Source organism: Vitis riparia, chromosome 11 (assembly GCF_004353265.1).
Source record: "Vitis riparia cultivar Riparia Gloire de Montpellier isolate 1030 chromosome 11, EGFV_Vit.rip_1.0, whole genome shotgun sequence".
Classification (NCBI taxonomy): Eukaryota; Viridiplantae; Streptophyta; class Magnoliopsida; order Vitales; family Vitaceae; genus Vitis; species Vitis riparia.
The window spans coordinates 3261629-3405807 of NC_048441.1; the positions used below are offsets into that span (position 1 = coordinate 3261629).

At 31.4% G+C, this 144179-nt stretch overlaps 7 protein-coding genes and 1 non-coding gene across 26 annotated transcripts; 4 read left to right on the top strand and 4 right to left on the bottom strand.

Annotated features, from left to right (window-relative positions):
- Positions 1 to 1740: 1740 nt before the first annotated feature.
- Positions 1741 to 14187, bottom strand: LOC117925583 (pentatricopeptide repeat-containing protein At3g02330, mitochondrial-like). 9 transcript variants are annotated; one of them, XM_034844638.1, is made up of 6 exons: positions 14014 to 14187; positions 13641 to 13842; positions 6870 to 8650; positions 5445 to 5691; positions 4725 to 5315; positions 1741 to 2354 (listed from the first exon to the last, which is right to left on the bottom strand). In XM_034844638.1, exons 3-4 carry the CDS (start codon positions 8608 to 8610, stop codon positions 5660 to 5662), a joined length of 1773 nt encoding a protein of 590 aa, XP_034700529.1. In that variant the 5' UTR covers positions 8611 to 8650; positions 13641 to 13842; positions 14014 to 14187; the 3' UTR covers positions 1741 to 2354; positions 4725 to 5315; positions 5445 to 5659. The 9 variants fall into 9 exon arrangements, with proteins under 9 accessions (XP_034700529.1, XP_034700527.1, XP_034700535.1 ...); XM_034844636.1 differs by having other exon boundaries at positions 2964 to 5315; XM_034844644.1 differs by adding an exon at positions 6555 to 6645 and having other exon boundaries at positions 1741 to 5315.
- A 28237-nt stretch (positions 14188 to 42424) lies between these two features.
- Positions 42425 to 53281, top strand: LOC117925010 (subtilisin-like protease SBT2.5). Of its 7 annotated transcripts, XM_034843793.1 has the most exons (12): positions 42425 to 42551; positions 42705 to 42769; positions 43632 to 43852; positions 44668 to 44812; positions 44960 to 45354; positions 45851 to 45946; positions 46039 to 46111; positions 47418 to 47703; positions 50444 to 50769; positions 51306 to 51573; positions 51967 to 52248; positions 52513 to 53281. In XM_034843793.1, the coding sequence occupies exons 2-12, from the start codon at positions 42743 to 42745 to the stop codon at positions 52917 to 52919; spliced, it is 2526 nt and encodes an 841-aa protein (XP_034699684.1). In that variant the 5' UTR covers positions 42425 to 42551; positions 42705 to 42742; the 3' UTR covers positions 52920 to 53281. The 7 variants fall into 7 exon arrangements, with proteins under 7 accessions (XP_034699684.1, XP_034699690.1, XP_034699688.1 ...); XM_034843799.1 differs by lacking the exon at positions 42705 to 42769 and having other exon boundaries at positions 42425 to 42560; XM_034843797.1 differs by lacking the exon at positions 42705 to 42769.
- A 1685-nt stretch (positions 53282 to 54966) lies between these two features.
- LOC117924682 lies at positions 54967 to 60238 on the top strand. Of its 2 annotated transcripts, none has more exons than XM_034843383.1 (7): positions 54967 to 55070; positions 57494 to 57589; positions 58259 to 58378; positions 58471 to 58549; positions 58904 to 58990; positions 59251 to 59313; positions 59979 to 60238. In XM_034843383.1, exons 2-7 carry the CDS (start codon positions 57534 to 57536, stop codon positions 60039 to 60041), a joined length of 468 nt encoding a protein of 155 aa, XP_034699274.1. In that variant the 5' UTR covers positions 54967 to 55070; positions 57494 to 57533; the 3' UTR covers positions 60042 to 60238. The 2 variants fall into 2 exon arrangements, with proteins under 2 accessions (XP_034699274.1, XP_034699275.1); XM_034843384.1 differs by having other exon boundaries at positions 54975 to 55070; positions 57525 to 57589.
- Positions 60239 to 66365: 6127 nt separating this feature from the next.
- Positions 66366 to 77458, top strand: LOC117925151 (oxysterol-binding protein-related protein 4B). Of its 2 annotated transcripts, none has more exons than XM_034844046.1 (7): positions 66366 to 66502; positions 72341 to 72484; positions 73247 to 73492; positions 73816 to 73912; positions 76096 to 76387; positions 76668 to 76770; positions 77114 to 77458. In XM_034844046.1, exons 1-7 carry the CDS (start codon positions 66464 to 66466, stop codon positions 77366 to 77368), a joined length of 1176 nt encoding a protein of 391 aa, XP_034699937.1. In that variant the 5' UTR covers positions 66366 to 66463; the 3' UTR covers positions 77369 to 77458. The 2 variants fall into 2 exon arrangements, with proteins under 2 accessions (XP_034699937.1, XP_034699938.1); XM_034844047.1 differs by lacking the exon at positions 66366 to 66502 and adding an exon at positions 71529 to 71639.
- A 291-nt stretch (positions 77459 to 77749) lies between these two features.
- Positions 77750 to 78322, bottom strand: LOC117925368. The gene has a single exon (XM_034844368.1). It carries the CDS (start codon positions 78320 to 78322, stop codon positions 77750 to 77752), a length of 573 nt encoding a protein of 190 aa, XP_034700259.1.
- A 33645-nt stretch (positions 78323 to 111967) lies between these two features.
- LOC117925369 (aspartic proteinase CDR1-like) lies at positions 111968 to 113290 on the bottom strand. The gene has a single exon (XM_034844369.1). It carries the CDS (start codon positions 113288 to 113290, stop codon positions 111968 to 111970), a length of 1323 nt encoding a protein of 440 aa, XP_034700260.1.
- Positions 113291 to 115217: 1927 nt separating this feature from the next.
- Positions 115218 to 115335, top strand: LOC117925769. The gene has a single exon (XR_004653035.1). It is a non-coding gene; the product is annotated as a small nucleolar RNA Z247 (small nucleolar RNA).
- A 14560-nt stretch (positions 115336 to 129895) lies between these two features.
- LOC117925346 (glycosyltransferase BC10-like) lies at positions 129896 to 138975 on the bottom strand. Of its 3 annotated transcripts, none has more exons than XM_034844342.1 (11): positions 138781 to 138975; positions 137176 to 137693; positions 134741 to 134839; positions 133110 to 133210; positions 132937 to 133008; positions 132653 to 132743; positions 132084 to 132164; positions 131012 to 131071; positions 130793 to 130915; positions 130453 to 130491; positions 129896 to 130360 (listed from the first exon to the last, which is right to left on the bottom strand). In XM_034844342.1, the coding sequence occupies exons 2-11, from the start codon at positions 137527 to 137529 to the stop codon at positions 130232 to 130234; spliced, it is 1149 nt and encodes a 382-aa protein (XP_034700233.1). In that variant the 5' UTR covers positions 137530 to 137693; positions 138781 to 138975; the 3' UTR covers positions 129896 to 130231. The 3 variants fall into 3 exon arrangements, with proteins under 3 accessions (XP_034700233.1, XP_034700236.1, XP_034700234.1); XM_034844345.1 differs by lacking the exon at positions 138781 to 138975 and adding an exon at positions 138007 to 138231; XM_034844343.1 differs by lacking the exon at positions 138781 to 138975 and adding an exon at positions 137769 to 137978.
- Between the last annotated feature and the right edge of the window lie 5204 nt (positions 138976 to 144179).

Genomic DNA, 144179 nt, shown 5'->3' on the forward strand with positions numbered 1-144179 from the left:
AGACTTTTGTTCTATAAAATATTATAGAACAATTTTCAAAAACTGTTTTTCAGAATTGTTTTCGAAAATAATTACCAAACAAGGCCTTAGTCTTTCCATTAAAGACTGCATAAGAGTTGTACTTATTATTTATAACCATTATATACAAATTAAATTTCATAATGATAGAGTTATAAAAGTTGTAACACCATATTCATATAAATGTAATTTTTTAAATCCCTATTTATAATTTTAATCTTCTATACATAAGACTTTTGAATGCTCAATTAATTAATTCACCTAGCTATCAATTGATACTCTTAAATAATATTTATATAAAAATAATTATATATGGCAACACAGGAGAAAAGCTAAAAGGTTCCTAAAATATTATTTTTGGGATATGGTTGGTGCATGCATATCCAATAGCCTCCATTTGACTAGGATTTGGGTAGAATAAATGTTGTACACGGTATAAATTATATTGTTCTAAATAATTTCATATAATATGCTCTTATTTAATTATAACTTGATGTCTTGATGAGCATCACCATCATTTTTTATATTATTAGAAAGCATTGTTTTTGCATTTTTTTTTCCAATAATGCCATGGGCTTCCAAGAAAAAAAAAAGCAGCAAACAAACAAAAAAGAAAAGTAAGCCTATTTGGTAACTTTGTTAAAAACAATAATAATAATAATAATAATAATAATAATAATAACTTTCTATTCTCCATAACAAAAAAATGTTAAATAATCAGAAAACAAAAAAACAATTTTTTATTTTTAAAATCAAAAACAATTTTTTGAGCATATCTTTGGTTGTTTTCAATTATTTTTGCTTGTTTTTAGGATTTTTTTTTTTTAAAACAACTTTCAAAAAGCATGAAAAAATAACTAAAATAATATTGTCTAAAAACACCTTATTTTCTATTTTTAATAATAGAAAATAGAAAATAATTTTTTAATTATCAAATATTTTTTTATATTTTTTTGAAAAAAAAACTATTTTGAAAAACAGTTGTGAAACGATGCCTAAGTTTTTATTATTTTCTTGAAATTATTTAATCAGCAGTGAATTCATATAATTTCTTTCATAAAGTCAAGAGTATTGTTCTACAAAGAAGTTATACACATAAATTTCAATTATTTTAATGGATTGTGTTTAATAGTGAGAAAGTAAACTCCAAGGTAAAGTAAATGATGTCTTTAAGTTATTTTTAATTTTCTTAAACCTTTTGTAATTAATATCGAAAATTATATCTTGAGTTTGGCTTGTCTTTATTTTATTGAATTTTAAATGTCCCATCTTTGTAATTTGTAAGATCTTTTAACTAAAACTATCATTTTTAAATTCACAAAAAAAAAAAAAAAAAAAAAAAAAAACCAATCAAACAAACATGATATTCACGTGGACCAAAAAGGTCATTTTAGCTCAAAATTCAAAATAAAAAGTTTATTGGACAATGAAGATTACAATCCTTAATAAGTAGATCAAATGGCCTGTCCATGGGCTAAATTTGGCTCACACATTTGTTAATTGGGCCAGGCTGTATAAGTGGGCCTGATTGAAGGCCCAATCATAGTAGCAACCACATAAGATCAATCTGAAAAATTTTAAACAGTACTGAAAGAGGAGAGTGTGTTTAATAAATCAACTTAATAATTTCATGTGACTTAACGACTTCTTAATGACTTACCAACTTAATTTATATTCATCTCAAATCTTTTTTGTAAACATAGTTGTAAATTTAAGTAAACATAAGTCAATTGAAGTCATGCATCTTAAAAGTCAACCAACGTACATTTCTATACCATAGAAGAACAAAAAATTATGATTTCACAACCAAAAATACACCCTCACCTTTAACTTCCAAGCTTCAAGAACACAGCCCTGGCTTGGAAAGCCAGCTAAAATCTATGAAAATGAACAACTCATGCAATCCATATAGTGCAAAATAGTAGAAGACTTCGATTCATCACAAAGAGCAAAAGCAGCAGAAAGGGAGGTTGCACTGGCTCATGTTAACAAAGTAGGAAGCTCTATCAATCTTGTCAACTGCATCTTGTTGAATTCCTTCACCAGACACGTTCAAACACCGAGATAGTAATCCTGGCCATAGTTGAATTTAACAAACAAGATTGACCGAAAAGCAAAACCAACAGCCAAAAAATCTCTGCTCTCAGTAAATGGAGGCTCAAGGGAACTACTGCTTCATCCCCATATATACTTGCCTTTGGTTTCAGCTTTAGTAAAAGGAATCCTTTGCCCACTGCTCTGCAAGTTCCATCACCATCTGCTTCATATCATAGTATAAAGAACCGACATGGTGTTCCCTTGTGCAGCTTTGTAGGTGGCCCCTTCATTGAAACATGCTACATGGCAAAAAAGTAGTTGATAGATGAGATAGTGATATAGCATCTAAATTATAAGAATGGAAGTATGCAGATGGACTTGCCACCAGGAAATCATATCAACACCCTCTAGTCAAGGGCTGGGTGCTTAAACCACATACATAAAGCCCCTACTCTCTAGAAGAGTGAAGGCTCAATCCTCCCAACTTATAAGTGTCATTATCCAAGTTCTCAACTCCATCCCGTAGAATATAGATGGAGAGCAGAGGAGCACATAGTATAGACATTTGCAAAGCCTAAAAGCCAATAGTTGAGCCAGTTCTTGATGTGCATCCTACGGTAAACACTTTGAAGGGGAGTTTGTCTGTCGAGTAAATCTTCAACTAACCAAAAGACTATATAAAAGAATCCAATGAGAATTGAAATGCTTCTCTGTATAACAAATGAAGGCACATTGCATGAAAAATGCTATTCCATGGAAGTTTGCATTCTAGGGGATGAAAATTTTGGCCTAAGGATGCAAACATTAAAAAGAAACTTTAGTACACTAATTATCTTTACTGTCTAATTGTTGGATCACTACATATTCCAGGAGGGAACAGAGAACCATAGAATTTAATAGGATCTCACCAATATTTAAGTAGATTAATTGCTCATCTTGTAGCAACTAAGTTTAGCAATTCCACAAAAAGTTCATACTCTTGTTTCTCAGCCACAGCTGAGGGAGAAGAATCCTTGCAAATATGCAAACGCTGAGGTATTAAAGCAACGTTCAGCCCACTTTGTGAAAAACATAATTAGCGTATGGAAGCTTAAGCATGGCCCCTTTTTTACAGGAAAAAATAGAAAAGATACTAGAAAACACCTAAAGCAGGAGGACATCATCCTAATAATACACAGAAGTTTACTAGCAGTACACAAAAGAGGCAGAAAAAGAAAGAAGCAATACAAAGGGCCAATACCAAGGGCCTTAGGCCTCCCCTTCTCTACAGATTCCCTCCAGCAAACAAACATATACTCAAGAAAGATACTTTTCAGTTTCAACTCCAATAGTTCCATGCCTCAAAACCAACTAAAATAAGCTCAAAGGGACAGTTCTTCACACTTTCCTGCTTTTTGTTATGGAACAGTCGGCCAGCTAACTCTATTCTTTACTGAGTAAGGGTGGACCATGCAAACCCAAAAGATGGAAAACAAAGGGCCATAAGGTATGAGAAACTGAGCAATGGGTAAGAAGGTGGTAAATCATCCCCTCACTTTGCTTAAACATGCTGCACCATTTGAAGAAGATACTTTCCCCCTCTCATCAGCCAGTGGATAAATAGGGATTCTCACCCATACTGCTGCTGAAACAACAACAATAAAAACACCCTTAAAAGGAGCACCAGAAGTTAATACCACCAATATGAGGAAAGAGATGTGCCCTGTAGAATGAGCCTTGCAATAACATTTAACACAGAACCAACCCCTCTTAAATAGTTGTCTTACCAACTTATCCTCCCTTTCACCTCCATTGCAAAATGCTTTCCAAGAAGAACTTCATCATTTGTAACTGCAATCTCCCAAGCCACTAGTCTAACTTGTTAAAAGTAGTAAGACTTCTAATCCCAACACCACCCTCATCCTTCAAAGAGCAAATGACCACCAATTAACCAAAAGGGATTTAAATTTGTTCCTTCCCAACCCAACCCCAAAAAGTCTCTCTAGAGCTTACCAAGCCTGTTCTGAATTGCCCTTGGCATTACAAAGGTGGGCATCAAGTAGATGAATAAGTTCAATATGCTGCATCCTTAATTAACTTTTAATTAAGTAGCCCTACTGGATGTACATACTATGTGTAAATTAACTTTTAATTCAAGACAACTCCAAAGAACCAAAGGACACAACTAAGAAACAAAAATTGTTCTTTGTCCACCTTGCAGTTTGTGTAACAGCTGCAAACATCAAGTGCTGAAGGGAAAGGTGACATTCATAGCCATACCCAAGGTGAGAAACTCAACAACACTCCAGTGAAGTCCTTATCTTAGGAGATTCTGGAACAAACCAATTGGTGTGTCATTAACCAAAATAGAGAATCAAACAAGAGACATATCCAACTAATCCATTTATTTTTTACCAAAACCAGTCATTTCACACCCTTTTCAATTAATGCATTTCTGCCCAAAACCCATCATTTCACGTAGCAAAACCAAATAGTCCCAATTAACATTACCACTGATTTTCTTGGTATCTTATTCTCATCTCTCATTAGCTATCAACACAATGTACCTTTCCAATTACCATCTCGTTAGCTAGCAACACAATGTCCAGTATTTGTCTACCCTTGAGCAAACCTTCCTAGGAAGAGGAAATGATCTCATGAAGCACTTCTTGACTGCACAAGGACAGTACCTTAACAATGAACTTACAAAAGACTAATAACCATGCTTGTGAGCTTGAACTTCTTCACTCCATCAATAGTGGCTTTCTTAAGAACAAGGACAATGAAAGTTGTATCAGTGCTTGTTGATGAACCCACTGCCATAGCATCGACCAAGTATTTTCATTAAGATCTTCTCTCTGTCTTAGGCAATATCTGTCAAATGCTAGACAAAAACCATTAAGACTGGGATGTCCCCCACTCATCTGGAGGAGCAGCCTCCCAAATTTCCTCAGAAGAAGAAGGTGCGCCCTAACCACATAGACCTCTGAAGAGGAGATCACTCTAAACCCTCAATCCAACAGCTCTCTCCCTTCCTGCTGTTGTAGTGACAGCTGAAGAAACCTAAAATCTTCTAAGAATATTTTCCTGGTCAACAAACCAGATACATCTGTGGCTTGAATGGATTTAATAAACTTCCTCCTTCAACCATTAGCCAACCTCTGGAAAAGTTTGTAAACTACATTCCCCTTGGTCAATTTCACGATGGATATTTGTCTCCAACACACCTCTCCTCTTGACAAGATCTCTTTAAATTCTGCTTTCCCAGAAACCTTAAGGGCCTTAAAGAAGGGGACCAAAAAAAAAAAAAAAAAGGAAAGAAAGAAACACCCATTAGGTTTCTGAATAGAGGACACATTTTTCCAGGGATTGGAATTAAATATTTATCAGAACAAAAAACAAACACTTACGCTTTGCATACCCAGCAAGTAAGCGTTGCAATGCTTCCAGGCCATTCTCTGCAATGCATATATTTGCCAAATAAAATTGCCATCCGACTCATTGAATAGTGAATACACCTTTTATGAGTGGATTTCTAAGTTTCTGTCACAGATTGAAAATGGAAGTCTAAGAAATCACTCAAAAGAAAATGCAGGCCCATGGCAGGAGATCAGACAGCAATTAATCACAGCCTCTTGGTAAGCCAAAAGTTGGATCCTGCCAAAAGAATAAAAGTTCCTGTCAAATTTTTGCATCTGAGTTATGCTTTTGTTAAGCAATAACGGATCAAATAAAATACAAATTTGGTCATTGAAGCAAGTTTTATGTAGTTATTTATTTATTTATTGGTGTTAGGAGCAAATATTTCACTACATAAGCAGGTCTTTTCACATCAACAACCTAAAAATAGAATAAATGTATGGCCCATCAATGTCAGACAACAGAAGCAAAAATATATTACTTCATCTCACATCCACAGTTAACATTTTCTCCCAATTAATTAAGGAGATATTTGGCATCCATGGAGCCACAAATCATTCCATTTAATTTTTTAAAGATTTCAAACCAAAATTCCATCCTCCATAATGGACTCATCATAAAAATGAAAACACAAAAACTATGATAGTGATGAATTGAAACAAATTCTTTATCCCCTGATATTTGAACCTATGCATAAAATGAAATACACTCATTTCAAAAGCAATGAAAAGACAGAGAGAAGTCATCTAAAATGGTACATCAATGGAAATATTTCATTCAGATGAAGCAAACACACTCTAAGCAGATGAGTTTGAAGCCTACAGATGTAGGATTCTTATCCAGATCGATCATTAACATGTCGGATAACTAATGCTACAAAACATGTAAAGACATGTTGACACTAGTTATAACAAATATGATTGCTGGTTATTTACTTCAAATAATGTGCAAAGTGTCCTGTTTTTTGCCCTTTTTGTTATGTGGCCTATAATATCCAGCCTGTCAGATTTCTGATAGATTGATGCTCAAGGCCACAAGTTGTCTGGTTTTTGTTTGAAGACAACTTTGAATTCATAAGCATTTACCAATAGAGTTATGACCTTGTATCAATATTTCAGAGACTCTTCCTTTCTTCACACCACCTGTCCACATCAAAGTGTGAACTCTGTGTCTCAGCAGTTGATCATAGAACTGGACATTTGAAAGAATGGAAAGCATTACTTTATAACTGGACTAGGAAAGAAACAAAATAAACCAACACATGCAGGAAATTAACATCCTTCGTGTATCAAATTCTTGATAAAATTGTATGTTATGACTTATCATGTTGCCATGATGTGTTTTAGATGCCAGTAAACGAAATTAAAATATAACACACCTTTTTCTGAAAGATTAATTGTATAAAGTAACTTCACCTACTGCCCAGCTCAAAGTTTTGAGTATGCCCTTTATCTCTTTAATCCTCAAGTGAGTAAAATCCCCTATTGTAAACTTTTCTACACTTCCATTCACTTCAATCAGACTATGGCCAGGCTCCTTCTTCAAACCACTACCCTTCAACCTCTTCCTTGCCTCTGCAACACTGTCCCACATCCCATCTGAAGCATACAAGTTTGATAATAATACATAAGGAGAAGTAGTCACAGGTTGAAGTTTTAGAAGCCATTTAGCCAAACGCTCCCCGATTACAACATCTCCATGCAGACGGCTAGCAGAAAGCAAGCTCACTAGAACAACTGGATCATTCCAGAAAGGGAATTTCCTCATGTACTCTTCTGCCTCATTTAATCTCCCAGCCCGTCCCAGCATATCAATAAGACAAGAGAAATGTTCTATGTCAGGGGAAATTCCGTAAGTTTCTTCCATAGAATTGAAGTATAATTGCCCCTTATCTACTAGCCCTGCATGATTGCAAGCTGTTAGAAGTCCAATAAATGTAACTGAATCTGGCCTTATCCCAATTGCATTCATCTGCTCAAAAAGTTCTACAGCTCTCTCCCCAAGCCCATGATTTCCAAATCCAGCAATTATGGTGTTCCATGAGACAAGATTGTGATGGACCATTTTGCTGAATATATCATATGCATAGCCAATACAACCACATTTAGCATACATGTTCACAAGTGCGTTGTCAACTCCCAGATCCTGATACAGCCTCGTTCTCATTAGATGAGCATGTATCTGCTTACCATGGCTCATTGAAGCAAGCCCTGCACATGCAGCAAGGGCACTGGTAAAAGTGAAGTCATCAGGCCTTACATTAGTTTCTTCTGTCATGTGCTTGAAAATTCTCAAGCCCTTTGCATGATCATCACAATGAGAACAAGCAGCAATAAGGGTGTTCCATGAAATCACATCTTTCTCTTCAATCAATCTAAAGGCCTTCTCTGCTTCTTGTATTAGTTTTAACTCTGAATACATTGTTATTATCACATTGCCAATAAAAGGGGTGGAGTCAAGATTAAGTTTGACTGTCTGGCAATGCAATTCTGTTCCTCTCTTCAAATTCTCTGTAGTGGTGCAAATCCCCAAGACTCCCATAAAAGCAAAACGGTCTGGAACGAGACCTTGTTGGCGCATAAGTTTGAAAAATTCAAACCCTCTTTCCAGTTGCTGGTTTTCCACAAATCCAGTAATTAGTGCATTGTAGGAGACACAATTTGGTTCAGGAGTATTAGTGAAGACTGATAAGGCATCACTACATTGATTACATTTCATATACATAGAGATAAGCGAGTTGGAAACAAAAGAGATGGATTCATAGCCAAACTTCAATGATCGAGAATGAATCTTTTGCCCTTGAGTCAGAGCTGAGAGGCTGGCACAGGCACTAATAACACTTGCAAAGACATATTCATTTGGAACAAGGAACATTTGGGAATACAGGTCAATTGCCATCTGAGGCTCCCCAGCCTGGTCATAGCCAGAGATCATAGCTGACCAAGAGACAAGGTTTTTTTCAAACATTTCATCAAACACTTGACGAGCAAAGGTAGTGTGTCCACACTTGGCATACATGTTGAGAACATGGTTGGACATAAAAACATCTGATTGTGTGCCTGTCTTCAAAACAGCAGCATGAAGGGAAAGACCACAACGAAGTGCCTTGGTTTTGGAGCAGTGATGCAAAAGTGAACTGAGAGTTTCCGTAATCATTAAAGAGCAAATTATCTACCAGATTTTGAAACCATTAACCCTACATCAATAGCATAGAAGTTAAGAGACAAATATTTCAACTCATTAACAAGGGAAGAGCAAGAAGATAACAGAATTATATAGAATTTGAATCTGTAACATGATTAAAGGATTATCTCGAAAAAATGAGTAAAACTAAAACAATTGGAAATGACAATCCACAATCGGATAGTATATGCAATTGCATGTAAATTGAATATTCAATTCATTAATGTTACAAGAATTAAGAATAGCAAAAATGTAAGCATATTCCTACACTATCCCTCAGCCACCAATAAATCTATCTCACTAGTCGTTCAAATTAATACAAGACAATAAGCTGAGAATACCAAACAGACTAGAGACAGGCTGTGTCATTAAAAACACCATAATACTTTAAACATTGCAGTAAAGACATTTGGAACTGAATGATGTATAAAATTACGTTGACAATGTTACATCCATAGCATAAAATTTTCTTTTAAGGTTTTCCAGATCCTGCAGTAGCTTTCTGCCATGTTTTAAACACAAACAGGATGACTGAGTAAACTTGGATAAAAGTTAGGTGTTTGTTGAATGTTTTTAAGTTATAACACACACAATCTACCCATATACATGTAGCTAAATCTTATATGTTGTTAATAAAGTATCAAGCATGCCAACTTTTTTATCTTTGCCAAAATCAAATTATAACTAAGCTAAGTGTCACACCTTGCACAAATGACACCCCACATGTATTTAGAGAAGGCCAAAATGTTTTAGAGATAATAAGAAGCTGCTAAGGGAAGTAAAAGCAAGACTACATAGAACCCTTTTTGGAGCTTGATAAAGAGGTTGACATATCTAGAAGCTTCCAGAAGAGTGATGAGTCCACAGGTCTATGAATTTATCCTGAGTTGGGTGAAAATCTCTTGAACATGGCTGAATTTTCTAGGATAGTGTGGGAACCATGATTATCCAGAGTCCTCCAGGATTGTGGATTTATCCAGAGAACATTGTAGAACAATTTGAAATAGTATGGGAACTATCTAGAATACTTCAGAATACTTCAAATATTGTAGATATTGTGCATATTATTTTTTTTTAATCAAAAACAAAAGATATATTGATTATGATAAAAAGTACAAGAGAAGGATGAGAGGTCTTCCCCTCAAAATATAAAACTTGATCAATGTAAGACTAGACACCTCCCCTATACAAGGAGAACTATACACATAGACAAACACCTCTCAACATTATCCATATCCTTTGAATTACAAACCAAAAGCCAACTAAGTTTGTTTTTGATAGGCAAAAGAGAAATATAGATTAAAGAGCCAAAAAAAGGGTACATCCAATACACCTAAGGTATACATGTGCACTCCAAAGAAAAAACAAGAAATCCCTCCCCTTAAAGGCAACCTAACCAATCAATAAAATCAATCATAGAGAAGGACTCTTACCCTAGGCCCCCTTCGGACCAATCTAAAAAGTTACACAAAAAAAAAAAAAAGAACTTTAGCTCTCCATCTAAAAGCTCAACATTTTCAAAAGCCCCTCTCTTGCTCTCTTCCCAAATAATCCAAAACAAAGAAAAAGGAGCAACATTCCATGCTTTCTTTCTTCTCTTTCCAACAGAGTGGTTGTGCCAACTAAGAATTGTTGCTTGGACCAAGGATTAAAATTTTGGATTTTTTCGGCAAAATGTCGCCGATATATCGTATATCGGTGGTGTCCGACATGATATTGGGCACCAATTATCGATCGGTGGAAATTTCAGCAAAATATCGGTAATATCGGTGAAATATTGGCGATATATCGGTTTGGGGCAAAAAATCGACGAAAAAATCAAGCGTGGAACAACGCGCAAAACAATGGAGGAAGTCTATCAAAATATCGAAGATATATTGCCGATATATCAAGAAAATATTGGAGATTTTTTTGAAAGCTTTTTTTTTTTAAATATTTATCCTTCTTTTTATTTTTTAGTTTAAATCTATATTATCATTTTTATATTATCATTTTATTTTTAACTACTTTTTATATTTATCTCATTAATGCTATTTTAAAAAATTACTATCACTTCATTCTTTTTTCTTTATCCGTTTAATTTTATTTAATTTTAAATGTTTTTATTTTAAAATATTTAAAATATATTTTACTCAAAAATTGCTACAAGATAAAAATAAAAATTAATGAAGTCCTAATATTCTATAAATTAAAATTAATTTGATAAGATAAATCATTAATAATTTTAATTATTTAAATAAATTAATGTTAATAGAAAAATTGTCACTTGTAATAAATTTTTAGAAATCAAATCTCAAATAAAAATATTTTATATAAATCAATTTAATTTTTTATTTAAAATGTAATAAAATATGTTTTAATAAAAGTATTTTAATTTTTAAAATAAATGAATATAAATATATTAAAGGAATTTATGCTAATTTTTTTATAAAAAAAATTATAAATATTATCTTTAATCGTACTTATATCAATTACACTTACAAAATAACTTTAATATATATATATTCTTACTCATTTTATCATTTTTTTATTTAGCTTTTTCAAACATTCTTGTGAATTTTGAATAATTTTCACCTCATCGATATTTTTGTCAAAATATCCACCGATATTTCTCTAATATTTTCAATATATCTGTAAAATCCAAGTACCGATATATCTGTATTTACCGATATTTTAAACCTTGGCTTGGACTAAGGTATGCAACACCCAAACCACACCAAACAAGGAGAAGACCAACTGCCATAACAAACTTGCCTTAGAACAATGAAGAAGGATGTGATCGCAAGATTCCTCTTCACCTTTGCATAGAAAACATTTGTTCACCGGTGTCCACCTCTCCTCTTCAAGATGTTTACAATTAGAATCTCTTTCCATGTTGCTTCTCAAACAAAAAAAACTCACCTTTGTTGGAGCCCAAGAATTCCAATTACACATTGTCGTGAAAGATTTTGAACCCCTCTTAACCATCCCATCATAGAATGATTTAACTGAAATTTTGTCACCCTTCGTGGCCATCCACATTGCCTTGTCATCTATGATCTACCTTCCTATTCACTAAATCACCTTGCAAACACAACTCAACTCCTAGTCTTGGAATTCCTTATGAAATGAGGGTTCCAAACCCACCTGATGAGGTAGGTGTGAAGATAAAAGAAGTGCTTTAAGATTTTCTTCACTTTGCTCCAATTTTGATGAGGTGCAGGCATGCAGCTACAAAGGAGATTCTCTACCTCTACCAAATGGGGTACTCTCTATTCTGGTGTGGGATTGGGAATTTGAAGATAAAAGGGGTAAATATATTATTTTATGGGGTAAATTATTGATTACTTCAAATGTTAATGTGTATTATAAATGGGAATTTGAAAATTATTATTTTATATGCTAAGCTATGATATGAATTGCTTCAATTTGGTTAATGAATTATTTTTAATGGTAATCATATCATAATATAGTGTATTAGTTTATATGCTAATTTATTCTTAATAATATATTAAAACCATTACATTTATTATTATATTAATATGTTTTAAAGTTTATTAGTTTCTAAAGCTCTTTTAATTATATTTAATTTTAAATAATTTTCATAATATTTTTATAATTCTTTTCACTTCTTAATCTATCTTATTTGCATACGGTCTAAAACCAAGCCAAGACACCGAGACTGATGTGCCTCGGAACCCTCCAAGTCAATGACTGATATCGCAATTTTGAACCATGTCTAAAAGAGATGGTATAAGAGGCCCACAAGGAGGAAAACAAGTGAATTATGATATTGTGCACATTGTAGATAGTGTAGAGGGTTCTGAACTCCAGAAACCCTTTCATTCTAAAAGATATTTTGGGTGCCCATAAGGGAGACTTTGGCCAAAGCACTAAGATTTATGAGTAATGAGTCTTTCAAATCAAAGACTTTCAAGGATTCTCTCTTTCACACTCTAGTGTTTAACTTCCTTGTTGCCTAATTGCACATATGCGTTGATGAAAACTGACTTGGCAACATCAAACAAGTCTAAGCTACATCAAGCAATCCTATATCAAGCAAGTCAAAGTTATGCCCACTATGTGCCTGTACAGGAACCATTCAAAATGCATAGATCAATGAGATCAACTCAATCCACCAAGGATGGTCACTTCTTCATGCATTGTACCACCTATCGTGATTAGACCTTAGTTGGTGCCTCTTCTAGCAATTTTTAAAGGAGGAGAAGGTGAAAATCCTTATACACACCTTAAGGAAGTTGAGGAGATCTGTTTTCCTGGAGGATATCTGCGCTAAATTTCAGGATGCCAATGTTCACATCAGCTTAATGCAGATGAAACTATTTCCATTAACATTTAAAGATTGAGCAAAGACCTGGTTCAACACCTAAACCAAGAAGTATCATGTAGGACAGGCATACAAGCACCATTCCTTCATAAATTCTTCATTGCTCATAGAACTAGTACTCTCTTTTGAGAGATCCCAAATTTTGGAAAAAGAGAGGGAAATTTTAAGTTTCGATTAATGGAGCTTTAAGATTTGAGGGACATATTCAACCAAATACAAAAACTATATTTTGCAAACCAAGTCCCGTACTAGTTAAGAAGTATTTCTTTCTGTTAAATATGCTACACCTACCATCAGGTGAGTAACATCTTGGAATGATTCTATATATATCTTATTAGTGGTCAGTGATCAATGGTCAAGATGTTATTGTCAAGTTAACCTCTTGAAGATTCTAGCTACTAAGAAACCTATCTAATTAGTTGGTGGAAGGTAATAGCAACAACATTTTTCCAGTGGATTAAAGAAAAAGCATGGATATGATAGAGTTACTCAATTTGTATTCTAAGGCAGATTCCCGACGCACATTCCCAGACGACTAAAGACCGCAATTTTTGTGTGGAGCTGTTGAAAACCACCTAGCACTTCTTTGTTTATCAAATTATTCGTGTCACTTTATGATTCAAAATTCTACAAGGAATGAAAGAAGAATAGTTATTGTGGAAATGCAAGAACTTACCTTTGAGAGTTTGCTGTCAAATTCAGTCCTTCATGAATAAATACTCTCAGTCACAGCTCAAGGCCATTCTCAAAATATAAGGAAATTCAGCATCATCCAAATTTACCATCTTCCTCAAACACCACATTTTCCAACTCTTCTTTTCCTGTTCCTCACATCCATTGTATAATACCCTCATAGCTCCCATACACCAAGTTAGCATCTGAATGCCACATAATTAAATAAAGAAGAAACGCTTAGAATTCTTTCAATATACAGCAAATTCTGTTATTTTCTGCAATTTTCTCGGATACAATTCATGATTCAGAGTTAGTGAACTGAGTTGATTGAAATCATAATTTTGAGTTATTTCTTCACGAATTGAAATGCATACCTTAGAAAGTCTGAAAACAACTACAGAAATCGACAGAGGATCTTCATGTCATTACAATTACCAAATTATTGCAATTGTCATTAGAAAAAAATAAATAAAAATTAAATGTGTGATAGCAGAGACAGAGAGGAGTCTCTGAAGCGATGAGATTAACACAAGAAGTTTCTCATCTCACACAGAGCGCAGCGAAAACCCTAAGACAGGGACCGCTAAACCCTAGCCCGGCCCATTTCCAATTCAGCATCGCCCACCCGCCCGGTTCAACTTCTTGGGTGGTGTTAATTAATTATTAAATTATGGCTTATATTGTTTATTTATTTTTATATTTAATATGATATTTTTAAGCAACCTTTTAATTTTGTTAGTAGAATGATGGCGCATAACTTCAACATTTTTTGAGAAAAACTATGTTGTGGATAAAAAATGAAAAATAGAAACATATTAGTTTTGTTTGAAAATAGTTTTCGAAAACAATTCTAAAAAACAGTTTTTTAGAACTGTTCTCTAATTTTTGTAACACAAAAATCAATTTGAAAGCCTAAAACGTTTTTAACATGTTTTTAATATTTTTAAATATGTTTTAAAAATAATTTTTATTTTTAATCATTTTACACATTTGTATAATTATTTTTTAAAACAATTCTTAAAAAACAGTGCAAACAACATAAAACAATTAAAAAATATATTTTTTAAAAATATCCTATTTTTAACAACATAAAATAAAAAACAGTTTTGAGTTATCAAACGTTTTTTGTATTTTTTTTGTTTTAAATAACAGAAAATTGTTTTAAAAAACAATTTTCAAACAGCCCCTTATTTATTTAAAATTAAAACCATCTTCATGTACTAAAATTTAAGTTGTTATTGGCTAATAGAATTGTAAATGGCAAAAAAATTTATGATTTTTAAATTTTTTTAAAAAAAAAAACTGAATGAAATTTTGGTAAATCCTTGATTAAAAAATTTGTCAAAGTGTCATAACCTATTGGCAATGTTTTCAAAACTGAATGATTGTGGAACCAAATATATAATGGTTCAACCATCATTGGACCATTGGACCATGATGCTAGCATGAAATTATAAATATATAATTTATATATTATTAAATTTTAAAATATTATAAAAGTTAAATTTAATATATAAAGTGATAAATTTTATTGAGATTTTAACTATATTTCCTTTATTTATTTATAGGTAGGAATGGCAATGAGTTTTTTCAAGCCCTGATGGGACGGATTTGAGATAAAGACAAATGTGTTTGGAAAGTTTTAAAAAGTCTGCGACATGTTTGAGGTGGGTTCAAGTATGACTTTATCTTAACTTCCTCCGATATATATAATTTTAAATAAAAAATTATTTTAGTTAATTTTAAAAAAAAATCAACTTTTTAAATATAAATAAAATATTACTTTTCATAAAAATAAATTATAAATATTTATAATATATTTTTAAATGTAAATTATATTTATTTTTAATAAAATAAAAAAATTAACAAATGTTGAAAAAATTAAAACAGGATGGGATGGGTATGGAAATTTCCTACACTCATCCAACCCTTCCTAGCCCCACCTCATTTAAAATTTTTTGGCAGGAATGAAAATAGTTATAAATAAACGGGATGGTATTGGGATAAGGTGATCCATCCCAAACCCAACCTGTTACCATCCCTATCTATACAATATATAATGTCTTGTACTCACTTATTAAAATCAACAACATAATATTCTTCATAATTTTAATGTATGTATGTCATTCATAAATGAAATAAGTAATAAGTAATAATAATAAAATTTTTAAGTAGTTTTATTATGATGGCTTCCTTTGTAAATCTCAACTCAACATTTGAGAGGATACAGATCCTTCACAACCTGACAAAAATATGGGAATCTTCTTTGAAAGCTTTGGAACAAGAAGGCAAATTCCTCATATCTATATTATGTATTAAGAACCCCCTCCCCTTATTACTTGTACAGTACCATCGTTATCATGATGGCTTCCTTTCCTTCCTATTCACCACCATGGTTATTATATGGAGATCAAGAAGTTTTTTTCAAACTCCTTAATCTCTAAAAACCATGTATGGAGCCATTATCGATCAAGTGTATTTTCCGAGTAAAGTAGGAATGTCAAAGGGATAACTCAATTAAGAGGTTAAAGACAACTCTATAATCTAACCAAAAGACCTTATTTAAAAACTACAAAACCTATTTAGGCAAGGTATTTATAGGATACAAATAACTAGTGGACTTAAATTAGGATTTTCAATATAAATCTAATTAAAATTGTAAAATAAATCCAATTATAATCGTAAAATTAATCTAATTATGCAAAATTGAAATTGTCACAACTAGCTTGAGTGCCCTTAAAAGTTCTTTTTAGAAAAAATATTTTAAAAGTATTTTTGCTTAATTTAAAAAACCTTCTACTAAAGGCCTTATATAAATTTTATTAACCTATCTCAAACTTTCCCATAATTTCTTATGTCATTCTGGTTAATCAAGCAACAACCTTGGATCTTTAATGAAGAGTAAGACAAATAATCTAGAAAAGTTCTATGTCAAAATGAATGGAACAAAATTATCAACTTAAATTACATAACCTAATGACCATTCTTCTCTGTTGTCTAAAATACTGAGCCTTTTTACATAGCAACTCTGGTCAAGAAAAACTACAGAAAGAGTCACTACGACTTTTGTAGTACTCCGGGTATCATCCTCAGGTATTGGCTTATGGAAATTGTCAATACTATAATAAATAAATTGTTTTTGTTTGAATCCTAAAGTGAAAAACAATATGGAAATTATCTTTTATGAAATGAGACTAAGTAGATGAAGCTAAATTAATAACAAAATGAATATTGATTTTTAATTCAATCAATTCAAGTTTGGGACTTTCCACAAACTAACTTTAGGTATGAAAATTAAGAAAACAAGGATTTCTTAAGTAAAGTGATCTTAGGGTTTTAGGGTCTTTGGCCGTTTGCAATCAACTTGAGTTTTATAACTCAAAACTACATCCAAAACCTAATTTTTCCATTTTAAAGTAGATTCTTAAAACCATCAAATGAATGAGATTGATTTATGATTTAAGATTTGGCTTCTTAACCCTTTTTACTCCTTGTAACTTTGTTTTGGGGTAAATAACCATAAAGAAAACCAAGATAATTAATGATCAAGAGTTACCAAGAATGACTAGTATCAGGTAATTATCTACTGTATCATTCCCTAAACTAACTCACAAGGATAGGATAAAAATTGATAAATTGTCACCCAACCAATAATTAATCTCATTGTTATAATAATTTACCCATTGTTTCCCTTTAGATCTAACCCTAGGTTTTCATACTTCAAGCTCCAAATTGGATTTTTAGCCTTTCATGGAGGTGATGTCACATTCACAATCCATAATAGGGTAAAAATCGATAACTTAAATTAAAAGAAACTAAAGACAATCTATTCAATAAAGAAGAAAAGAAAACAAACCAAGGTTCTCGTCTTCTTCCTCACAAAGTGTCAAACTTCCGAAAAAAGATTCAAGATCCATATTCTTCTCCCCCTAAAATCTAAAACTAAGAGAGTTTATATAGAATCATCAATGACCTACATGTGGCATCCTCTCATTGCCCACTTATTACAAGGAAAAGTCATAAACAACCTAAAAGAGTTTAAAAAATTATGAGTTCTAATTGAATACAAAGTGTTTTGAATTGGATGGAGGCCTTTAGAACTCATTTCGAGCGTCTTAGGGCTCAAACTCGATTACTAGTGGTTGAGTTCGAAATTTAGGTTAGTTCAAAATCAATTTCAAACTCATAAGTGAAAGGGAAAAGCTCTGTTTAAAAATTAGCATAATGAGTTTGAAATTCATAGGGAATTTCAAACTCACCCACTGTCCATGCAAAAAGTCCATGTTTTTAGGTTCAAAATGTATGCCTCTTTCTTGAAACATGTAGTAGGATTCAAACTTAGCCTTTGCCAAAAGTTTCCTTGCATTCCTTTGGGTTTTAAATGGCCAAAAACCATTTCAAACTCAAGTTGTCAGTTTCGAACTCAACTTTCTTCTCTGACTAGTTTTCTTCAAACACACATAACTTCCTTGTTTCAACTCTGATTTGCACACCGTTTAAAGCATTGGGTTCCTGACTTCTAGAGTTTCAAAATGATATATAAATTGCCCAAAATGGACTTCGATAATTACTCAAAATATTTCCTTAAATTTAGAGTGCATGTTGCCACTAGATTTTGAGTTCCAAATTTTCATGCAAACTTGATTAATCTTGCTTCATGTTTCATTGTCCATGAGTCTTAACTCACTCAATTTCTCATTTAATCTGTTGATCTTTCAAAATATAAGCATGGTTTCAACTTGTGCCATTTTCTTCCCTTAAACCAAAGATATATCTTCAAAATAAAAGTTAAACCCGTGGTTAGGGCCTTAACATCGATTTGGGTCAATTCGGATGATTTGATTGTCTTATAGTGTATAAATCACATCGAATATGTGCCGTTAGAACACATATTTTGGCTCTAATCACCTAATGCACCAATAATCCCCCTCTTTGGCAATTTTGTGACAAAATAAATAAACCTCTAAAACTCTCAAATGGGATTTATAACTCAATACCACTCGTCTAAACCAAATCATTGTAAATCATGCAAGCACTGACCATGGCACATCCAAGAATGATCAACTTGAACATACCTATGATCTACACACACCAACCAACTAAATACCCAGGTAAAATAGCGTGCCAGAAATAAATATAACTCATAAATTCTATTCAATCATGTTAAAGTGAAATGGATGTGAGTAATGCATGAAATGGATATCCACAAAATCAATGAACCATCTACGTCTTTTGTCCTAAAAATAACAAAGATGAATAAAATAAAATAGTAAAAAAAAAGGTAAAAAGAAGAGAATGAGGCAAAAAGATACCAAATGCTTGAGCGCTTGATACTCCAGATCAAGTGATAAGAACAATTTTAACGCTCCTTTAAGCATCTGAAATGTTTGGAAAAATATTAGAGGCCGACAATGACAACCTAAGGTTTGAAAAAAAACCTAGAAACTTGAGATTTTAGTAAGAACAAAAATAAATCAAGTATGGAGTCATACAATTAACTTCTAGAAATGCAAGAATGAATCAACCTTATCTAGAGAAAATCGTTAATGACTAAATCGGCCTAAAAAATATTTCAATAATGAACCTAGTATTGTAGGATTAAAATAAACTCAAAGCATTAATTATCAAGAGTATCAACTTACTATCTAATTTTCATATTTCAATTTTGATTTTTGGAAGATCATTAAACTATAACAAACTCTAATTTATTTAACATTAAGTCAATTTGAACATAGCACATTAGACTTTTGTTTAACATGACAAGTGTTGATTTACATATAACATAACTTTTTTCTCTCCCTCAATTAATATCATTTTGTTATTTTTATTTATTTTATTTTATTTTATTTTATTTTATTTTATTTTGAAAAGTAGAGGCATTGTATACTATATAGGGAAATATACATTCGCTCATGGTTGCCTTATTCCATGTTAGACAATTTGCAAGTGATCACATTAGTTTATTAGAAAGGATATTAAATTTATTTTAGTAACCAAATATAAGAGTGTAGACCTTTGTTATGGTGAAGGCCCAGGGGGAGTTGCCATTTCTTATTTTTATTCATTTTCATTATATCTTTTAAAGTGTGGGGGACCCTTTTCGGTAGGAAACTAGCCGCGTGGACACGGCAAGAGGCATGGACGGCCATATTGGTGGTTGAAGGCGCCATGCTTGCTGAGGGGCGAATAGGAGAGTGGGTAGTGGCTTGCTGAGGAAAGAGAAAAAAAGGAAGAAGAAGAGGACGGGGGGGGGGGGGGAGCAAAGATCTGGAGGGGCGGGGAAAAGAAAAAGGAAGAAGAAAAACACGCTGGGAAACACCTTGAAGGAAGGCGATACAGGTATTCTTCCTGCTAGCTGAGGATCTTTTTGTGTTCATCACATTCTATTATGCTTTCTAGCTAGCATGAGATGCTATCTCGGTTTCTGGAGGCGAGCAGCTGAGATGCTATCTCGGTTTCTGGAGGCGAGCAGCTGAGATGCTTACGTTTTTTTTCAGTATTGAAGTTTGCTCACTCATATTCTGCATCTGATCTTCTAACTTATCCTTTAAACTCTGTTCTGCGTTTTTTTTCTTTGTGAGTTGTTGGTCATGCCCATCTAGTTTTCTCTTAGAAACTTGTTTGAAATACATTTTGACACACCTCCTGCATGTGAGCCCATGGATCGTTATATGAAATGATGCGTGTAAAGGGTCATTTTGTGTCTATTATTTGTGCTCTATTTTTGTTGTTTTCCCTTTGTCATTGGTGCTCGGCCGTAGAGTGGATCAGACTTTCCATCTCAGCTTGAAGGAGTAAGAGGCCGCAGGGGATATACTCCCTGTCTGCGAGTACTAGAAAGGTCATGGCTACGCTCCACTCATTTCATCTGTAAAGGAGACATCTAGCTTGTTTTGTACTGGTGATTCAAATCTATCCATAGAGGTGGCATTCTTCCGTCAACTAAACCTGAAACCCTTTTAAGAGAGACAAACCATGTCATTAGCTGTGGGTATGAAGATAAGACTGATTGGGGTAAGGAGATTGGAGGAGTTCATGGTTCTGTGACTGAAGGTATTTTGACCGTGTTCAAGATGCGTGCACGATGTTGGATTTCAATGTATGGATACAATGGGAGGTTCATTACGTCAATGCCATTGCTCATCCCCCTCATACCCATCCCCATGTATACTCATGTCAGCCACTTTCTATACCATCTCACCATAATTTCTCTCACTAAACCATACCTCATACCCATTAAATCTTTCATGCCTATACTCATATTTCCATTATGCCCTTGCCTACCACGTATCCACCATGCACACATCCTCACTCGCTCCTCCCATGCATCCACTCATCTCACCCCAAGTTTCTCCATTCCATTTCCTTTACTACATGCAGCTAGTATCTTGGCCATGCATGACCACATTCATACCCAAAACCACTTATATTCAACACCTTTCAAGCCTTCCATGCATCGGATTCATTATCAAGCCCACCATCCCATTCACTCTATCAAGCAACGCGACGTCCACACCCTCACCAGAAAATTTCCCTCATACCGGCGGCAGGCTGGCACTAGGCCACCACCTCGCTGTTTCATGCGCCTACACCCGAACCTGAGTAGTGCTGCATCGTTTGAGCTCCGGTCATCTGCTTCTTCCTCAGTCCACTTCGCTGGCTGAATTTTCATCGCCTTCGCTTCAATCCTCACCTTAGAATCTCATGTGTTGTCACGTTGAAGTGTTGGATGAATCACAGAAGCCCACACCTCTCCTGTTGATCATCTCTCCATCACCGGGATCTATGCCGACACCGCTGTCTGTAGGTGCAACCCTCCACGACTCCAGCTACAAATTGCCTTTGGGTGGGGGCATGCAGCAGCAACCTATGCATATGCACCCCCAAGTTCAATCCTCCTCAGCAATCCCCTCAGATGCACCCTTCTTAGGCCCGTGCTCGAAGTCAGCAGCAGTCAGCTTTGTAGCCTTTGCCAGGTCAAGCCCAAAACGCCCTCCCTCCACGGTAGCTGATGGTCTATCCTCATCAGCAAGCAAGCCCACCAGCATGCTGCCATACAGCCCATTTCAACAGTCATTGCCTCACTAGGTTGCCCAACAGTCACCATTAGGCATCAGTCAGGATCCATTACCTCAACATGGGCCATGTTGGGCCTCTAAATGCAGTGCTAGTTGCACCCAAGCCCACTAGCGTGATTCTATTTCACGTGGCCTCCTTTCTTGGCCCATCCCCAAGGCCCACAGACTCAAAAAATTGATTTTCGGAAATCTAATTTCCAAATAATCCGACTCTATAATCTATCATCCTTAGAATTTTCAAGTCTTAAATTCCATCTTCCAATAAGTTTTCAAAATTCTATCTTTCATATCTATTTATTTACTCTTTATTATTATTAATTTTGTTATTATTATCATTATTCCATGTTTAGTTATTTATTTCTTTTGAAAATTCCAATCATTGCTTAAAAATTCCGTTGTCCACTTCCAATTCGTGTAAATATCATTTTTATTAATTATTAATGTTATTCCACATTTATTTATTTAGTTCTTTTTTAAAAAAAAGTATCAATTATCAAAGTTTAATTCTTCAAAAATCTGACTTTCAGATTTAGTTTTTCAATATAAAAAATTTCTCTATTCACTTTCATTCGGCTAAACATCATTTTCGTTAATCACTATTATTATTCCATATTTGTTTATTTCTTTTAAAAAAATCTCAATCATTAAATTCAATCTTCAATCTAAAAAAAAAATATTCCACTACTCACTTTCATTCATTTAAATGTCATTTTTGTTGATGATTATTATTATATCACATTTATTTATCTAATTCTTTTAAAAACCACAATCATTAAAGCTCAATTCTTCAAAAATCCGACTTCTAAACTTAACTATCAATCTCAAAAATTCTACTATTCCCCTTCGTTCTTTTAAATATCATTTTCGTTGATTATTAATATTATTCTATATTTATTTATTTATTTCTTTTAAAAAATATCAATCATTAAAGTTCAATTCTTCCGAAATCCAACTTCTAAATTTAATCTCTAATCTCAAAAACTCCATTGTTCGCATTCAGCTGTTAATAATTATTTTCGTTATTAATGTTATCTCATCCATTTATTTATTCACTTATTTATATGTTAAGGATCTCATCTCTAAATGATTTATTAAATTTTCAATCTCTAAGTTTAATCTCCAACCTCTGAAATTCCATCTTTTGCAATTACTTACCTAAACTTTATTATTTCGTCATCATTGTTATGCCATTCATTTACTTAATCACTCATCCACTTATCCACTTATTTAAAATTCCCCCTCTAAATAATTCTTCAAAAATCCTACGTCCAAATTTAATTTTCAATCCTGAATTTTATATTATTCAATTTCACTCGTTTAAATATTATGATTGTTAATTATTATTATTATTTTATATGTATCGATTTATCATCTTTTAAAAATCTCATTCATTAAAGTTTAGTTCTAATTCTTCAAAAGTCCTACGTGCAAATTTAATTTTCAATTTCAAAATTCCACTATTCATCTTTTATTCATTTAAACATTATTTTCGTTAATTAGTATCATTATTCTATATTTATTTATTTATTTCAATCATTGAAATTCAATTCTTCAAAACCGGATTTCCAAATTTAGCCTTTAGACTAAAAAATTCCACCATTCATTTTATTTCATTTAAATATCATTTTTGTTATCACTATTATTATTCCACATTTACTTATTTCTTTCTTCTAAAAGTTTCAATAATTAAAGTTCAATTATTCAAAAATCCGACTTTCAAACTTAATTTTCAAAATCCCACTATTCACTCTATCCGTTCACACATCATTTTTGTCGAAATCCAATTTTCAAAATTAATTTTTAATCTCACTATTCACTTTCATGCATCTAAATATCGTTTTTGATTAATTAGTAACGTTATTCTATATTTATTTATTTGTTTCTTTTAAAAATCTCAATATTTCAAATTTAATTTTTAATCTCACAAATCTCACTATTCACTTTCATCCATTTAAATATTGTTTTTTATTAATTAGTAACATTATTTCATACTTACCTATTTATTTCTCTTAAAAATCTCAATCATTAAAGTTTAATTCTTCAAAATTCTGATTTCTAAATTTAGCTATCTGAAACTCTAATTTTCCTATCTCCGAACTTAATTTTCAGTTCCCAATATTCCAATTATCGTATTTATCAAGTTACTCATTTGTTATTATCATTATTATTGTTACCATTTTATTCATTTATTTCTAAAAAGTCCACCTTCAAATGATTTTCAAGATTTCCAATTTTTATAAATCAACTTTCATAATTTCTACTTCTCAAATAACTTATAATTCTGATTTCTTTCAAAATTTAACTCCCAAAGTCCCAATTTTCGAAACTTGATTTTTCTTAAAAATCCCGAACTTTCAAATAATTCTTCAAAATCCCAATTTTCTTTCAAATTTAATTTCTAAAATTCTCATTCTTACATTTAATTCCTGAGAATCCAATTTTCAAATAATCTCTAGAACTCCAATTTTCAAATAATCTCTAAGACTCCGATTTTCAAATGAATTTCAAAAATCCAGTTTTCCTTTGAACAATTTTAATTTATGTTTGGTGATGCATGTGATATATTTCGTGCTCTATATTGTACACTGACTCTGTTTTTATGATAGCGCATTACTCGTTCGTGGCCCAGGTACGCATCCATTCCTATTCTAGTCATTCTCTATGCATGTTCTGATTCCCACATATACATAATCGACTTGAGTATCCATTGATTTTCCTATTGATTGTCACGTCAGATTTCATTTTATTAGTAGAGACCCGACTATAGGGACTTAAAGGGGTGCTACGGCTCACCACCGTACCTTCCCAATGAGTAACCTGACCCCCGGACTCAGACTCAGTTTTTCACAAACTCGTTTTTTTCTTTAGGAGTCACACTTACAGTTTTTCTTTCTTATTTTGTTTTTCCCTTTAAAAATAAAACGAAAATAAGTGGCGACTCCAAGTCATTTTTCTTAATCAATAAAATCATTTTTCAAATAAAAATCGAGCTTGTCATCGAGTGGAAAACGCATAAGTCGAAATGTGGGGTCCACAAAGAGTACTATGAAAAAAATGAGATTTATTTACATGTAGATTTTAATTGCAATAGTTTCTTTTCTACCATGGATGTGGCAGCTTTAGAGCCATTGCTGAAAAGTAAATGAGAATACCAACTACATGGCTTCAAGTTTGAAAAATATAGGAGAGTGAACCAACTAATTAGAGTCAAGTTCAGGGCATATGGGAGAGTGAGAAGTAAACAATTTTATTTAGAAAAACTTCACAATCATAATTCTTAATTTTTATTTTAAAAAATTTTATTTTAAAAATAAAAATTAAAAAATGATTGTGTAATTAAACCTATCCTAAGTTACTATTTTCTATTTATTTTCAAATCATAGTATCAAAACAAATGTTTCCAAATTTGTTAATTAAATTAATTTAAACTTTTTTTCTATCATTTATTGGGAAAAGTGGGTTTTTGTTCACTAATTTGAAAAATTATAGAGAAAAAAATCCAAATTTTCATAAATCAATTTTATCTTCATCCATTTAAAAATGTTTTAGAAAGCACACACTCTTTCACAAGTCAAATAATTATTTTTTAAAATGATCTTTTACTTGTTAGGTTAATAACACTAATTGATAATTTTTTATTTTTTTATTTTATTTTTTTATGGATGAGAACTGATTTTAGATCAATAAAATAAAAAATTTTAAAATTTTAAAATACAATTAAAACTAAAAAAAAAATTGTAAAGTTAATGATATATAAAAATAAAATATTAACTTTCATTTTGCCAGATCAAACCAATAAAAAATATAAATTCAAGAAAGAGTTGGAAATATAATGGGAATCAATATTTTATTTTATTTTTAATTTTTAATTTTTTGGTCTTAATTGTATTTTTTTTTAATTGAATTTTAAATTTTCTTATTTGATTGCTGATGTCAACTAATAAAATTTTTATTAAAAAGAAAAAAAATGAGAAGATGAGTGGATTTATATAATACATGATATAAAATCATTATTATTTAGGGAATTAAAAATATTTTATTTATCACTTAAGAATGCTAAGAATTATTCCAAAATAAGTTATATGTCATATTATATAATAAAAATTTTATAATATATTTATTTGTGATATTTTTATTAAATTAAAATAATAAATTATTTTTTTAATAATTTTATTTAATATTATCAAGTAAAATGGTATTTTAGGAAATAATTATATGACTTATGAAAAAGTGCATATATTTTAAAATATTTTTAAATGAATAAAGATAAAACTCATTTATAAAAGTTGAGGATCCTTTTTCTATATTTTGTCAAATTAGTGAGTCAAAATTCACTGTCCCGATATGAATTAAGAGTGGGAGTAAGATTGGTTGTTGTTAGAAACTAAAATTTTTATCTTATCAAGCAAGGTGACTTAGTAAATTTAAATGGTACAGACGGTCAAACTCAATTCCAAACCCAACTAATAACCAATTTTAGATTAAAAGTAAGTAAATTAAGGCAATAATTAATAAAATAAAATAAGTGATAAAAAAATTTAAAAAGAAAAAAAAAATGGGTCTACTTAGAAACCATTTAAGTGTTAAAATAAGATACTAGTAAAAATAAAAATTGAAAATCCGACATTAAAAATCTAAAAAAAAAAAGTGCTGGTGTTTTCAAGATATTATAACACATTTGGAGTGTTTGTTATACTTCCATATGGAATAATTTGATGAGGTCAATTTTATCATCCAAATGAATTTTATTCCTTCATTTCTTAGCACACAAGATATCAATTTTACCCAATCAAAAAATCTTGTTTTGATAATACTTTGCTGAGAAAAGGCACTTAAAATAATTGAAATAGGATTTTCAAGCAAATTCCAAGAGAGAGCCACCAATTTTACTTGAAAAACCTTCCAAAGCAAAGAGGAAAAAACCACTGAGGACCATAGTTTGATTTTAACTTCTACTATATCACAATAATCAGTTTTCAAAATTCTCTTTAGAAAAAAATCAGAGGTTCACAATAATATGACCTCATAAAAACACAACACTCTTCATTTTAACAATAGTAATCATCATCTATAACGATATATTTCTCAATAAAGCACTAAATAAAGTTTAGATATAACTATGTGGATATTTTGAAAGAGCCACCTAAATGATCAAATTAAGAATCAAGTGTGATATAAGTCAAAAACATATTACAAGGATTCACCACATAAAAATTGGAGTCAAAATGAACAACATTTGTTTTATGATTTTTTATTTTTTATTTTTTTTGCAAAAGCCTCTCAAAGAACCACCATTTTCATTTTCTCACTTTTTTTTCCTCTTATAATTACTTTTCGAAGAAGTGTGGCTTCTAAAACAAGCAATTTTTTTTTTGGATTAATTGATTGAAAATGATGAAAACATACCAAAATTGTAAAACTAACCTCCACCATTTTTGAACTTGAAGAGTAACCCATTTTTTACTGAAGTACCCTTCAATATTTTCATTATTTACATGTGTTTTAAAAGAAATAGTTACTTTTGCAAGAAAAAAAATGACATTTTTTTGTCAAAAAATGGTAAAGGGTTAGTTTTCCAAAGTAAAGAAGATTTCATCTCTTTTAATCGGTTATCCTTTTTTTTTTTAAAGACATTTAAGATTTAATACTCATTATGTGATCGAAGGCCCATAAATGGGGTAGACCCAACAACTCTCCTCCTTTGCCTCTTCTAGTGGGCTCTACTAAGCCCACCTTCTACCTACAAGTTTAAAGCTTCTCATTAGGCAAAGACTTTCTTGACTTAATCAATTCTAACTAGTATATACTTTCTCTAAGTGTAGTAGCTTTCTTTAAACACATCATAAGCTTAGTGATGTTTAACATTGATATGCTTGGACCTTAAGTGAAGTGTTGAATTTTCTAAGATGTGGATAACGCTTTAATTATCATTGTATATGATATGATTTTATTATAGCAAACTTAATTCTTCTAAAAATTCGTCATCAACAAAATTTCCTTGCAAACTTCAATGATTATAAAGTATTCAACTTTTTTAGTGGATAAAGCAACACATATTTCTAATTTGAACTACTAAGAGATTATTTTCATTGCAAATGAAAGTCATCAAGAACCTTAAAATGGACTTCCTAGAATCAATATCACCTACCATGTTTGCTTTCGTGTACCCATCTAGCATTGGTTCACCACTACTAAAAGCATAAACACACTCTAGAAGAACCTCTAAGGCATCCTAATATTCCTTTTACTATTGTCCAATGTTCTTTTCTAGGATTAAAGAGAAAATGACTAACAACTCTAACTACATGAGCAATATCTACTCTTATACAAGCCATAGCACACATGAAACTACCAATAGTAGATGCATAGAGAACTTCCCTTAGTTCTTTCTTTATCTTTTTATTTGTAGGACGTTGTTTCAAAGTGAGCTTAAAATGACTTACAAGTGGATGATAAACTACTTTAGCTTTACTCATGATGAATCTTTCAATAACTTTTTCATTGTAATTTTCTTAAGATAGCCAAAGTTACACATTCCTCCTATCACAAGATATCTTCATGAAAAGTATTTGTTTTTCTGTTCTTAAATCTTTCATTGCAAAATACTTGCTTAGCTAGCTTATTAATTTACCAATTACTAGCATCATGGCCAATAATCAACATATATATCATCTACATATAAAAAAATGAATAATAAAATCATTACTAAAGTATTTCTTTGTCAACACACAATGATTGGATGAAGTTATATTGTATCCAAGGCTCGTCATGAAATAATCAAAATTCTTGCACACAAGATTCTCCTTTCCCTTGACTTTAAACCCCTCCAACTACTCCATATAAATTTATTCTTCTATGTCACCATGAAGAAATACAGTTTTCACATCAAGTTGTTCTACATCTAAGCTCAAGTGCATTGATAGGCCAAGAACAACTCTAGTGTTGACATTTTCATCACAAGGGAATATACTTCTTCAAAGTCAACATGTTTCTTTTAACCAAACCCTTTCACAACCAACCATGCTTTGAATTTTGATTATAAAATATTGTTTACTATTTTTAATATGTAAAATCATGTGAGAATTTCATCTCTTTCTTGCATGGATTTAAACAACTCTTTCTTTTGTTTTTAGTTTTTTCATAAGAATTTCATTTATTTTATACATTTCTTGCATTCCTTTCTTTCTTTTGTAAGAATTTCATTTCTTTTTACCAAACAGTTTCTTCATAAGTTTTTAGTTTTTCTACATCTTTAAACATCGCATACTCATTAGAATAATATGTTATAGAAGGGTGATGTTCTCTAATAGATTTGTTCAATGGAAGCTTAACTAGGAAAGGTGATGATGCTTGCTCAACTTATGTAGTTGTTTTCACATCATCAACTATATTGGAATCATCATTAATAGTATCACCATCTTCTTTTACATCTCTCTTATGATCATCATGCACTAAAGATGGAGAAATTGGATCCAAACTAATAGGAATTTCAACATAGGAACTAGGCTTTATAGCTTTGTCAGCGTGATTAACAAGTTTGTCATCAAGAAACACAATATCTTTACTTCTAATATTTTTCTTGTTTAATAGATCCCATAACTTGTATCCAAAGTCCAAATGATTATATCCCAAGAAAATGCATTGTTTTGGCTTATTATCAAGCTTGGACCTCTCATCTTTAATAATGTGAAAAAGACTCTACAACTTAAGAGTCTCAAGTAATCATAAAAGCATTTTTTTTTCCTACTTAGACTCTACTAGGCACATTATCATTGAAAGTAGCTACAAGAGAAAGATTTATTAGATCAACTATGGTCCTTATAGCCTCTCTCTAAAAGAATTTATGTGGATTTACATGAGAGAGCATACATCTAATTCTTTCTTTAATTATTCTATTCATTTTTTCTGCCACACTATTATGTTTTGATGTTTTAGTTGTGATTTTCTTTTAATTGATCTCCAAGAAACAAGATATATGAAACCTCCAAAAGGAAGAGTCATGTTTAGTATGAGAGTTTTGATGCTTAAATCAGTTACTCCTCCACTTATTTATAAAAATAAAAACTTAAATAATAACTTTAATAGAATAAGGATTCATAAGAATATACATTTAGATTCAATACTAGATATAGATTTATGTCTTAACTTTTTATTAGATAAAATGGTAGTCCAATATTCTTTTATTTTGTTTATATCCATTAGGGTCATATGTGAGAGATAATGGAAGACTTCTCTTCCAACTATTTCAGGACTTCTATTTCAAATTTCTAGTTTTGATATTATCTAATTATATTTGTTTCTCTTATATTTTAAATTTCTTTGACTTTGTATTTTTTGTGTTATTTCCTATATACAAGAGTTTTTCGATTATTCCTTGTTTATAGAAGTTTGTTTAGGTTTTTTAGTTATCTTCTCAACAATTTGATGTATATTTGTATATGTGTCATTTCAATGAAAAGCAAGCCATAGTTTCCAAAACACCATATCTTGCTATGGTATCAAAATATTATTAGCTTTTGTTTTTCTCCTTCATTCCTCAACATGACTATCAACAACTCTCTATCCCTAATCCCATAACACTACCATCCACAATACGAATGACTCTCACAATACCTTAATTAACATCAATGTTGCAGCCCAAACTCCATTAAAACTCACATTTACCAACTATGTGTCTTGGAAACTACAATTTCAAACTTTATTCGTCGGATATGATTTTTTAGGATATATAAATGAATCAAACCCTTGCCCACATAGATCTTTTACTCAAAATGGAGCCAATATATCAAATTTGACTTATATAATCTAGATTATGAAGGATCAATTGCTTTTGAATACGATCATTGGTTTATTGTATCATAGGATAATTTTGTTCATTGCACAAGCAAGAATTGCATAATAAGCATGGACAATTTTAGCCACTTCATATGTTAGGCCATCCCATAGACAAATCAAGCAGGTTAAAACCCAACTTAAGAATCTTACCAATAGACTTATGGATGTCACTAAATTCTTTTAGACCATCAAAGCTAGAGCTTATGAACTTGAAATTCTTGGTGCACCTTACGACAATAAGGATTTCACAAAAAAATAAAAAAAAAAATAAAAATCTCTAGATGTTCTTAGAGAAGACTACAAAGAGCTAGTTCATACAGTTCAAGCAAAAGACAATCTCATCTCCTTTAAGGAACTACATGAAAAGCTTCTAAACTTTGAAACATTTCTCCAAGGTACCAAAATTGATTCTTCATAGTTCCTTGCTTCTACTAATTTGGCGAGTTGCACCAATAATGGTGGTGTAACTTATCCACCTCTAGTCGTAACTCAGGACACACCAACAATGGTTGGTGTTCATCTTCAACCACTATAGTAACAATATGGGTTAGCGTTCGTCGCCCACATCTAGCATTCGTTTTCTTGCCTCAACAAATGTCAAGCCCAACACATCTCACGCAACCTATAATTTTCCACGATCTTATCTTAGTCATTGTTAAATCTATTGAATTCAAGGATATTTTTCCAAGCATTGTCTTTCATTCCATCTAGTACCAGTTGAGTCTTCTAATACCTCTAATGCACAAATGCCACCATCTTCATGGCAACCACAACCTCATTTCGCTACCAACACCTCCAACTCACTAACATAGCTTTTGGACAATGGTGTTTCTCATCCCATCACCTCCAACCTGTGCAATCCATCACTTCATGTACCATACATAGGCTCTAACAACATTATGGTTGGAGATGGCATGGGTCTTCAAATAACACACATTGGTTCCACATCTCTCAAAACCCCCAATGCTCAATTTAGACTAAATAATATTCATTATGTACCTAGCATAAAAAACAACTTGATTTTAATTTCCAAATTTTGCTTTTCCAATAATATTTCCATTGAATTTTTATTGTATTCTTTTCTTGTGAAGGAACTTTGCACAAGAGCAATGTTTTTTAAGATCCGAACTAAGAATGGTGTATATAAGTAGCCAATATCCACACAACCCTAACCATTATTTACTTTTTCAAGTGTCAAGGCCACTTCATCCGAGTAGCGTTATAGATTGGGACATCTAGCCTTTTCTATTTTAAAGCATATTGTTTCCAATTACAATTTAGACTTATCATCTTCCATGACCTTAGATTTTTCTTGTATTGTGTGTCATTGTAACAAGAGTCACAAACTCTCTTTTTCCACCTCTACTCTCATTTCTAATCGACCACTTCAAATAATTTTCTTTGATGCATGTATCTCACAATTATTTCTCATGATGACCTTACATATTATGATATATTTTTCTATCATTTTATCGGGTATACTTGGTTTTATCCTTTCAAACAAAAATCAAACATAAAAGAAGTCTCCATTAGATTTACAACAATAGCGAAAAAATATTTCATTCAAAATATCAACACATTATATTCAGATAATGGAGGCAAATATGTTGCACTTGCTAATTTTCTTGCTCTTAATGGTATATCTTATCTTACTACTCCACCCCACACACATTCAATGATTTCTCTAAGCGATGCCATCTCCATTGTCAAAACAGGTCTTGCTTTACTCTCTTATGTCTCTATTCCATTAACTTATTGGTTTAATACTTTTGCTATTATAGTGTATTTGATCAACCGTATGTCAACTTTGATATTACAACTTTTTTCTTCTTATGAAAAGATTTTTTGTGTTCCTCCCAATTATTCAAAACTCAAAGTATTTGGTTACCTATGTTATCCTTGGCTTCACTCATACACTTCACACAAACATGACTCATGTTCCAAACTATGCATTTTTCTTGGGTACTCTCTAACTCAAAGTGCCTATTTTTGTTATAATCCATCATCAACAAAAAGCCATCATCATTGAGTCAATTTTTCCTTTTGCAACCTTACTTACTCAAGCTCCACATCCAAAGTCTACCATTGTTTCTACTTGGATTCCACCATAATAAAACTCAATAACTCTCTAACATCTCTCCTGCCACCATCTGAAGTTGGTCCTCCACAACAACTCGAATGTGTAGCTCCAAGACAATCACCTACCTTGACCAACCAAGCAGACAATCCCAACCAATCTACACATGATTCCCAAACACAACTAGTCTCATTGACCTCCACCACAAATCCCTTACCAATCATCACTTAGCCCAACTGAGACACACCAAGACCAACTTATCCCATGCAAACCAGGCCAAAGCTAATATTCATAAACCTATTAAAAAACTAAATACTTATAGCCAACTATCCAATCCTCTAACCTTGAGCCAATAATATTGACCAAGCTCTCAAAGATCCAAAATGACGTCAAGCCATGTCTTAAGAATATAATGCTCTTGTTCGGAACAAGACTTTGGGAGTTAGTACGATCTAATCTTGGTCATAATGTTGTAGGTTATAAGTATGTTTGTCATATTAAGTGTAACTCTTATGGTTCCATTAACAAGTTTAAGGCTCGATTGGTTGTGAAAGGTTTTCATCAACAACCAGGAGTTGATTATCATAACACATTTAGTTTAATAGTTAAACCTACCACCGTTCAACTTGCTCTTAGTCCTGTTATAAGTTGTGTTTGGTCTCTTAGTCAGCTTGATGGCAACAACACCCGTATTTTAAATTTTTTTGACTCTGTATTTTATTTTCTAGCTACTTCTTATGTATAGAAGTCTTCAAGTTATTTCTTATAGGATCTATTGATTATCTTCTCAACAATCTAATGTATATTTACATACGTATCATCTCAATAAAAAGCAAGTGATATTTTCCAAAACATGTTATCCTATTAAGAGATTCGTTCACAAAACATACCCTATAAAATTTCTACTTTGTGTAATATCTATGGCCAACATCACTATTGCTATCATTTGTCATTTGTCAAGATAATGTATAAAGGTTAAACTTATAAACAAACCACTTTCACACTTTAATTTTTTTATTTGTTAAATAATATAATTAAATTCCATATTTAAATTTTTATAGTGTAATAGATAACTTATTTATCTATAAATTCTCAATATTTAATTTTTAATGCTTATTTTCATATAGTAAAAGCCAAATATTTTCTATAAATTGATAAAAAAAAAAAAAATAAATAAAAAATAAAACATGGAAAATTTATGAAATTATAGAGCCTATCTCACTTGGATTCATTTTTCACTTAGGAATTTTTTCAATATTTAATATGTAAAAATTCCAGTTTTTATATATGAAATGATAGTGCCTATTTCACGATGTTTCTTAAAACAATTATCAAAAAATAATTTTTGATTATGATTCTTAAAAATATATTTTAATCATTTTCAAAATTAAAATTTTATTTCAAAATCTAAATATTAATTAAAATTTTCTTCGCTTACTCTTCATAAAATTATTATAACTTTATATATCATATGCAATGAAAAAATTATTAAAGTAATCCCCGTATTTTCAATTGTAACTCAAATTCTACATAAAAAAAAAAATAACTAAAAAAATCATGGTTTAGAACAAAATTTCGAAAAATTATTTTACTTAAAGTTTAAAAAATTATTTTTTGAATTTAAAAATTATTTCCCTTCTTGTGTGTCTCACTAGCTTACATTGTGTCACGAGTATGATGAGATGCCCCCTTAGCTTCATCCAAAACAGGTTCTTCCAAAAAAAATTTGTTCCTTATAATAACAAATAATTTAACTTCAGATGTCATATATGAGCCTAGGCTGTCCAAGTTTTCAACTCAAATATTCCAACCCAAAGACCTAATAAAAAATGTTGATTAATTTGGCAGACCTTTCTATGATTAAAAAGAAAGAAAGACTTTTTTTTCCCCCCGAGCTTTCTAGTAAAATGCTATTCAAGCTATAATGCAAATCAAATCAAGAAAACACTGAGCACAAATCATGGGGCACGCCATTGAATGACCCATAATATAACTCCAATAAATTCAACTACTGAATCATGATTACAATTCATCATATTGGAAAAGAGGATAGATAAAAAATAAAAAAATAAAAAAATAAAAAAAAGAAGAAGATTATTGAGGTTGATTTGGTTTTTATTTAGCACCCAAAAGTCTATAACCTTTATTACATCAACAACAACTTTGTCCCCTTTTAGAACATATTAATGGGTACGAGTCCTTGTCATCTCTCTATCTATACATGAGGGGTGTCCCATTTCACACTTCGTCTCTTACTTTAATATCATAATATTTGTAACTTTTTGGTCATGTTTAATAGTTGAATGCATTGAATTTAAGCTAATCACTCATATGAGCACTTTTATTGAGTCGATAGGACTTTAATGTCGGTCCATTTCGCATACGTCTAAGTCTTTGAAAAAATTAATTACTTAATATGATCTCACAACTTTCATTTTCAAGAATTGCTTAACATATTTCTATATTTCAATTTTTTTTTTCGATCGCTTCAACAGTTAAACATGATGATGATAAAAATGATGATGATGATCGAGTATCGAACAACGAGCTCGGGATTTGCTTGAGGGGGTGTTTGGGAAGTGGCATAGTGATAGAATGTTGGTTTTTCTTTGTATGATTTCTCATGTTTGGAATCTTGTATGACTAGTAAAGACCTTTTGTGGGGGGGCATGGGATGGTCTTACTGAGGTCACATGTGATGTTCGGGCAGGAGGACAAGAGTGGTGGGGGCAACCCTCACATGTGTTGTGAGTGTGACCGTTGGAAAACTCTATTCTCTGATCCAGAAACGAAGTACCAGAATCAAAAAGGAAAAAAGGGGAGATGGGAAAAATACAAGTCAAGTTCATTTCATTGTCAGTAAAAAAAAAATTTATATTAATTTTCTGGGAAAATCAGCAAATGTTGTGGATTTGATTTCCGGAAAGGAACATGACAATGTAATTGAAAATGACACAATAGACTAATGCCCTTTTGGCATTTTTTTCTTGGGTGCCAATCACATGGCCCTAACAACATCTCACTTAAAGGAGCCATGAGCTGCTCTACATGCAACCACATTTTGCTTTTGCCCTCTATATTCTCAACATGGTGTGGCATGTGATGTTCAAACAATTCAGAAGTTTTTTTCTGTTTTTTTTTTTTAATATAATTGTAATTTTTTGTGAAACATTTTTTTTAAAAAATAATTTTAATAATTTTAACAACATCTCACTTAAAATGTTTTTAACCTAATTTTAATAATTTTAAATATATTTTTAAAATAAAATTTATATGTAATGTTTTATTTTTAATTATTCTATATATTTCTATAATTATTTTTTAAAATAATCCTAAAAAATAAGTAAAAATGGAAAATAATTTTTCATCAAATGCCCTTTCCTATTTTTTTGCTCTCGAAAACAATAAACAATTGAAAAATAGACCCTAACTTTGTGTTTCTTAAAATATAAATGTGTGGTTTTTTTTCTCAGGAAATCTATTTTAAAATAGATTATTTTTATTACGAATTTGATGTGTTGTTAGATATTATTTGTAAATATGTTAAAAAATAATTAAAATATGAAGAATATTTTAAAGACTTTTACATCGAATATAAATACACAATACGTTTAAAAACCATAAGAATAAATCAAGACAATTATTTTTTATTTCAAATATAATTCGGGTCTATAACAATATTGTTAAGAAAATTTTTTTTTATAATCATCACTTTTAAAAAACAATATTCTTATTTACCTTAAAGATGTTACAATAAAGTAGATTTTTACAAATTATGTATCATGTTGTATAAATGAATCACAACTTTTTAAAATGTTTTATAAATGATGAGGCATATTGAATTAAGGGACATGCATGGAGGATTCAATTTTACGTAAAAACTAGTGGTAGACATGCACTCAAAATTGGTTGAGACTAGAGAGCATGCACATATGAATTCCTCATCTTTAAATTATTGACTTATTGAAATTAAAAAAGGGGTGGCTTAATTATATAGTTTTACTTTTAACAAATGTTTGGTAGCAAGTCACATATGCATTCATGTTTCTTTAATAATATCAATGAATAATTTCACTCCACTAACTTAAAAAATGAAAAATAAAAACAAAACAAAGAGCCTATTTAATAACTATTTTGGAAAAATGGTTTTTAAAAACGATTCTTATCAATGAATAATTTCACTCCACTAACTCAGCAAAAAATCAAAACAAAACAAAGATCATGTTTAATAACTATTTCTAAAAACAGTTCCCAAGAACCGTTTTTAAAAACTCTTATTTTTAATGTTTTGTAAAATAAAAGTCAATTTAGAAATCTAAAATATTTTTAATCTATTTTTAATATTTTAAATATTATTTTTAGAAAATAAGTGAAAACAATAAAAATATGTTATTTAAAATTATTTTTTTTGTTTTTAAAAGCAAAAATTAGAAAATAGTTTATATGAAATGTTTTCCTATTTTTTTTAAATATAAAATTATTCTTAAAAACAATTATTAAACCGATTTAAAATGATTCTTTTAAAAAATTACATTATTTTTCATTATTTGAAATTAAAAATGTAATAATTATTAGTTTATTTTTATTTTTAATAAAAATGTAACCATTAATATTCAATATTTTAAATTAAAAATTTTCAAAGCCAACTTTGGGAAAAAAAAAGTTTACATCATATTAATATCTTTATCATTGATTAATTTGTAAGACTTTTCTGAATGAAAAAGACATAAAATATAGAAAAATAACCGTCCTTATTAATCCTTATTCAATTTCTAATAAAAAAATTATTTCTTGTTATTCTAATGTTTAATTTTTATTCCTTAATTAATTGAATTATCAATTATAGAAATGATAAATTTTTTATGAAAAAATAAATAAATAACAATTTTTTTTAAAATTAGAAATGTGAAGATAAGAGATCTTCTATGGTGAGAGATATGAAAAAAATATTTTATGATGTATCCATTTGGATATATAACAGTATCTATCAAAATTTTAAAAAATAATAATAAAAAAATACCAAATAATTATAAATAAATAAATAAATCCATGGGTACATAGAAGTTTGCTTTAGTTATACCTTAGCATTTCCCCAATCTGTCAGAGCTTTTAAGACAGTTTACTGCAGAGAGCCCTCTCAACAACTCACCAACCAATAATTTCCAACTACTCTGTTTGTATTTTCATAAATTTCCAAATAATAAATAAATTATTGAAAAAAAAATACAAAAAATCTTACATCACCCACCACTTGGGCATGTCCCATTTATCAATCATCAGTGTACTATAATTTATTTTAATTTATTTTATTATATTATATACTATTATATGATATATCTTTGGGCAGACAATTCAAAAGTCCAAACTATAAAGTGGTACCACCTTTTTTTTCTCTCTTTTTATAGAAATATGTTGATGGGTAATTTTTTTTTTTCTTTTCATCAATGATGAACAAAAAATTGAAAATGGAAGATACATTTGGATTTTAACATTTACTCAATTGGTATGCGAAAAACCTTATCCATTTATAAGTGGCTTGAGCCACCAAGAGGCTCCATGAGGATCTTTTCTAGGAAAATAATTGTTTTTTAAAAATATAAAATAAAATAAAGCATAGGGATAATACTGCTTTTTTGCATTTTCAAAATTATGAAATGGGTGTTTTTACTTTTTAATTTAAAAACACCTTTACTAGTAGCACTTTTACTGAAAATATTTTTATAAAGAAATATATTTACACTACATCTACCATGTTTTTAATAAAAATATTTTTAGTAGAAGTATTTTATCTTAAAGTAGAAGTGTTTTATCTAAAAGTATTTTTATCTATCAAGTATTTTTTTTTAAAACATTATAATTGTTTTTTCAATACTATAAGTCTATAAGTAATTTTTCAAAATTTTAAAAATATTTCCTATGTTTTATCAAACATCTAAAGTTTGTTTGACAACTATTTTCGAAAATAGTTTTTTATTCTTTAAAACAAAAAATAAAAAAAATACATTTGGTAATTAAAAATTGTTTTTTGTTTCTTGTTTTTAAAAATAGAAAATATGGTGTTTTTAGATAATATATTTTCATTATTTTATGTTGTTTTCACTTTTTTTTAAGTATTGTATTAGAAAATAATTATACAAGTATGTAGAATAATTAAAAATAAAGAACTAGATATAAAAATTATTTTTAAAATATATTTAAAAATATTAAAAATACGTTAAAAATATTTTAGTTCCCTAAACAAACTTTTATTCTATAAAACATCAACGAACAGTTTTTAAAAACTAATTTCAAAAACTGTTTTTCAAAACTAAAAACTATTCTCAAAAATTTATTTTTAAAATTGTTTTTTAAAACAATTACCAAATAGAACCCTAATTTTATTTTTTTTCAAAAACATTTTTTGGGCTAAATCCACTTTTTAAAATTACTGTCAAACGATCTAAAAGTGCGTTTAGAAGTGTTATTAGTGAAAGTATTTTATTTGAAAGTAGTTTAAAAAAAAACACTACAAGTAATTTTCCAATATTATAGGTGAGTTTTTTTATATTTTTAAAAGTGTTTTCCAAATTTTATCATATACCTATTTTTTTTCTAAAAACATTTTTTAAATTAAAAATATTTTTTAAAAACATTGCTAAATAGCCTCTTTAAAACAAAATGAGTCTTTAGCCTGCAAAACTTTTATCAATATTTAGAGTGTAAATAAAAAAATGTTTTTTATATTATTATTGATAATATATTACACAAAAAATACTAATATTAATTCAAAAATCACTTCAACTTATACTATAATTTTTAAAAATAAATTTTAAAACTTTTCAATGGCTTGATTTTTTTTTTTTTTTAAATAACTTCCAAGTATTAGGGGATACTTTAAATTAATTTTTTCTTTTCTTCCATTTTTTTCCCCAAAAAATTCTTTCCCTCTCATTTTTCCAAAAAAACCTTTCGGACCAAAAATAGCAAATAATTTTCCAACATGAGGGTCCCTCTGAAGAGTTGCCAAATTTGAAAATGAGTTGGAAACTCGAAGTGGATGTGGAGAGATTTGTAGAGGGGTTGGGGGGGAAGGCAGTGTGTCAGAACTCAGAAGTTTTAGGACATGTGCAGATGGCAGTGGTTTATTGTGCAGATAGGGTGGGTGGGTCGTTTGGTGGGTATTGCAGATTTGCAGTAAATATCATTTAAACTTTATTATTCAAGAAATTAAACACTAATTAGATGTTCTCATCAAATTCAAATCCAAGGTTTGATAGATGAAAATAAGTGAAAATATTCCTAGGAAATGTGGGAATGGGATGAAGTACTTTGATTAGCAAAAGTACTATTATTTAGAAAGATATGTTTTAAATAATTAATTTTTTGATACCTAGGTTAAGAGTTAAATTCAAAGTTGATAAGGAACGGATCTAAGTAATAAATTAGGTCAAACTTTGAAATTATCTCATAATTTCGTTCACCTCTTTTAAAGTTTTGGATAAATATCGCTAATTTTTATAAGTTTGAAATTTCGTTCACCTCTCATCTCACTCAAAATAAGAAAGGTTTTTTATGTTTCAAATTTATGAAAATTAGATATATTTAACAAAAACCTTAGAAGAAGTGAACGTTTAATCTAAAAATTTATAGCCCCACTCAAATATCAACCTAAAAAAAGGCAGTGGGAAAGAGGAACTTTTCAATCTCACAATAGCTTTAGAGTTGGAGACCACCAACAACTAGCTTTGTCGGATTTTGGCTATCGGACTTGAATATGTATGAAAAGACCACCATTGAAGTATTTCTCAATGAAACGGTACAAGTGATTTTTCAAAATTTTAAATTATTTTTCATTTATTAAACGTGTATTTTTCTTTAAAAATACTTTTTAATATTAAAAGTGTTTCATAAAAATACTGTTAAACAAATTTTAAAAGTGTATTTGACTATTTGAAGTACTTTTAATGAAAGTATTTTTTCGTTCAAAGCATTTTCGATAAATTTATCTACCAAGTGCTTTTCTAAAAAGTATTATAAGTAATTTTTTTAATTTTTTTAAAAGATTTCTAAATTTTATCAAATATTATGTTTTTCAAGACCATTTTTTTTATGCTAGAATGATTTATGAAAACACTCTCAAAAAAAAAGAAAGAAAGAAAGAAAGAAAGGTGAGAAGGGTGGTTATAAATTAGGGCCCCACGAATTTATACATAGGGAAACATTGAATAGGACACAAGTAAAATTGGTAAGTAGGAGTAGTAGTTGTATAAGAAACCAAATAGGCAACGAGTAGCGTTACTTAATAGTTGTTGTGTTCAATAAAGTTGGATGATGGGCCACGTTTGTTCTTCTCTAACTTGATTGCCCATTGTCTTTCCTTTTCGCGTTCCTTTCAATTCTATTTTCTTTCCAAGAACAATCTTATTCTCTTCCATGTGACTCTTGGAATAAACTTTTTAACAAGCCCACTTTATAAAATCACCTTTAATTTTCTAAAAGTAATTTAATTATTCTTATCAATTGTTTGTGCTACAAATCATTTAGGGTAAATTGGTGTTTATTTGATAGTAAAATAGTGGCATTTTCTCTCAAGCAATAGTCAGATTGATGATGCTCGTGGTTGGTTCGTCCTATCATCTAAGGTGTTTGAAAATAGTTTTTCAAAATCATTATCATCGTCTTTGATTGTTTTTAGAAATAAAATTATGTTCAGAAACTCAAATATGGAAAAATAGTTTTTTAATTTATTTTTTATGAAGGTAATATATATTTTTATGCATTAGTAAAGTTTTGAAAACATTAGTTTTATGTTCAAAGAAGTAATTAAAAAAAATATCAAATTTATTTCAGGAAGCAAAAACTTGCTTTCATAAAAAATAATATTTTTTTTATCAAAAATGTTTTCTTAGTTAGAAAACTATTTTTGTTTTAAAGAACAAATAAATTTTTTTTTGAAAATAGTTTTCAAATAAGATAAACGAGTTTTAAGTAATATATAAAAATAATTTCTAAACTTTAAATCTATTTTAACCTTTCTATTTTTGTCTTTTTATTTGATGTTTTTCCTCAAATTTGTAAAAAATAATTTTCTAAAAAAACATTTATAAGATGCTAAAAATTACTTCAAGTGAATCCCTATAGTTTTTAAAGTAATTTTAATTTAAAAAATTTATCAAATTATTATTTTTTTTCATAAGGAAACACTTTTAAGAATTTTATAAGTATATTTTAAAAATTATGAGTTAAGACTTTAAAATACGTTTATACAATTAAAAAAAATTTATATTTATATAGAGTTAGAAATTTATATGAAGCAATATTTTCTAAAAAAAATTTTAATGGACAAAAAGATAGATTGCAGACAAAAGCACAAACGGACAGACTGTTGAATCGATAATCACTGAGAAGGTCAAAAGCAATTTAGTAAATGGAAATCACCCACCTCCCTCCCCCACACCAAAAGATCTCATATTTTTCACTTTTTCTCTCCACTCTCTCTCTCTCTCCCTCTCTCTCTCTCCCTCTCTCTCTCCCTCTCTCTCTCTCTCTCTCTCTCTCTGTTGACCTCAAACCTCCCATAAATTACAATACCCCCAAAACCAAAATCAACTCCACAATAAATTAATCACAAAGTTATTACTCAAGCAATTTCCACATGACTAGTCCCATCATCTAAGGCTTCTTGTCTGTCTCCACCTCCTTTGAATAACCAAAAAGTAAAATAAAAAATTCAAAAATTTAAAAAAAGAAAAAACCCTAACCCCCTACTTCACTCCACTCTCTGCAACTCACAACACACACACACTCTCTCTCTCTCTCTCTCTAAAAATCCAACTTAGATCTCTCACTTTCTCTCTCTACAACCCACCATTTGTTTTTTCTTTTGCTTTTCTGTAGATGGCAATTATTTAATCACCTCCATTTTGATGTGCTGTGTTGTCATGTATGTAAAGTAAAATCTTTGATTCCTTTCTTGAGTGTAAAAATCACTCCAATCTTTTGCTTTTCTTTTTTTCTTTTCTTTATTTAATTTAGTTTAATTTATTTGTTTTAACTCGATCATCATTTTTTTCTTCTTTTTCACTGTGGGTGAAAGGTGAAGAAAAAAAGGACAATGTGAGTGAAGATATAGTGATGCCTTTCTTGATTGAGAAGTGGGAGGTGAGTGAGAGTGGTGCTCCTCTGTTTGGTTGGTGAGAAAATGTGAGAAAGTGAAAGAAAGCCTTTTTGTTGGTTGTTGATCTTGTGTAACTGAAAAGTGCAAAATACCCATTCAGCTGAGCCCAGCAAGAAACCCACTTGAGCGAGTTGGTGATTTTTATTTTTAATTTTTTCCTTTTGTTTTATGGTTTTGAGTTTTTGTGGCATTTGATCTCTTTTGATTTGTGGGGATCGTGGGAATGGGAGTTGGGTGATGGTCTGTTTGGCTCAGTCGGGGAAATGTTTCTCAGCATCCAAACTAGGTGTATTGCCAAAAGTTTCTTGAATGATTGGGTGGAATATGATAGATTTGATCTCTTTTTTGGGTGTGGGGATTGGTTTTGTTTTCGTTGCATGTTTTACATATGTTAATGTTATTTGTTTATTTTTTGAATCTTCAGTTACTCCAATGGAAAAGAGTAGGTTGGTTTTTCAAATGCCCTCTGTTTGGTTGCTGAGAAAATTGAGGAAAGGGGTCAACATAAAATTTTGAAATTTCTGTTTTATGTTGTTTTGGTCTCCCAAAAGAAAAAAAAAAGACCAACCTTTGACCAGTTGAAGTAGCTGTCTGGATGAAGGTTTATTAATAGTTACCCTCAAACTTTTTTTTTTTTTTTTTTTGCCTTCTTAGTTAAGACTTGCAATTTTTAATTTCTTTTATTTTCCTGTTTTTACTAAGGACCCAAACACGCCTAATACTGCTCTTCTGCCAACAATGGTGGAAAATAAGCTTTTATTTTTTCCTTTTTTCTGGTTTCTTTTTTATTTTTATTACTGCTATGCTTTCAATTTATACTGACTTTTTGTGGTGCCAATGGAACAGATCTTGTGGGATACTCGTAGAACACTGGGCACTAGATCAGTGAACATGAGGGCCATGGAGCTTGGGTGTGCAGTTGTAGTTTTATTTAGCCTTTTGATTGCTGGAAATGCAGAGATTTACATCGTGACAGTTGTAGGAGAGCCAGTTATAAGTTACAAGGGTGGTGTACCTGGTTTTGAAGCCACTGCTGTGGAATCTGATGAGACAATTGATGTTACTAGGTATCGTCTTGTTTTCACCTTGAATTTTGCTATAGCTTCGGTCTTCAAATCTTGGATGAGACTACTGTCTAGTATCTACCTTGTTGGACTGCTGCAGGAGGTTTAAATAGAAATGCAGAGATTATTTGATTATATAGATTCTTTGGTTGGTTTTGTACTGCCAATTTGGTTTTCAAATCCATGCCTTGGCAAGTGTATGGATATGCAAACTACTTTTTGAGGTTGGATGTGTGTAAACTTTGCTTCAAGGTCGAGAAAATTGACTGTACTTTGAATTAGTAGCAATCCTTTAGTGTTTGGGTGCATCTCTAAGCTCATTTCTCTACCCATTGGTTGCATAGACTCAAATTAATTTTGCTTAATAGTACAAGTTGTTGCTGGTGCTCAATTGATTTTAGTCATTTACGGTTATAGGTTAGACATAATGATTTGCTTCTTGATTTTCATCACTTTATGCTTGACTGTTATGAATGCATTCCAATTTTCACTCCTGTTTCGAACTAATCAGTGAGAGAACTATTCGAATCCGGCTCTGCATTTGCACCACTTAGACAACTGACAGCCAAATCCATTTTTCCCCTATCTAGGCAAAATGTTCCAAATAGGATCCAACTACTCGGTTTTTGGAACTGAGTCCTCATTGTGCCTAATCTAAATTCTTCTCTTAGATAAGATGTAGAAACAAAACCTAGATATTTTACCCCTTCAATCATGCTGATTTTTTCTTCCCTTCTCTATCACTTCATCAGAAAATGGCTTTTAACATATTGGCAATGCCTTTTCTTTTCTCCCTCTTCCTTTGGAAATTCTTCCAGTGAATTGGTTACATCTTACTCTCGTCACCTTGAAATGAAGCACGACATGCTCCTATCTTTGCTGTTTGAGCATGGGACCTACAAGAAGCTCTACAGCTATCGGCATCTTATTAATGGCTTTGCAGTTCATATATCCCCTGAACAGGTGAAACCTTGGGCAATTCTTTTGTTCTTATTCATATATATATATATATATACATACATTTTTTTAATGTTTACAGCAATTTTCTGTATTGATCGACATTACTATCTTTGCATTCTCATTTTCTAATGAATCCCACTATATTAGTAGGCAGAAGTCCTTAGACAGGCCCCTGGTGTGAAATCTGTGGAGAGAGATTGGAAGGTGAGAAGACTTACAACACATACTCCACAGTTTCTGGGGCTTCCAACTGGTGTATGGCCGACAGGAGGTGGCTTTGACAGGGCTGGAGAGGACATTGTGATAGGATTTGTGGACTCAGGTATTTTTCCTCACCATCCGAGCTTTGCCACCCACAACGTTGAACCATACGGGCCCATCCCTAAGTACAGAGGAAAATGTGAAGTTGATCCTGACACTAAAAGGAACTTCTGTAATGGGAAGATTGTTGGAGCCCAACATTTTGCAGAAGCTGCAATAGCAGCTGGTTCATTTAATCCTTCAGTTGATTTTGCTTCTCCTTTGGATGGTGATGGGCATGGAAGGTTAGATCCCATACACTTTTTTGTATCCATTCCATTGGGAAAACAGTGAAAATGGTTTTGTATTTGTTCAGTTATGCATGGACAAATATGAAGTTGGAATTTAATGTCGGAGAACTATATCAGCTAGCTAAGAACAAATGAACTAGGGCACTTGTGATACGGCATATAAAAACATACCTATGTTTCTTTATATAATTGGTTAATTGTTGGAAACAAAGGAAAATATGGACAAGTTAAATTGTTATAAATGATAATATGTATTTACTTTGTGGTTCTGTTTTAGTGGCTGAACACTTGAATGCATATAGATCATATGCCATAACAAAGTTTTGACTTAATACGTTTGGAATGTAGTTGTAACATGGATAGATCTTCTGATTCCATCCAAGGCTCTTCATGATAGTTCGATTTTCTTTTAATATTTTGTTCCCATTTACTCTGTTTTATTTGATTGGGTCTGGTTCATTTGTTGTTTCTTGGGAATACTGGACAACAGTCACACAGCAGCTATTGCAGCTGGAAATAATGGAATTCCAGTGAGAATGCATGGGTATGAATTTGGGAAAGCAAGTGGGATGGCTCCCCGTGCCAGGTGAGGGTTAACAATCTTTGTATCTTATTCAAATTACTCAGTATCATCCTTTCCTCTATTTAAAAACTATCTTCCTGTTTGTATGTATTCAGGGTTGCTGTATACAAGGCACTCTACCGGCTTTTTGGAGGTTTTGTTGCAGATGTGGTAGCTGCAATTGATCAGGTATGCTATTATATAATACCTGCACTATAAATTGGGGAAATTGCTAACAGGCTCCTTCTGTTGTTACTGCTATTATTGTGATTGCCTGGGTTTTTTTTTTCCAGTTTGGTTGGTGGTATGTGTCTCAACCACATTCAGTGCTTGTTTTATACAATCAGCATCCCCAGAATCCTGTTTTTTTTTTTTTTTTTTTTTTTTTCTGTTTTAATACAATCAGCATTCTCAGAAAGTTATTTCTGTTTTATGTTGATGGGCCATGAATTGGAATTTGAACCTCAATATTGGGTAGAGATCTGGAATTATGAAACTGGGTTGCATTTAAAGTTTCCATTTTTCCTTATCGGGGAATGAGTAATCAGTTCCGGGTTATTACCAATTTCGTTGGATTGAGATCTTTTTGTACCTTTTTTACTTTTTTGTTTTGATTTGATTGCTGAAAACTGAGTAGCAGTGGAGGTTGGTTTGTTTTTTCCTTTTCTTTTTTGTTTTTGTTTTTTTTTGGGGATCTGTCTTAGATGTGATATAAGATTTGTATTACATGATAAAGGATCTTTTTTTACATTGTGAATTAAATTTTCTGGAGAAGGAATGTTGATGGTCCTGCTGTTGGCATGTAGTCTACAGGAGCCAAACAATTTTTGTTCAAAAATCAGAATTTGTTTCACATGTTTTCCTTTGTCATGGAACAAGAAGAAAGTTTGACCTGTCTTTTTGGTGTTTGATTACTTTTTGTTGCATCATGAGAATAAGCTTCTCAGACCTAAACCTAACTCAATTCACCTGACTCTTGCAGGAATTTGAAGTATTTTTTGTTTTTCCTCTTAATTGCTCTAACTGGCCTAATTTCACATGGCATATGTATGAAAGCTCCTTGTTTGGCTAGGGAACAGAACTAGGTGTTATAATTCTAGCTCCAATTGAAATGTTTGTTTCAGATTCATCTCAGGGCTTTATCATTTCCCAATTAATTACAATTAATTCCACTACAATTGACAAACTTGTCTCATGTTAGCCAATTGAAATGTTTGTTTCAGATTCATCTCATGGCTTTATCATTACCTGAATTGATTGTGATTAATTCTTCGATAATTTGGCAAACTTGTCTCAAATTAGCCATCTTATGGAAAATTCATAATAGTGAAAAAGATTCCCAGTTTCTTGCTTGAGAAGTACTGCACTTGCTGCAATTGATACAAGATGATAACCTTTTGCCCATGAATTAAGCATCTTTTTAGGTGATATCTGTTGGGGTATTCTTTGTTTTTTGTTTTTTCGTTAATTAATTGAAGACTTCTTCTGTGAACAGGCTGTTCATGATGGTGTGGACATTCTCAATCTCTCTGTGGGGCCAAATAGTCCTCCAGCAACCACCAAGACCACGTTTTTAAACCCTTTTGATGCTGCGCTTCTTTCAGCTGTGAAAGCAGGTGTATTTGTTGCACAGGCGGCTGGAAATGGGGGCCCTTTTCCCAAGTCCTTGTTGTCTTATAGTCCGTGGATTGCATCTGTAGCTGCAGCAATCGATGATCGTAGATACAAAAACCATCTTACTTTGGGAAATGGGAAAATGTTACCTGGACTTGGTTTGTCACGTAAGTTCTATATAACCTGAATTATGTTGGAATTCTACTGTTTAGGTTGGCCTTGGGAAACAACATGACTCAATCTGCTGAATACTGGAGTTCAATCACATGAAATTAAAGTTTTATCTGGGAAACATAGGTGGGATGAGATATAATTCTAAAAGACAAATAAATAATGATATATTGACTAATTTTCAGTTTTTGCTTCAGTGTTCCAACGCTAATTTTAGGTTGTCCTGTAAGTCCCTTCATCTGTTTATTTATTATTCTTGTGATATTTTCTTGATTGTACTTTCAAAATCTTTTGTTGCTCCATTTAGTAGTGATATGACATTTTTGTTTGACAAAGCCAAAGGGCTGTTGCTCTAAAGGTTTACTCAATGTTTTCAGAATCAGACCGATCATTAAATCGGAAAAGTTATTGATTCACGATTCACTGGTCGGACCGGTGGTCGAACCGGTGATTTCATAAATATATAATTTAAATTTCAGTAAAATTAAAAATAATTTTAAGAAATTTATATATGTATATATACATAATATTAAAATTATAGCATTTCATTTCATTTTTGTATTTGATATGTCTATTAAATGATAAACATAAAAATAAATGTATTAATATATCAAATTTTATTAAATTGAATATGTATAATATTGACATATGAGAAGAAAATTATAACATTTAATTATATCTACATATCTATGCATTTTATTATTTTAAAATTTTAAAAATATTATATTAATTAATTTATATTATTTCATATTTATTGTTAGTAATTATTATAAAAATAAATATGAATATAAATATTTATATTTGTTTAAATGTTTTATATTATAAAAATTTGCAAAGATCATTAATATAACATATTGTTACCTATATTTGTGAAAGGAATTGTTCAGCATAATGGTTGGCTCTTTCTTTTCTAAACCTTAGATTTGAGGTTCAAATCCTCACAATGCAACAGAATAGCATTTATTTTTCTTTATAACATCCCACATCGGAAACTCACAAATTTAATGAGTTGAAGGAACAGGTAAGCTGCTCAATGGGCTGCTTGGTGGGTGGGAGAGTGGGAAGATTTTAGGCCCAATGTGGCAAGGCCCAATAGCATTTTGGTCAACCCACATGTTGACTGGTTCACAAAAAACCGAATGGTTCGTCCAGTTCAACGGTTGAACCAAATACAAATCCATAACCAAATCCCACATCCCACATCGGAAACTCACAAATTTAATGAGCTGAAGGAACATGTAAGCTGCTCAATGGGCTGCCTGGTGGGTGGGAGAGTGGGAAGATTTTTCTTTATAACCAAATCCATAACCAAATCCCACATCCCACATCGGAAACTCACAAATTTAATGAGCTGAAGGAATAGGTAAGCTGCTCAATGGGTTGCCTGGTGGGTGGGAGAGTGGGAAGATTTTAGGCCCAATGTGGCAAGGCCCAATAGTGTTTTGGCCAACCCACATGTTCATTGGTTCATAGGAAACCGAATGGTTCGTCCGATTCGACGATTGAATTGGCCGGTCCAGTCCGGTTTTTAAATCATTGGGTTTACTTTGACATGCTGATGACAATGTGCAATGTTGTGTAGTAAGTGGTGCTTTAGTCATTTTAATTGAAATAGTGATTGTGAATGAATTGCTATGTTAACCTTTCCTTTTCCTTGAAGTGACTCAAAGCAGGTCCTGTGAAATGTTGGGGCACTCAGGTGGTGTGCCTGGTGCCTTGTAGTTGGAGTCTCCTAGAGCTAACCTTTTGCTGCCGCCATGTGGAGCTTAAAGTCTTAGCTATTCTTTTTCCTGATCAGTGATTCTCTTTATCTTTAAAATCCTGATTCGAGTCTCTCTCAAAGCATGCTCACCAGTGATTGATGGCAGTCTACATTCTTGCATATCCGTGTACCTTCTTGTGTGAAGGGACATCAAACCTAATGATTTGCTGGTCAACCTGACTGATAGGGGGGGCTGCTTAGAATGTTCAAACAATTGGACTTGGGATTTATCTATTAAATAAATTCCTTGAAGTCAATCTTTGAGCACTAAAAGAGAGTAAGGGCTGAACTTTGTCTGAGTAGTCTATTAGGGATAGTTTGATTTGACTGAGCCAAAAAAGTCATAGTGTGAGGTCATTGGCAAAGACATGGAAGTGATGTCTCCTTAAAGATCAAATACTACTTCAACTTACCTAAACAATCTACAAAATCTTGGTCCCGAACATTGATGATTTTTACTCTAAAGCTTGATACAAATGTGTCACTTGATGATCATAGTACTGTGAAGTTCTAAAAGAGTGTTGAAAAATTAATAAGAAGATCGAAATTTAAATTATATGATCTAAGTAGTAATTGATAATGCCCTCTCTGCACATCCTTCGGATTCACAGCTCACTAGTCCCAAAGTCAAATAATCTAATGTATTGTGTAGATGGTGATGCCTCATGGGTCCTCGAGGAAGCCATATAAGGCTCTTGTGATGTGAGATTAATTCACTTTGCAGTAATTCTGAGGCTATCATGTATATGACTTTTTTACTTCATGACTTTCATGCTCAACCACTGAGCCTTGTTTTTAATAGGCTTACAAAACTCTTAGTTCTTATGGACCTTTTGCTGAGTCTTTTCATGCTCAACCACTGTGCCTTTAGTTCTCATGGACCTTCCAATTAGTTGTCTCATAGAATACCTACTAGTTCTCAAGTGATATGTCTGCCTTCCTGGAGCTGAGGTATCTCTCATGGCTTACTGCAGCTTCTACACATTTCAATCGAACATTCACCCTGGTTGCTGCAAATGATGTGCTGCTGGATTCTTCAGTTGTGAAGTACAGTCCTTCAGACTGCCAAAGACCAGAAGTTCTAAACAAAAACTTGGTTGAAGGGAATATTCTTCTTTGTGGCTATTCCTTCAATTTTGTTGTTGGTACAGCATCAATCAAGAAGGTGTCAGAAACGGCCAAGAGTCTTGGTGCAATTGGGTTTGTTCTTGCTGTGGAAAATGTTTCTCCAGGAACAAAGTTTGATCCTGTTCCTGTCAGTATTCCTGGGATTCTCATCACAGAAGTCAGCAAATCAATGGTAAATATCTTAATTCTTCTTCTTTAATGATAAATATTTCCAGTAGGTAGATAGTGGTCCAGTGTGACTAAGGCACCATCTGGAACATCCCGCTATCAGTTGCTGAATTCTGACCTGGATATCAGTATATGTTGGGACTTTGTTTAAGCTGTTATTTCAGTGGTCTTCACGATATAGTGGACCTGGGGCTGCATATAATTGATCATGACTTGTGTGATGCAGGCCCATGAATTTATTAGGTGTCAAAGTGGATTGGATTGGAACAGGAAATTTAAAAGAAACTGAAAAGTGCATTTATGCTTCCTTGTCTAAAACTCACTTTTGGTATACCTTGGATTTTATAGGGGGATTTACTCTTTAACTACTACCACCCACAAGCATTTTAGGTTGTTGATTAGTTTTGGTACTGGTGTAAGCTGCTTTTTGGTCTCCTCATTGTTATTTTTTTTCCCCTCCCTGCTTATAATTTGTTTTTCTGTATGGTACCTGATTCTATCATCTCTGTTCTGTGTGCTTGGGAATTGCTTTTACTTCAGGATCTTATAGAGTACTATAATACATCCACTTCAAGAGATTGGACTGGACGAGTGAAGAGCTTTAAAGCTACAGGTAGCATTGGGGATGGATTGACGCCTATACTCCACAAATCAGCACCTCAGGTGGCATTATTTTCTGCTCGGGGACCCAATATAAGAGATTTCAACTTCCAAGATGCGGATCTTCTCAAACCAGATATTCTAGCTCCAGGTTCTCTCATTTGGGCTGCTTGGTCTCCAAATGGAACGGATGAGGCCAATTATGTTGGTAAATATCAGTAGTTTCAATTCACCTATTTCTCCCTACTTCTTTAGACGTCTTAGCCAAGGTTTAATCTTTATATGCGCATTAAGTCAGTTAATCCAGAGTGGAATTAATCTTTATGAAAAAAAGTCTGTCAGTTATAGATATTCAGGGGTTTTGAACTACCACTGCATCTTAAACTTTGGAAAGGAGAACTAATGTTATGCAATTTTATGCTCAATTTGATGCTGGGAGAAATGTTGTTAAATACATTTTACACTTTTTTGTCTATCTTCTTAGACACCATAGAGCATTAAGAATTTGAAAACCATCCCAGCAGGATAACATGCTAAAGTTATTGTACTTTTAACATGCTAATGAATGCCTTTTAAGCATCTTTGTTTTTTCTTCGAGCAGGAGAAGGGTTTGCAATGATCTCTGGAACTAGCATGGCTGCACCACATATAGCTGGAATAGCTGCCCTAGTAAAGCAGAAACACCCTCATTGGAGCCCTGCTGCCATCAAATCAGCTTTAATGACGACATCAACAACGCTGGACAGAGCTGAAAACCCTCTTCGAGCACAGCAGTATTCTGGATCAGAAACTGTCACACTTGTCACTGCTACACCTTTTGATTATGGGAGTGGCCATGTTACTCCTAGAGCGGCTCTGGATCCTGGACTTATCTTTGATGCAGGTTTGTCTTATTCCTTCTTATTTTATGGTATTTGTCCTTTCTCTTTCTGTTTTCAAAAGCTAAGACATAGGAAATGAAAACAAGGTAACTGAATTATTGAGGTAACTGAATGAGGAACCAATCTAATCGAGAACATTTTTAGAACAGATATGAAGTGCGGAGAAAATATATTGGAAATATATATTTTAAGACATTTTTGGATTATATTGGAGCATCATTGAGCACAATCTCAAATCATTGACACTCATTCCCTCTTTTTTGCAGCTTATGAGGACTACATAGGGTTCTTGTGCACAACACCAGGAATTGATGCTCATGAGATAAAGAACTACACAAGTTTACCATGCAATTACACCATGGGCCGCCCATCAAATCTCAACACCCCATCAATCACAATCTCCCACCTTGTGGGAACTCAAACTGTCACACGCACAGTCACAAATGTTGCTGGTCTAGAAACCTATGTGATCTCGACCAGAATGGCACCTGCAATTGCCGTTGAAGCCAACCCCCCAGCAATGACTCTGAAACCCGGTGCATCAAGGAAGTTCTCAGTGACACTGACTGCTCGATCAGTGACTGGAACCTACAGTTTTGGAGAAGTTTTGTTGAAAGGAAGCAGAGGACACAAGGTACGAATCCCTGTGGTAGCTATGGCTTATGATCGATAGTTTGGTTTGGTCTAGCCCTTAAAATTAAATGTTATGGTTTTCATATTCTTTGTAATACATGGTAATAAGAGATATGAAGATAGTTATATTTGTCTTGAGCTCTATATAAGTATAATTATATATGGAAGAGGTGTAAAGATAAAGAAGTGATATAAGGGAGAAGTGTTAGTTTCTTCCAGTTGTAAGTTTTCCTGATTTGTTGTATAATTTCAGAGGGAATGCTTCATATTCCTCTTTATTACATTGTATGAAGTAATCTCTGTTACATGGGTTGTAGTTGATGGTGGTGCATGTCATCTGCATCTTGTATACTTTTGACTCTTCTTTTAATAACTAATCAGATTTTTCTGACTCTTTCCATCTATCTAATCTTTCCCTTCCAAATCAAAAATCATGAATTTGTATGGCTTAAAACTCTTTGATGTAAAACATTGCATAATCTCGTGCTTTTCCTTTACATTTTTCCTTTGGGTTCTGTTTGGATGCTGAGAAACTTGAATTCTGAAATCCAGGGTCTCATATATGGATTCGCTTCTAACTATAACTCAATTGAAGTGGTTAGCTACTCTTTCATATTCAAGAATAGTCAGCACTTTTGTCTCTATGTTTTTGCATTGGAAATTCTATACTGATGAAGAGATGTCTCCTCCTCAAAGGGGCTTCTCCCTTCCAAACGGATCTTTCTACATCTCTGTGTTCTATGGGAAAGAAGTTAGCATTGCAGCCACTCTAGAAAGGATCACGGCTGCCTCCAAAACAGGGCTCTCTGCATAAGTTGAGCAATTTTAATTTTTTTTAAAATATTGTTGTACCCAAAATTATTCAAAAACTACTGTAGTTCAGTGTAAGAATGGAATTGGCCTTCTGAAATTTGGGTGGAACTCATATTTTTGGATTCTGAGTTTGGTGTAAAAATAAAACTATTGGTTCAAAAGATGAGTTCAAAGTAAAAATAGATTTATCTTTTGAAAAGACGAGTTTAGTATATAAATTTGATGAGTTCTATTCAATATAAAATACAATCCGCTATATATAAAATAACATGCTTTATACTCGAACAATTAACATTCAACCTCTAATTTGTTAAAATCAATTTAAATTTAATCTTGATGCGGAAAACACTCAACTTATGTACACTAGTAATCAATGTTGAACTTGTAATCCATAAATCAACCTAAATTTAACTTGTACATGGAAACAAGTAACCGTATACATAAAACATTAACTTGTAATTTGTTCAAACTATATTAAACCCAAAATTAAGAGCCACTGATTTGAGTATGATTATTGGTTAACATCCATAAAAACACGTAAATATATTCATAATAAGTAGACTTGTACAACCTGATATAATTAATACAAATACTTTATATATTTAGTATAAATGTCTTGTATATATGTGAAAATAAATAAAAAAATTATATTTGACATTTATAAGTATGTGTAAATAATATTTATCTGGTATAAAAAATAAAAAAATAAAGAAAAATATCTAAATATATTTACAATATGCAACAAGTCTTGTATATTTAATACAAATACTTTGTATATTTAGTACAAGTTTCGGGTAATGTAGCCTTTCATCTTTTGTAACTTCAAACTTTTTTTTTTTTCTTTTTTGGGAAAAAATAGGTTTACTAATTTTTATGTTAAGCTTATTTTAATAATTTACATTTTCTTACATTACCTGTATTTTTTTCCTTTTCCATTTCGGAAACATTTTCACATTTCTATTGTTCCTACGTGTAGTTTGAAGAAAAAATATTAAAAAAAATGCAAAGAAAAAAAGATAAAATAAATAAATAATAAAATAATAAAAAATTAAATTTAAAGTTAATTAATTGTTTTTATATGTTATTTTAAATACATTCCATTTTTGACTTTTTACATTCAAATTAAATAATTTTAAAATATTTAAATTTTTAATTAATTTTAATCATATTTATTTATTTCCCCCAAAATTTTCATAAAAATTATTTTCTTCATCATTTTTTTAGTTTTATTTTATTTTATTTTTGAACCAATTACAGTTAAAAGGTTTTGTATAAGGTACAGGGAGGGGCGCGAAACTTCTTCTCTCGCTCCGATGGTGTTTTGAGAATTAGGGTTTTGAAGTCGGCGATTCAGGAGCTCAATCTTCTTATTCTTCCGGTAGGTTTAAATGCACTGCTCATTTATGTATCTATATGCATTTCATTTTTTGTGGTTGATGATTGTACTTACAGGATTCAGGGTAAATTGGGGATTGGATGTTGAGGATGAATTTTATGAACACAATAAAAAGCTGAAATTTTATTTAGTTTCAGGTATAATTCAGGATTATGAAACACTGAAAGACTATTCCATTGGGTTCTTAGATAATGCCGAAAATTGAGGAGGAAATTGTGGGTTTTATTTTTATTTTTTAATTTGTTCCATGGTTTTTTTGGTTGTTTGGTAACTTTGATTGTGTTGAAATTGGAGGAACTCTATTTCAATTTTGAAGATTTACTCCCTTCTAGATTTTCTGCATCCTTCTATTCCTCTAGCATACCTTAATCACCTTTCACATTATCTCCCTAGAATTCTCCCATCTCATTTAATTTCCGCAATAATCAACTCAAACGCAATTTTACAATCACTGCAACTCCTAAGACAGCTTGAGATAATTGAGTGATTGAGAACTGGGTCGAGGAAATTGTTTAGCCTTTACTTTTATTACTCATTTGATGGATAATTGAGTAATGGAGGCACTGGGTCGGTCATTGGCATTACAAGTCACCAAAGAAATCATTTAGCCTTTACTTATTTACTCTTATTAATCATCTGTATTCTGATTTAGGGTTTTAATTTTTGGGATTTTATATTTGGTGAGTGTGTTGCTTGATGGATAGATCATTGTGGTTATATGCATTAAATTTTCTTGACTAGAAGAAGATACAGTAATTTTATTATGTGATTTAAATCGAAATCAGAGGTTTTGTGGATATTTAGCCCAATTATGGGAATGGAAAATTTGGATGGTTTTGTGGATTTTAACACAATGGTGGCTAGGGAAATTAGATAACAACTTTGTATTATTATTATTATCATTATTATTATTATTTTAAAAAAATTAAAATTTGAATGAGCCAAAGTGAAAAACAATGAAGAGATTATTTATTTATTTAAAAGTTTCTAAATTTCATATTTTTTTTTTTATTTTTTTTACTGTTTTGTAATTGAGAAGAGACGCATTTTGTTTGTTTTTCATGAAAGTGGAGGCAATAAAGTGGAAATGATCCGTATTGTTTCCAATAGCATCCCCTCTTGTAGAGGAAATTAGAAATTGGTTTTTATTTTTTATTTTTTTCAGAAAACTCTTTCATTTTGGAAAATGAAAACAGTGATGACTGTAGTGCTTGTATTGTTTTCAATTGTCTAGGTGTCTCCAGTTTTTAAAACATGGAAAACAATATTTTAGTGTTTTCTAAATTAACCTGTATCTAGGAAATGTTTTTTAAAACGGTTGTTAGAATCATGTTTCCAAACATATATTTTCAGGTTGTTATTTTTTCTGTTTTAACAGGTTTTATTTCCACTGCCAAACTAGCCTAGATTTTGCATTTTGTTGCTAAGAAACTGGAGGAAATGGTGAATAGAATTGTTATAGGGAATGGTTTTTTTTTTTGCTTTTTCTTTTTATTTTCTTTTTCTATTTGGTCTTATCTTTGCCAAAGAGATTGAAATGGGAAATTGGGAATGGGAAGGCCTTCCCACTCTCTAACTGTTAAAGTATTCAAGTGCAGGATGGGAATTCTGGAAACCATTCAACTGAATGTGGCCTCTTTGTTTGCCTGCTCCTTTCACTTGTGTCTTACACATTCTCTGAGAATAGCAGAAGGGTGATAGTGGACTTCACTTGGTTGGCTAGGTCAACATAAGTTTAATTTGATTGGATGAATTCTAACTTTAATTGTGCTATTCGGACATTTCCTTTTTCTGTTCCTAAAATTTTTTCCAGAAGGCATGAAGGTTCAAATGATCTTATATTAAATCATCCTGTTATCTGGGTTCTCTCTGTTATTTACTTGATTGCTAAGGGTATTTATTTATGCTTCTACACGGTATGTTCTTTTGAAGTGTGTTGCTGCATATTTCTTTATGTAAATCTGAAAATATTCATTTTCAAGCATTGGGCAAGGCATCAAGTGTGTCCCCTCTTTGGAGAGGTAAAATAAGGTGGGTGCAGGTTCTGTATCCACAGGGATCCTTTTGTCAGTACAGTATTGTTATCATCTGAATTTGGAAAATGTCACTTCTGGGAAGTTAGTTCACCTTATTAAATTCCTAACTTTCTGAAATTGTATTATGACTTTTTATGTAAGCTAGTCATGTAACTTGATTAAACCAATATAGCCTTGGTACTGTTAGCTTGGACAACATGAAAGAGTGTGGTGTTGTTCTTCAATAAGCACAAAATGAGTATTAACTTTATGCCTTACTGGATGGGAAACATAGTGGCATGTATAATATAAGTGTTTCATTGTTATTCCTTCAAAACTTTCATGTACTGGTTGTGCCTTTGATAATACTTTTAATAATATTGCTTGCAGGAAAATTGAAAATTTGGGGTTGGTTTTACAGCCATATCAGATGGGGGAGCCATCATTTTTTGATGGAATGATCAGACAACTTCGAGCAAAATGCAAGTATGAGTGCCATTTTTATTTTCACAGTTTTCATAAAGTTTGTCTCCCATATATACGTGAAAGTTTTATTATCAGTATTAGCAATTAACTTTTATACAGGTCTCGTCTTCTTGCTAAAATGCTTGTACACGATACATTGATTTTCTAAAATCTGTTGTTTATTTCATTTTTCATCCCTTGGAATGATATTCTGTCATGTTGAGATGACTTGTATAGCATGTTCAGTGATTCTTCTATATCAAGGAAGGTTCTTTTGCACTACTCATCATGCTTTTCGATTCTATCTTTTGGTATTGTTAGATTTAAGTTTTGAACTCTCTGTTTACTGTTTGTTCCTCATGCTGGTTAAATCATCTATGCATACTTTTAGTTTGCTACATTTCTGAACTTTAATAGGTTTCTGGGATTCATAAAATCTTAATACAATTTGTGTCATATGTGTGGTTAGGCCACAAAGGCAATAGGTTTTTTATTTTCCACAATTGCTGATTATAATATGTGCAAATGTATATGAAGGTTTTAAAATAGAATACTAGATTATGAGAGAGATGCACACACTTCTTAGATTGGGATTTTCTTTTTGGTGCTCTATCTGATCAAATTTGTTGTAGTTTATCATGGGAGAAACTCTTGTCTCTCATTTAACAATGTTGTTTTGGAAAATTGAAGGTACTACACTGGTTATCCAAAGGATCTTGGACCATCACGGGTTATTCATTTTACCTCTGAACGCCAGTTTGTCCAGCTCCTTCATGAAGGTCACCCTGTGGTTGTTGCATTCACCATAAGGTGACTTTGAGTTGATTATTCTCTTTTTATTTTCTTCTGGGAACAATCTCCATCTGATTCTTTAGGTCTATCTAAACATTTTGGAAATGTAGGTGTAATTACACAAATAATCTTGACAAAGTATTGGAGGAAGCTGCAGTAGAGTTTTATCCACAAGTAAAATTTATGCGAGTAAGTGCTTTGTGTATGGATGAATTATAGTTCTCATACTTCTTGGGATCCTATCCTGTCAAAATGATACTATTGTAAAATATATTTTTACTTAACAACCCTACCCTAGAATCCCATTTTTGGATACTAGTGTCATGCATTTAAAGGACATGTCTATGAAGAAGACATATGATGTATGATTTTCGGTTTCCACATTCAAGCCAGTCATTTTTCCTTTTAATATTTTCTTTATGAAGCAATATTTCCAGTGCTATGGAAAACCTGACACTTTAAATTGGTAGCTTCTCAACTTCACCTTTGCATCCTTGACATTTTGTTCCTCCTATTTTTGGTTCTTGTATTGGTGATTTTCAGGTTGAATGTCCAAAATATCCTGGCTTCTGTATAACAAGGCAGCGGAAAGAATATCCATTCATTGAAATATTTCATAGTCCTGAACAGGTAGGTTTAACTCTTATTTTCTTATATTTCATTCATTCTTGTCTTGTTCTCATTGTACAAATGCCTCTGTCGTCATTAAATTGGCCTTTGGAGCACACAAGTTAGGTCTTGGTAAAAATCCAGCATCTACTTTCCCTGTCATTTGAAAATGGTGAAAGCGCCAACAGAAACTATCCCATTTCTTCTTATGCTTCAGTAAATAAATCTGCTATTTTTAGCATTACTATGATGCGAGTTTATCCTCCCTCTCAATGTTGCAGGCTTCTAACCAAGGAAGGGTGGCTGATCCTAATATTACAAAGTACTCTGTGAAAGTTTTACCTGTAAGTCCATGAGCTTGTTTCGAATTAATATATTAACTGAAATGGTGTTTGTTACTAGTTACACTCTTTACTATCACAATCCAGAGCATGTTTTCAAAGTAGTCTTTTGGGGTCTTAAACATGGAGTATGAATGTTCAAGCACAATTGTGTATGGCCGGTCTTTGAGTTAATGGCATTCAGTATTAAGCCTGACTATGCCACACCTAAAAATCCATTGGCATCAGTTGGTGATATGATAATGTCTATCTGCCTCAAAGCGTCCATGGATATGTCACACCTTTTCCTATGTTTTACCATGTGCCAGCGAGTGGCATCTTCAATTATTGGAAGTAAAAAGAATACTGTAGAGACTTAGTTTGGGTGTACTGAACTGGTGTCTTCTCTCAAACTTCCTCTTTCTTTGTCAATCTTCTTAGGCAGACATTGTGTGGTTAGCAGTTTGCAATTAATTTCCTGCGGTGTGAAACCGAAAACCTACTTTGACTTTTGGCTCCAAAAGTTCAATGAGAAGTCCCTAGCATACTTGCTACTACAGTACAGTAGTAGCTTGAATTGCAGGAAGTCATAAATTATATCAAATGAATTCTATTGAAATATTGTGTTTTGTTTTTCAATATGAATATTGTCTGATTAGTTTTTTTCCTTTTCTTCTTTGCAATTGCAGTTCACTTATGACCTTAGTGCATATGGATTTAGAGAATTTTTCAAGCGCCATGGAATAAAGTAATTGTTGGGAAGGATTCTGGTGAGGAATGAGTTCGTTCATTTTTGTTGTTCATCTGATATAAGAACCGGACTTTTTTGTAACTTGGTTATGCCATAGAAATTATCACTCTCTTATGAAATTGGAAAATCCAAGCTGTTTTGAGATTGCAAAATTTGTCAAACTCTCTATGTGATTCTTTTCTGGTCCTGTTTATTTTATATGGTTTCCAGGAGCTAATGTTTAGCCATTGCTAGTGAATTTTATATATACCCATTTAATAGAAAGACCAAATTGTTGGAAGTGAATGGAAACTTGAAGTTTGATAGATGGCCTTTACAGTTAGAAACATACTAATACTAGTCAAATACTTGATAAAACATCAAACTTGGGGATCCCTCTAAATGGATATATGTTGATGATGTCTGTTACTTAACTCTGATCTTGACAAGTAGTTGAAACCCTTAAGCTGGTGATGGTCCCTTTCACCTGTCTTGATTGAAGCTTTTATGATGAGAGGTGCCGCCATTGTTGAATCCTCTGAATTTAGGTGGTACAAGGGGGGAGTAGTAGTAGCTCAAATCCAAGACGCAAAAAAAGAGAAATAAATTGAAAGGGTGGGGGGGAGGTGGGGGCGCTTTTATGATTGACAGCCGAATGGTAGAGTAGTGTCTTTCAAGTACAGATAAGAGTGTAGGAGACTTAAGTCCATGAAAGGAATGTATGCTTATCCTTCTCCTTCACCCTCTGAGCAGTGTCTTGGACTCTTGAGCAAATATAAAAACAGTAAAGGAGATGAATTAGAAAATGATAGCTCAGTACTATATTTATTTTATCACTAAAAAGTGGTTATAAACATTCATAAAAAAATTGCCCACTAGAAAATGATGGAATTGTGAAAGGAATCAATATTCTTTCCTAAATTTTCCTTTAGTTGTATGAAAATGATTGCAAGGATGCAGACAGGGTACCATAGATTATTTTGTTAAATAAATTAATATTTTTAATTCCCAAAATACTTGTAAGTAAAAAAAATTGAGTTAATTAGAATTTGGAAAATTGTTATAAATATTTGTAAAATCACAAAATATATTTTTATACTATTCTTCATCTTAAAATTCTTAATTTTTAGTAGAATTATTATAATAAATAAATCAAAAAAATAAAAAAATAATTTCCCAAATCTCTTAAAATATCAACTTCTTGTCAAGGTGATTAATGAAAAGTTTGTGAATTAATTCTGAAGGACCATGACAGCAGAGTAGGACAATTTTGGTTCTCCAACAGATGGACACTTAATTAATGCCCCCAAAATAAGGTCGTTTTCTTTTTTAATTAATTAATGCCCCCAAAATAAGGTCGTTTTCTTTTTTAATTTAAAATATACTTTTTCGTAAAATTTTTATTGGATATATATATACTGTGAAGGTTATTTTTTAAAACAAATTTGAAGTATTTTTGTAAAATATTTTTAGAAATAATTGAAAATATGGATAATAGTTCGAATATTTTTCGTATTATAGCTAAGTAAACAGTACTTTCCAAGAGAATAAGTAACAAAACAAAAATTGTTTTCTTAAAACACAATTTTATTCTTAAAAATGATTGAGAATCATTTTCAAAAATTATATTCAAAAATTGTTTTTCAAAATGCTACCAAATAGGTCATGGAATGTCTTATAATTATTTTGAAAAGATTAGAAACATTGTGTAAGGTTGTGTTTGATTCCTCAAAAATATTATGAAAAGAAAAAAAAATTGTTTGATTATATTATGAAAAATGTTAAATAAAATCAAATATAATTAAAATTATTTAGAAACTTGTGCATTTTCAAATTATTTATTTTTTATACTGTTAAATTAAAATATATTTTTTATACTGTTAAATTAAAATGAATAAAATAAGTTTGAAGTAGTAAATAAAAACAATTTATTAAAATAATTCATTTTTATTTTTTCATATTTCGTCAAATTTTTCTAAAACCACATAACCTAAGAGTTAAAAGTATTTTTATTACAAAATATTTATCAAAGTTTCAAAATTTATTTATTTATTTTTTATATATCCCATCATCAAAAACATTTTTAAGATAATTTTTTTCTTATATCCAAATACTAAATGATTTTTCATAGACGTGATTTTGATAGAAGAAATGTTATGCTAATAATGTTTTTACAAGAATATCACTCAAACGGAAATTTAGAAATTGATAGAATTAACTATATTTAGAGCTCAATTTTAGATTATTTCTATTGGAATTGCTTTTAATGGAATATTTTTTAAAATAATGACTTATAATTGTTTCTTTAGAAAACATTGTATGTGATTTTTTTAACTTTTTAAAAGTGCTTTTTGAATCATAACTAACGCTTTATTTTTTTTTAAACACTTTTTATACTAAGAGTGTTTTTTAAAAGTATTGTGAAATAGATTCTTAGAGTGCGTTTGGAAATGATTCTAACTAAAATGTTTTAGTTTTGGATGTTTACCTTAATAACACTTTTAAGAAGAGTTAAAAGCGTTTGGTATTGAGTTTGATTCATGCATTTTTATTTGTAGCACTTTTGATGAAAATGGCATTTAAAGAGAATTGTTTAATGGGAGAATTGGGCTTTAGACCGCTTTGATAATTAATAAAAAGTCCTTCAAACACCCATAATTGATTAAAAGGATATGAATAGGAATAGACAAAAATACCCTTTTGACTTATACCCATCATTTTTGTCTTTATAGCACTGCTATTTATATATCACTTCCATAAAATTCTCCATTATTTAATTTTTTTTATTGCAAATACTTTTGATTTTTTTTTTAAATTAATAAAAATTATCTTTTACATTTTAGAAGTAAATAATTTAATGATTAAAACACTATTTAAAATAAATATATTTACTCTTTTTTTCTTTTATACTAAAAAAGTATTTTAAAGTTTATTTTTTTACTATTATAAAATATAAAAATATTATATTTTTAATCTTCTTCCTTCTTTATTTTAATAATTTTTTGAACATAGACTTTTAGTAATAAGTTATTTGAAATGTTACAATTTTTTTTATTAAAGAATTTTCTTAATAATTTGACTTAATTGAAAATTTATTGAAAAAAAAAAAAATAAAAATAAAAAAAAGAAAAGAGAGAAAGAGGATGGGTGAAGAGTTTTTATTTTAAATATTCAATTAAAATATTTTCGTATTTAGAAATGAATTATATTAATACATAGTATAATAAAGATTGAATATTTCTCATATAAAAGGGTTGAATGGTATATTTACCAAATTGAAATAGAAACAATAGTTAAAAATTGTATATATATTATGTTTGAGTTTGGTTTTAAAATATTTTTTTTAGTTTTTACTTCTTTTATTTTTTAAAAATAATTTTTATTTTCTATATTGTCTCTTTTTTAAAATATGTTTAATTAAAAAAAGAAAATTATTTTTAAAAAGGAAAATTGAATACCTTGTTTAATACTATATTTTTGCATGAAAATAATAAAAAGAATTAAATTTTATTTATTGATTATTCTTTTTTTATTTTTTCTATTAGTTATTTTAATAATAAAATAAAAAATATAATATGTTCACAATTAAATAAATGAATTGATCAAATGTATATTTTTTTCACAAAAATATAATATGTTCACAAAAAAAAAAAAGGATTTAAGTTTTCCGCTTTTTTTCTTAATCAAACTACTGAAATCATATTTAATTTGTATCATTGTATAAAGGTATTCACTAATTGTATAAGGGAAATACACTAAATGTACAAGGGGTGTAAAAGATTACCGTTTGTAAAAGATTTTAATCGATTCTAAACTACTCATTTATCTTTCTTGTCACCCATGAATTGCAAACCCATATCATGCACTTTATTTAACTCACATAGAAATTCCGATACTTTCTCCAGTAATGATGTTTGAGGAAAAAAATTTAACCCTAATTCATCCACCATTTTATCAGCTAAACCATTAGAAATATGGTTAACATACGTACGTGAACACATTACTTAGGAGGGATATATTACGTCATTGTACAATAGTATTACACTAACTCTACAAAGGAAATGTATTAAGTGTACAAGGGTGTACAAGGCTACCATTTGTGAAAGATTTTAATCAATTTTGAACCACTTATTTTTCCTTGTTACCCACAGATTACATACCCATGTCATGTACTTTATTTAATTCCCACATGGAAATTCCGATACTTTTCCTAGTAATAATGTTTGGGGAAAAAAAAAAGCTCTAATTCATCCACCATTTTCTTAACCAAACTATTAGAAATATGGTTAACATACCTATGTGGACACATAACTTAAGAGATATATATTACATCATTGTATAATGGTGTTACACTAACTGAATTAGAAAAATGTACTAAGTGTATAAGGGTGTACAAGGTTACCATTTGTGAAAAATTTTAATCGATTTTGAATCACTTCTTTATTTTTCTTGTCACCTACGAATTGTATATGAAATTTGCACTACTGTACAAGGATGTTATACTCACTATACAAAGCAAATGTACTAATTGTATAAGACAAAAATACTAACTATACAAGGGGTGTACAAAACTACCTTCTACGCAAAATTTCAATTAATTTTGAACTTTTTTTTTTCTTGTCACTTAAGGATTAGACACTTTTCCTCCACACATTCCTTCACCTAAAAAATTGTTACAATTTGAATTTTTAAATTTCATTATCCAAAATTTGTAATTGCATATTTCGTTTGATTAGTTTTAACAATTTTTTTAAAGTACATTTATATCCCATATAAAGGAAAATTAACCACAATATTTAGGTATTACCTTTTTTGTGAAATCATGTATGAGGAAAAAAAAAAAGAAAGAAGAGAAAATTATGATACAATTTCTTAACTTGATGACATCATGTTTTAATAATTTAAACCAGGTCAAGTCCACATATATTCCATATTTAAAATGGTATTTTAATATTATTCAAATTATTAAATTATAATACATTATTCAATTAAAAAAGATGACCATGTTACAAAAGAATATAATAAGACAATATCTATGTATTATCAATAAAATAGAGAAAATATTCAAATAATTGTCTATAACCTTAAAGATATATATATATATATATATATATATATATATATATATAAAAGATAAAAAAGAATAATACCATTTTTTAAGGTGTTTAAAAAATATTTATTATATGTTTTGTAAGTTTTAAAAAAAATTATGAGGTGTTTAAAAAATATTTACTTAAAAAATGTAGTAATAATCCTTTTTAACCATTGATTTCTAATATTTTTTAAGAGAAAAATAATTGGTGAAAATAGTGACACTTCCTTACCTAGAAATTAATTTACATGGTCCCATCAATTAATATATGAGAGAAAAGTAAAGTGAATAATGGGGAATAAGAGAATGAGAGAGAAGTGGGAAGCCCATTGTTTTTTTTTTTTCATTTTTGATAGCCAAGGGCATTTAAGAAAATTTTGAAAAGTAATGTTCTTCAACTTAATTTTCACTCTTCCGTTAGGTCTTGGACTTAAATATAAAAGATATAAGGATTTTGGGCTAATTTTCAAATCCAATCGGGTGTAAAACACAATTCTCCCTAGATAAAAAAGAATAATACCATTTTTTAAGGTGTTTAAAAAATATTTATTACATATTTTGTAAGTTTAAAAAAAAAATTATGAGGTGTTTAAAAAATATTTACTTAAAAAATATAGTAATAATCATTTTTAACCATTGATTTCTAATATTTTTTGGAGGGAAAAATAATTGGTGGAAATAGTGACACTTCCTTAGCTAGAAATTAATTTACATGGTCCCACAAATTAATATGTATGAGAAAAGTAAAATGAATAAAGAGAGATAAAGGGAAAGAGAGAATGAGAGAATGAGAGAGAAGTGGAAAGCCCGTTGTTTTTTTTTATCATTTTTGAGAGCCAAGGGCATTTTAGAAAATTTTGAAAAGTAATGTCCTTCAACTTAATTTTCACTCTTCTATTAGGTCTTGGGCTTAAATATAAAAGATATAAGGATCTTAAACCAATTTTCAAATTCAATCGGGATGTAAAACACAATTCTCCCTTGTTTAATTGGGAGGTATGGTTTAGAAAAGTGCTCTTATTATAGTGCTTTTAAGAGATTTATTGAACACGATAAGAGAATACCTGCAAGTATTAAGAATTTACTTTTATTCTGTATTAAAATCATTCACAGACAAATCTGCCTATATGTACCCCTTGCATTCATTAGCCACCAACTCATTTTAATACACCGAAAACGAAACCTTTGACCATTCCCAGAACGAGCCCTTTAAAACAGGGGCACCCTCTTCTCTCCCCCTCCCCCACAAAAACCAAACAACCAAAACGAAGCCACCCAAACAACCTCTCTCTCTCTCTCTCTCTCCCTCTTTTTCTATCTCTCTGCACTGCCAGTGAAGCCTTTCCCTTCAGATGGAGCATCTCTTCTCGACCATTTTCTCTCTTCAACTGGTAATTAACTTTCTTTCTCTCTTCCTTTTTCTCGGAAAATTCACTTGTTTGCAATATGGTTGGTATGATTTTTGATTGTTTGGCACAGGTTTATTATCACTATATTTAGGAAAATTCTAACTTTGATTTCATCCTATGCTCCATCTCCACCTTACATGCTTCAAGTACAAAGAAAAATTCTAAAAATATTCTTGCTTTTAACTTTACTCCCCAGTTTGATCGTTTTCCTTGTTTCTTGTGTTGATCAAGAATCTTTGTTTTTTTATTTATTTATTTTTTATAATTAAACATTTATTAGCATCCAAAAGTGGGTAAGAGGTTGTCTGAGATTACGATATTTTCAGCATGCAGTGTGTCAACTTTAGAGCCTAGTATTTTCTTTTATCGCATGGACGTGAAAATGATTGAATAAAGAAAAAAAAAAATACTAAAAAAAAATTATTTATTATGTAGTTTCAATTATTTAAATTATGTTTGGTGTTTTAGAAATTTGAAGTAAAATACAAGAAAAATAAAATAGAAAGAAAAAAAATATAAAATAAATTTATGGTCAACACATCATCTTTATATCAGAATTATATTACTTATTTTAACTCAAAATTTTCCATTTCTTAGTAATAACTGTGTCCCATATGATCTATTTCCAAAATCTTTTAAATCACGAAAATATTGTTCAAACATTGGTATTTGAATCATTCGATGTTTCAGAATGTCTCAACATGATCGATTTCAAAATATGAGAGGTGTGGTAGGATAGACGTGCATATCGTCCAATACTGTATTAATCTTTATATAAAAATTAGTTTTAAAAAACATGTAAAAATAATTCCATCATTTGTTTGGTTTTTAGAAACTTTTACGAAAGGTACGAGGCAATAAAATAAAATAAAACAAAATTATTAATAAATTAGTTTTATATTCTTCTCTAATCTCAACTCATTTATTTTATAATTTGAAAATTTATAACTTTTTAATTAATTTTAATATTTTTTTCATTACTTTTCATTTTTTTCACATATTTTTTTCTTAATTTTTTTAGAAATGGTAAAACTCTACAATTCTTAAATATAAATTCTGATTAAATAGAAATAAACCAGAAATACTTATGCTTTTACTTCTTTTATATTATATAAAAATTAAATTAGGGACGACCATGAATCGTGTCTTGTCACGATATGACATGGACATGACTCGTTTGTTTGTTATGTACCTATTCAATTATATGAATTGGCATAAAAATAATTATAATTTATGTAATTTTCCTCAACTCAAATCTAATATCAAATAGAAATCAAATAATTTTCCCTACCTCATGTCATTTTAGGGATGAAAATTACATTCTCATCCACCAAATTTATTTGTGGAGACCTTATTATTTCCTCACCACCTCACTTACCCATGGCAATAATGTAAATTCCCAACAAACCTACTCATAAAGGATATGAAGATAGCTCTAGAATTTAATAATTTTAAAATTTCTTAAAATAAGTTTTCTAATAGGAACAAATATATCTTCTTGCTTAGGAGAGTTGTAAATATAATCAATTTTACCTTTTTATTCTAATTAAAAGTATTTGAAATTATTGTTTTGCCCTCCTCTTCACTCTCAAACCCCCTACTTCATTTTTTTAAAATAATTAAAATTAAAAGAAGGAAATAAGTAAGAAATGGAATTAGGAATAGTTTTGTTTTTTTTTAACTTCAGTTTTAAATTGGGTTTCTTTAAGATTTAAGATTTAAAAAAATAAAAAATTCTATTTAGTCAAATTTGTTTGGGTAAAAATGATAAATTAAAAATCTAAGAAAAAAGGAAAAAAATATTGTAAAAAAATTATTAACAAGCTTACTGCAAATTTTTTCCCTATATACCAATATTTAGGTTATGTTTAGTTCCCAAAAATTTTGAGGAAAAGAAAATAGAGAGAGAAAATAAAAGGAAAGAAAAAGTGAAGAAAAATAAAAAATAAATTTAAACTCAATAAATTATTTTTATATGATTTTTTGCACTCATTATTTCCCTATTATATAAAAATTAAATAATTTATAAATATGTACATTTTTTATAATTTTTAATTTAATTTTATTTTATTTTCATCTGTATTTTTTATGATGAAATTAAAAATGAAAAAAAAAATTCTTGGCATTTTTTTTTCTTAATACTTTCTAGAAACCAAACCCAATATATAAATATTTTTTATTTTTTTAACAATTTTGAGTGCATAAATAAATTGATTTTGGATGCATTGGTAAAAGTAAAACTTAATTAATGGAATTTGTGGAAAATACCAACCATAAATCTTTAGTTAACTTGTAAATTAAGATAACCTTAATTAATTGAACTTGTGAAAAATGCCAACATTTCAACTTGATCATAAATTAAGTTGACTTGTAAGTTAAGATTAAGTTGGTTAAGTAATGTACATTGAGAGCATCAACAATACAATCAAAAGTCAAATAAGAAATCATTTTTCTTTTACTATAAGGAATTGAGTTAGGAAGTTTTTCTTAGCCTATCATGTAGAATCACGTGTGATGTTTTGGGATTCTGTACCATTTAAATTATAATTTATTGGTTTTGATTATTTTAAAAAGATAAATTTTTAAAATTATAAAAATTGAAATATTTGGCAATTCTCATAATACTAATGTACCCTAGTGCATATAATTGCCTAACTACCTTCTTCCTCCAACTTCTTTAGCCACTTCTACCGAATTGTAGTGTGGAGAAGTGTTTTCAACGGTGGGCTGGGCCCAAGTCCCTTGGAAGGGGGCGTTGGAGAGGGTGAGAGCCCTATCGTGCCTGGACCTTGTCGCACCATGAGGCGTTATCGGCAAGTCGGGTTTTAGGAGTTCCTTTGTCACCCTATAACTAGAAATTGTAACAAGAAAGGTCATATAAAATCTTTTTGACTATCTCCTCATAATACAAGAGAAAACTAGGCCAAATAGCTTTTTCGATTCAGTCTAGTGAAATGGACCGGACAAAGGGTGAACCATTGAACTAGATGAACCGATGAATCATGGTTTGACCAAAATTCTGATTGGGCTACCCATTATTCTAGCCCATGTCCCTTTTTTCCAAGCCCATGTACTTCCTCTTACGGTGTGAAAGTATAAATACTACATAAATGTTTTGTAGAATTTTGTTCCTTCCTTCCAAGCTTTGTAGAATTCTGTCCCTTCCTTCCAAACCTATGTACTTCCTCTTATGGTGTGAAGCTCTGTATAATTCTGACTTGGGACATGTGGTTTACAAAATGAACATAGAAGACCAAGTTACACAATTATATGGTTAATAATATGAAATGTATATATATATATATATATATACTCCTACTTTAAATTTTTATCATATAAAATATTTAAACAAATATAAATATTTATATATACCATTATTTGTATAATAATTATTAATTATAGATATAAAAATAATATAAATTAATTAATATAATAATTTTAAAAATTTTAAAAATAAAAATACATATATATGAAATTAAATATAATATTATAATTTTCTTTTCATCTTAAATATATCCTCATATATGTTCTATTTAATAAAATTTAATATATTAATACATTTAATTTGATATATCAAATATATATATATATATATATATATATATATATATATATATATATATATATATATATATATTAATTTTTTATAATTATTTTTAATTGTATTAAAATATAAATTTTATATTTATGACGTCACTTGTTTGATTGCTATTCAACAATTGATCTGACTAGTGATTTGTAAATCGATAACTTTTTGATTCAATATTTGATTTGATTTTGAAAATATCGGAGAAAATGATGAAAGATTGATAAATAATTTTAATATATAGATACCCCTTATTGAAATTCTTAAAATGTTTTTCAACACAAAAATACATTTATTTCCCTCTCATTCTTCGTTCATTTCTTCTCTTTTAATTTCTCCTTAATCTTAAATAAAATTTAACAAAAGAGTTATGCCTTTCATCAATGGATAAAGAATAATCATATCTAACGATGTTACAAGTGTACAAGTATCTTTTTTATACATTTTTAAAAATTTCTTATCACAGTTTTTTTAGGTTAGAAGTAGAGGTTTTATGATTATTTTTATGAGTTTTAGGGTCGAACATTTTATAGTTGTCCCAACCATATACCTTCAGACGCTCTTAAGGGCATCCAACCCTATACTTCCGGACACTCTTAAAGGTGTCCGACGTCTAACATTCAAATATTGAACACCATGAATTTCAAGTTTTTTTTCCCTCTATTTACATTGAAACATTTCACGATTTCTTATTTATAAATCACATCTACATTTTTTTTAATTGTTTCTCAACTATTTATATAACAAGTCTTTCAACTAGGGTTGGTAGGGAAAAAATAAGTTACAAGAAGATGAATTTTGGGAGAGAATAATGGGGGAGAAGTGTTTTGGATGTGCTAGTCTTTAATTTTCATGTGGATGTGTAAATAGGGGATGTAAAGGGAGTTTTGGAAGATTCATTTATAATTATTTATTTATTTATTTTAAAATCAAAGAATCCACAAAAGTAAAATACCTTATTGTACTCTAAAACGACCATTTTAGAAAATTTTGGCGCCCAATCATGATCCCAAATGGCATGACAAGTCCAAATAAACAAAGGTTACCAAACATGAGTTGGTGACATAATTTCTATTTTTAATAAGAAAAACACTAGAATAAGATGAGTACAAAAAAAAAAAAGATTCCGAATTCCCTCCTGACATCAAGGCCAATGTGACACCAAATTCAAGGTTGGCCCATTAACCAATTTCCCCACTCACTTGCTTTTGTCCCATAAAAAGAAAACCCATTTAACAGCACCATCTATTTCCATATTTTCCTTCTCCAAAACCGTTTCAGATTTGACGACAAATGGTATCCATGTGGCTCTCCCTCTCTGTCTTTCTCTGTGTATATATATATATATATATATATATATGTATATGGTCATATATGAATGAGAAATGAGCCTTTCACTCTCCACAAAGCCAAAACCCCCATTCAAAGCCCCTTTCTCTCCCTCTCTCTCTCTCTCTCTTTCTGCTTTCCCACTTCTCTCTGTCCCTACAGTGAAGCCCTTGTCTTCAGAGCAACACCCATCTCTTAAAAATGGTACTCTTTCTTTTCCTTTTTCTCTCTCTTTCTTTCCTTTTCTCGGGAAACTGCTTGTTTGGTTTGGTAAGTGGGTGGTTTTCTGAGGCCACTGAAGTGGTTTTCCGATGATCATGTTTCAATGATTGTTTGATTTATTTATTATTATTTTGTGTTTGGAATCTCTCTCTCTCTTTCTCTCTGTCCCTCTCTGCCCACTCTGGAATTAGATATTATGTGCTGCCGCCTATAGGCCACAACTACCGTATTTTAGTTTTCAAGCATACTATGTTCTTACAATATTTTCTGATGTGTACTCCTCCTATCATATTCCTAAAATATGATAATTGATATTATTAATATAAATTAGGAAATGATTTATTATTTGTTATTATAATTAATTTAATGATATAGAAGGTAAATAAAAATGATAGAAAAAATATTTGATAAGATTTTAAATTTATGGAGGGTAGATGTATTTAGTCGGAAATGGAAGACGATAGGCCGAATAAAATTGGCCATTTTTAAAATTTTATTTAATGAATTTAAATAAAATTATTTTTGAATAATTTTTTTAATATTATAGATGAAATTAAAGGAAAAAATTGAGTATATTTTGTCTTGGGAAATGGAATGTGACTTGTAATGATAGAAGCGTGTTGCTCACGTGCATGTTGAGTGTTGGCTACTAAATGTTGGGTATATGTTACGCTGAGGCGCAGGTCAGCGGAGAGACGATACTCCTGACGGCGCCAATGTCGTTGGATGGAGAATCGGACGTCACTTACAGAGCGCCGAACCTGATCCGACGGATTGTCAGTCTCTTCAAGACTGTACGGCCCGGATCTGATCTCACCCGCTTCCAGGCACGTGCGCCCTTCTCTCATTTATTTATTTAATAATAATTTGATTCTTTTAATGTACGAATTCCACAACCTCCAAAACATGAAAAATGCCATTCACATGTGAAAAAAATGCAAAAAAAATAAAAAATAAAATATATATATATAAAATATATATATATATATATATATATATATATATATATATATATATAATAAAAAATTGTGGAAGAACAATTATGGTATTATGGAAGCATCCTTGACTTGTGAGACTTATCTTCCAAAGAAGTGAAACTTCTTTTTGAAGCTTCATAATTTTTTTTTAGACTTAGAAGGGAAGGAAAGGGAAATGTTCTTTTAAAGCTTAATAATTTTGACCATGCATGCTGGGGTGATATATCATCTTGTCTTGTTGATTGCCCCATATAATTTGTCTTTCCCATGTGGCCCATCTCCCAAATGCTTCCTTCTGCATTTCTATACTGGATATGGAAGATATAGTGATGTAAATTTCTGCAAACTTTTAGGCATTTTAATGCTCTTATGCAGTAGAACCTTTGGTATTAATTTCTGTCTTCTGATATCAGTGGTCTATGGAGGTTGTGGATGACTCTTTTAGACCTTTTAATGGTAGATGGCGAATTTGATGTCTAACATGGCTTTGTTCATTGAGTACAATGTTTCAATATTAATGTTAATGTTGTCAGTGTGGCATGACAGTCGAAGTTGATGATGATGATGATGAATGAATGGTAACGCTATGTTGTGTTCTTTCTGCAAGTTCAGCTGCCCCCTCTCTTCAACATGCCCAAGTCTCAACTTCAGTGTTATGGCGAAACAGTGTATTGTGTTGGGAATGATATGCTAAGTAGGTGCAGTAAGGCAGAGAGCTCTCTTGAAAGATTTGCATCAGTTGTGGCTTGGAGCATATCTACCACACGGCCTCTGATATTCGGTGTTGCTCCTTTCAATCCCATTCTTGGAGAGACTCACCATGTTTCAAAGGGAACTCTCAATGTCCTACTTGAACAGGTAGTTTCTTTAATGTTTTGTGCCTTATATTCAATGTTTTGCTCCTTTGGCACTTCTAAAAACATGTTTTATGCACTTCAAGAACAGATAACTTTGTTTTAGTGGTTTTACTCGAAACAAAGGGCCAAAAACAAGAAGAATAAAAACATAAAACAGAGCTTTTTTGGTGAATTTAAAATGAACAACATGCAACTGTAGGAAACCTCACTCAAAAGATTGAGCTTGATTCAAACTGAACCGCAACTAGTTTTAAACTAGGCCTGTGTAAAGTTGTTATGGGCTGCTCCTTAAGGTGAATGTGCTCTTATGCTTCATCTTTGCAGGTATCGCATCACCCACCGGTATCTGCCCTTCATGCAACTGATGAGAAGGAAAATATTGAAATGATATGGTGCCAATATCCTGTTCCCAAATTCTATGGTACCTTCACTATAACTCGAGAACATTCATCTTAACATGGAAATTGTGATAGGCCAAAATTACTATTGTTCATTCTAAATCCATAGACGCCATTCATGCTCATGAACGAATTAAGCCGAGCTGCACACTTCTTATTGATCCTTTATTATCAAATCCTAGTATCAGTTTCTTGGATCCTTCCTCATTCATATTTTCAGTGTAGTAGGCTATAATGAGAATTGTAGGTTGTATGAGTTCTTGTAGATTCCTTCCTTGTTTCTGTTATATAAACGACACACTCCAGCCCAATCCCAATTAGAGATTTCCTTTTTATTTCTTACAGCAGATGCTTTTTCACTGTCCTGATTGTTTGAAGCCCATTGAGTGCAAGAGAAAAATTGTCTGCTTGGTGAGATGATACACATGGTTTAAGATACGAAATCCTTCCAGGACCTAGCATTTGAATAGTTTTGGCTGGTAAGAATTCATATATACTCCACAAAGGTTGAACTAGATGGGGTGTCTTTTAACATCTTTTTCTTATCGCTTTTGCATTTTTCTTTCTCTCTATTACTTTGTTTTTCTCCTACGAAGACAGCCTTTTTGAAAACCAAGATCCTAGGAATGTTTTCACCATTTGAAGTGAGGTGGAATCCATAGTGAGGAGGTTCTAGAGGGCATTTGGAGAGGATCTGTTAAGCTTTTAGTTCTGCTTGAAGGGGGAATTCTCTCATTCTTGATAAGCAGAAGCAATATGTATAAAATGTGCTATGGAGGGGGGTATATAAAAAAAACCCTAAAAAGCTAAAGAAGAGAAAAAAGATCCCAAAGCCAAGGCCATGGGAAAAGGCCTTAGGCCAATCCCATCCCCTGATGACATCCTGAGAAGACAAAATCCCCAATCTAAGTGAACCTATAGCCTGTGAAAAATGAAGTTAAACGCTGATAGCTCCCCCCATAAAGATTCTCACACAAAAGACCTTTCCACAGAAAGAGGCCCTCCTAAGGAGGTGCATAAGAACATGGTATGGTGACGTAGAGGGGGTGAAGGCCCTTGGAAAATGACTTGAACAAAAAAGGGAACCATTTCAGAGCTCTTCCAAGCTAAGGCATCTTTACCATTCATTCTTGTGGTACACCTATAGATATAAGACCGTCAAACTCTCCACTTGCTCAAGCTTTGAATGATGATAAAATCTGATAGATCTCAAGTTCCTATACTTCCTCTATCTACACATTATACATCAGCAATCAGAGCTTCTTGATAAATTGCCAAGGCAAACAAATCCAAGGAGCAATATTTAAGAGCACTTTCCTCACACCAGATTTCATTTTAAATTTCACCCTATGACCTTTGTCCACAGGAATATTAGTTTGATCATAGAAAGCATCACAACCCTTACTAATAGCTTCTCAAGCCCCTCCCCTGTTTTGCCCCTGCCGTCTTTCAAATACCATTGGCCCCCTTTGCCTAAATGTGCTATTAGGACTGAGAGTACTTATACTACTAAGCTTGGAGAATCGCAATCAACTGAAAAGTAAGCTAGTGTCTAGGCTCTTCAAATTAAGAATAATTTGCATGAAGGTCCAATGCAGGAAATCTTGAACTCTGAAGAATGAGGCAGATTATTTAAATTCAGTGAGTGATCCTACTTTTGCACAAAGCTTGAGAAAAATGGAGGAAACAATGTTACAGGAGCCCATTAACTTGGTAGGCATCAAGATTCAGATTTTAGCTTGGATTTATTGAATGACTCCAACATTTTGTTACTTTAACCAATTTGAGGTAAAACTTCTTTCAGAACCACAAAAATGTTGGTATTAACCTTCTAGCATCTGTCATTTGTCACGTTAGTTCTTTTTAAGGTTTTGAAACTATTCTGATAACAATTACTATACTCATAATAAATTGTTGCGAATTTAATGAACAGTGTGACAGTAATTATAACGATTGTGACACTGAATATTGGTCATTGGTCCTCTGATGTTATATTGATTCACTGTTCACAACCAAAATGTTAATCTGTGTTAGTTTTTATGGATTGCAGAGACAAATTCTCTCTGTTTTATGTTTTATTGTTTTAGAATAGCAAGCCACTGGCAAAATTTGTATACTGAGAAGTTTAACAAAAATAAGGCAGACTTTTTATTAAGTATTTTTAATTCCATTTACACATTTGTTTTCCTAAAATTTGATGTTGTAGGTGCTTCAGTTGAAGCCGAGGTACATGGGAATAGGCAGCTGAGGCTCCTGAAGCTAGGAGAAAATTATGAAATGAACTCTCCAAGGCTCTTGATCAGGTTTCTTCCAGTGTCCAGTGCTGATTGGGTTGGTACTGTCAGAATCCGTTGTCGAGAAACTGGCCTTGAAGCTGAGCTATGTTACAGAGGCAGTTCTTTTCTAGGTCGCAGATCAAATTACAGATCTATTAAAGGAAAGATTTTTGAGTCGTCATCTTCGAAGACAATATATGAGATTGATGGCCACTGGGATAGGTATTTCGCTTACTGGGTACAGTTCAAGTATAAAAGCTTTCTCTAATTTTGCAGTGGTATTAGTACCCTCGGGCTTTAACTGGAAAGGGGGCTCATGTTTCTCAAATTTTAACCATAAGAGAGAACTCTACAGAAATGTTTTTCCTTTAACAAATTTATTATTGCCAGTGTTATCTTTGAGTAGTAAATGCATTAAAAAAAAGGTGTTCATTATATTTCCTAGACATGATTCCCACAAGTTAAGATTGACAGTTTTTTTCCCTTTAATATCAATATGCAGGACTGTTTCAATGAAGGACATCAATAATGGGAAACTTTCAATCATATACAATGCAAAAGAAATGCTTTCAGGACTGAAAACCCCGACTGTTAAGGATCCAAAGGTATCAAATTCTAACTCAGCGCTCCAGTATTTTGCTCATGTCATGTTGAGTACTTAGGAAAAATGGTTTCTCGTATCACTGACACAAGTGATCGTATGTGGAGGTCCTCCATTGTTTTACAAGAATGCAGTCATGAGGTTGACATAGATTCTCTTTGACTGGGCTCCCACCATGTGGGTCATGCATTCTCAATGGAGAGATCTAGATGGTTGGTTTTTCAGTGAATGTCTAGACCTCGTTCAGCTCGGGCTCAGTTATGGGATATGAGTGGATTGTCCTGTTGGTAGTACAATGTAAACAACGTTTGCTTGTAACTTTCTGATTTTTACCTCTTTTGCATCAGGGAGTTTGGCCGAGTGAATCAGCTGTGGTGTGGGGTGAGGTGAGCCAAGGCATCATGAACAAGGATTGGGAGAAAGCAAAAGCAGCCAAGACAGCCATTGAAGAAAAGGAGAGGGAAGGGTTGAGAGAAAGAAAGTCAAGAGGAGAAACTTGGGTTCCTAAGCATTTTAAGTTATTTAGCGGCAAGGAAGGTGGTTGGGACTGCTTACCTATTCAAGACTTGGTGCCACCAGCTCCCATTGCTCTCCCTCTTTGATATGTTTCTCTCATTAGCAGGCTAGTTGCTGATCTAAACCTGATTTAGACCTTCACTTATGGAAATTTAAAGGCTACAAGTTATATACCTCCCTGTCTGTGAACCACAAGTGTAAATTATATCTCATTTTTGTATTACTGGACTAAACTAATCTACAAAAGATGATAATCATGAGGAAAATCGGCAGAATTTGAGAATTACTACGGCAGATTCCTGGAAAAAAAATGACGGTAACATACAGAAAGCACAACCACCATCAAATCTCATTTCAAGTCAACAGATCACCTATTACAACTCGGCAAAGCCTCATAGCTTTCCTTGTAAAAATTATTGCCAGACAGGTTGGTTTTTGTACAAGAACATAGCCCGCATGAAATCAAGCTACTTCCCCATCTCTGAATGCTCCTTCTGCAAATCAGATTCACTTCTCCGATTGAACGATCTTTCCCTGATGGGGTCCAAAAGGGGCTTCCATGATCGAGATTTACAAGACCTTCGCCCACCATATACTCCATCACCAGCCGCCATTTCCACCCTCATGTCCTGATCCGAAAAGTGGTTAGGACTCGGATTTCTGGCCGGTGAAGAAGCAGTTCTCATGGGGCTGGCTGAGAAACCAGGTCCAGGGGACTTGGCCTCACACCGTGCACTTTTGGCAATTGCTGTAAGTTTCCTCGCTATAGAGGTCAAGTCCATAGGAGAGACCTCGGAATGGAACATTGAGAATGGTAGTAGGAAGTAGACATGGCCCGGCTCGAGCTGAGTATCGGGCTTCAATGGCTTGGAACCTACTGAAATAAGCTGCGCTGGGGTGCATACAAAGTGCAGTGGTGGCTTGCCTGTGACTTGGCTGACGGTCACGGGAGGATCGAATTCTTCGACATAGCCATTGAGGTGAACCACACGGATGTTGCTGAAGGTAGAAGACGATCTGCATGAAAATCCACAACCCATCTCTCTCTCTCAGTTTCTCAGTCTCTCAGAGACAAGTCTTTGTGTGGAGGGTGAGAGGTGGTGAGGAAGATGTAGAATTTGTATATAATGTGATTGGATTCTCAAGAAATGTCTCGTGTCTCTATCCTATCCTATTGACTAAAAAGGAGGTCTTCTTTTTCTGTTTGCTTGCCAACTCCTTTGTTTTCACCTGATACTTAAAGAGTCTGTTGGGCAATAATTATAATCATGAAAGTGTTTTTAATATTTTTAATATTTAAAAAATAAATATTTTAAAATATTAAAAAGACTTAAAAACACTAGAATCAATGTTAAATACACATTTAATTTTAGACCATTTTCTTGGGTTGCTCCTGACAACATCTATTCCTCCCACAACTCTCACCATTTGTAGCTAGTAAAAGTCTAAAAAAGTGGGGAAGAAAAAAGAATAAACTTGAGCTAGGTTTGGTTTCGAAAAGTAATAGGAAAAGATAAAAAAAATGTTAAGAAAAATAATTTTCTTGTATTTGATTTTGTTATAGAAGATAGAAAAGAAAGTCAAAATATAATTAAAATTATTAAGAAGTTTCTATATTTTTAAATTATTTAATCTTTATATAAAAGGTTTAAATAAATGAAAAAGGTTTAAAGTAATATATCAAAATAATTTATGAATTTTAAATTTATTATTTATTTATTTATTTTAATTTTTATCTATATTTTCTTTCCTTTGTATTTTCTATCAAATTTTGTGAGAACCAAACATAGTCTTATATTTTTTTTGTTTCATTTATCTTACAAAATGTTAAACAATAATATATAATAAAAATTACTTAAATTTTTTATATATGTCGGAAATCATCCTTTATGCATATAAGAGGAAATTAATGAGGAATAAATTAGCAAAAACATGTTAAAACTATGCTCATTTTTTTTGAAAATATTTACCGTACTTTTTTTATTATAAATATATTGTTTGCCCTAACTCAGAGGGGTCCTTAGCGTCTACATAGTTAAGAGTAGTCGCATTAATTCATACTTATATAGCAATGCTAGAAACTTTATGATATTATGTGATCAAACAAACCCCCATCAGAGTTGAGAGTTAAATAAACCCTTACATTAGGATCGATGATTGGTTTTAATTATCATTTGTAACGATCCATATCTAAATATATAATATTGTATGTTTTGAGTTTAAAGGGTGCTCACGGTTTTAAACACATTTATATAATTAAGAGAAGTTGATACTTTGATAATTTTATATTTATATTTTTAATGATTGAAATTATATTTTGAAATTTTCCTTAAAAGAAAATTACTACCGACTTCAAAATGACCGGTCAAAAGTATTAGCTGGAATATGGGATTTGCACTTGGTCTGATTTGACTGAATCAGGGCCCATGACCGTGGTAAGAGGAGAGGTGGTGCCTGCGGATGAGGATGGTGGTGGAGCCCATGGCTCTAAAATAATAACGTGAAGTTGCCCGCCCATTGTCCACGGTCTTAACCCCGACTTGCACTTCAAAACAATATTCCAAAATTTTCTCAAGTGTTCACAATCTTTGAATTGGTCTCACATAATTACAAGTATACATCCTTTTCACCCCACCAAGGACCATGAAAAGAATCCTTTACTTCCAACGTTGAAAAGCCGCTCTCATGTCATATCGATTTTGATATGCCGTGTTAAGGTTACTAATGAAAATGTTTGATCCCACGCTTCATCATTGAATTGGTCGAAGGTTTTTTATCAAATTGATTAGGCTACATTCAATAGGGTTAATCATATTATTTTAGTTATAAGTTGTAAAAATGATTAATACTTATTTTTCAATTATAAAAGAAAAAAAACCTCTCATTTTCAAGTATTAGAAACACTTTTTAAAATTACTGTCAAACAGATTCTAATGTTAGAATTTTTTTTAAATCATTGTCAAACATACTCTTAATCATTCTACTAATATTGAAGCTATATTATGTCGCATTCGAAAATAGTTCTATATATGAATTCATATGGACGTTATTTATATCGGTTTACAAATTTAGAATTGGCATTTTAGTAATTATATCCGTCAAGTGTACTTCAACAATGGTCTAAAATTTAATAATTTTCTTTTTGAAAAATGGAAAAGAAAACCTATGTACCCTAAAAGTCTTTTCTCTTTGTTTAATTCTTGTGGTGGGGGCAACTTGGACAAGGTTGATTGACTTGACGGTGAATTCACTAAATTAAAGTCATTCAAAATAAGGTTGATTATGAATGAGTGGAAAAGTCTGAACAAGGATTATAGTATATGGAAAATGATATTATTTATTTTTAAAATAAACCTTATAGACGGGATAAAATAACTACCAAATTTGAAGAAGTTAATTAAAAGATTATTGAAGGTAAAAAGGCAAAAACCTAACGGTGGAGAAACTCAAGCAACTTAGTATCTTTTTCCTATTACCTAAGACTATTATTGGTTTCATGAAAGTATTAAGAAAAGAATAAAAAATATTAAGAAAAATAATTTTCTCATATTTGGTTTTATAATAAAAAAAATACGGAAGAAAATCAAATATAATTAAAATTAATTAAAAAATTTATACCTTTTAAAATTATCTAATCTTTATGTAATGGAGGGAAATAAGTGAAACGAGTTTGAAGAAATATGTAAATTAATTTATTGGTTTTGAAACTATTTATTATTTTTCTTTATTTTTTTTCCTTTCACTTTGCCTCTCTATTTTCTTCTCCTCACATTTTCTCTTAAATTTTTTGGAACCAAATATAACATAATTCTTTTTTGGTTAAAGTATATGGGAGAGTAAGTGATTAGTACTTTTACATTCATATTGTCTAGCATGTTTTGTTTTAATTTCCATAAACTTGTATTGTCTTATGTCTTTTAACAATCTGTTTCAAGTTTAATTTCTTTGAATGTTATTGGGAAATTTTTTCTCAATAACTCATGTGGAAGAAGATGTGGAGATATCTTCTTTAAATTATTTTTCCTATGGAAATAGAGAAGGATTTTGAGCATTTTAGGAGTGCCGGTGGTAGAAATGACATTTTTTTACAACAAAGATAATGAATAATAAATAAATTCAGAAAAATATCTTGAAAGTAAATCATTCAAAAAAACATTAAGGATATGTTTGGTTCTCGAAAAATTTAAGAGAAAATATGAGAAAAAAAATAAGAGGAAAGAAAAAATAAATAGGTTTAAACTTAATAGATTATTTTTACACGCTTCTTCAAATTAATTCTACTTATTTCCCTTTATTTTATAAAGTAAATAATTTAAAAATATATAAAATTTTGACAAATTTTAATTATATTTGATTTTCTTTATGATTTAAATTTTTTTTTTTTAATGATGAAACCAAACACAAGAAAACCATTTTTCCTAACATTTTTTTTTTCTTTCTTTAGTACTTTTTTGGAAACCAAACATAGCCTAAAAGGTTGAATTCATTTTTTTAAAAATGCAAGTAATTTTACATTTGAAAACAAACTGAAAATGTATTTATTTATTCCTTTTGTTTTCAAAAATGAAAATGTTTTTTACAAAAATGATTTCTCAATTTCGCTATGAGATGCTTGGTTATTATGGGTTTTTATTTTTATTTTTTAATTTTTACAACTAATTACAAAAAATTCTTTCAAAAGGTACTTGCGAAACTATTGAAGAATCTATAACAATATTTGCCACAACTGAAAATGCCTCTTGAAGATGACATATTCAATTGAGAATGGTGTAATTAACTTGAAAAACATAACTTAGAAAAAGAATATATAAAATATTAAAAAAAATGAATAATCTTCAAGCCAAACCCAAGCCTTCTAAACAAAAGAGGTTTTGTTTTTTACAACATAAGAATACTTTTCCCAATGTTTATTGGAAAATCAAATGCCACTTATTTTTTAATTAAATTTATTGTATTAAAGTTTCCATGCTAGTTTTGTTATAGTATTTAATAATAGGAATCAATAATTAAGGTCATGTTTGATTCTCGACAAGGAAAGAAAAAAATGTTAAGAAAAATGGTTTTTTTTATATTTGGTTTCATTATGAAAAAAAAAAAAAAACAATATAATTAAAATTGGTTAAAAATTTATGCATTTTAAAATTATTTAATCTTCATATAATAATAAAAAAAAAGTAAAATTAGTTTAAAGAAACATACAAAAATAATTTATTGGTTTTGAATTTATTTTTTATTTTCCTTCACTTTTTCTTCCATTTTCACTTTTTCTCTTTATTTTTTTCCCTCAAATTTTTGGGGAACCAAATGTAACCTAAATCTTCTTTTGTCTAATTATGCTTATTGATTGTTGCAAGTATAATTTAAAGGTTTTGTATTTTTCCGATCTTTGTTTATTCACTGCAAATGGAATATATGCTCCACAAGGTGTTAAAAGAAGAGAAATTGTTAAGTTGAAGGGATGATATTCATCCCAAAAATCATGAAAATTACATCAATAAGCTCATAAAAAGATTAAACTATGCTTTTGCAAATTATGGTTTATCTTGATATAATTTTGTGATTAGTATGTAATTATTGCAAACAAGTAGTTATATTAATTGCTTGGACTATATTATTGTACATCAACTTTTGTAAATATTTTAATTAATAAAATTCAATTTAATTTTACGGTGTATAATTGTTTTTTCTTTTATTTAATTATATGAAATTCATTATTATAATAATAAAATAAAAATATTATTTTTCATAGAAAAGGTTTAAAGATGACACTTTTATAAGTGTCTTTGTTAAAATGAATAAAAAATGTTCAAAGAGACAATTTTGATAAAAAAATTAATTTAATAAAAAGTTTAAAGATGTCACTTCTGCAAGTATTATGGTTAACATTAATAAAAAATGACACTTTTTAGAAGCGTCATAAAGCATTAGTCAAAACGCTTCTTAGGCTCGTCATTGTTGGCTTCACTACTAGTGACAGAATAGAAGATGATACTTTAAAAAAATATCATCTTTTACCTTTTTTATGCATAAAAAGGTCATTATTTCCCTCCTCACAATCTTAGTAATAGCTGTAATAGATATTTCATAGAATAGCTAGACTCAACAAATATAAAGAATTTAGTGTTGGGTGGATACTTCTAGTGGATATTAATATCACATAGAGGAGAAACTTTAGTGGAGATTTCCTTTAGTGATATTCTTTCACCTTAAAACATGGTAGCATATACAAAGTCTTCAATTGAACAATTGATCTCTTCCAACCACAATGTAGAAAAATGATATTTTTTTGCCATATTTTTGGAATTTTTAAGTTTTGGTGCAATAGAAGTGTTATTAATAGATAGGAAGGGTCTTCTTTAGTAAGGGTTATCTCTATAACTTCTAATTAATCTATATTTAGTTCCTGAAAAATTTAAGGGAAAATGCGAGGGAAAACAAATAGAAAGTATAAGTAGAAGAAAAAAAAATGTGAAAAAAAATAAAATAAATTTGAAGTTAATAAATTATTTTTATATTTGATTTCCAACCTAATAGTTTAAAAAGTAAAAGTTTCTAAGTAATTATAATTATATTTGATTTACTTTCATATTTTCCATCATAAAATTTCTTAAATAAATAAATAATTAATGAATAGGACTTGAATGAAATGTTTTTGTACTTAGAATTATAAAAATTCTCACCACTATACTATGACTTGTTGGTTTTAAATTTTAAATGTGCAAATGGTATTGATTTTCAAGGAAATTAACTTATTGTCTAATTCTATATTTCGAATTTGAATGCTTAGAAGCTATTAAACCATGCCTTGATCTAATTAATTCATATATAGTCAATTTGATCTAAGTTTATTGGATTTTTGTTTAACATGACATTTTGTGTAGAAGACAAGGGAAGAGTGTGGAGCTATCTAGAGAGTTTCATAGATCTCTTGTACATAGCTTGTACATAAAACTTGTATAGAGAATTCTAGAGTTCTAAGGAACCTTTGTAGGTTCTATAGAGTTCCTTGGTTGTCTATAAATATGAGGAGACCTCATTGGGCTAAGAATCTAAACAAGTTGAGAGCTTCCTAGCATGATAAGTATTATTGTGCAATACAAAGCTTCCTTTCTTAAGTGTTGCCTTAATTGTGCATTCTAGCTACTGAGTTGCGTAGCATTGTTGAGCATAACTAGTTTGGACCCGCATTTTTCACTTGCGTCCCCACTCAATCGATAAGACTCATTTTTATTGGTGAAAATTAGTTTTGGAAAAGTCGGAGTCCCCACTTATTTTATTTTATTTTAAAAGAGAAAATAAAACAAGAAAGAATACCCTAAAGAAGTAACTCCATAGTTTTTGGAAAAACGTATCTTTTAAAAACCCGAGTCTAGGTCTGGGGATCAGTTTAACTATTGGGAAGGTACCTCTAAAAGGTAGCACCCCTCTAAGCCCTACAAATGTCTCTACTGACTAAGTTGAGGGAAATGAGACAATTAATCGATTGATTATAGATACATAGGTAGGCTAGGTGATTTAAAAAAAAAAAAATAGCATGTCAAACAAGAAAAACCAATCATAATTATAAAGAAGATTTAGGGTGTGTACTTGAATTGCTTCTCAAGCGCTATCATAAAACATCAAAGTTTGTATAGAAATATAGCACACAATATGTGTTTTATCCAAGAAAATCAAGCATACATCTAAGCACCTAAGGATCACATCAAACATAAATAAGATTCACAACAACATGCATGTTCATAAAATTTTGAAAAGTAAGTGATAGAGAGCATACTTGGATAACATGCATAATTTATAAGATTCCTCCAAAAATGTTAGAGTGGTTAGGACAATTATAAATTATATAATATATTTATTATGTTTAATACACAACACTAAAGCCAAAATTGAGCCAAGGTAAGTCAAATGACTCTAAAAATAAATAACCAATTCAAGCAATGTACAAGATCATCAACATGCAATTAGAAAAGGGAGCATCAAAAAACAATTTCTAAAAAATGGCTTAGAGTGGAATTTAATTACGAAAAATTTCAGGAAACAACTCTTACACATCTAGATCAACATATTGAAAGCCAAACACTCATTCAAAAGACAAATTGCAGCAAAAACACCTAAAGGTTCTACAAAGTCCAGATTAGATAAGAAAAAGTGACATGCATAAACGAATTTAAAAAAAAAAATAAATGATCACATAAAATCATACAAAAAATCACACACATAGTTCAAAGTCTCTATATCACATAAAAAATAAATCCATGGTCGGATAGTACTCAAAAATATTTTTAAAACACTTAAGTTAATCAGATGTCCAGAATCTAACATGTTTAGTAGGTACGACTTTGAAACATCATAGCTCCCTCAAAGAAGCATATTTTTTTAATAGTTTATATGCCTAAGATCAATTTCAAGAAGCCTAGAATTAAGGAAAAAAATATCAAATCAAATTTAAAAAGTCATCTATTATTTATTTTTGCAAAAATTCATACAAGTTTTGAAAATTTTTAAAAAATATTATGAAGTTGTTGAAACTAATTTTGAAACTAAAGGGTTAGTGGTTAAGTGAAAACCAGCAACAAGGAAAAAAAGTTTTGATTTTTTTTTTTTTTTTGTGTGGGGGTTCCATCAAGTTTTTGTTCATGCAATGTAATCAAATTCCCCACTGCTATACCCCTCTGAGTATCTGAACCTGTGCATTTATGTGTTCTAGTAATTTAATCAATGATCGCGCACGACCTATACAGAAGTAGGTTTCGGGTCCGACTACTTCGGTAATTACAACTACCATTTTCCTTTGAATTTTCTTCTGACGTGCATTTCAGTTCTTTCTGGATTCACATTACTAGAATTGTCCTCCCAAAATAGCTATGCTGCTGCGTTTGGAAAATGTCTCCCATAAGGTGTCAAATTCAGATTTACAAAATCAAAACCAAACTCATGATGAGTAGTTGGGATTTTGGTGTTATCAAAGAATTGAAAAGGAATTTTAGTGGGTCCCTTGAAGTACCCCTATCCTAGACAACAAAGAGGATGATGGTTCCACTAAGAAAATGTCAAGTATATGCAACCAAAAGGGAACTGGAAATAGGGAGCACATGTCATTTGAAAAGCCATAGAGACTACCATCCATTTTGTGGAGATGACAACACATATACTCAGACAAATAGTGAAGGTAAATTTATCACAGAAGACACTTTCCTCCTTCATCAAAGTGTCCCAATTGGGCAATTTGTAGAAAGAATGATCAACAAAGTGGCATTATCAAGAAACAACTCCTTCCTGCTTAGCATATCATGAAAAAAAATTAATGCTTCCATAAGATGCCCATTTTGAACATATCCAGCCATCATTGCATTGCAAGAAATCACATCCCTCTCTGGCATTTTATCAAACAAACCCTTGACGATATCAATTTCACTTAATTTTGCATACCCATCTACCATATTGACCCAAATGACCATATCTCTTTTTGGCATCCGATTAAACAAGTGGTGAGCATTTTCCATTTTCCCACACTTGACACACCCATCAATCATCGAATTAAAAGATACCGAGTCTCTCTTCATCATTCTTTTCAAATAGTTGGCGGGCAATTCCAAGACATCCACATCACAAATACAAACACATCAAACAATTCTACAAAAACACATCCGACCCAATTTCCATCTTCCCTAACAACCTATGAATTTGCATTCATTCCTTAATCAAGCCCAAGTGCGAACACGCCTTAAGAACAAGTGAAAACGAGAACTTATCTACACAAACCCCATTTTCAAGCATTAGATTAAATATAACAAAAGCCTCTCTTGGGTTTTCCCAATGTGAGAAAGATTTGATTATCGCGTTCCAAAGAAAAGGGTTGTCTTGCTTTTGATGTTTTTGGTTGAAATGCCGTGACATGAAGAGGTAGCGAGCAAATTCAACAAGGGGCTTGTGGGAAGAAGATGAGAAATTTAGAATGATCTTGGTGGTTAAAGAAGGGTTGTTGATGAACCCAATCATGATCAAATGAGAATGAATTTGATTCACATCGTGAAGTGTATTGGATTTTGGGAGAAGAATGAGAGTCGGGTGTGTTGAGTTCCATGGTTGTGAAGTGGAGGTTAGTGATTGAGATGGGAGAATGAAGAAAGATGGCCATGCATGGTGGTTATGGCTATGAGATATGCGGCAGTGGCAATCATGGTGATGAAGGGTGGTGTCATGAATGGTTGGTGGAGGTTATGGAGGTGGCCATGGTGGTGCAACAGGGTGGTGGAGACTATTGGTGGACAATGGTGTTGTGTTCGGGAGGCCCAAAAACGCACAATCCCTTTAGAATCTCTTGAATACACATTCCTGGATTGCCTTCACTACGAGCTACGCACATGATGGAACCAATGCTTGATCGAGATGACTAAACTTATCACCAGACGTTACAGTTGTCACTAGATCGATGGGCCAAGTCTGTCTGTTTATTGTATTGAACCATTGATTATAGATGCTGGTGAAGATGTTCTAACTCATAAGCATGACTGCTTGTCATGGCTGGACCAGCAACCGTGTAGGAGTGTTGTGTTCCTGTGTTTTGGGAGTTGTGGATTGTTCTCTAAGGAGTAGGTGAAGGAGATAACTAATGGGTTGGAGAGAAACGGGAAGAGATTTCTATGAGTTGTGAAGAGTCCACCAGCGGATGAAAAAAAAGGAAGGAAATCAGAGAAGAAATTGTGGTGTGAGACTATTTCAATTTGGATGATATCATGCTAGAGGGCTTTTTGGATAGAACCAAGGATAGGGAAATGGTGGTAAAGTTGTGGGTGCCACGAGTGGCAGTGCTCAGACACTAATATCAAACACAAACCCATGCATCAACCATTTACCAAAATGACCAAAGTGAAACCAGAAAACAGGGTATACATATACGTAAAGATATTTAATAATATAGGCAAACAACCCTAGATGTCCACAATAATTAATAGAATAACATAGAGATTTGCAGAAAAATGATGTCGAACCATAAAAAAATGAAACGATATAAGTTTTCTGTGACCGTACCAGGAAAGATCTTTTCTCCAAAAGTATTGATTCTTCCAGTCCATCGTGTCCCCTCTCAAGCTTCCTAAAAGGGCCAATGATCGCCTTCTTTTTTCTCTCTATTTTTTTTTCTTGTTTTTCCTTCTTTTCCAATAGTGTTTTAATTTTTAATTTTTTTTTATTTTATAGCAATTAGCAGCCATTCCCTTTGAGGAGTCGTCCTCTCTCCGAATTCCCTTTCTCATCCACCAAAAAATCTCTTTTTAATTAAAAAAAAAAAACAATCCATGCATAACACGTAAGGAGTCCCATATTTTCCAAAGACTTTTTCATCCCTATTTTAACTCTCCGGAAGAGTTCATTTCCTTTTCAAAGTCTTACCAATTTCAAAATTATTTTTCCTCCGTTGGTAGATTTCCTATAAAAAAAAATCAAATTAAATAAATGAATACAAAATAAATAAATAAATAGATAAATAAAGTAGAGAATGATAAAATAATAATAATAATAAATAAATGAATAAATATTAAGATAATAAACAAATAAATAAAAATAAAAATAAATAATTAAATGAATAAAAGTGATTAATAACAATAAAAATAAATTAATAGTGGTACTTGATCGCTCAGATTTTTGTCGTTTATTGGATCAAAACAAAATTTATAACCTAATTCACTATTCTATAGCAATTTGTACCCGATCAAAAAGTGGTTTTAGTACAAACTACTGTAGTATAGTGGTTTTTAGGTATCGTCCACAAGGATGGATTATTCTTGGTAATTAAGGCTTGAATGAGATGATAAGAAATGATTGTGATCAAGTGAAATTGACTTTAAATTGCATGATAAACTTCCAAAATAACAATGTATTTAAATTGAGAGGAAAATGAAGTGTAAAAGAGAAGAAAATTAATAAGATGTGAGATTCTCGGAGTTAGGATTTTCTAGAAAGCAATTTCCATGGTGAATAGATGTTGAGATCTAATTTTCATCAAGTTAGATTGAAAACCTAAATTCTCATCTAAACCGATTTTTGATTTAGCTTTAGGTCTAGATCTAATTTCTCTTCAAATTAGATAATCTAATCCAAGAGATCAATTCAAATTATATATTCAATTCATCTTAAATTATCTTCCAATAATTCACACAATGCAACTATTCAATCTCATCAAATTTAGCATTAAGAATTTGATGAATCTACCTAGCTTGCATTGTAGTAATCATCCAAGATAATTTGAAGAGAAAAATCCCTAAATTTCAATTAATCAATCAATTGGATCAAATTACCTTTGCAAATCAAGCTCAATTCTCTAATTCACCATAGATTTTGCCTTTAGATCTTCCTTCCTTCGAGAAAAACGAGATTTAGCCACTCATGCTTGGAGATTTGATCTCACAAGAAATGTTTGGCTACCGAGAAAATGAGAGAAAATGAAGGAAAGTAGAGAATTATATAGAGAAAAGAAATCTAAAAAGTTCTACAATTAGAAAATGTATCAAAAGTTAAAGTTCTTAAATGAGTCCATCTCGTTTCTATTTATAGGCCAAGGTAAAAAGGACACTTGGCAACTTTTTAGAGGTCTTCCGGATGCTTCTTCATCAAGGAATTTGGAGAAAATGCATTTTCGCACAAGCCCCTAGCAATCTCGCATGATGGTGCGAAGTGGAAAATCCAACAGCTTCAATTTCGTTCTTCTGGAGCGTTTCGCATGACTGTGCGAAAATTTCGCATGGTCATGCGAAATCACTTTCTCACATTTTCCTTATGTGCTGCAGCCACCTCCTTTCTGTTTCATTTCGCATGACTGTGCGAAAATTTCGCATGGTCATGCGAAATCGAAAATCATGCTATTCCGGCTCCTCTTTACAATTTCTCTCATTTCTTTATGTTTAATCCATCTCCACCACCTTCAATTAAGCTCCAAAGCTTGGTCCAAGTGCATTTCATTTCTTCTTTCATTATGCATTTGGATCATCATCAACTTTATTTGTTTTCTTCAATTTGATTCATCTCTTTTGTCACAAATTTATCAAAAACATACCTTGAAATGACTCCAAAACTCCATAAAACTTGTTAGTAACTCTTGCAAGGGCAACAACATGTTAATTGAGTGTTTTAGGCATAATTACTACTCAAAAGACGTGAAACTCATGAGAATTATTATCTAAAATATGCTCTTTTTGAGTAGTAATCAGTACTCATAGGTAATCTAAAGTGCTTAGCAAACTCTAGGCCAAACTTCTTCATTAACTCCTTACCATATTTGGATTGAGATAAAAAGATGACATTTTTTTAGTTGCCTAATATACAACCTTAAGAAAAAAATTAAGTTCACCTACCATGCTCATTTCAAATTCCATTTTCATCTTTTTAGCAAAATTAAAGGCAAGATCGCTCAAGGTGGGCTCTAAAAATGATATTATTAACATAAATTTATGCCACTAAAGGTCTAGTCTTATTCTTATGAATGACTAGAGGTTTATCAACCCCCTCTTGCTCAAATCCTTTTTCTAAAAGATAAGTTATGAACCTCTCATACCAAGATCTAAGAGCTTGATTAAGTCCATATAGAGCCTTTTTTAACCTATAAACATGATTAGGGAGTTTTGTATCCTTAAAGCCCTTAGGTTGCTCTACATACACTTTTTCACTACGAATCCCATTCAAGAAAGCGCTATTAACATCCATTTAGAATAGCTTCATCCTTAATGAGCATGCTATAACTAGGAGGATTCTAATAGATTCTAACCTAGCTACAGGGGCAAAGGTTTCTTCCAAATGATTTTCTTTTATTTAAGAGTAACCTTGAGCTACAAGTTCAGTTTTATTCCTCACAATGATCCCATTTTCATTTTGTTTATTGTTGAAAATCTACTTAGTACCTATCACATGTTTATCCTTAAGCCTAGAGACTAAATACCGCATATCATTCCTAACAAACTAATTCAACTCTTCCTATAGTGTGGTAGTCCAAGATTCATTTCCTAGAGTTTCCTCTAGATTTTTTGGCTTTAATTGGGAGGTATAGCAAACGAAGCCCATCTCATTTTTTCTTGATTGTCTCCTTGTTACCACGAAGTCATTCATATTTCCTATTACATTTGAGATAAGGTGAATTTTTGGTACTATGGATTTATTCCTAGTAATCACTTCACTTGGCTTTGCAACTTCAAATGACTTTTTATCTCTGTTGGGGTTAACCACCTTTTAAGGGGTATCCATAATCTCATCCATTGTCTTAAGGATATCATTATGGTAAATCATAGGAGTTAACATCTTCCAAGGTATACCCATATCATCAATGACCACATTACAAGATTCTTGGATAACCTTGGTATTCTGGTTTTATACCTTATTGGCTTTACTCTTAGTGGAATAACCTAGGAAAATGGCTAAATAAGATTTGGGATATAATTTACCTAGACTTTCCTCATCCTTGAGAAATATAACGTTCACTGCCGAAGATTCTAAAATATTTTAGATTAGGTTTCTTTCTTGACAACTCATAAGAAGTTTTCATCCCTAGCCTAAGAAAAACTATATTGGCAGTGTAACAAGCAATATTAATGGTTTCGGCTTGAAAATAAATAGGAGTCTCATGCATATGAAGCATTACTTAGGCCATTTCTTGAAGAAAATGGTTCTTCCATTTCAATCATTCTATTTTTTTTGGGAGTTTTAGGGGCTAAAATTGACGTTTAATCCTGATTGATTCACAAATTTCAACATTATCAAACTTTCTCCCCCCTATCACTCCTAATCATCACAATGGGATGCCATTTCTCTACTTGAATTCTAGTGCAAAAAGTCTTCAATTGCTCAATAATGCCATATTTTTCTCTCAAAAAGGATACAAAAGAATACCTAGAGAAATGATTCACTATCACTAGAACATATTTCTTCCTACCTTTGCTTTTAGTGCACATGAGTCCTATAGGGTTTATATGGAGAAGATCTAATAGCCTAGATTTGTTATCTCCCTAATTCTTTTTGTGTGCCCATTTGACTTTCTTACTCTTCATGCACTCACCACAAATAGACTTAGGTTGTCCACTTAACTTAGGGATACCTTTTACTAAGTCTTTATTAGCTATGTGAATAAGATCCCTATAAATAATACGGCGTAACCTCCTATGCCATAACTTGGTGACATCAAACTTGGTCTTACTACATACTAGAGAGGTTTTAAAACTAGGATTGATTACATAACAATTATCCATAGTGCTATGCTTGTGATTATTACTCAAAAAGTGCTATTTTGTAGCTTGTAATTAACTCTTTTAAACACTCTTGAGTAGTAATTATTACCTTTTAACTCAATTGACATGTTAAGGACCCTTGCAATCGTTTCTAATCAAATTGTGTTAAGTTTTGGTGTTTTTGATAGCTTTTAGCTACACCAAAGCAATCCAATAATGAGGGAGAGCTGTATATAGTTCATGGCAAAGCTTTTGGAAGCTCAAATTCTTGAAGAACCAAGCTTTGGAGCTCCATACCCTTTGCCAAAGTCGTTCAAAGTATGCAAGGAAAGAACAACGGAGAGAGGAAAAACAAAGTGAAGAAAACAGAGGACAGCAGCTGCAGTCTTCTTTCACACTTTTGGAGCACTTCCCAAAGTCCATTTTCTACATGCTATATACCATTTCAAAGCTCAGGAAGTCAATAATCCAACTCTTCAAACGGTGTATGAATTGGAGCTGAAATGAGGAAGATGTGGCCTTCGCAAGACAACTGCATCCAACTGAAGGACAAATTCGCATCTTGCGAATTTGGAACTCCAACGTGCGAAATTAAAGCATACCTTGCGAAATGGAAATGAAATACAACCGCACAGTCACAGAGAAGCCCAACTTGCCAAAGTGATTTTGCAACTTGCGAACTTGGAGCTCAACGTGCGAAAATGGATTCCAAGTTGCGAAATCAACTTGCGAGATTTTCGCAAGTCACCATGCAACGTGCGAAATCTACATGCGAACTGGGATATTTGTGCACCGACTCTTTTAGATCTTTTCTTCAGATATTTTTGTATAAATTTTCATTTTTCTCCTTGTAATCCACCAACCATAAGATTTCTTAGCTAGGAAGGTTGGAAAAACTTCTCTATATCTATTCCCTTGCATCTATTGTAAAAGATATAGATATCATATATGTAATCGACGAACAGAGCACTTGCTCTGTTTTTTCTATATATTTTTGTTTTCTCATTATTTTTCTTTCTAGCCAATCAAACTCTGAAGATTTTTCCTCAGACGATGAGAGGCTAGGCTCTTCATCTCTTGGAGTGAAGAAAGCAGGGTAAGTTTCCGAATGAAAAATTGGAAGTTTTGTTGTTTTAGTTTTTAATGAAGAGAAAGTGTGACCCGTTAATGGTTTTTATTTTTTTAGTTAACTTAAAACGCCTTCAATTCACCTGAGCCAACACTTGGTAAGGCAAGTGATCTCCGTCCATGGAGATTCACTAGTTTATCTCTTGCGAGCTTTTGGGAGGTGGTTTGAAGGTAGGATTTTCTAGAATAGCCAACACTTGGTAAGCTTTTGGACTCCAAGGAGACATCCATTAGTTATCTCTTGCGAGCTTGAGAAGGGAAGTCCAAGGTTAAAGATCACCTTGAATGACAAGTGCTAGGTGAGAGGTATGAGCCATTGTAAGGTCCATCAGTGAGAGAGATTTAGTGTTTGAACCCATTAATGGGAAGCATCTGTACAACACCGGTTGGAGAAGGAACTATATGTTAATTCTCTAATGCGAGGAAAAGAAACAAGTGACCGGAACTCCCTTTTTGTATGAGGAATCTGAGCCTAGTGATCTGAAACTCCAAGAAACACTTTTCTTTGTAAGTAAAATCAGTTACTATTTTTGGTTAGTTTAAAACCGAACCTTTTTCATTCAAACATCTTTATGTTTTCTTTTAAAGCTAACCTTGAAATGAAAAGACACCAATTCAGCTTTGAATTAATATCATTTGCAAAGTGAAAACCCATCCTAGTGAACGATCCTAGAGCCACTATGCTATAGTAGCTTTGTCTTTGCTACCTTAGTTCATGGTGTAATAGGTTATAATTTTTTTTGATTACTCCCTCAATCAAGGAGCACCAGCTGGACACGAATCAGCTGAGACACCAATTGGGCACGAATCAGCTTGGTGAAAGTGACTTCTCTCTCTTGGTTAATCGTTTTACACAAATTTTAGAAAAATTTAACACTAAACTCGCTATAATAAATTTGACATAATGCTTATAAGATTAGCCTTAAGTCCATTAACAAAGATGACTCCATCTAAATTAGGGCATCTAGGGACTACCTCTACCTTTCACACAAGCAACACTACCATCCCCAAATGTGACATTACTTCCATCAAAATCTTCAAAAAATGTGAAAAATGACTTCACTCGGTCATATGCCTAGAGCACCCACTAGCAAAATACCACCCACTAAGGGCTCTAGCTTTAAGGGTTGTAAAAACAACATTGCACTTAGGCCTATTCTTCCTCAATCACACTTGTTTCACTTTAGATGGGGAACTAGAGGAGGTTTTTTTAGTTATAGGCTTAGGATTGTTTTTTTTTTTTTTTTCTTATTATACAAATTTTGATTTTTTAGGAAATTAAACTCATCCATTAGCCTATTTAACTGGGACTCATACCTATCAGAGAATCCACTAGCTATGACATCCACATTGAGTGTGTCCAACTTCTTACAATAAGTGCATAGGAGAGAAGTGCTAGATGAGGCTACATGGTTAGGAGTGTTCTCCTTACCCTTAACAAAAACTGTCTCCACTAGTAGGAGTCGTAGGTATTTTAATATATCTTAAGCCTCTCTTATCTCCATTAGACTTGCATTTATCAAGAATATCATTTAACACTTTAGTCCCAAATGAAAGACTTCATTATTGGAAGAGAGAAAGGTTCTTTAGCATTTAATCTCTCGAGTTAGAGTATTTTTTCTCTTAAGGAGAGATTGACACATAGTCTCAAGAAACCAAAATTTTTCAACATGATTCATCTTTTCTTCCCATAGCATATTAATCTCGAATTTTTGTGAATGAACTATAGAATTGACTTTCATGAACTTCTTAATCAAGCATTAATACTCAGGAACAATATTTTTAAGAAAATTCTCATTTTGTTCATCATTAAATCTACACTCACTATCTATATCATGCTCAAAATCAATAGAACAAAAATAAGATAATCAGTCTAATCATACTTGGTGTCATCTAAAGCTATGGAATCACTCTCATTGAAGTTTGTGTCATTTCAAGTAGCTTGCATACATTTTTTTAATGTACAATCCTACAAGAAATTTTACTTTTCTTGACTGATACACACTATCAGAATAAACATTCCCTGACGAATAATTCCAATGCATGGTAGTCGAGGAAAATTGTGTTGGAAAAAGTATATCGATGAGAATTTTATATTGGCAATAAAATTTTTTTAGCAACAGACTATCCAATGGATTTGGACCGTCGCTATTACCAATGGATTACATTGGTTAGGAAATGTAAATAATAAAATATTTTAAATTGTTATTAAATCTCGATTCTTTACATTCACATAGAGCACCTTGTTACACTTCTTGGTAGTACATGCTAGTTTGGGTATTGACTTGGTTGTTGGCTATCCACAACACTCTTTACTAGTTTTGGATATTGACTTGGATTGTTTTTGGGGATTGAACCAATGACCTTAAGTTTGAAAGGAAGCAATTGTGCCACCGGGTTAACTTTGTTATTTGCAAGATAAAGAATATATATATGATTCATAAATGTAAATATCGTATATTTATGCATTTATGTTATAAATATTATCTATATATAAATACACACACACACACACATATCTATATCTATATATATATATATATATTATGAATTAATTAAAATAAAATTATTATAAATTAATTAATTTTAATTCTTGTTTATTTTTTATAATAATTAAATATAAAATAAATATATATATCAACATTTTAACATAAATATATTCCAAAATTTTCTCGAGTGTTCACAATCTTTGAATTGGTCTCACATAATTACAAGTATACATCATTTTCACCCCACCAAGGACCATGAAAAGAATCTTTTATTTCCAACGTTGAAAAGCCGCTCTCATGTCATATCGATTTTGATATGCCGTGTTAAGGCTACTAATGAAAATGTTTGATCCCATGCTTCATCATTGAAGTGGTTGAAGGTTTTTTTTTATCAAATTGATTAGGCTACATTCAATAGGGTTAATCATATTATTTTAGTTATAAGTTGTAAAAATGATTAATACTCATTTTTTCAATTAAAAAAGAAAAAAAAACCTTTCATTTTCAAGTATTAGAAACACTTTTTAAAATTATTGTCAAACATGTTTTAATGTTAGAATTTTTTTTTTTAAATCATTACTAAACGCACTCTTAATCCTTTTACTAATGTTGAAGCTCTATTATGTCGCATTCAAAAATAGTTCTATACATGAATTCATATGGACATTATTTATATCGGTTTATAAATTTAGAATTGGCATTTTAGTAATTATATCCGTCAAGTGTATTTCAACAATGGTCTAAAATTTAATAATTTTCTTTTTGGAAAATGGAAAAGAAAACCTATGTACCCTAAAAGTCTTTTTTTTTTTTTTTTAATTCTTGTGGTGGGGCAACTTGGACAAGGTTGATTGACTTGACGGTGAATTCACTAAATTAAAGTCATTCAAAATTAGGTTGATTATGAATGAGTGGAAAAGTCTAAACAAGGATTATAGTATATGGAAAATGATATTATTTATTTTTAAAATAAACCATATAGACAGGATAAAATAACTACCAAATTTGAAGAAGTTAATTAAAAGATGATTGAAGGTAGAAAGGCAAAAACCTAATGGTGGAGAAACCCCAGCAACTCAGTATCTTTTTCCTATTACCTAAGACTATTATTGGTTTCATGAAAGTACTAAGAAAAGAATAAAAAATGTTAAGAAAAATAATTTTCTCATATTTGGTTTTATAATAAAAAATACGGAAGAAAATAAAATATAATTAAAATTAGTTAAAAAATGTATATATTTTAAAATTATTTAATCTTTATATAATGGAGGGAAATAAGTGAAATGAGTTTGAAGAAACATGTAAATTAATTTATTGATTTTGAAACTATTTATTATTTTTCTTTATTTTTTTTCCTTTCACTTTGCCTCTCTATTTTCTTCCTCTCACATTTTATCTCAAATTTTTTGGAACCAAATATAACATAATTCTTTTTTGGTTAAAGTATATGGGAGAGTTTGTGATTAGTACTTTTACATTCATATTGTCTAGCATATTTTGTTTTAATTTCCATAAACTTGTATTGTCTTATGTCTTTTAACAATATGTTTCAAGTTTAATTTCTTTGAATGTTATGGGAAATTTTTTCTCAATAACTCATGTGGAAGAAGATGTGGAGATATCTTCTTTAAATTATTTTTCCTATGGAAATAGAGAAGCATTTTGAGCATTTTCGAAGTTTCGATGGTAGAAATGACATTTTTTTTTACAACAAAGATAATGAATAATAAAGAAATTCAGAAAAATATCTTGAAAGTAAATCATTCAAAAAACATTAAGGATAAGTTTGGTTCTCGAAGAATTCAAGGGAAAATGCGAGAAAAAGAAAATAGAAAGGAAAAATAGAAGAAAAAAAAAGTAAAAGAAAATAAAAAATAAGTTTAAACTTAATAAATTATTTTTATATGCTTTTTCAAACTCATTCTACTTATTTCTCTTTATTGTATAAAGTAAATAATTTAAAAATATATAAAATTTTGACAAATTTTAATTATATATGATTTTCTTTTGTATTTTTTTTTTTTTACGATGAAACCAAACACAAGAAAACCATTTTTCCTAACATATTTTTTTCTTTCCTTAATACTTTTTCAAGAACCAAACATAGCCTAAAAGGTTGAATTCACTTTTCTAAAAATGCAAGTAATTTAACATTTGAAAACAAACTAAAAATGTATTTGGTTATTCCTTTTGTTTTAAAAAATGAAAATGTTTTTTACAAAAATGATTTCTCAATTTCGCTATGAGATGCTTGGTTATTATTTTCTTTTTTAATTTCTACAGCTAATTACAAAAAATTCTTAAAAAAGGTACTTGTGAAACTATTGAAGATTCTATGATAATTTTTGCCACAACAGAAAATGCCTCTTGAAGATGACATATTCAATTGAGAATGGTGAAATTAACTTGAATAACATAACTTAGAAAAAGAATATATAAAAGATTAAAAAAAATGAATAATCTTCAAGCCAAACCCAAGCCTTCTAAACAAAAGAGGTTTTGTTTTTTTACAACATAAGAATACTTTTCCCAATGTTTATTGGAAAATCAAATGCCACTTATTTTTTAATTTATTTTATTGTATTAAAGTTTCCATGCTAGTTTTGTTATAGTATTTAATGATAGGAATCAATAATTAAGTCTAAGTTTGATTCTCGGAAAGGAAAGAAAAAAAATGCTAAGAAAAATGGTTTTCTTATATTTGGTTTCATTATGAAAAAAAAAAAATACAATATAATTAAAATTGGTTAGAAATTTATGCATTTTAAAATTATTTAATCTTCATATAATAAAAAAAAAAGTAAAGTGAGTTTAAAGAAATATATAAAAATAATTTATTGGTTTTGAATATATTTTTTATTTTCCTTTATTTTTTCTTTCATTTTCACTTTTTATTTTTATTTTTTTTCCTTTACATTTTCCCTCAATTTTTTGGGGAACCAAACATAACCTAAATCTTCTTTTGTCTAATTATGCTTATTGATTGTTGCAAGTATAATTTAAAGGTTTTGTATTTTTCCGATCTTTGTTTATACACTGCAAATGGAATATATGCTCCACAAGGTGTTAAAAGAAGAGAAATTGTTAAGTTGAAGGGATGATATTCATCCCAAAAATCATGAAAATTACATCAATAAGCTCATAAAAAGATTAAACTATGCTTTTGCAAATTATGGTTTATCTTGATATAATTTTGTGATTAGTATGTAATTATTGCAAACAAGTAGTTATATTAATTGTTTGGACTAAATTATTGTACATCAACTTTTGTAAATATTTTAATTAATAAAATTCAATTTAAGTTTATGGTGTATAATTGTTTTTTCTTTTATTTAATTATATGAAATTCATTATTATAATAATAAAATAAAAATATTATTTTTCATAGAAAAGGTTTAAAGATGACACTTTTATAAGTGTCATTGTTAAAATGAATAAAAAATGTTCAAAGATAGACAATTTTGACCAAAAAAATTAACTTAATAAAAAGCTTAAAGATGTCACTTTTGCAAGTATTATGGTTAACATTAATAAAAAATGACACTTTTTAGAAGTGTCATTGAAAGCATTAGTCAAAACACTTCTTAGGCTCGTCATTGTTGGCTTCACTACTAATGACAGAATAGAAGATGATACTTTAAAAAAATATCATCTTTGACATTTTTTATGCATAAAAAAGGTCATTATTTCCCTCCTCACTATCTTGGTAATAGCTGTAATAGATATTTCATAGAATAGACTCAACAAATATAGAGAATTTAGTGTTGGGTGGATACTTCTAGTGGATATTAATATCACATAGAGGAAAAACTTTAGTGGAGATTTCCTTTAGTGATATTCTTCCACCTTAAAACATGGTAGCATATACAAAGTCTTCAATTGAACAATTGATCTCTTCCAACCACAATGTAGAAAAATGATATTTTTTTGCCATATTTTTGGAATTTTTAAGTTTCGGTGCAATAGTAGTGTTATTAATAAATAGGAAGGGTCTTCTTTAGTAAGGGTTATCTCTATAACTTCTAATTAATCTATATTTAGTTTCTGAAAAATTTCAGGGAAAATGCGAGGGAAAACAAATAGAAAGTAAAAGTAGAAGAAAAAAAATATGAAAAAAATAAAAAATAAATTTGAAGTTAATAAATTATTTTTATATTCGATTTCCAACCTAATAGTTTTAAAAGTAAAAGTTTCTAAGTAATTATAATTATATTTGATTTACTTTCATATTTTCCATCATAAAATTTCTTAAATAAATAAATAATTAATGAATAGGACTTGAATGAAATGTTTTTGTACTTAGAATTATAAAAATTCTCACCACTATACTATGACTTGTTGGTTTTAAATTTTAAATGTGCAAATGGTATTGATTTTCAAGGAAATTAACTTATTGTCTAATTCTATATTTCGAATTTGAATGCTTAGAAGCTATTAAACCATGCCTTGATCTAATTAATTCATATGTAGTCAATTTGATCTAAGTTTATTGGATTTTTGTTTAACATGACATTTTGTGTAGAAGACAAGGGAAGAGTGTGGAGCTATCTAGAGAGTTTCATAGATCTCTTGTACATAGCTTGTACATAAAACTTGTATAGAGAATTCTAGAGAATTCTAGAGTTCTAAGGAACCTTTGTAGGTTCTATAGAGTTCCTTGGTTGTCTATAAATATGAGGAGACCTCATTGGGCTAAGAATCTAAACAAGTTGAGAGCTTCCTAGCATTATAAGTATTATTGTGCAATAGAAAGCTTCCTTTCTTAAGTGTTGCCTTAATTGTGCATTCTAGCTACTGAGTTGCGTAGCATTGTTGAGCATAACTAGTTTGGACCCGCATTTTTCACTTGCGTCCCCACTCAATCGGTAAGACTCATTTTTATTGGTGAAAATTAGTTTTGGAAAAGTCGGAGTCGCCACTTATTTTATTTTATTTTAAAAGAGAAAATAAAACAAGAAAGAATACCCTAAAGAAGTAACTCCATAGTTTTTGGAAAAACGTATCTTTTAAAAACCCGAGTCTAGGTCTAGGGATCAGTTTAACTATTGGGAAGGTACTTCTAAAAGGTAGCACCCCTCTAAGCCCTACAAAGGTCTCTATTGACTAAGTTGAGGGAAATGAGGCAATTAATCGATTGATTATAGATACATAGCATGTCAAACAAGAAAAACCAATCATAATCATAGGTAAGCTAGGTGAATTTTTAAAAAATAGCATGTCAAACAAGAAAAACCAATCATAATCATAAAGAAGATTTAGGTAGGCTAGGTGATTTAAAAAAAAAAAATAGTATGTCAAACAAGAAAACCCAATCATAATCATAAAGAAGATTTAGGGTGTGTACTTGAATTGCTTCTCAAGCGCTATCATAAAACATCAAAGTTAGTATAGAAATATAGCACACAACATGTGTTTTATCCAAGAAAATCAAGCATACATCTAAGCACCTAAGGATCACATCAAACATAAATAAGACTCACAACAACTTGCATGTTCATAAAATTTCGAAAAGTAAGTGATAGAAAGCATATTTGGATAGCATGCATAATTTATAAGATTCCTCCAAAAATGTTAAAGTGGTTAGGACAAATATAAATTATATAATACACTCATTATGTTTAATACACAATACCAAAGCCAAAATTGAGCCAAGGTAAGTCAAATGACTCCAAAAATAAACAACCAATTCAAGCAATGTACAAGATCATCAACATGCAATTAGAAAATGAAGCATCAAAAAACAATTTCTAAAAAATGGCTTAGAGTGGAATTTAATTACGAAAATTTTTAGAAAACAACTCCTACACATCTAGATCAACATACCGAAAGCTAAACACTCATTCAAAAGACAGACTGTAGCAAAGACACCTAAATGTTCTACAAAGTCCATATTAGATAAGAAAAAATGACATGCATAAACGAAAATTTTAAAAATAATAAATGATCACATAAAATCATACAAAAAATCACACACATAGTTCAAAGTCTCTCTATCACATAAAAAATAAATCCAGGGTCGGATAGTACTTAAAAATATTTTTAAAATACTCAAGTTAATAAGATGTTTAGAGTCTAGCGTGTGTAGTACATACAACTTTGAGAAATCATAGCTCCCTCAAAGAAGCATATTTTTTTAATAGTTTATATGTCTAAGATCAATTTCAAGAAGCCTAGAATTAAGGAAAAATATTGAATCAGATTTTAAAAGTCATCTGTTATTTTATTTTTGCAAAAAGTCATACAAGTTTTGAAATTTTTTTTAAAAATATTATGAAGTTGCTGAAAGAAATTTTGAAACTAAAGGGTCAGTGGTTGAGTGAAAACTGACAGCAAGGAAAAAAAGTTTTGAATTTTTTTTTTTAGGTGTGGGGGTTCCATCAAGTTTTTGTTCATGCAATGTAATCAAATTCCCCACTACTATACCCCTCTGAGTATCTGAACCTGTGCATTTATGTGTTTGGGTAATTTAATTAATGGTCGTGCACGACCTATGCAGAAGTAGGTTCCGGGTCCAACTACTTCGGTAATTACAACTACCATTTCCCTTTGTATTTTCTTCTGACGTGCATTTCAGTTCTTTCTGGATTCGCACCACTAGAATTGTCCTCCCAAAATAGCTATGCTGCTGCGTTTGGAAAATGTCTCCCATAAGGTGTCAAATTCAGATTTACAAAATCAACACCAAACTCATGATGAGTAGTTGGGATTTTGGTGTTATCAAAGAATTGAAAGGAATTTTAGTGGGTCCCTTGAAGTACCCCTATCCTACAGCAAAGAGGATGATGGTTCCACTAAGAAAATGTCAAGTATATGCAGCCAAAAGGGAACTGGAAATAGGGAGCACATGTCATTTGAAAAGCCATAGAGACTACCATCCATTTTGTGGAGATGACAACACATATACTCAGACAAATAGTGAAGGTAAATTAATCATAGAAGACACTTTCCTCCTTCATCAAAGTGTCCCAATTGGGCAATTTGCAGAAAGAATTATCAACAAAGTGGCATTATCAAGAAACAACTCCTTCATGCTTTGCATATCATGAAAAAAAATATAATGCTTCCATAAGATGCCCATTTTGAACATATCTAGCCATCATTGCATTGCAAGAAATCACATCCTTCTCTAGCATTTTATCAAACAAACCCTTGACGATATCAATTTCACCTAATTTTGCATACCCATCTACCATATTGGCCCAATTGACCATATCTCTTTTTGGCATCTGATTAAACAAGTGGTGAGCATTTTCCATTTTCCCACACTTGACAAACCCATCAATCATCCAATTAAAAGATACCGCGTTTCTCTTCATCATTCTTTTCAAACAACTGGCGGGCAATTCCAAGACATCCACATCACAAATACAAACACATCAAACAATTCTACATAAACACATTTGACCCAATTTCCATCTTCCCCAACAACCCATGAATTTGCATTCTTTCCTTAATCAAGCCCAAACGCGAACACGCCTTAAGAACAAGTGAAAACAAGAACTTATCTACACAAACCCCATTTTCAAGCATTAGATTAAATATAACAAAAACATCTCTTGGGTTTTCCCCATGTGAGAAAGATTTGATTATCGTGTTCCAAAGAAAAGGGTTGTCTTGTTTTTGATGTTTTCGACCAAAATGCCATGACATGAGGAGGTAGCGAGCAAATTCAGCAAGGGGCTTGTGGGAAGAAGATGAGAAATTTAGAATGATCCTGGTGGTTAAAGAAGGGTTGTTGATGAACCCATTCGTGATCAAATGAGAATGAATTTGATTCACATTGTGAAGTATTTTGGATTTTGGGAGAATAATGAGAGTCGGGTGTGTTGAGTTCCATGGTGCTGAAGTTGAGGTTAGTGATTGAGATGAGAGAATGATGAAAGATGGCCATGCATGGTGGTTATGGCTATTAGATTTGCGGCAGTGGCAATCAGGGTGATGAAGAGTGGTGTCATGAATGGTTGGTGGAGGTTATGGAGGCGGTCATGGCAATGCAACAGGGTGGTGGAGACTGCTGGTGGACAACGGTGTTGTGTTCAGGAGGCCTAAAAACCCATAATCCCTTTAGAATTTCTTGAATACACATTCCTGGATTGCCTTCACTACGAGCTATGCACATGACGGAACCAATGCTTGATCGAGATTACTAAACTTATCACCAGACACTACAATTGTCACTAGATCGATGGGCCAAGTCTGTCTATTTATTGTATTGAACCATTGATTATAGATGCTGGTGAAGATGTTCCAACACATAAGCATGACTGCTTGTCATGGCTGGACCAGCAACCGAGTAGGGTTGTGTTCCTGTGTTTTGGGAGTCGTGGATCGTTCTCTAAGGAGTAAATGAAGGAGATAGCTAATGGGTTGGAGAGAAGCAGTGAGAGATTTCTGTGAGCTGTGAAGAGTCCACCAACGGATGAAAAAAAAGGAAGGAAATCAAAAAAGAAATTGTGGTGTGAGACGATTTCAATTTGGATGATATCATGCCAAAGGACTTTTTGAATAGAACCAAGGATAGAGAAATGGTGGTGAAGTCATGGGTGCCACGAGTGGCAGTGCTCAGACATCAATATCAAAGACAAACCTATGCATCAACCATTTACCAAAAGAACCAAAGTGAAACCAGAAAACAGGGTATACATATATGTAAAGATATTCAATAATATAGGCACACAACCCTAGATGTCCACAATAATCAATAGAATAACATAGAGATTTGCATAAAAATGATGCCGAACCATAAAAAAAAATGAAACGATATAAGTTTTCTGTGATCGTACCAGGAAAGATCTCTTCTCCAAAAGTATTGCTTCTTCTAGTCAATCGTGTCCTCTCTCAAGCCTCCCAAAAAGGCTAGTGATCTCCTATTTTTTTCTCTCTATTTTTTTTTTCCCATTTTTCCTTCTTTTCCTCTTTTTCTATATCTCTTCACCTGCCTCCCAACCTATCTGCTAGCGTTTTTTTTGTTTTGTTTTGTTTTATTTATTTATTTATTTATAGCAATTAACAGTCGTTCTCTCTGAGGAGTCGTCCTCTCTCCGAATTCCCTCTTTCATCTACCAGAAAATCTCTTTTTAATTAAGAAAAAAAAAACAATCCATGCATAACACGTAATGAGTCCCATATTTTCCAAGGTCTTTTTCATCCCTATTTTAACTCTCCGGAAGAGTTCCTTTCTTTTTCAAAGTCTTACCAATTTCAAAATTATTTTTCCTCCGTTGGTAGATTTCCTATATAAAAAAAATCAAATTATCAAATTAAATAAATGAATAAAAATAAATAAATAAATAGATAAATAAATTAGAGAATGATAAAATAATAATAAATAAATAAATGAATAAATAACAAGATAATAAACAAACAAATAAAAATAAAAATAAATAATGAAATAAATAAAAGTGGTTGATAACAATAAAAATAAATTAATAGTGGTACTCATAGGTAATCTAAAGTGCTTAGCAAACTCTAGGCTAAACTTCTTCATTAATTCCCTATCATATTTGGATTGAGATAAAAAAAGATGACATTTTTTTAGTTGCCTAATATACAACCTTAAGAAAAAATTAAGTTCACCTACCATGCTCATTTAAAATTCCTTTTTCATCTTCTTAGCAAAATTAAAGGCAAGATCGCTCAAAGTGGGCTCTAAAAATGATATCATTAACATAAATTTAAGCCACTAAAGGTCTAGTCTTATTCTTATGAATGCATAGAGGTTTATCAACCCCCTCTTGCTCAAATCCTTTTTCTAAAAGATAAGTTATGAACCTCTCATACCAAGATCTAAGAGCTTGTTTAAGTCCATATAGAGCCTTCTTTAACCTATAAACATGATTAGGGCGTTTTGTATCCTTAAAGCCCTTAGGTTGCTCTACATACACTTTTTCACTAAGAATCCCATTTAAGAAAGCGCTATTAATATCCATTTAGAATAGCTTCATCCTTAATGAGCATGCTATAACTAGGAGGATTCTAATAGATTCTAACTTAGCTATAGGGGCAAAGGTTTCTTCCAAATGATTTTCTTTTATTTAAGAGTAACCTTGAGCTACAAGTTCAGTTTTCTTTCTCACAATGATCCCATTTTCATCTTGTTTATTGTTGAAAATCTACTTAGTATATTTCACATGTTTATCCTTAGGCCTAGAGACTAAATACCACATATCATTCCTAACAAACTGATTCAACTCTTCCTATACTGTGGTATTCCAAGATTCATTTCCTAGAGCTTCCTCTAGATTTTTTGGCTTTAATTGGGAGGTATAGCAAACGAAGCCCATCTCATTTTTTCTTGATTGTCTCCTTGTTACCACGAAGTCATTCATATTTCCTATTACATTTGAGATAAGGTGATTTTTTGGTACTATGGATTTATTCCTAGTAATCACTTCACTTGGCTTTGCAACTTCAAATGACTTTTTATCTCTATTGGGGTTAACCACCTTTTAAGGGGTATCCATAATCTCAACCATTGTCTCAAGGATATCCCTATGGTAAATCATAGGAGTTAACATCTTCCTAGGTATATTCATATCATCAATGACCACATTACAAGATTCTTGGATAACCTTGGTATTTTGGTTTTATACCTTATAGGCTTTACTCTTAGTGGAATAACCTAGGAAAATGGCTAAATAAGATTTGGGATATAATTTACCTAGACTGTCCTCATTCTTGAGAAATATAACTTTCACTGCCAAAGATTCTAAAATATTTTAGGTTAGGTTTCTTTCTTGACAACTCATAGGAAGTTTTCATCCCTAGCCTAAGAAAAACTTTATTGGCAGTGTAACAAGCAATATTAATGGTTTCAACCTGAAAATAAATAGGAGTGTCATGCATATGAAGCATTACTTAGGCCATTTCTTGAAGAAAATGGTTCTTTCCTTTCAATCATTCCATTTTGTTGGGAGTTTTAGGGGCTAAAAATTGATGTTTAATCCTGATTGATTCACTAATTTCAACATTATCAAACTTTCTCCCCCCTATCATTCCTAATCATCAAAATGGGATGCCATTTCTCTACTTGAATTCTAGTGCAAAAAGTCTTCAATTGCTCAATAATGTCATATTTTTCTCTAAAAAAGGATACAAAAGAATACCTAGAGAAATGATTCACTATCACTAGAACATATTTCTTCCTATCTTTGCTTTTAGTGCACATGAGACCTATAGGGTCTATATGGAGAAGATTTAATGGCCTAGATTTGTTATCTCCCTAATTCTTTTTGTGTGCCCATTTAACTTGCTTACTCTTCATGCACTCACCAAAAATAGACTTAGGTTGTCCACTTAACTTAGGGATACCTTTTACTAGGTCTTTATTAGCTATGTGAATAAGATCCCTATAGTTAATATGGCTTAACCTCCTATGCCATAACTTGGTGACATCAAGCTTGGTCCTACTACATACTAGAGAGGTTTTAAAACTAGGATTGATTACATAACAATTATCCATAGTGCTATGCCTGGTGAAAGTGACTTCTCTCTCTTGGTTAATCATTTTACACAAATTTTAGAAAAATTTAACACTAAACTCGCTATAATAAATTTGACATAATGCTTATAAGATTAGCCTTAAGTCCATTAATAAAGAGGACTCCATCTAAATCAGGGCATCTAGGGACTACCTCTACCTTTCACACAAGCAACACTACCATCCCCAAATGTGACATTACCTCCATCAAAATCTTCAAAAAAAGTGAAAAATGACTTCACTCGGTCATATGCCTAGAGCACCCACTAGCAAAATACCACCCACTAAGGGCTCTAGCTTTAAGGGTTGTAAAAACAACATTGCACTTAGGCCTATTCTTCCTCAATCACACTTGTTTCACTTTAGATGGGGAACTAGAGGAGGTTTTTTTAGTCATAGGCTTAGGATTGTTTTTTTTTTTCTTAGTATACAAATTTTGATTTTTTAGGAAATTAAACTCATCCATTAGCTTATTTAACTGGGACTCATACCTATCAGAGAATCCACTAGCTATGACATCCACATTGAGTGTGTCCAAACTTCTTACAATAAGTGCATAGGAGAGAAGTGCTAGATGAGGCTACATGGTTAGGAGTGTCCTCCCTACCCTTAACAAAAATTGTCTCCACTAGTAGGAGTCTTAGTTATGTTAATATAGCTTAAGCCTCTCTTATCTCCATTAGACTTGCATTTATCAAGAATATCATTTAACACTTTAGTCCCAAATGAAAGACTTCATTATTGGAAGAGAGAAAGGTTCTTTAGCATTTAATCTCTCGAGTTAGAGCATCTTTTCTCTTAAGGAGAGATTGACACGTAGTCTCAAGAAACCAAAAATTTTCAACATGATTCATCTTCTCTTCCCATAGCATATTAATCTCAAATTTTTGTGAATCAACTATAGAATTGGCTTTAATGAACTTCTTAATCAAGCATTAATACTCAGGAGCAATATTTTTAAGAAAATTCTCATTTTGTTCATCATTAAATCTACACTCACTATCTATATCATGCTCAAAATCAATAGAACAAAAGTAAGATAATCAGTCTAATCATACTTGGTGTCATTGAAGTTTGTATCATTTCAAGTAGCTTGCATAAATTTTTTTAATGTACAATCCTACAAGAAATTTTACTTTTCTCAACTGATATACACTATCAGAATAAACATTCCCTGACGAATAATTCCAACGCATGGTAGTCGGGGAAAGTTGTGTTGGAAAAAGTATATCGATGAGAATTTTATATCGACAATAAAATTTTTTTAGCAACAGACTATCCAATGGATTTGGACCGTCGCTATTACCAATGGATTACATTGGTTAGGAAATGTAAATAATAAAATATTTTAGATTGTTATTAAATCTCGATTCATTACATTCACATAGAGCACTTTGTTACACTTCTTGGTAGTTCATGCTAGTTTGGATATTGACTTTGTTGTTGGCTATCCACAACACTCTTTACTAGTTTTGGATATTGACTTGGATTGTTTTTGGGGATTGAACCAATGACCTTAAGTTTGAAAGGAAGCAATTGTGCCACCGGGTTAACTTTGTTATTTGCAAGATAAAGAATATATATATATATATATATATATATATATATATATATATATATATATATATATATATATATTATGAATTAATTAAAATAAAATTATTATAAATTTTTTGCGATAGACAATTCACTTTGCGACAAAATAGGTTTGTTAGAAATTTGCGATAGCTTAAATCCGTCACAAAAGTAAGTATTAGTGGGTCAACAATACTTAATTTTTTGGTAGCTAAGACTAGGACAATTAGTAGAAACATGTCCTAAACAATCACAATTAAAAAATTTAACTTTTTTTCCTTTAAAAAATCCCTTGCCTTACTTTTCAAAAATTTTCCCTTTTTTGAGTCTTGTTTCCTATTAGTCCTTCTATGAAATTTTAAAGCTTCTTTTACACATTTTCCCATATGGACAAGTTCTTATCTTCCTAATTTTTCATAACTTTCAAATTCTTTTTCCTCATTCTTAGAAGCTTTAAAAACTGAATTTTAGACTTTTGAGAGCTTGGAATGGTCATTTCGTACATCCGAAGAGAACTAACAAGTTTATCAACTCTCATAGAGTTATAATGTCCTTACTTTCCTTTATTGTGGTGATCTTAGGTCTAAACCTCTTAGAAAAGGATCTCAAAATTTTTATAATAATCTTAAACTCAAGGATTCTTTCTCTTAGGTTAAAAGATGAATTTACTATATCACTAAGCTTAAAATAGATTGCAGAAAAGGTTTGATCCTCTTAACTTCTGATGCTCTCAAATTTGGATGTGAGTATTTGGATTTTTGACAACTTCACAACTAAAGTGCCTTCATGAGTTACTTCGAGGATGTCCTAGTCCTCAGCACGTATGTAGGTGGCTATCTTGCAAAACTCATCAAAACTTACCTCATTAAATATGCTATACAAGGCTCGAACATTGGTCTTACTATCGTCATTATTTAATTTATCCTACTCTTGCTTAGGTTTAAGTTCTCCAATAGATTTTCTAGAAACATCTAATTTCAATGGGGGTTCCTATCTAAATTCCATTGGATTCCAAATCCTTTCACCTGGCATTTTTTAGGAAAAAAAATTCCATTTGGACCTTCTAATGGGGATAGTTTCTCTTATCAAAATATGATGGATAATTAATGGAAGCACCCACCTTTGATTGTTCCATATTGGAAAAAGTTGTTTTTGGAAAAAAAAAAAAAAAGTATTAGCAAAATTTAGGAATACTATAAAAAAAAAATGAAAAATCACTTGTAGCGTTGGAAAATCATTTATAGTATTTGTTGGATAAACGCTTATATGTGATTCTCCTAAAAATACTTTTAGAGAAAACACTGTGAAACATACTTTAATTCTATCATCTTCAATTCAAGCCTTGAAATGTATTAAATATTACAACAAAATATGTAGTTCTACATTAATATTGTTTTTCCATTCAATGCCAAGAGTGATTTCTAGGTATTTAAAAATCTTATTCTATGGATAAAACATGATTTTGTTGGGAGGTATTTAAATTCAATAATTTTTTTAAAGAAATCTTATATAGAATACTTTCTAAATTTATATTTGATTATAACTAGATTCCTTATAAAATAAAGAAAGCTAATAAAAATATTTATATATATTTTAAGTCATTAGCAATTGATAGATATGTGATAAAAAGAATGATGGAGTAAGAGGGTTAAGCAAAATGTAGAGAATTATCCATAGTGTAAATACGAGGAAGACTATGAGACATCTTGTGGAGTAAAAATGCTTACGGTTTAGGGCGGACGTATAAAAATGGGAAAACATGAAATATTTCGGGATCTAATTCTATAATATTCCTTATCTCATAATAAAATATTATTTCTTATCCATAAAGGTAAATATGATTTACCGAATTACGTTGTTGAAAGTCCGTGTATCTTTCTATCTGGTTTCATTTTATCATCACGTTTTCTATTAATATGTCACAATATTAATGCTTCCACATGCGCAATAGGTTTAAGGTGGCAGTCTCTAAAAATTCTCCTGAAATAGGCAAAGATATTTCCATATATAGTTGAACTGCCAGAGTTTTGTTTATACTAAAATGCATTTCACAAAGTAGCTTCATGTATGGTTTTAATCAAGTTCTACCTACGTGATCAAAATAAAGCAAGGTAAAGACATGACTCAAAATAAGTTTTGGGAAAAAAAAATTACATCTAAATTTGGGAAATTTGGGATATCACGTAAAAATGTTTCAAATCTTCTTTATTCAATTTTATTTCTATTTTTGTCACATCCTTGATACTCTCATCTCGCTCTTATTTTAATATAGGGTGTTTTTTTTTTCTTAACTTTTTGTTTTAAAATAATTTATTTTCAGACTTTAAATTACTATTCTTATTATTATTTTTACTTTTTCATGATTTATTACATTTTTTTTACTAAATAAAAAAATGCAGAATATTTGACTTTTTTTTAAATGAAAAAAAAAAGTAATATATTGATTTTTCTTTACTTTTTAATACTTAATAAAAATAAAATATTACGAAAAAAACAACAACCTAATATTCAACACCAATAAGTATTATTTAGTTTAAATTTTTATTTAGGATTAAGTAAAAAAAAAAAAAAAAAAAAGCACCACCAATGCGCCCAAGTGAGGTTAGATGAAAATTATGTATTATGTTACTTGGAAATTTTTTGTTTCCATAATTATTTGACAGCTATCCTAGCATTTAATGGGAGCACAATGTAGACATCAACATCATTACAAAAATAGATTGGAAAATAAAACAAGTTACTTATATTACAATACAGATAATTTAATCAATTAATACACATACAGAAATTAATTCTTAGATGAAATCAATCCTCGAGAAGTTCACAATCTATCCTTTGGAAATATACCCTTTTTCCAATAAGGTCATATGCCACATTATAATGTTGCTGAGCCATAATCCCTATCACAGACCCAATATTCTTGAGATTGCTTTCCAAGACAGCAAGGCAAAATACATCTTGATTTTTCTGAACAAACAAACTGTTTGCGTCTAGCACTAAGTCAGCCCCTTCAGCAAAGTGAAATGTCAGCTCTGGAAACCCTCTGAGGTCTTCATTCACTCTTCCCTTGTAGCACAGCCATCCCGGAATGGTACGATATATCACTTGCTGGAAGTGCCCTCGCACCAACTTCTGAATTTCATTGCTAAGTGGGTCGAATCCATCTTTGGCTAAGAACGTTGCGGTCGTTCCAGAGTCCATGACCACTCCTCCTTGGCCGGACTCTGTCCTCTGAAAGACTTCTGGGTTAATATCAAGCCTTGTTTCTCCTACACTTATCCCTTCTAGGGTTACATAGTAGAAGCCATTAAATGTGTGGAATGGCGTTGAAGAGCCTTCCATCTTAACCCCATCTCCTAGAACTAATTGGTTATGGGTGTAATGAGGATCAAAAAGGTCGCCAATGCAATAAGAGAATCTTGAACCTAATCGAGAAACTATAGATTGATCCCCGGCACTTAGTCCAAGTATTCCACTTTGTTGCCCATCAAAGCGACCCCGGTTCGAGCGCCCACAGCCAAATACCACAGAAGAGACAGTGACTGTGCCTTGGTCTGATGTCTCGAAAACAATATCTTCAGTGGCGAGGTTTCCAGAGCTTGTGCTGCCATCTGCGTATGACGCATTATAAATACACTGGTTTAGGTGATTGTACTTCTTTTGTGGCGAATTGGGGCATATGGGAGAATCATACGACAAGTCCACATATGTTGATGACTTTGAGGGATCGAAAATAGGGGTGGACTGTCTGAAACAGTCGGCACAGGGGTGACATTGCACCCAAAGTAGGTCGCTGCCAGTGTCGATGCCCACTAACTGTGGAACCGGCGGTCGGCCTATTGAGAAATTCACAAGGAAGGCTTGGCCGCGGTCATCAGCCACCATATTAGCTTGGATTTCATCAGTGATAAAAGCAGCCCTCCGGGTTCTTCTTCGTTCAACATTATTTCTGTCTAGACTCTGATAGGAGGAGAGAATGGAGTCTTGGTGAATGAGACCGGTGACTAATCGTAGGGGTTTCGTGTCGGTCATGGCTGTGGTGGTGGTGCTGGTCACTGAGACTGAGAGAAGGATGGTGAAAAATAAGGAATGGAAGAAGGTATGAACAAATATAGATGTGGTTGCCATGGCCACAATGTGATTGCTGTCTGAAATATCTGGCCATTCATCAGACTACGCTTCTAGGACATGGATGTTATTAAAAAGTATAATTTATCTATTTTTAATGGGTTATTAATTATGTAAATCCACAAAATTTCTTCATAATTAATTGCAGAAAAAAAAATTATTATTAAAAATTTCCAACTCACATAATGGTTGTCATATTAACTTCACAGAAAAAGTGAGTATATTTTTCCAAGGAGAAAATTGGTGAGAAAATAAATGATATTAAATTTATATTTTTATACAATTTTTTCAAAAATCTAATATGAGGTGATTTCTGTCTATCTTAATGTGTATCTGTTCATTATGAAACTGGTAGTCGTATTTCTTTTATTTTCACAGGATTGCTAATTAAGGTGCCATGTAATTAAATGCATTTGAATAATTTTAAAATTTTAAAAATATTAAATATGTTTGTTAATTTAAATTTAATTTTTATTTTTTTAAAATGGAAGATAAAAACATGCTTGATAATTCTATAACCAGCATTAAAAAAACTTCTTTTTTTAAAAAAAAAACGATTTTCAATAATTTGTCAATGCTAAGGTGTAAGACATTAATGTTGTTTTGCTAAAAAGAGAATATGTTCGTAAATTGGAATTTTTAATTTAATATTTTAAATTTATTTAAATTTTTTAGGTATAATTTGGATATACTTCCTATTAAATAGTAATAACAACTTTTATATGAAAAGTAAAAAATCTTCCAAAAAAAATACAGGTTTATCATATGTATTTAAAAATTATTTTAAAAAATTTTAGCATTTGAAGTAGTAATATTTTTCTAATATTCAATTTTTTAAATAATTTTTAAAATTCATTTTTATCTTTTTAATTAGTATTTTATATAAAATTTATTATTATTTTTTATTTTTAAAATAAAAAATAGAAAGTGTAATTATACTTTAATATAATTTTTTGGTTTTTTTTTTAATTCCAACTAGTTTTAAAAACAATAAGTATAATCATGTTACTAAACATGAATTCTAAATTCTTTTTAAATTTTTAATCAAGAAACAAAGCTTGAAAAACAAAAATACATGATCAAACATATCCTAAATTAATATATATAAAAGACATAATTATAAATCTCATATTTCTATTAAAACACTATTAATCATAAATTATGTTTCATTGGTGTATATATATATATATCAGAAAGTTAATGTTATCCTTAATTTACATATTAATATTTATCTATTTATTATATGTTAGTTTGAATTACATTAGGAGATAGGGTTTGAATTATTGTATAATTCAAATGTATTTGTATGTAAATATCCATTATCATCAATGAGAATAGTATGCCATATTTTCTTTCTCTATATAGTATTAGAGCTTTATTTTTTCCTAGGCCTATGTCTCACTTTTCTCTCCTTCCCCACCATATCATGGTTGAGCACATTCAAATTGCCATACCAAATACCTAAGAACCTAATAAACCTTTCACCCTCATTCATATCTCCAATCAAAACACCATCAAACTTACCTCCACCAATTACCTTTCATGGAAACTCCAAATTGAAGCACTTTTCATTGGTTATGATCTTCAAAAATTTATTGATGGCTCTCATCCATGCCCACCAACCACTATCATTGCAAATAATACTACTACACCCAATCCGGAATACCACACTTGTATGCATCAGGATAAATTAATTTTTGGCGCCTTAGTTGGGTTTATCACTCCATTTATTATTCCACTCATTCAACATGCCTAAACGTCTCGTGAAGCTTGGACCATTCTTGTCAATACTTATGCACGTCCTTGTCAAGGCCACATTAAGCATATTAAGGAACAATTCAAGCATGCTACCAAAGGTTCTCAAACGGTCACTGAATACATGCAATTTATAAAGACACGTGCCGATGAACTTGCTCTTCTAGGCACACCCATGGATGACGAAGACCTTATTGAAAAGATCATCGCTAGACTTGACGATGAATACAAATCTATTGTTGATGCTATTAAAGGACATGAAACTCTAATCTCCTTTGATGAACTTCATGAAAAAATTGATTAATAAAGAGCTTTCGCTACGCACTAATCAGTCCACTTCTTTGCCTTTACCTACTTCTACAAACCCGACACACACCCGCCCTAATTTCAAAAACAACAGATCAGGTCCCCCTTGGTCGTCGTGGGTGTCATCCACTTCATAAGCCTACTTTTGTGCCTTATGGCTCCTCTGCTACTCCTCAAGGTGATAACCCTCTTCGTCGTCCTTATTTGAGTAAATGTCAAGGTTGCAGAGCACAAGGACATACAACTCAACAATGTCCTCTTTATCGGTTGTTTCCATTCACTCCAACTTCTACTTCGGTTTCTCGACCACAACAATAATGACAACCTCATCCTTCCCAACAATGGCAACCTCGACCCCCACAACATTGGCAACCACGAGCAAATCTTGCCACTACTACTGCTATTGAAAACTCTAGTTGGCTTCTTGATAGTGGTGATCACACCATGTTACCACTTACTTGAGCAATATGTTTATTCATGCCTCGTATGATGGTTCTAATGACATTATGACTGGCGATGGCTTGGGTCTTCCTATCACCCACACTAGTTCCACTTCACTCTCTACTCCTTCTCATACTTTCTCTTTACAAAATGTACTTTGTGCCCCTAACATGCATAGGAATATTATCTATATATCTCAATTTTGTAAATCAAATAATACCTCCATTGAATTCTTACCCTCTTTCTTTTTGTGAAGGATTTACACACGGGGGCAATCATTTTGTAGGGGCGGACTAAAGATGGTGTGTATAAGTGGGCGGTCTCCTCCAAGTCATCTCCTTTAGTTGCATTTTCTAGTGTCAAGACCACTTCATTTGAGTGGCAACCTAGATTAAGACATTCGTCATCTTCTAAACTTCGATATCTTGTTTCCAATTTTAATTTAGAATTATCGAGTCCATTATCTTTATCTTTCAATTGTAATGCATGTCAATACAATAAGAGTCATAAGTTACCCTTTTTAATTTCTACTTTTATATCTTCTTCTTATCTCCAAATTATTTTTTATAATGTGTGGACATCATCAATTTATTCCATTGATAATTCCAAATATTATGTTGTTTTTGTCGAACACTTTACTAAATATATTTGGTTTTATTCTTTTAAAAGTAAATCTCAAGTTCATGATGTTTTCATCCAATTTCAATCAATTCTTGAAAAATTATTTAATAAAAAAATTATCACAATATATTCTGATAATGGGTGGGAGGAATATCAAGCACTTTCATCCTATCTTGCATTTCAGGGAACTCTTATCTCACTTCACCCGCACATACTCTGGAACACAATGGGTATTTTGAACGTCGTCATCGTCATATCGTTGAAACTGATTTATTTCTTCTCTCCTATGACTTCATGCCTTTGTCATATTGGTCTTATACTTTTACCACTGTAGTCTATTTTATTAATTGTATGCCAACTTCCACACTCTAACTTTTCTCTCCTTATCTCAAACTCTTTCAGTTTTCGCCTAATTATTTGAAACTTCGTGTTTTTCAGTGTTTATGCTATCCTTGGGTACGTCCATATTCTTCTCATAAACTTGCTTTTCACTCTGTTCCATGTATTTTTCTTGGTTACTCACTACTTAAAGTGCTTACTTGTGTTTTGAACTTTCTTCTTCTAAAATCTGTACATCCCGTCATGTTAAGTTTGTTGAAAACATCTTTCTTTTTTCTTCTCTTCACTCTCATCTTCTGCTTCCCTCAACTATCACTCTTTTTCACTGGTTTTCACTTGCATCTTTGTCTCGCCCCTTGTCCACATCATCTCCTCAACTGTCTACACCTTCTACACTTATAAAAAAATTGCCCTCCTATTTAGATCCTGACTCCACCATGTCGCTCACTCTCATATCTCCTAGCCCGATCCAATTTCCATTCACAACTTCTTCACTGCCCGACCAAAACCAAAACCCACCTACTTTTGTGTATTCAAATTCTATATTCTATTCTAATTTAAACTAATATATAATAAATAGATAAATATCAATATGTAAATTAAGGATAATATTAACTTTCTCTAATATTCCATCGCAAGATGGAACTCCAATAGGAGATTCCAATCTTGGTCTTGAGAAAAAGAAAATAGATCGTGATGTATTCAACTTTCGTGGAAGGCAGTCTCCTTATTTATATGGGGTCAATCTCCCTATTTCTATAGAGAACGGTCTCCCTAAATCTACATGACAAGTGGATTCAACTTGATGACTGAAAGATTAGGTAAGAGTAGTGAGATCTTTCTAAGTTGAATTTCCAAAAAACTTTGAGGAACTTGTAGAAAGAAAGTTTGTTGAAGGAAAAGTATGATTAAAAGCCTTATTTGGTATCAAATTTAATAGTGTTTTAGACGTTAATGCAGCATACAATAGAGAAGGTAAGGAAAAGGTAGAGTATAAGACAAATCTCAAGTAGAGGCAACAGAACATGAGCATGTTTGGTTTCCTAAAACATACAAGAAAACAGTCAAATCTTTTATAAAGATTTTAGAGAAAGAGAGAGAGGTAGAGTTGAAGGTAATAAAAAATATATATATATTAAATTAAAGAAACTAATACTGATAGGAAGCAAATGAGAAGAAAATTCTATTAGATTTGAACCAGGAAAATTTGGAGCTCTTGTTTATAAAGAGGTATTGAAATCAAGATATTGCATTGGAGACAATAGGAAAAGAGACATTGAAATCAAGTTATTACATTGGAAACCATAGAGAATGAGTCATTGACAATACATAGGCATAAAAAGGTCACTACCATATGCAGTAGGGGTAGGGAGAGGCATGCAGTGATTAGGCCTTGCACCCTAAATTTGCTCTAGGTTGAGATTCTAGGGTTTTGGATTCGAAGGCTCTAATACCATATTGAAAAAGAAAATATGTACTATTCTCATGCATGACGATGGATATTTATATACCAATATATTTGAGTTCTACTATAATCAAACTCTATCTCCTACTGTAATTCAAATTAATACTTTATCCTCTTTTTTCTCTATATGGTATCAAAGCCTTCGAATCTTAAACCTAGTCTCTACTTGGAGCAAATTTAGGGTGTAGGGCTTAGACCCTGCATGCCCTCTTCCCCCTACCATAAATGGTAGTGACCTTGCTATACCTTTGTATTGTCAATGCCTCCTTTCCTATGGTCTCCAATTTAATATCCTGGTTTCAATGCCTTCTTCCCTATTGTCTCCAATGCAATATCTTGATTTCAATACCTCTTTATAGACAAGAGCTTTAAATTTTCCTGGTTCAAACCTAATAAAATTTTCTTCTCATTTGCTTCTTATCAGTATTAGTTTCCTCAATTTAATATATATATATATATATATATATATATATTATTACCTTCAACTCTACCTCTCTTTCTTTCCCTAAAAGCTTTATCAAAGATTTGATTGTTTTCTTACATGTTTTGGGAAACCAAACATGCTCATGTTCTGTTACCTCTACTTGAGATTTGTCTTATACTCTACCTTCTCTTTACCTCGTATATCGTCTTAACTTTTAAAGCACTATTTAATTTGATGCCAAATAAGGCTCCTAATCCTACTCTTCCTTCAACAAACTTTCTTTCTACAAGTTCCTCAATTTTTTTTGGAAATTCGACTTAGAAAGATGTCACTACTCTTACCTAATCTTTTAGCCATCAAGTCGAATCCACTTGTAGCGTAGATATAGGGAGGTCGTCCTCCATAGAACTAGGGAGATTGACTCCTACAGAAATAAGGAGATCACCCTCCATAGAAACAAGGAGACCATCCTCCACAAAAGCTGAATACATCGTAGTCTATTTTATTTCTCTTAAGACCAAGATTGGAATCTCCTATTAGAGCTCCATCTTGTAGGGCCATATTAGATAAAGTTAATGTTATCTTTAATTTACATATGGATATTTATCTATTTATTATATATTAGTTTGAATTAGAATAGAATATAGAATTTGAATTATAATAGAAGTTTATTATTAGTTTGAATTATAGTAGAACTCAAGTGTATTTGTATATAAATATCCATCACCAATGAGAATAATGTCATATTTGGTTAAACAACATAAATGGAGTTCAATCACCACCAATCTTACCATATACCCATAGTAACTTCACTATAACTATTAACATCTATCTATTGTTTTTCTAAGGAATGTGATTTAAGGACATATCCATTGTGCCCTTTATTACATTCCAATTAGAATCTTTTTGGAGTATGTTTTAGGGCACTTTACGTTCTTCGATATTTTAAGGGTTTTTACCTATGGTCTATTTTCCACTATTAATTACACAAAGTCATCTTTCACGGTGCCTCTTTCCAACCTTCTAGTGCCTCAAAGCCGCACCATTTGCAAATTTGCTCGAGTTGCCATCAAATTTTATTCACAAACATGATGTCTCATCCTTTAATAATTTAAGAGTATGTTAGATAGTGATTCTAGAAAGTGTTTCTAATATTTTTAATACTTGAAAAATAAAAAATTTCAAAGTGTTATAAAATGTAAAAACACTTTATAAAATTAATATCAAACACACTCTAAATGCTACATGGATTAGAAGCTATATAAACACTTTAGAGTATTACTACATGAGCAATCAAATACAACACACCTTTATTCATATGCATAAGAATCTCATCAACAATCAACAAACTTGGTTTTTTAGCTCAGCTACTTTTACCATCATATATGCTCATCAACAACACTAGAAACAACCATAAAGGTTCATGTAAGAACCATCTTCTTGTTTCATAAAAAACCAAAAGAAAATTAAAACTCTATAATTATGACTTTTGTCAAAAATTGTTATGAAGCCTAAGTTCCATAACTGAATTTTCCTTACCTATGGTGAAGATCACCAAAATTCGGAAACTAACCCTTCTACCTTGTTGGTTTCAAGTTGTAGTCTAAGGAGAAAACAAAGCAAAAATATGAGAAGATTTATCAGCGTTTTATGATTTTTTGTGAAGTAGATAGAGTCTGCAAGGTAAATGACACAATTGAAACAGGTTGTTGGTTAACTTGAGTGTAACTACTAGGTGTCTCATGGTTTCAATCCCTAAATTTTGGTATAATAGCCTTTGTAAACCACCTATTTAAGCCCTTTTGAAGCCGATGAAAATGAGTAGTAGTGGCCCATGGCTATAATTTGTGGTTAGTAGCTACTTATCATTCTTAGTTACACAATTTTTGTTGATGCAGCTAACTAAAAACTGAAATTCTCACTAGCCTAGTTACTAAATCCTTAACTGATTTCACTTAGAAAAACATGATCTTTTCTATCTGCTTTACAAGGATTCAACAAAGTCATTAAATTCTACCATCCTTGAAAGAAATTTAATCAAACAAAATTACTGGAGAAAACAAATAACAGGGTATCTAATTCCTAAGTAGCCTCCTCAACCTCGTGATGCTGCCATAAATTCTTAACCAAGGGAATGGTTTTGTTGCTTAGAACTTATTCGTTCTTGTCAACAACTCTTAAGTAGCTTTTATTTGTGAGAGGATTTTTTTTTTCTTTTAATTGAACTTCCTCCCGGTTTTTTATATGCGAAGGATGTGGCTCATACCTCCGAAGTGTTGATATATGTAAATCATCATGAATGTTTTTATGATTGAGGTGGTAGTGCTACTTTATATGCCACTTCACCCACTCTTTGCAAAATCTCAAAAAGGTTAATATATTGAGGGTCTAACTCTAATTTCTTTCCAAATATAATCACACGTCTTCTTAGTGTTCCCCCTAAAAATACATGATCCCTAAATTGAAACTCCAATGCCCTCATTTTATTATTTGCATAACTTTTATGCTTATTTTGGGTCACAAAAAGTTCCTTTAACTATTTCAAGAGCAAGAGGAAGGACAGATGGAAGTTTACTAAACGTCAAAATCAAGGAAAGGAAAGAGACAAGACAAAATGGAAAGATGCTCAAGGGTAAGTGCTTCTTTTGTGCAAGAAAGGCGACCAAAAGAAGTAATTATCAAAGTATCTAAAATCAAAGGAAGACAATACTTAGAGTGTGTTTGGCAGTAATTCTAGGAAATATTTTTAACTTTTTTAATACTGGAAATATAAAATTTTTATAGTGTTAGAAAAGTTAAAAGCGCTTCTTAGAATCACTACCAAACGGACTCTTAGTCACTGGTCATTGAATCATGTTTAGTAATGGATTTTATTATATCATGATAGGTAAATTCTAGGGCCACTTATCGTATCCTTAATCTTTGCGAAGGTTCTAGGAAAACTAAAAAGTTGTATGATGGGAAGATGTAACTAACCATGGCATCTTGGGCTCGGATAACAATGTAGGTTATGAGAGTTCTTATGTTAAAACTAGGAGAGTTAACTTCTAATAATCAAGTGTTATCTCTATACACGTGACTCTAAAAATAATTTAATTTCTATCTTAAGTTTGAATAGACATGGATATTCAATTTTATTTAATGAACATATTATTCGAAAGAATAAGTTGTTTATTTGTATGGGTATATTGATTAACAATTTTTATTGTATTATTGCAAAGATTTATGAATCTAATGATGTTGAGAAGAATATCTTAGCACTTAAATGGAAAGCACCTTATACTAATCAAACACATTTGTGTTACTTAAGATTATGTCATTATTTTATATAGAGTCCAAAGACTAGTGAAGTCTAGTCCATTGGAAACTTTTGTTCCAAAATAGTTGCCATTCTATAAATCTTGTATAAAAGGTAAAATGACCAAGACCCAAAGGGTATGGAGCCATATCTACTTTGGAGTTAGTGAATATTGATGTGTGTGGACCTTTCAATATCCATGCACATGAAGGGTATGAATATTTATCACTTTTATTGATGATTACTTTAGGTATGGGTATGTATACCTTATGCATAAGAAATCTTATGCCTTCGATAAATTTAAGAATATAAGACAAAATCAAGAAGGAATTAGGCAAACATGTTAAGACATTTTGATTTTATTAAGGTGGTGAGTGAATGTCTAAGGAATTCAATTAATTCTTTTCTCAATGAGCATAAGATCATGTCCTAGTTCAGTGCCCTTAGGACTCCACAACAAAATAGATTGGTTGAAGAAAGAGATAAAACTTTGATGGACTTGAGGGCTATGATGAGCATCTCAACTCTTCTAACCTCTTTTTAGGGTTATGCACGCCTTAGAGATAGTGGTCTATCTACTAAACATAGTTTCTTCTAAGTTAAACACCTTCACTCCAATGAAAATGTGAATAGGTTTCAACCTATTTTACAACATGAATGCATTTGGGAGTATCAAACACATGTGCTGAAGTGGCAAGTTGACAAGTTGGAATCAAGAACAAGAGGTGTTCTTTTTATAGGATTTCATAAAGGGACAAGAGGTATCTACTTCTATAGTCAGGGTAAGAAAGTATTTGTGAGTACAAATGCTAGACTTTTGGAAGAGGACTATATGATAGGTTATAACAAACCATCAGACACAAAATCTAATTGTGTTGCTACCAATTATACCTAGTAATTCTAGTAAATCAAGCCTTATTGTAGTAGGCCAGTTGTTAAGAAACATAAGAGATTCATGTACTTAAGAGAGTCATTCTATGTAGTCCATGAAGAATATAAGAAAAAAAAAACATATATTATGAAATAATGGGTGATATTGATATAGGTGGTAGGAGACTATGAAAGCTAAGATATAATTTATGTATTCTGGTCAAGTCTAGGTGCTCATAGAAGCACTTGAAGGGATAAAACCATAGAGTGTAAGTGGGTCTAAAAGAGGAAGAGGTGAGCATATGGGTAAGTGAGAACCTTCAAGGGTAAACCTATTGCAAAAAAGTTAGAGTAAAAACCCTAGTTTTAACTACATTGAGACATCTTTGTTGATAGTTATGCTTAAATCCATTAGAATTCTCTTATCCATTACAATTTATTTTTATTACAAAATTTGGAAAATGAATGTTAAGACAATTTTTCTCAATGACTATCTTAGATGAAGGCATTTATATAACACATCTAGAGGGGTTGAAAGCTAAAGGCCTAGAGTATCTAGTATGTGAGTTGCATAAACTCATCTATAGATTAAACATACAGGTCATAGAACAAGTGTTTTGATTAGACAATTTTTTAGCTTTGATCAAAACAAGAATGAACCATGTGTATACAAAAGAGTGGAAAGCATGCTGGTTTTTTTAATCTTAGTATAAACATATGATTGAAAAATCGAGTTCTAACTAAGATAAGAGAGGCTACAAGTGCAATGTTTAGCTATAAGAGGCAATTTTAGCTACTATTTATTCTCCTTTTAATTTATAGCTTCATTCTTGAGTCTGTAGTCTTCTATTACATTAGCAAATCATACTACTTTTCTTGCTAGTTATAGATGAGAGTTATACTCTACCAAATTGTTATACTCCTTTTTTGGAATATTTTCTTTTGAATTGTTTTTTTTTTTAGTTACATTTTATTTTCGCTTTCTTTGTCATTGATTTTATAAATTATTATTTTTTATTTCGTTCTATTATTGTTTTTCTTAATATGATTCTTATGTTTGCTATTTTTTTTTACCTTAGCTAAAGAAGTTGAAAGTCATGGAAAAGAAGACCTTTTCTTACCTTTTTTTTACATACCTTCATTGCACATCAAGGACAATGTATTAGAAAAGTTAAAGGAAGCTTATGCTTAATGTTGGAAGATGAATAAGATTTTTAGCATTTTATTTGTGTTGTTTTTGTTTGTTTATTTTTCTTGACTATTTTATTACAACATCAATTTTATAATTGTGACTAATTTAAGAAAATATAGACAAATGATAATATTTGTGATTTAGAGTTGAACTATCCTAGCTTGAAGTTGATTATGTTGGAAATATTAAACAATTTATTTGATATTAGAAGATAATTCTTTCTTGTTAAGATTGATATGACTTGACATCATTGCAAACAAGTGGATCATTTATGTTTAAATCTTTAACATACATTATGCACACTAAACCTCATGTATATGATGAGAAACTAAGTCAACTCTAGCTTGGATCTTATTATTTTTGGTAACATGAAAATTTCTTGAGTGGAGTTGGGATACATCTAAGTAAAAATAGCCAAATGTTCCCATGGAGAGAGAGAGAGAGAGAGAGAGAGAGAGAGAGGGAGAATAATAGAAATGAGAAGAAGAAAAATTATGTGAAAATAAAATGGTGAAGTTATAATAACCTTGAAACCTAAGTGAGAAAACAAAGACTATGTTTAGTTAAGAAAAACACCCAAAAGGGGGGGTGAATTGGGTTTTTAAAATCTTTTCAATCACAACAAATTTAAACAAAATATAAGCAAAGTAAAGAGACAGAGTTTAGAGAATTCAAACTCGAGTTTATAGTGGTTCGACACTTCCTTGCCTACGTCCACTCTCCTCAACCTCCTAACCAAGTGAGGGTTCCACTAACTTGAAGCTTCAACCAAGCTTCCAATCTTCTTACACTTGGATTCCGGCTCCAATGGGCTCTTACACAACCTCTTCAAGATTCAACCCTCTTGAAGGCTTTAACACTCAGATTGTTACAAGATATAATCACTCAACCTAGCTTAAAGATGGCTCAAATACAAGACAAATCTAGGATGACAAATAAGAGTGCACTAAAGGATATGCAAGTGGTGATTTAATGCACAATGAAAGAAATGAGAGTTTTTTTTATCAAGAAAAGGTAGGTGGGCTTTGAATGCAAGTGTTCTCTTATCAATAAATGAAGTGAAGCTCTCAATTTATAGGTTTCTAAGCTTGGGAGTCAAAAACAGCAAAAGGCAACCTCATTCGATCGAGCTGGGGGTCGACTGGTTCACTAACCGTTGGAGCATTTAATGCATGATAGGTTACCGTTGCCTCAACCGGACCTCGACCGGTCCTCGATCGGACCTCGACTGGTAAGGGAATCACCTCGACCTGGAAGAAAAGGCTACTGAGAGAGAGAAGGTTTTTGACCTTCCTTGACTGGTCCTCGACCGGACGACTTCAATCGGTTGAGCCTTTTTGGCAAAAAAAAACCTATTTTTTGATTCCTTTCTTTTCTAACACTTAGGCAAGGTCTTTTGATAAATTATTAAACCTATTTTGAAACATTTTGCCTAAGGTAAATTTGCTAAAAACTCGGGTTTTAATGAAATTGACATTTTAAAGAATAAACCGAGTTTTCTAAGGTGCATGAAACGTATGAAAATCCTAAGTGCACTCATGCATTCATCTTACATTAGTTTCCTATGATCACAAGTCTTCCAAGCGACTCGATCTTTTATCTATTTGGTCTTTTGATGAATTTTCGAGTTTATACCTGAGATTCTTAAACATTTAAACCAATTAGTCACTTAACCATGGTTTGTTACCATCAAAACCCGATTAGGAGAACCCTTGGGCTAACACTAAGTAAGGTTTATAGGTTATGTGGTTTTTTTTTATCTTTGAAGCCTGATGTCCTAAGCCATTTTGGTTGGAAGCCATAACCTTTAATGTTCATTACATGAATAGAAGGGTGAAGTGTGAGAGTGGTTGTAGGTGACATCCAAGGAGTTAGTGGCTATAGAAATAGTCCTTAAAACTTAATAATCCATGTCTTATGGTTGGGAGTTATCAATCGATCCTCACTACATGGATTGCATGATGGGAAATACCATAGGCATTTCATACCCATGACTATGATTTTGTATTATCCAAAATATTAAAGCTTTTTACATAGAAACTCTAAAAAAAAAAAAAAAAAACTAAAGAAAGAGTTGTTATAGATTTTGTAGTATTCTGAGTCAAGGATTGACCTATGGAAGTTGAGAATGTTCAAAATTAATTCCCTAAATTGAGAATGTTCAAAATTAATTTGAATGAATTTGAGATTTCTAAAATAAATTAATTTCTATGTCACTTTAATTCTAGGGTGAAAATTTTCATTCACATATGAAGAAGACTTATTACTCTTGATCTCTTGAGTTAGAGCATTATTCTTCTCAAGGAGAGAATGATGTTCAGACTAAAGAAATCTAATTTTCTCTAACAAATTAGTCTTTTCTACATTAAGCATATCAATCTTGTTTTTATAAGCTTCAAGAATATCATAATCTTACAAATAACTCTCAATCAATTTTTCATGCTCAACAACAAGATTACTCAAGAATTTAGCTATTTGTTCATCAATAAAGTCATCATCACTATCACTGTCCCAATCACTATCATGCATAGATTCCATAGATGTAATAAGTCATTTGGATTGTATCTTGCATCTTCAGAAGTTGTGGAAGCACTCTCTTTAGAGTTTGTATCACTCCATGTTGTCCGCATAAACTTTTTGATATTTTTGGGACTAGTACAATCATTAGCATAATGTCCCAGACCCCCATAGTTAAAGCATTCAATTTTCTTACCTTTAAAGGAACCTTTTCCTTTGTCATCAGAAGACATTTTAATTGTTTGTTCATTAGGTCTCTTTCCTTTTTTAGATTTTTGGTTGTTGTAAAACCTTCTATTAAATTTCATGACCTTCTTTTTTTATTCTTTTAACCATATCTGTCAATTCATCCTTAGTTATATCATATGACATTTCAATATCTCTCTTCTCATTCTCATAAGCCTTAAAGGCAAAGTCTTTAGGCTTTTGAGAACTAGGTAGGATCATCTCATAAGTCTGTATGAAGCCTACAAGTTCATCAACTCTCATGAAATTGATGCCCTTCCTCTCCTCTATGGTAGTAACTTTAGGTCTAAATCTCTTTGGGATATATCTCAATATTTTTCTAACTACCTTAGAATTAGGAATAGGCTTTCCAAGGTTAAACAAATAATTAACAATATCACTTAGTTCAGAATAAAAGGAAGAAAAAGTTTTATTTTCATGCATCTTAATATTCTCAAACTTAGTAGCAAGCATTTGTAACTTAAAGATTTGTACAACAAATGTACTTTCATGAGTGACTTGAAGAATATCTCATGCTTCCTTTGCACATTTACAATTTGCTATCATACGAAACTTATTTGGACAAACTCCATTAAAAATACCGAATAAAACCCTAGCATTGGCTTCACTACCTTCATTGTCGATTTTGTCACATTCGTTTTTAGATTTAAGTTCTCTTGTTGATCTTCCTTGAGCATCAAGGATCAATAGGGTCCCCATCCGTATTCAACTAAATTCCATACCTTTTCGCCTTTCATTTTAAGGAAAAACATCATTTTGTGCTTTCCAATGGGGGTAGTAATTCCCATCAAAGTAGGGTGGACTAATCCAAGGAGCACCATTATTTGACTGATCTGTATCGGACTTACAAGATCAATAAGAATTTTATTTTTATCCTATGTGATTAATTAAAATTTGATTTTTAAACAATATGATCAATAAAAATTGAATTTTTAATCTATAGGATAAATTATTGATTATTTATCCCGCTCTGATACTAATTGAAAAACCATTGAAAGTCTAATAAGGAACACCTGGAGGGAGGGTGAATGCATGAGTGATTTTAAAAGTTTCAATATATATTTATATGTTATACCCAATTCTTTTAAACCCAAAAGATATCAAGAGTATTTAAATAACTAAATGGGTTATACCTAAAATCTTTAAATATATATAAAAAAAAATTGATTTATACTTTTTAGGGATACCCTACTAGATATTAGGGATAATCAATTCAACCAATAGTAGACAATTCAAATTGAATATCAAATATAAAGAAATATAGACAATGAGACACTTGATTTTTTATTTTATTTTTTACTTGGAAAACCCTCACACTAATTGTGGAGATAAAAAAAACCATAAGGTCTAAGACCACTAATCTAAATCCACTATTTGAAATCAAGTTACATAGATTTACCTAATCGTTTTTTTTCCCTAAAGACTTACTCTCCAATACCTACAACTTGATTCACGTCCATGATGCAACAACCTTTTGTTGCTCCCTAGTAGATCCTTCAACCGCTCTAAAGGGATGATGGTCTTCAACCCAAGATTAAAAGAATAATCATTGAATGAGAGATCGGGAATGGTGTGACACTTAAAGCTTTTTCTTTAGGAAACCCTTTCTAAAGAAAATAAGTCTCTCAACAATCTCAATGTGATTCTCTAGGGGTTAACAAAGAGGTATTTATAGGCAAAAACTTGAAGAGTCTCGGTTTTGGAAGGTTTCTCAATTGAAATTGCATGAAAAACTCGGCATAAATTGCATGACTGCGTAGGCCAACTCGTGGACCGCTTGAGTGCCTCGGGCGCTTGAGCAGTGAGGCCCACTTGAGCACTCCAAGCTGCTTGAGTGGTCCTACTCAATTTAAAAATATGATTTTAAATCATTTTAAGTTCAAAACAAAAAATCGATCCTCCTAATGCCTCAAAATAACCTAATTTGCCACAAGTCAATCCTTTTTAGATGTACCTGTGACTTACCGATTGAATGAACAATAATCATTGATCTTCAATGGAAAACAAGTCACTATTGAAAAAGACTTATATGGTCAAATATAAAAAAGAACAAAATTATCAATATATAAACAAGACTCGATGTCCTAACATAATATTATTTTAAACTATTGATTGGGGTTTTATATTGATAACATATTCTAAAATAAATAAATAATTAATTAAAAAAAAAAAAGAAACAAGAAGAGAATAAATTAGAATGCTCATAGGAGTTAGAAAAAAAATTACATTATTATAGATGATCATTCACAAGTTCTCAAAATATAATAAATTCTCATATTTCATTACAGTAACTAAATTATTAAACCTAAAAACTCTAAACATTTGAAAAAAAAATGTAAAAATCAAATTGAAAACAAAATAATATTTAATAAAATATGAAATAAAAAATTATAAAAGAATATTATTTTATTAGAATTTATTTTATGATGTATATTAGGATTTAAAAAAAAAATAGTTTTATAAAATTTAAATAAATTAAAAATTAAAAATAAACATTTTATAAAATCTATTTAATATCCGTACTTTTACTTTTCTTTTTATTCTATCTAATCTTTCTTTTTTTTTTTCTCATATAAAATTATTTTCTTATGAGGGAAAACTTGCATTTTTTTTTTATCTTTTTAAATTCTTAAATATTAGGGAAATTTTCATTTTTAAATTTGAGGGGGCATGTGTCACCCCCACCCCAATGGTGGCTCCACCCTTGCTACCTACTATCATCTCCCAAAAGTCTTTGTTAAAAGAAGACTTGGTCAATGTAAGAAAAAGAAGAAGACCCAAGTCAATGTTGTTAGGTTTGTCCTTTTACAATGACATTTTACATTTTGGTTTGATGGGAGAAAAAGAAAAAAAAAAAAAAAGACATAATAAAAAAATTATTTAAAGTTTTTTAATCAGACATAATAAAAAAGACCAAAAGTTTTTAAATTAAAAAGAAAAAGAAAAAAGAAAAAAATTATGGCTATTAGATTTTAGTATAAATTTTAAAAATAAACAATTTTTAAATTTTTATTTATTTATTTACAAGTCACATAAATTTTATTCAGAAGATATTTTCAAGACTTGGATCCATATTCTACATCTTTGCCCCTGGACACTTACCATCAACCAAGATTTTGAAAACCGCTAAGTTTCAAACTTCTACAAAGATGAACATGAAATTAACTTGAATAAATTCCAAAATTTTATGTTCGGGAAGCAGTTGATCAACATCAACAAAATAGCCCAAAATGGAGGACAAAAAAATAGACAACAAATCACCCCACCCCATCCCATCCCATCCCATCCCAAGGGAATCAACACTAAACTAACACATTGTTAGCCTCCTACTCTGCCAGTTCCCTTCCTCCCCAGGACAAGGAAAGCAATGCAGCACTTTACAACAGTGTCACCTATACCAGAAATGGAGATGGAGCCAGGGGGTCGAACGCGAACGCCTAAGTGTTGATCCGACCAAAGAATTAGAATCAAATAGTCGGGTAGTTGGAGAAAAGAAACATCAAGTTATCTACTGCTTCTGGGTAGAACTTCCTTGCAAACAAGTAGCATGGCCGCCGCATTCCATTCCATAGACAAGGCCTCACCTGCCGTTCCTTCTGCAGGAGCAAAACAATATTATTTTTTTTTAGTACTTTTGAACATATTTCAACTTGGATGGTAAATCAAGCACTGTCAATAAAAAGCTTACCCTTTCATCACTCGTAACGTGCACACTTACATCTATGGACTGCATAAAAGAACGCCGTCAATGTGTCAAAAATCAAATTTCATGGCATAAGATAAAACCAGCTGTGAATTTATAATGCAAAGGACTCCAATATATGTGTCACAGCATCTCTGATACACCCTTCCCACTTTTTGGGATCATGGATAACATCGTCTGATAAGTGTCCCAATGAACTTGGAAGGGTTGAAACAAAGATGGGCTTAACCCTTCCAACACACCCAAAAGTATGATATAGCACTATAGCAATTCAATGCATACACTGACAAGACAGCTAAAAAAGGATAGTAAGACACAAGCATACCGTGATATTTTTCAGAAGCTCATAATTAACATCCTGAGCCCTGTATGATTTTGGATGCCACTTTGCTTCAGACCAGTCAACATGTGTAACTGACCAGTTTGCAATGCCACCTGGATCAATTATCTGACAAATAGATGAAAGAACCATATTCAGTTGGGAATGATGAGACTAGAGCAGAGCCAAAAGATATAATACCAAGGAACAAATGGTATATCTCACATGGAAAAAGGTCGGTAAGTAGTGTTCATCAGCAATGCAATTGCGCCCTTCAAGACCTGGCTGTAGTAATGAGAACAACCAACACATCATTCATGGGGGTGTTGAACTGGATTACAATTCCATACTTTCCAAAATCCAGAACATATACAAGTCCAGCATGTACTCTGCATAATCCGTATAGTACAACAATCCATAGATAGAATTCTCAAACCAAATTTTATTCTACTTGTTAAGCTACCAACACTAAAAGCTTAAAAGAAAATGTGTGGCCCCATACCCACATGCAGAGAGATGAATTAGCAGATACAAGATATAGATAAATAGATATGAGAATTAACAGGAGAGATTTGAATTTGAGATCTCTAGTTGACCATTTGATACCATATTAAGACTTCATTTGGAATAGCTTTCTGTTTTTTGCTTTAACTAGAAGCTGAAGTCGAAGCCAAATCACAATTTTTTTAAAAGGACAATATTGGTATTATAAAAGTTTCATTAAACATTAAAAAACTTTGTGCTTAAGCCAAAATAGATCTTCCTACAAAAAGCAATATTTTCCTAGCTTTCATATTAAGCTCTTTTTAAGCCATAAATTCTTTGAAAAAAATTAGCCAAATGGATATAGAAGATCTTATTGAGCTTAAAAAGGAGTTTTTAGCTCCTCAAAAGTCAATCCAAATAGGACCTGGGTTGTTAGTATATAAGCCTACATTGTATACTAAGCTAACACATTTATTATTCCAAATCGAATACATACAACAGTCCAGTGTATCCTCGATATTTTACAAATATTACCCCACTCTCTAGTCCTTCCAGTCAAACCCATTGGCATCTAATTATTTCAAGTTTGCAAATGCCACTACTGGTTACCATCAGTATAAAAGTGATGCCAACATATGTAAATATACTTATATCAGGAATCTAATCATCAGAACTATAGTCACAACAAGAAGTAACAATAAGGGAAATATTATAAAAACATCTAAAGAGATTAGAAGCACAGTTTGCAGTACAATAAAATATTAAACGACGAACAAGATAGGCAATATCAACAAATTCAGAACTAAGATACCTTACAGTAATCCTTGAATTTTGAGTAGTAAAGATTGTCAGCCATAACTATCAAAGCATGCTGCCGCTTCATTGAAAACCACTGCATGAATTTATTAAATAAAATAAGATGCCAGGTGAGGCAAAAATTGAGTATTCTGCATTTTGATATTATCACAACCACTCAAACTTGTTATCAGGAGAATAAGGGGGAAAGGAAACTCTTGCAGCAGAACAAAACAGGGAATCGCCTATTTTGACCTATTGAAAAAAGAACAAATGACATAGGAACCCAAATTTCAAAGGCTAAAACACCGAATAGATATTCACAACTTCAGTGTTATAATAGCTCGGTGTCAAAACTAACATTAATTTGCATTCATAGGCCCTGCCAAGTGTCTCAAATTGATTTAGAAGCTATACAATGTTGAAAATGCAATCCCTTCCCCTAATGTTGGGAAGGAAAGGAATATCATCAAAGAAAATAGCTCTATTGTCCAAATAACTTTCATCAAAGTGAACATAAACACATCAAGTTTTCTACTGACTCACAAACAAATGCAAGGCCTCTGATAATACATGAGATTATACCTGTGCGCCCTTTCTAAAGTCACTCATCTCAATTTCCGGTAACATATGTTCTGAATATCTGCCATTTCCATGTGGACCAGGATCCTCAAAGCTGGGAACAAGAAAGGGGTGTGCATCAGTAATATGCAAAACAGAAATTTCATCCCGATAAATTTTGCAATATACAAAAAAGATTAAACCAAAAGGGCCATTGGAGTGCACATGTTTAATGTTAATTCTTGTATCGACCCAAACAACAAAAGCAACAATAGGGATACATCCTTTAATAAGAACATTGAGTTTACCTGTCAACGTAGCTTATATTTGTGTACATGAGATAGTTGTACACATGATCAAATCTATACAGTGGTACACAACTGCAATGCAAGAAGAAAATAAATCAGAAACTATTAGCAGCATAAGCGATCAAAAGTCAGCAAAAATAAACCAACTAAAAGTAACTGTACAGTCCAATCACCTATCAGAAAGTAACACAAAATGCTGATTATCAGGGTCTTTCAGAGCATGTGCCAAAAGCCTTTTCTCTGCATCGACCATTGAAATTTTTCCCCATATTACCTAACATTAATTAACATACATACTTATTATCATTAATGAACATACATACAATAAGCTGATGACTAGATCACAAGTTGTCGATGATAATAATAGCAATAATAATAACATAAACAGCAACATAGTAAAAGAAAAAAATAGTTTTTATACCAAAATAGTAACAAGAATTACAAAAAAGATCATTTCCACAATATTTTGACCATGCAATAATTTAAACACATGTCAATACACAAATGATATTAGGAGAACTAATAGTTCCCATGTCAAAGCAGTAAAAGAATAAAAATAACAAAAATGGTTTTCCTAATATTTTTTTGTCATTCAATCATTTTGGTCATGTTTGTAGAAGGGAATATGCTTGTTCAGAGGCATCAACTATATCTAGACTAATTGAAACAAAATAAAATGAGAAACTACTTTGCCTTGGCTAAGAAAATGAAGTGAACTTGGCTATGACCACCATGCATCATTTTCAATTAAGAATTACTGCTTTACCAAGAAGCCAAGTATTAAAATTTTCAATTAAAAAGGTATATATAAATATGGTAAAACTCAGAGCTATCCTCATATCAAGGAAGCTAGAACTAACCAAAGAAAATGAAAATTAGCAGGTCAGTAAGAAATATGGTAGGATGCAAAGTTCACCAAGATCATAAGAAAAGAGTATTGATGCAAAAATGGAAGTGATAGAGGAGTTTTGGAAAAATCCTAAGAGGAAAAGATAGGAAAGTCCAAGGTATCAGAAGAAATCTAAACAACAAGCATCAAATTTTAAATATGGAAGTTAGGTTCTGGCCCCATAGTCCCTGTTTCAAATTTGGAAAGGAAACATGTCTTTCCAAACCAAATTCCACCAAAAAATGAATAAATTAAAGCAGAATTACAATCCCCATAGGCACAAAAATGAAGTTTGTACAGGAGCTGAAGTTAAGCAGGTGCAGAAAGCAGGAAGAATGTATTATTTGGAGCCATAGACTTCAACAGACACAGACATAGGTACAAGCATGGATATATTGTACCATTCAAGCATAGAAGGAAATGAGATCTTATTTGTATCTAAACATGGTATAATAACCATATTCCATCTTTCACCTGCTGAGTATATTATCAATGACTGGGCAAAATAATTGAACACCCAATCAACCATGTGTACAAAGGAGTTAAGCTCTTGTTCAAAGAGATACCAGATTGGCCTAAGGGGATCTCTATTATTCAATTTCTTTGTCATTCTTTATATTTTTTATTTTTCCAATTATGTGGATTCCATTGATGGATGCATAGGGAAACCATGGCTATCTCCAATCAAGAATTGAAAACCTCAACCAAGACAGAGGTTCCTTTCTAAATTACCCAAATAAATAAATAAAAATAATAAAATAAAATAAAAATTGATCATCATTAATGCATATAACCTGATCAATTGTAAGAATACAAAACATATTAAGAAAACTTGACTTCAAGCACCTTATTAAACACACATTTTAAACTGAAAAATGAACCTTGAATGAAACAAGAAGTAAAATGTTCAAGGACCTTTTCACTGTGGATGTCTTGATTGACAAAATAACGGCTCACATGTATGGGCCTCTCCTTAGAGGCATGCACATACACTGAAAATCTGCCCTCATGGCCCTGCCAAAGTAGATTAAAACATTAGCTCGAATGGTAAAAAACTAAACTACAGATAGAACAGATCATGCAAAATAGAAACTGATCTCAGCATAATGATATTCTGTGTTTCTATTCACAAGGTTAATAAAAAACTAAACCACCAATGGAACAGAACATAAGTAGCCCATTAAGGGTTTCACATCTGTGATTCTAGTGATATTTTCCTTCCTATTTGCCCATTTTATTAGCATATTTTTCAACCATGTATAATTAGTTTAAGAATTTCCTATTGATCATTATAATACTGGTTCACATAGTTTAGCATGGGTTTTATGAGGTTGCAGTTGGATTAGTTATTTAGCACACCTCTGAAAGTAACAAAATAAAATTGTTAGATGCTTTGTACACTTTGTCTCATTGACTAGATTTTTATTTTTAAAACTATAAATCCTCAATTGAAACTTTATTCAGGGACAAACATAATCTAAATCAATTTCTACCGACCATCAAAAAGTAAATGCTTAAAATGCACTAAAATAGTAAATCATGTAAAATAAAGAAATATTCAATTTGTGGTGTTCCAGGAGCAGATTATGTCATCCCACAGAAAAACTTCCTCCCAAACTGAGAATACAGTCATGCTCCTATGGATTACCAAAGCTTGACTTTGATTGCTACATGTAGTTTCCATCTTCTCTAGCAGGCAGCTAGCCACAATGTTATGACTTGGTTCTTACTGAATCAATTTGTCTCACGTACTAAAACTTCTTTGAGGAGACATATCCATCGGCAATTCATTAAATGAACTTACTAGGACTACATAGCAGCACATATGGCAAATATAATCATCTTGCCAATTATCTCTGATATCATAATAAGCATATCAAAACCTAAGTGGCCATTGTGCATTAAAATTAGCAGTTTACTGGCCCATCTCCTCATGAGAGAGTTATGCCTTCCTGGTTAGCCATTTTCCAACACATAAAATCCCTTGAGTTCCTTGACTGGTGTACCAATATGCTGATCTCATTCCAACTTGATTGTTCAATTTGATAGCTAGGGTTCCCTCACCATCAAGGGCAAAAATCTCAGGATGAAAAACAAACATTATGCATGGTTTCTCTAGATACCAATCTAATGTGTGATGGCCAATTCCTCTTAACCACATCATCATGCTCAGCAACTAAATCTGTAATCATAGTGCCCTTACTAATACATCAGTACCTTTAAGAAGACAATGCATCTTCTGGTGAAGGTTTTGAAGTATTTCATTGGCTTGCCACTATATTCATGCATGATTCAGATTTACAGAAAGCTAAATCAGATTTTTCAACCTAATAGCTATAATCTTTAACTTTCTAGACTTCTAACCATGTTCCTAGTTAAGATTCCTCTTTACTATGCTAAACGAATCACAGAGATCTTAAGATTCTCTGTTTCCTTGAGATCAAGAATTCCTACCTTTGAATCCAAACCATGTTAAATTGGCCCAAACTTTTCAGTCTCCAAATATATTCATATTGCTGGGGTTTTGATGCAGGAATAAGTCTAATCATCCTGATGCAAATTGTGGGTTGTGAAAGCATCCTAAAATTCAATCAGCAATATAACACCATAGAAGGCCTTTGATGAATGCATAATGAACAAACATGAACTAGCAATAATCCTTTCACCAAAAAGGTAGACTTGAACACAAGAAAGGGGGAAAACTAGAACAGAATATTCCTTGTTCTCTAGATATCTTAGTTTATTATGCTGTATTTATTAACAAATAAGACTTTCTGCTAAAAGATTTCACAGCACCTAAACTCAGAATCCAGTCATTTTCACTCAAATATACTTTCTCTGCACTGGAAATGGCAGCTAAATTCAGAATCCACTCCTTTTAACTCAGATGGGCCTTGTATGCACTGGTCCATCAAAATTTTCAGTTAAATGGGATTAGTCAAATCTTATTTATCTTGACAGACCCCTTAAAATAGGAATAAATACAACCTACCTCACACAGGAATTCTAATAACTAGAACTGTTTACCAACAATCAACAATAAAAATACAGCTCCAAATATATGAAAACATAGTACAAGTTTAAGAGTGTTAGAATAGAAACTATGGAATTTGAATTTTGGATGCACATGTCCAAATCACACAAACCACATGAATAAGATAAATTTTATGCAGGACCTCCATCAGAATTGTAATGAGATTTTAGAGAGTATCACTCTCCCTATGCAGGAAAGGTTTCTTAGACCACGAAAGCAATAGTTGACAAAAAATATAGTGTTTAAATTAGGTTATGCATATTTGATATAGTGTCAGAACAAAAAGATGATTAATCAAAGTAGAAATGAAACTTACATGGAAGAACTTATCCCACAACATCTCAAAAGGTAATGAACCCCGAGTTAAGAACATGAAAGCAAGTTTCGGGTTCCTTGATTGAGTAGGAGGCATACTCAAGATTTCTTTAATTACAACACGAGATGCAATCTCTGCATCTGTATATTCCCTTGCAGGAATAGGTGGAAGCCAATCAGTAAAAGCCTTGCAACCTCTAGAAGAAAATACATAGCAGGCAGAATGGCTCTGTGGTGGATAAACATAAGCACAAATTAGCAGCATGCTGACCAATGATACCAAGACAATGATCCACATGGGCCTCTTCATAGGAGGGCGATGCCGAGACCCAGGCATGATCTGCATATCTCCCATGCCTAGATGCCACGCTGAAGGTGTGTATCTCTAGAACAAACACATCATAACTTTACAACATAACAAATTTCTTCCCAAGGTCATCCACCATACTAAAAAAAATTGAGTCTTTTAACAGTCAACCACCTTAGCCTTCAATCAATGGATGTATGCAGAAACTGAAACTGTCAAGGAAAAAACACAAGTCAATCAGCAAGACAAACCAACATTATGACCACAATAAAATCTTGATAATTTACCATGCAATATGAAGTCAAGAAAAGTGAGCTCATCAAATGATAGAGAAAGACTGAAATTCAATGAGAGAACTAAGCTTTAATAGAAATACAGGGAAGTGCCTCTCTGATGAGCCAAACCAATGGATCCAATTCTCTCTCCTCCACAGACAATCCCCAAACCTCTAACCAATCATCATAAAAAATAACAATAAAAAAAGCCTTCAAAATGGAATAGAAATCAACCAGTGAAAACCTTTACCCTATGTTTGGTTGCTAAGAAACCAGAGGAAGTGAAAATAACAATTCTCGTGTAATAAGCTGTTTAGGTTTCCAGAAAGAAAAAAACTCAGCTCAACCATGGAAAATGTCTGTATTAGGCACAGTTCAGAGTAGGTTTTGCAAATAATTAAAATCTAGGATGAACGGGAAATCCCATGGCACAACAGCATCCAAATTAAAGAAGACATGAACACAAACATGAAAAATATATGAAAGACCAATACACGAATTCAAGATTCCCAAGCTGCCCAGCTACCAAAACCAAATAATAAAAGTCAAACCAATCCTTTAATGGTTGATAGCAACGAAATCTAACACTCCCATATGTTCAAGTTACCCAAAACGAAGACTTTTCCAAATAGAAACATTCAAAATGTGCCCACTAGTCAATAGCTCCTCTCACCTTTCAAACTGCCATATCCTCTGTTTGGTTGTTGAGAAATTGTGAGAAAAGAAAAGAAAAGAAAATTTTGACTCTTACACTTCCCTTCCATCGCAAATATATGTATATTAAAAAAAATGAAAAAAATATAATAGAAAAACCTTTACCTAACAGACCAACCCAATAGAATTACTTCATTTTTGCTTCCAAAAACCCAAAAAAAAAAAAAAAAATTCAAAATTTTGATCCCTTTCACTTTCCCAGCTTTCCCAGTAAACCCAATAGAAGGAATCAAAACCCAGAAACCCAATTCACAGAACTCTCCAATCCAAACAAGAACACAAACCCAGATTAAAAATGAACCAGCAATACCTGAAAACCAACAGAACCCAGATAGATGAGATCCCTATATTTCAAAAGATCTACAGAGCCCAGTTCCTTGACTAAGTATTCAAGATCTATATCACCACATCCACCACCACCACCACTAAAACGAATAAACACAACACACCGCGTATGTGCGTTATGAGTTTCAAGGTAGAAAATTTGAGAAGACGGACATCACTAAAACTCCATTTCTTTTTTTTTATATTGCCCAAGAAGAAAACGAAGAGAAAATTGAATAATATTGAAAACGATAGACCTAAGCGCTTATGGAAGCGCGTGGCGGGTAAGCAGTTTGGTAAAGCAACCCCATCTTGCCAGGTCCATTTGTACTGCTACTCTGCTTCCTTGTCAACTGCTACCACTTTGGCCTGTAGGAATCATCTACCTACTACAAATTCAAAACCGTCCTGTGACATTAACAAGTATTGGGTAACAAAAATTAATTTTATCTTATAGTAATTGATCTATAACAGGAAATGTTTGGTGCCTTTGCTGTATCAAATCATTTCATTGCACTTCCCCTTTGTCACTTGCTAGTTGAATTTAAACGTAAAGAGTTCCATTTAATTATTTTCTTTAATTATAATCATTAGCCAATCCATTCTCATTTACTTGAGGGAATAAAACATCTTCTTCTTCCATACCATATTAAAGAGTTGAATGCTAAAGGGCCTAAAATGTTTTTATTAAGAGATTTAAAAAATAAATAAATTCTCATCATAAATATTATATTTTAAATTTGGGTGTTTAGTAAAACTTAATACTTATTACTTAATAACTTAAGTTGACTTTAAATTAAATTATAATTAAGTCGTTAACTTAAAACTTATTATTTAATTTGTTTTATAAAATTAACTTAAAATTGATATATTTACATTCATAAATTATAATTAAGGTAAAGAAAATTGAGTAACAATGGACGTCATCGAATAGTAAAAGAGATCATAGAAATAAATAAAAATAAAAAGGTAAAATAAAGATGTGGATTTAAAAATAAATTAATAATTTTTATTTATTATTTAAAGTTGTTTTTTTACTTTAAATCATACCATTAAATTATTTTATCAAAAATACTTAAGTTAATTAATGATTTAAATTGAGTTATTGAACACCCACTTAATTTCTTGTTAATTTTGAACTATTTTGGAATAACTTGATTCTTGAATTAAGTATTTTAGATCGGATTGAATGTGATTTTTAATTTTTATTTTTAAAAATAAAAAAATTATAAATACCAAATTTACCTTATATAATGAACTCTAAAACTTATTTGAAAAACAAATGAATATTTAAAAAAAAATATTATCTCAAATTTTACAAAATAGGGAGCGTGTCATCACGGCCCAACAAGGCGCGTGAGGAAAGAGTTTGCACTTTTTCAGGTTGTGTCAAAACATGATACGCTAATCGTATAATCGACGTAGTAAAAAATCGAATTCACTAAAATACCCCTGGTAAGAATAATCAAGATTGGCGCGTGGACTTATGATTGATTGTAGAGAAGGAAGGTGAAGACCTTCCGTTTCCAGGAAAGTGGAGAAGTCGTGGAGATAAATGACATGAATGCCCTTTTGTGTTAGGAGCAAGCTGAGATGATTAGGTGGTCAAAGTTGTATAGTATTTATGATAAACCTAATTAATATTATGTTAATATGAGCCATCGGATTTGAAAACCTTTTATTCGTCGAACTTCATCATAAAATATTTAATTTAATTTATTTCTTATTTTTATATTTTTTTATATTTTTATTTTTAAAACAAAAAAATAAGCAATTTTTATTTAAAATATAAAAACTTTTGGAAAATGTAATGACTTTTAAATATTCATTAAAAAATTAATATATTAAAAAACTCTTTACAATTGTAGATTTTAAATTTTGTATAAGTATTTTTAAAGATATAAAATAAATGAATAAGAATTACAAATTTTATTTTTAAAAAACAAAATATAGGAAATATATTCCTAAATTTAGAGTCATTTGAAATTATTTAAAAAAATTATTTTTAATGTTTTTTTTTTTTTAAAAAAAAAAAAGCTTTAGAAAACATAGCTAAACCAATCTATATTTTTATTTTATTTTTAAAAATGGGTGACAACGATGCATTGTTTTTTTAAAATTATTTTTTATTTATTTTATTTTTAAAAATTATTTCTAAATAATAACAACTAAACAGTATTAAAAAATTTTTTAAAATAGTTTTTGGTCAATGTCAAAACAGGCTCTTAATTTTAAAAAAAAATATATAGAATTAAAATTCAACACGTCAGTCGCTGCGAAATTACAGACGTGAAGCCAGGATGAGAAGACACCGACAATATCGTTATGCATTTTAATTTTTAATGTTGGTATAATTTATAAGGATAATGTTTTAATACGTGGGACCAGTTCGAGAAGTGGTTGACCTAGAAAATGTTCCATGTGCTTGACGGCTCATACGTCTCATTTCTTTTTGTAATTTAATTGGTACAGGAGCTCTCTCCGGTTAATATCTAATTTTACGTGTCCAAATAATAAAATATATGAATTTTTTAATGAATAAATAAATAACTCAAGAATAATAAATAAATAAATTATTTAAACACATTATTTCCTGATAATAATAATATTTCAAAACACGAATGATATGGTGGTTCTTTTTTTATAACAAGTGAAAGTGTCTATCAAAAGATAGAAAGTGACCCACACCGAGAGTGAACATGAAAGAACCGTACATGGAGAGCTTTCATAACACATTATGAGACCTTTATTAAGGGCATAAGCTCAATAAAGAGATTGATTTGATAAGTCATATATGCATCACTACAACCTTAAATTGAATAATATCGATGGGTTCGTGACAAAATAGTATTAGAGTCTAATATCCGGTTGGAAGTGTGTCAACGGGGGTGGATTGTAATGACCTACACCGCTCGGAGAGTGAATGAGGAAGAAGTATATATGAAGAGTTTTCACTACACATTATCGAGACTTTTTCTTGAGGGCGTAATTTCAATAAAGAGATTGATTTGATAGATCATGTAAGCATCACTATAACCCTAAACTAAATAAAATCGATAGGGTTGTGACAAAATAGTATTAGAGTCTAATATCCGGTTGGAAGTGTGTCAGCAATGACGTTGACCCCAAGGGGGGTGGATTGTAATGACCTACACCGCTCGGAGAGTGAATGAGGAAGAGGTATATATGAAGAGTTTTCACTACACATTGTCGAAACCTTTTCTTGAGGGCGTAATTTCAATAAAGAGATTGATTTGATAGATCATGTATGCATCACTACAACCCTAAAGTGAATAATATCAATGGGGTCATGACAAAATAGTATTAGAGTCTAATATCCAGTTGGAAGTGTGTCAATAAGGACGTTAACCCCAAGGGAGGTGGATTGTAATGACTTACACCTCTCGGAGAGTGAATGAGGAAGAGGTATATATGAAGAGTTTTCACTACACATTATTGAGACCTTTTCTTTAGGGCATAATCTCAATAAAGAGATTGATTTGATAGATCATGTATGCATCACTACAACCCTAAACTGAATAATATCGATGGGGTTGTGACAAAATAGTATTAGAGTCTAATATCCGGTTGGAAGTGTATCAGCAAGGACGATGACCCCAAGGGGGGTGGACTGTAATGACCTACACCGAAGAGTGAATGAGGAAGAGTTATATATGAAGAGTTTTCACTACACATTATCGAGACCTTTTCTTGAGGGTGTAAGCCCAATAAAAAAGCAAAATCGAGTTCGGGTGGTGGGTCATGTGTGCGCCACTGCAACCCTTAACCATATAATATCGGGTGGAGAGTGAGGTCATGAAAGTATTTCATTGCAAGAGTTGCATACGTTTGTAATAAACATCATATATATGTCTTTTTGTCTAAATAGATGAATGGAAGATGCAAATGAATTTAATTACAAATATGGTAGGGTCAATTTTTATGGAAGCTCAGAGTGTCCATTAGAAGATGGATTTCATCTTTTTGAAACAAACATCAAACATGTCTATTTAAATATTATATATAGTTAATTTTGTTAACCTCATTAGTGATTTGAAATTTTACCAAATAATTTCATCAAATTTTAAATTTATGGTAATAAAGTATATTTAGGGGATGTTTGATAAAATTCAATATTTATTATTTAATAACTTAAATTATATTTGGGTTGTTGATGAAAATTTTATTATTTAATTTTTATTTTAAGTATTAAGGTTGTTTGATAAAATTAATTAAAAGTTATTCTAAATCATCAAATTAACAAAGAAAGTGAGTAAATGGAATAATAAAAGAGATTATGAAAGTAATTAAAACAGAAAAAAAATAAAGAAGTAAAATAAAAATATGGACTTGAATCATATGTAGTCAACACATGGTTTTAAAAATCGGACGAGATCAGTCAGTCTGATTAGTTCAATCTGGTCATCGTTCTTGTTCGGTTTGATGATTTGAATTGCTTAGACCAGCCTGAACCATTGCAACCGACCAGATTCCCTGAGCTGAATGGTTCACAATTTTCTTTTTTTAAATTTTTTGGCCATCAAAATGATGTTGTTTTGATTTGTATGTAAGCCCCACCCTGTTATTCCCAACAAGCCTAGCCGCTATCCCTACTCCGTCCCCCACCCTCCACATTGGACCAGTTGCCATCGTCGGAGTCTCCACCTCTACATGCCGATGAGGACCCCGCCGTTGGATTCCAAATCTCCCATTGAGAATCTTGCAATTTATTTATTTATATTTTCATTTTTTTAATTTAAACTATTCCTATACTTATTCCTCACAAATCACAAATGGCCTTTGGTTTCTATTAAATATATAATAATATTTATACCATATTATTATTTGATTTGTGAAATGAACATAAATTGAAATAAAATTATTTTTAAAATAAAATATAATATTTATATAAAAAATGAATCTCTCTCATATCTAGTATTACTTAAAAAATCTCTTATAATTATTTTTAATAAATATTTTATTCCTTTATTAATAAAACTAATAATTAAAAATTAAAATTATACATTTCCAAATTAAAGATTTAATTTTTACTTCACAAAGTGACTAACATAAAACCAAAGTTAAACAAACATAGTATATGTTATCAAAATTTAGGTAAAATTTATTATTTTTATTTTTAATTTTTTTTATAATTTTAATAATATATATAATATATATTTATGATATCACCGATACGATCGCAATTTGATTCTCGATTTGACCAATAAACCATGAATCAATGATTTTTTCAGTTCAATGATCAATTTGATTTTGAAAGCATTAAGTCAATATTATTAAATCACATCATTTAACTTAAATTATCAAAACCACTTACTCTATTGAAATATAATTATGATCACATAATTTGACTTAAATTATCAAAGG

Bases quoted from the DNA above. Each gene is read 5' to 3' on its own strand.
- LOC117925583 (XM_034844639.1), bottom strand. From the start codon at position 8,610: ATGATTACGGAAACTCTCAGTTCACTTTTGCATCACTGCTCCAAAACC. The intron at 5,692-6,869 runs GTGAAGTTACTT...TTCTTTTGGCAG, and splicing joins AACTTTGAGCTGGGCAGTAG to GATCCAACTTTTGGCTTACC.
- LOC117925010 (XM_034843793.1), top strand. From the start codon at position 42,743: ATGCCTTTCTTGATTGAGAAGTGGGAG. The intron at 44,813-44,959 runs GTGAAACCTTGG...CTATATTAGTAG, and splicing joins TTCATATATCCCCTGAACAG to GCAGAAGTCCTTAGACAGGC. The intron at 46,112-47,417 runs GTATGCTATTAT...TTCTGTGAACAG, and splicing joins TGGTAGCTGCAATTGATCAG to GCTGTTCATGATGGTGTGGA.
- LOC117924682 (XM_034843383.1), top strand. From the start codon at position 57,534: ATGGGGGAGCCATCATTTTTTGATGGAATGATCAGACAACTTCGAGCA. The intron at 58,991-59,250 runs GTAGGTTTAACT...TCAATGTTGCAG, and splicing joins TATTTCATAGTCCTGAACAG to GCTTCTAACCAAGGAAGGGT. The intron at 59,314-59,978 runs GTAAGTCCATGA...TTGCAATTGCAG, and splicing joins ACTCTGTGAAAGTTTTACCT to TTCACTTATGACCTTAGTGC.
- LOC117925151 (XM_034844046.1), top strand. From the start codon at position 66,464: ATGGAGCATCTCTTCTCGACCATTTTCTCTCTTCAACTG. The intron at 66,503-72,340 runs GTAATTAACTTT...GCTGAGGCGCAG, and splicing joins CCATTTTCTCTCTTCAACTG to GTCAGCGGAGAGACGATACT. The intron at 76,388-76,667 runs GTATTTCGCTTA...ATCAATATGCAG, and splicing joins ATTGATGGCCACTGGGATAG to GACTGTTTCAATGAAGGACA.
- LOC117925368 (XM_034844368.1), bottom strand. From the start codon at position 78,322: ATGGGTTGTGGATTTTCATGCAGATCGTCTTCTACCTTCAGCAACATC.
- LOC117925369 (XM_034844369.1), bottom strand. From the start codon at position 113,290: ATGGCAACCACATCTATATTTGTTCATACCTTCTTCCATTCCTTATTT.
- LOC117925346 (XM_034844342.1), bottom strand. From the start codon at position 137,529: ATGGGAGATATGCAGATCATGCCTGGGTCTCGGCATCGCCCTCCTATG. The intron at 132,744-132,936 runs GTAAACTCAATG...TCTTGTTCCCAG, and splicing joins AATATAAGCTACGTTGACAG to CTTTGAGGATCCTGGTCCAC. The intron at 130,361-130,452 runs GTAAGCTTTTTA...TTGCTCCTGCAG, and splicing joins ACGTTACGAGTGATGAAAGG to AAGGAACGGCAGGTGAGGCC.